Source organism: Brassica napus, chromosome C1 (assembly GCF_020379485.1).
Source record: "Brassica napus cultivar Da-Ae chromosome C1, Da-Ae, whole genome shotgun sequence".
In the NCBI taxonomy this organism is placed as follows: Eukaryota; Viridiplantae; Streptophyta; class Magnoliopsida; order Brassicales; family Brassicaceae; genus Brassica; species Brassica napus.
The window spans coordinates 1456595-1576160 of record NC_063444.1 but is presented as its reverse complement, the minus strand read 5'-3'; the positions used below and the strand labels follow the sequence as shown (position 1 = coordinate 1576160).

Below are 119566 nucleotides of genomic sequence, written 5' to 3'. Positions count from 1 at the left end.
ACAATAAATTATTTAATAAAAACATGAAGAAAACTAACTTCAAAATAAATAATATAACTTTTATAAAAACCTAATTAAAAGAAAATTGTAAAAGTACTCTTATTATTTTCTGATAAGTAAATAATTTTTATTTTTAATAGATAATTGTATGTTAAAAAATTATGAAAAACACAACTATAAATATTTCACATCTATATTTTGACTTAAGCTTCCACATATTATTTTTACAGAACACAATAATATTTACATGAAAAGTATTTCCTGAGTATTTCTTAAAAAAATTTCTTGATACAACTCAACTTTTTATTATCCTTATTACATCTTATGATGCTAGCATAACTTTCAATTTTAATGTTATTGTTGTACATGAGTATGTGTGAATATGATAGACATGTGTTTGTATGTATAAGAAAAAATATATAAATAATTAAACAAAATTTTTCTATTAAAAATAAAATAGTTGTATAAAAATCTAAAAGAAATAAAATAATTAATTTCCTTTTTAAAAGTCAAAATAAAATAAAAACTTTAAAGTAATCTTATTTTTCTTATAATTAACTAACTTTACTTTTTAATTATTTTTTGTTAAAAAATATAAACCAAAATTAACTTCAAATAATTAGATTGTGAATGTGTTAATAAAAACTTCCATTATGTGAAAACAACTTCTTATTTTCCTAAAATATTAAATAAAAGAGATTTCTAAAAGAAAATTTTTTTCTAATCTTAACCAATTAAGAATTTTTTTTTAAATCGTGGGTAGAGAGAATTGTAAAATTTTATTTAATAGTCATTTTTACTTCAAAATTTTAATGCTAAACATGATAGTAAAATTTATTTAATTGACAAGAAAAATTGTAAAAATATTAATGATATTGAAAAAAAGGAATTTCGAAAATTGCAACTTTTAAAAATAGTTAATATTAACTGGAAATAGTTATTTGATAGAAATTTTATTTTTTAAATCCTAGACAAAATATAATATTAAAATATTATGTAATACTAATTTCTTTTTCTAAAATCCTACAAAACTGTAAAAAAATATTTGATAGTTGTTTTCCTTTTTTATAAAAAAAAAATCTTAAACAAAAGAAATTTGTATGATATTTGATATTATTTTTAAGAGAGTGTTTGATGATGAACATGATACTAAAAATTATTTGATATTATTTTTAAGAGAGCGTTTGATAATGAACATGATACTAAAAATTATTTAATTAAGGAAAGAAGTGTAAAATTAGTATTGATACGAATTATAAAAATAGCAATTTTGAAAATATTTATTAATAACTAAAAATAATTAGTTGATAGCAATATATATTTTCCTAAAATTGTAAAGAAAAGATAATTGTAATAGGTTATATAACAGTAATTTATCTTTTCTAAAATCTTAAACAAATTGGTAAAAAAATATTTAATATTTTTTTAATTATAAATAAAAAGGAGATTTATAAAATAGAATGTTTTCCTTTTTAAAACATCTTACCAAAATAAAATTTTAATGACTTATTTAATAAAACATTAAATTAGTACATAAAAACATGTATAATGTTGTCATTGATTCGATTGATGTATTTAACTTTCATTTCTTTTTACTTTTCATTTATTATTTCGGATTGTGTTCAGTTTAAATGTTTATATATAATATTTTCTCTAATCTTTATTATAAAGTTTATAACAACTCATCTATGCACCATGATTATAAAATACAAATATTAACTTGAACTTATGTTTGAAAACGGATTTTAATTATAAAATAAATCTGAAACAACATATGCACAAAACAATCATAATACTATAATAAAATGATTTATTATTTTATGGTTTTTATTAAATTAAAACATCAAACAAAAATCCGTTGCAACGCAACGACTCATATCTTGTATAAAGTATATTTTATTTAACTACATATTTTATCTGAGTTTTCGTTTGGTTTTCTTAATCCTATATTATAAAACTTCGATAACCTTCTCCATTTTAAATCTAGAATATAAAACCTGCTAGTGCATTTTAGAAGTGTTACATTTACTTTCAGCCGTGGTTTATGAGTTATCCTTTATTCTATTATTTGGTAAAATAAATAATTAAGTTCGTATTACAAACATAAAAATATAACAAACAGAAAGCAAATTCTATACTCAAACATTGTCGGAGCTAGTATTATTACTATGAACCTTGGGTCTATAAGCTGTGTTAGGAGAGCGTCGTGAACTTCCACTTCTTCTACTTGATGATGACCACTCTCGACTCTCGGAACGATGATAACCTCAACTCGACTCACGATGCTTGCATTGACCACCTGCTCGACTGTTGTAGTTACCACCGTTTTGGTCATTGTTCCATCTTGAAGCGCTAATGGCTGCAACAGCAGGAGGAGTGCTCTGCGTGGTCTGTTCGTACGGCAACGGCTTGATCCCTTGCAAATCGGGATCAGGAGTGAACCCAACTGGTCTTTTGGACTCGTCCATTTTCCTAAACGTGATCGATATCCTAAAAGCACAACCAGGCAACACACAAAAACAGAATGAGAAAGTGCACACCGAACATAAACGTTACCAAAAGTTCATTTAGGTGTCCAAATAGTTACCTCTTCTGAGGAACCGCAGGTACACAATGCTTAGCTACATCTGCACCATTACCCTTCAACACAAGAACTGATCTGTGAAAGAAAAAAAAAGCGTAAGCCATAGAAATTTTAGTAGAAAATTATCGAAGAGAGTGTGGCAAACCAATGCATAGAGCTTTCTTACCCGACAGGAAGCGGCAACGAGTAAGAACCAGAGAATTCACCAGGTCCATCGATTTTGAGATTAGCTCCAAAGAGTATATCGCACTCACTGAGGAATGAGACTGTGCAGAAAGGTCGTAGAAAATCGTGGTTATCGATATGAGGAGGTATGCAATCACCTTCGTCATATATATTGACGATACAACTATCAGGTACACACGTTGGAGGAAGCACATGCCACCCGACCAATCTTCTGATTATTACTTTGAAAAGTAATGGTATTGGATCAACAGCTCCGTGTTGAAGGATCCCTGGTGGGTTTCCCGCTTTGTCCTGTAGAAGAAAAAAAAAACAGAAAGTAAAAACTCTTACCACATTGATTAGATAGAGACCGGTCATGGGCAAAATCCAATGAAATATTGACCTTAGGCCCCTAATTTTTTTTTGAAAAATGATTTAGGCCACTAAACCTCTCCAAAAATGATTTAGGCCACTAAATCTGTTTTAAGAGAAAAAAGAGTAAATTTTTAATAAATAGTCTATGCCTCCCTCAACCTTATGGCCAGCCTAACCAAAGTTGATGAAACTGTAAGAAAAAAGAAAGAAAGATGTCACTTACTGTTGCGTAGTTGTAACAACATCCGAATTGAATAGTAACTCTTCCTTTGCCTCTCATCCACTTATGCGGAGCAGTGAAAGTACGTTCTATAGATACACGAATAAAACAAGATATTAGTACACGTTAAGAGTTTCAATGATTGGCATTATATGCTTAGAAACTAACTAACTAACCTTGGAGCTCTCCTTTGCGACCCTTCTCTTGTAGCTCATAGACATAATCAACGATCCTTTTCTGCTCAGCAGCGCTGAAAACACCGGTATGCAATTCAAGTCCATCGAGGATATCAACGCGTCTCCCTTTAACTTTCTCGTAACAGCTAAACACTTTCATCCTCTTCACGTTAATGAACCGATACTGCTCTCTTTCATCCCTAGACAACTTACGCTTCTGAGGAGTCTTCGTCCAGTCTTCACTCACCTTCTGCTCTTCTTCCTCTTCTTCTTCATTAAGCCCATCCTCTTGTGTCATATCAGCCCATGACATTTTAGGACTCGTCGTTACAGAAGCATTGAACTTGCCGTCACGGTCATCCTCTACGTTACGATCGGTTTCTTCAGAATCCATGTCTTCCACCACCAGATGAGTAATCGGTTTGTCATCTCTAGAAACAGTCTCTGAGTTGTTATTACAAGAATTCTCTGTAATAAAGAAAAAACAATATTAGACATAACAGGAAAAAAAAACACAACCATCTCTATACTAACTGATCATATTGTATTCAAGAGTGCAATAAATTTGGAAAATTTCCAGAACACAGCCAATCAGAAACAAGCAAGCACAACGTTCGTGGCTAGTATGATGTTTCCGTTTGAACAGAACGGATAAGAATAAGAATCACTGAAACCTGGATGTAGAGAACGGATTCGACGGGAGAGAACATGGACGCAGTCTGAGCAGAGATCTCTAGATAAGAAAGGCAGCCAAGTGGTTAGAAACTCCGAAGCGATCTTGAGATCCGATGGCTGATACTTGCCGAGGAAAAGGTCGTCGTCGAGTGGCTCCATTATCTTTTTATCACACACGAAGAATCGCACAAAAAAACAGTTTCGGTTTGTACGGACCGAGTGATATTCGTAGGTTCGTTTACTTTCTTTTTGGGGCGGACTATAAAACCCACTAGGGGTAGTTTCGGTATTTATCTACAGTCTGTTATGACACGCCGACGGCACTTATGATCCTTGTGGGCTTCAAAGCCCATTAGTTAAAATCTGATAACAGCCCGACACCATTAATTATAATTGGGGTCTAAATCTGATTATTATTATTCCAATTTCTCGAACGCAAACTCTTTCAGACATGTTTGGTCTTAAACTGGTTCATCTCCCTTAATCTCTGTAATTATCTCTGCCAATCGGCGACAGACTCGAATCAAACCTAATCTTCTGGTAATCGTACGGATCCTTATTTTGTGCCATAAGTTTGTTCATTTTCGTTCTAGATTCGTGCTCACGACCATTCGATCTCAACTACAGTCACGGTTTCTCTTGGTGAATTTAGCTTATCTTCTTCGTTTGTCTGTTTCATGTTTCGACTCTAGTGTGTTAAATATGGCTCGTGCTTGTTTTCAAATCAATACCACTGATCATGGTGTCTAATTCACCATAGTTTGTTGATGCTCGTGTTCAGTTGGTTGTTTCTGAGACTGTCCAAATTGTTTCAAAATCAGTGGAAAGGGTTCTGTATGATTAGTGTTGTTGCTCTTAGATATTAGATGACTTATCTTCTGAAGCTACTTTTTATATATTTTTTAATTGCTTATGTCTTGATCTTCATATCAATCATTGTCATTGCTTAGTCAATAGGAGGCTTACTTACTTAACACATTATTATGAGCACCATTTGATATTCTTTTTTTTTTCTATGTCAACCAACCAACCTACTAGATAATGTTGTTTTTAGTTTGGATTCTCAAGCTTTTCTTTTTTATTCATTTTGAGTTTTGGACAAAGAGTTATGGCTGCTGCACATGATTCATCACCAAGAGAAGACCTTGAGTTAAAATTTGGTCAACTGCATATAGATTATAATTCACAAGCTGAGGAGTTAGGTGTTCTACTGGATAGGGTCAAATCAGCTGCAGAAAGCTTGCACATTCTGAGGTCAAAAGCTAGGATCTTGGCCGTTCCTGGTGCTGAGCAGCTAGAACTAGAAGATGATGGTTCAGTTTCTGAAGTGGTCAAGGACATCATCAGTCTTCTGACTTTTACTGGAACTAGCAAGAACCAAGACTCCTTGGTTGTTACAGAGGATGGAGCTATGCTCCAGTCCATACAGATGGTTGCTGATGTCCTGGAGTCTCTTCTGAGGAGGGCCGCAGCGGCGGAATCCGAAGCGTCGTTTCAGAAGGAGAGGGTGATCATCAGTGAGGAAGAGATTAGAAGGAAGACGGTCCAAATCGAGAATTTGTCATTGAGGTTAGAAGAGATGAAACAGATTGTACATGAGAATAAAGATGTTCTCGATGAAACAGTGGAGATAATCAAGAAACTGGTTGAAGATAGTAGGAAGGATAGAGAGAAAGCTGTTGAGAATGAAGAGGAGCTCCGCCGTGTGAAGACAGAGTTTGAGTCGCTTACAAATTATGTTAATACTTCCACCAATGTTGTGGAAACACTTCTTTCGTCGGAGAGGCAGTTCCAAACTATCGAAGCACGGTGAGTCTAAATCTCTCTTTTTGTTATGCAACTCTAAGCTCTTTTGTGTAAATGATGAGACAAGGTTTGTGATTGTTCAATTACAAATTGTGTAAAGAAATGTCTAGGATAGCTTAAAAAACGGAAAAATTAAGAAACTAGTTAAATGTTCAAATTTGCTCTTGTTTGGCTATTATAATTGCATAACATTTATTGTTTATCTTAGTTTAATTAGGAGCAAAAAGATAAATTAATAGAAAAAGTTGAATTAAATTCATAAAATGACACTAATTTTGTAACAAAAATTTTATGCTACAACGACGCTTAATTTGAAACGGAGGGTAATTTGAAACGGAGGGAATGTGTTTTCTTATTGTGAAAGCAGGCTGGTTGCCAAGTCTGCACAGCTGGAAGGTGAGAAGGCGCAGAAAGAGGTAGAGGTTCAAAAGCTGATGGAGGAGAACGTGAAGCTAACCGCTCTTCTTGACAAGAAAGAAGCGCAGCTTCAAGCCTTGAATGAACAATGCAAAGTCATGGCTTTGAATGCTTCAAACATCTGATTCTGCATCTCTTATCTCTTGGCAAAAGAAAGGATCATTCGACGTAGTAGCCGTACTTAATTTGCTAATGGCCCTATGGGATTCTTATGTATGACATTCTGGTAACTCTGTACAATCATGGCTTTGAATAAGCAAGTAAAAGTTGATCCGTTTGGCTACTCATTTGTTAATAGTTTATGCTTCTTTGTTGGTATTGTCTCTGGACATATGCATCAATTGCTCTATATGATATAATGAAGTTTAGTCTCTGAAGAATCTTCAGTACAATTACTTTAGACAATGATGTAGATTGTAGATAACGCTTTAAGAATGTCAAACTTGGATACATGAATATAATGTTTTGACTTAGTATCTTAAAAGAGAGGTTGTGCATATCTCTTCTTCCTTATGGAGTCATATCATCAAAACCAAACTTTCCACAAATTAATCATGTTTTCGTTGTATAGAAGAAAAAATCAGTGGGAGAATACAAGTAGAAAGGATCAAAATATTCTTCCAGTATTGTGACATGGACAGGCATTGTCTCCTATATAAATAAGATGTAAAATAAATAATTTCTCCTATGGTCATTTTCAGTCACAGAACATGAGAGTATATCCACCGATTCTAGGCAATTACAAACAGGAGACACCTTGAAGTGACTTCTTTTAGTCTCTCTAAATCTGGAAGAATAAACACATTCACTTCATTTTTTCCTAGGCAAGGAGAAACTGGAGTACAAATTGTGATACTGACAGTTACCAGGGGAGACTCACATCAAATGTGACATGAAAACTGCAAAAAGAGTTGTAATTGGTTCAACGACCGAAGAAAATGCTATATACTCTAGTTAGAACATGGTGGTGGTAGAAAAAACTTCTCTCGTCATAAGTGATCCAAAATCAAATTTGTGGCTTAGAGTTTATTGGGTATATGTCAGCTTGTGGTGCTAAAGACGTTGCTGAGTTGTTGTTAGAAGGTAAGTGCCACATGGGAGAGTCATATATTTATTTGCAGACAATGGATCCTACAGTGTTTAGGGGATATGAGGAAAGACTTTGCTGAGTTGTTGTTAGAAGGTAAATGCCACATGGGAGAGTCATGTCTATTTTTGCAGACATGGGTCCCTACAGGGTTTGAGGGATATGAGCAACTCTTTTGTGAATTTCTTTAGTTGTACTATTGTGGAGTTAGCACAGACATTTTTATATCTCTTAGTTTAACTTTTTTTTTTGTCAGCCTTTGTTTAATATCTGGATGTATATATATTTATATATCTTTTTAATTTCTTCCATTGTTTTTTGAGGTATTAATCTTAGCAGCTAATCCTTCACAAGTTTTGGACAGGAAACTGAGTTTGTAGGAAATTTGATTGAGGAAAAAGCTTTCTATATATATATATATATATTAAAAATTTAAAAGTATTATTTCTTCACAATTCCGTTTTACAATTGGAATGAAAAATAACTTGTAGGAGGAATATGGGATTTTTATTTTGAGAACAATATGGAGAATTTTTTCAATTGACTTTCAATTATCTTTATGTTTTAAATATTCACATATTAGGATATATATAAGAAAAAAAAAATCTTAGTTTCAAATATTCTTTTATGCATTTTGTCGTTAGGAGCTGTCCATTTTATAATTTTTGAATTCGAAATCGGGGGAAAATAAATATATCAATTATGATAGTATTTGTTTTATGCATTTTGTCGCTACGTGCTGTCCCTTTTGTAGTTTCAAATATGAACAAAAATATTCAGGACAAACAAAAACAATTTTTAATTCTATCACCGAAGCCTCCTCCTGATAACTACATCACATATCATACGTTACAAAACCAATTAGCCTCTTTTGCATTATTCTTTAAATGTGTTTTTTAAGAATATTAAATGTGTTTTTTAAGATCTAGTCTTTTAGACATGTTACTGTAGAAGGTGTAAAAAATACTGACATTATTAAGCTGCCAAAGCATAAGTATCTCAATTTAGTTTAGACAGAGATCCCAGCTTAATAAATCACAAAATTCAAGCATGTTTCAAATGTAAATATTTTGCATTTGTGTTTAGTATATAAAATGTGAGGTCTAAAACACGTTGTAATTTGACACACGCAACCTAAATACAATCAAAGGTGTCTTATATAATTAAATCTGCGTGATCAGTTGGGACAGATTTCCACATGCGACGGCTGGCCTTTGTTGACTATCCTATACGTAAAATAGAAACAATCAATTGCCAAAATACACTGGCGAACAAGAGGGCAGAGAGAAACAAATGCTATGTGTGTGCTTGATTGGTTATCCTAAAAGTTCCTAACTACTAGTAATAATGAAAACTGATGTTGAACTCTATATATGTCTAGGGATTGTAACTAATAGTTTTATGAATAATGAAGGGAATAGAGACCTTAAGAACCTTTAACCTAATGTAAACTTCAAAAATCTAATACTATTAAATTAGGTTAACTCTTTTTTTTCTTAGTGTATCAAACCTAAAATAACTGTAGTGTAAATTGAAAGACTCTTTCAAAAACTCCGAAGATGTTGAATAATTTTTAACAACAAATCCGATCAAATAAGATTATAATAGATAGGATCATAGCCATTAACACGTAAATAAAAAAAAAATCAAATATGTCACAATTTGGGTTAAACGTCAATACAATTTAGAGTTAAAGAGTCTAGAGAATTATTATTGTGGAAAAGAGGGGCAACGATGATGATGAATTGGGTGTGGGGTAGGGAAGAGTGTAAGGGATCATGTCTACGACGAGTTATAACCACAACAGAAGCGCCAATTCAGGACAGCCATATGTGTTGACTGTTGTTCCTTTCATTATATATATTTCATTTCCACCTGATCAATTCTCTCGCTGTCTCCTGGTCCTTTGTCCCTACACACACTATCTCTTACTTCGACGTCTTTATTTTTTTCCTCTCTTCCATTTTCACTAATAGTGTCATTTTTAACGTTTTTCATGTAGTTTTAAGAAGACACAATGCCTGATCTGTTGTTGGTTTCTTTCCGATCACCGGCTCCGGCTGCTCTCTTAGAGCCGGAGTCGAATTTTCTTTTGTTTTCCGTGACGGAGAGAAATTTTTGATCGGTACAATCTTCTTCTAGGCGTCTTCGGTTAGATCTTAGATCTATCTGTGCGGATCTGATTCTCTATCCAGTATCTTTAGCCTTTTGTTGTTGCATGTATGTCTTGAGATTTCTTGGGTCTTCTCTGGTTTCGATCTTCTGTCTCCTTGCCCTTTGCATGCGACAGAATCCGGAGTCGATTGCAACTGCTCCTTGTCATTTACCATTTGATCTGATCGAGATCTTCTTTCGTCAAGCTTCAAGTTGGTGTTTAAAGTCGTCTCCTCATCGACATCGCCTTATCCGGTTTGAAGACTATGTAAATAGATTGTCCAGTTGTCTCCTGGGTCTTGAAGCTTTGTTCTTTATCCTGTTTGGGCTATTCTCTATAGGAGGTTGCGTATCTCGGTGGTTTGATCAAGCTTTGTCTCCATCGGTTTGTCTATTCCCAAGATTCTCTTTTAAAGTTTACATGCTAAATAGTTCTTAATGTGTTCTGGATTTAGTTGATTGTCCCTTGATGTTCTAGAAGTTTGATTGTGTTTTGTTTGTTTCTCAGTTTATGTTCTTGTTTCATCTTGTCTCCCTCTTGTGGGCTAATGTTTCCGGGGATATATGTTTATTCCGCCGGACTTATGGTTGTGTTCTTATGTATAAGTTCTTGATGTAATCTTCTGAATCAATATAATCAATCAGTGTTTAAAAAAAAATAAGAAGACACAATGCCTCCCCTGTTTAATGTTTCAGTTGAAGCCAAATTCTTAATCTATTTTCTTATTGTCGATTGAAAGATCTTCTTCCTTAGATCTTTCTTTTGTCCTTATTTCTGTAAGTTCCTTAAGACAATACAAATCTTTTTTTAAATTGTTTTGAGAGTTGAAAGCATATCTAAAGAACCTAAGTATTGTACTCTTTTTTTTCTAACACTGACCAGTTGATCTATTAATTTCAAATATATATATCTTTTCAAAAAAAATATTTCAAATATATATACATATACATATACATCGTATTTGTATTTGTTTGAATAAGCAGAAGAAGAAAAACATATTAATGCCTTCAGTCAGAAAAAAAAACATATTATGCTAATTCTTGATTACTCAAAAAAAAAACTATTGATATACGGGCATACGTACCCTAATGTCACATAAGTTTTGGTAATTCATCAATCATCATACATATAAGATGATCATGTTGGGGTTGATGTTTTGACTTCATGTCTATAACATATGTTCCAACCATTACAAACAAATAAAATTTGTAAGCAATAAACTGATTGTAATCAAATAAAAGTCGGTTAGGTGACAAAATAGTGTAGAGACTGCCAAAGAGTCATTTTCAACCAACCTTTTAGATTTTCCTTTTTTGGCTATCAAGTTCTATATACACGATATATCAAGTTCTACCACGCAAAATTTGCAATAATTAGATTGGAATGATCACAAATCCAAAGGTGAAATATTTTGTGGATGCTGATTGATCCATCAGATTGAAATGAAATGAATAAAAATAAGGGAAATAACTGAACAGAAAAGGAAAGAAGTACGTGGAACACAAGGTGTCGGAGGAATCAGATGAGAACTTGCATGGATTTGATACTATCAATTAAACAAAAGATTAGGCACCAACCTAAGCATCTGTTTTCGTTTTCAAATTTTCACATGGGGACAATTTATTATATTTTTAGCTATATATGTTTTTCTTTTCTCGTACATTTATTAATTATATACATAGTTCATATTTGAAATGTGAATATACTATAAGAAAAAAGCTATCAAAAACAACTGAACCAAGCTGAAATTGCAACAGAATTTAAGGTGGTTTTTCGAATGGGACTGAATTTGTTGGGATGGCCGATATTTCATATAATATATATTCAGTTCGTCACCAGATATGTAACAGTGAACTTTGCAATAACCATTATATTCTCAATTAAAACTGGTTTATCGACTTCAACCAAGAAAAAAATTATAAAACCACCGAACTACAATCATTTTGTGTAATTTATTCCATATTAATTTATAGGTATATAAGAAGAAGCGAGAACGAATGGGCATTAAAGTGTTGGCAACTCTAGTTGTAGCAAAAGGCATGTGATATTGCAAGTACGTACTTTGGTTCACACCCCTTTATACTTCGTCCGTAATCCCTTTGCAACGGAATCAATTTACGACAAAACGGGTATATATAACATATTAACGGCCATACTATGTTTTCGTTGATTTATATGAACATATTAGTTGTAATAAACTTGGAAGTTTCAGTAGAGACAGAATCTGAACAAGAGTGTATATTAAGTGGAGAGAAAACTGACAATACTCATATTAATTTGTAGAGTTGTGTCTAGATAACAACACAAAGAGGGAGACACTGTAGGGCATTGTTATAGTGTCCCTACCTTATTTATAAGACTTCTAGTTTTATTTATTTAATTTGTATGCATTCTTTCACATTTCCCGTATGGCTTTTGTCTCTGAATTGCCTTTGTTTCCTACATCCCACATGATATTTGCTTTCAATTACATAAATTAAAAAATCCATTTTTTAATTTTCTTTGATAAATTGATAGGGCTGTATATATATATATATATATATATATATGTAGAATTATAAGAAACTTTTGGGGTGTTAACCCTGAGTTCAAACCTTAGACTATCTGTCTAGGGAATTTGTCTAGAGGCTTATGAAAGAAAGAAAGCTAACCATGTAAATAAACGTTGGACGCTAAAGTGTTTGGATTTAGAAAGTATTTTGAGTTTGTTAAATTTATATGTTATGCGGGTTTGTGGTTTGCATTAATATGATTGATCACCAAGGAAAACACAACATGTGTTTCTGCATTGAATTAGTCGTTGTTGTGTACATAATACATATAACCTAGTCACAAATTATATTTTCTAAAAGTCATAAGTATAACTTAAAAATCTATGTGAATAGAAAACACATCTTTATATATATATATAAGATTTTTTTTCTTTAAAATTTATTAAACTCTTCCAGTTTTTCTCTCTCTCATTGCGCCCTTATATAACCCTCCATTCCTCCCCACCACCTTCACATCCACACCTTTCTTTCAAACATACCAAACTCTCTCTCTCTCTCTGTTCTCTCATTTTCTCTCACTCTCTATCAAAGTTAGGTTTCAATAAGCTCAACTCATGGCGATAAAGAAGTCGAACAAAGTGGCAGCGTCTCAAGCAGCAACTATAAAGAAACTCTTGAAGAGATGCTCAAGTCTTGGAAAGAAGAATCAAGGTAATTGCTACTTCAGCGACGTACCGAAAGGTCACTTCCCGGTCTACGTCGGTCAACAAAGAAGTCGTTACGTGGTCCCAATCGCATGGCTAGCTCATCCAGAGTTTCAGACACTCCTCCAACTAGCTGAGGAAGAGTTTGGGTTTGAGCACGAGATGGGTCTCACTATCCCTTGTGATGAAGCCGTCTTTCAATCACTCATCTCCATGTTCAGATAGAACTCAATCTCGAGAGAGACTGATTTAACTCTCAATTGGTAAACTCTCGAGATTATGATCCCCTTAAAGGGTTTGATCACATTATCACACTTTAGACTGGGAAGACAGAAACGTCAAACTCTATTATCAAGAAAATCAAGAAACAAGGAATAATAAATATATAATATATATTATGGGATTTAGGTTTTTTCTATTCTCTTAAGAAGACGGAAGCAAATGGTGGGCATGGCGTCAAGCATCGACTCAAGATTTGTGACTATGCCAATGTATCTAACAGTTAGTTTAATTAACCACTCTCTTCGAATTTTTATCTTTCCTATGTATTATTTTCGGTGTCTTGTCTATTTCGAATATTTTGTATATTGGGTGGGCGACTTTTCCCTCAAGTCAACGTGTATTGTTGACCGTTGGTTCTTGAGAGGAATAGCTAGTTTACTTGTATTGTTTTGAATCAATAAATTTTATTTTCTTGTTTATAATTTTACTTATTAATGTTCTATCCGTCATACAATAATTGAACTTTGTGGTTATTGGTTGTTGTATTTTAATGGATTTGAAAATCCGAATTAAATCTAGCGTTATTGGTTCTATGAATTTCAAATCTATATTAAAATCATGTGTTATTGGTTTAATGATTCATAAATTCTATATCAAATCAAGTGTTATTCAATCATACGGATTTACTAATAAATTTGATTTTATAATTGATTTGAATGTATTTGTTTGGATTTTTGTTAAAAATACAAAGACTCAAATCCGAGGGAAAACCTCCGGATTTGTAAATATTAATCCAAAAAAATTTAAAAATCTGTATATTTTACTTGAATTTATAAATATTACATGGATTTCTAAATCAATCAAAATATATAAACCAGTAACACCTCCGATTACCAAAGAATGATGATCAAAAGTCATTTAAGTAAAGGAGTTACTTTGACAAAAATAAATGTTTCCACGGCTAGGTTGTGTATTATGTCTGTATGCAAACATAATAATTTTTTTTACTAAATATCACTGCGGTGAAAATATCAGAATAAAACACACAAGAAAACAAGAAAATGCATGTTGGCAAAATATTCTTCCTTCGCATATCGATGATATCTTTTCAGGCAAAAATATTTACGTTATCCGGAACTATATTAACTTTGTTGGTAAAACCTTATGTTCTAAAGTCTAAAGAAATAGATACCAAGTTCGAATCTTAACAGCTGTAGAAGGAAGATTTAACAACCGGTTATTGTTCCTGGTCTGAAGAGATTATAGATTTTGGTCCATAATTTCATGCAGTAAAAAAAAAATCATGAGGGTCTATCAACCATAATTGGCCAAACATGAATGATTTACCAGTTTTGGGTCTAGTCTTGTTTCTACTACATCTGTACATAACGTAATGATCGGTTCCACGATTAAGGAGAGTCAATATTTTTGTATAAATGTACTTTCATTTATTCCATAGTTTATTAAAATAAGAATTTTGGACAATGTTTTATGCACTCATGCATCATATATGTTTATTCAATATTGTTTGTTAAGATATTTTTTTTATTCCAGATATAATATCGAAACAAGTCAACAATATGTGTGTTTGAAAATGTGTTTGGAGAGGTGAGTTGTTGTTTGAAAGGCAGAACATGTAAGCCACAATGTCTCGCCTATCTTGACTCTCATCTTCCTCTTTTTTTTTTTTTTTTTTTTTGCTAACCGAGTATCCTGGCCCCACCGAGGTGGTCCAGACTAGAGACCGAAGTGAGCAAGGACGCTGCCAGGGCGTCACCATGTGGCTCACCGTGTAACGGTCTTCGGTCTCGGATGCTGCAGCCCATATGTAAATTCCGCAGTGGCCAAGGCTCGAACCCAGGGGCGGGCACTCCAGCTGGAGCTCCTATACCACTAGACCAAAGCAACTTGGTTATCATCTTCCTCTTCTTTATTCTTTGTTTCTTTATATTCTATATATGAATTTTGCAGTTTAATCCAATAAGCACACAGAGTTATCATATATTCTGGTTTAAATAAGACTACCAAACGACACAAATAAATTCCAATAATATAGTCATCAGAACACAAAACCAAATAAGAAGAAAGAAGAAAAGTATTTGTCGGTACAAACTCAGGCTTGCCCATACTCTCAGCTTGCTTTTGAGTTTATACCTGCCTGCTTGATATTGATAAGCATTATCTGTTATGTTTTCTGTCCGTTTACAAACTTCTTTCATAATTTTATTTATAAAATACTTACATTATTGTATTTGTGCTGCATGGGCCTCACGTAACTACTTGCATTTTGTCTGAAAATATTATATGTAGAAAATTAATATAAACGCCGGGACAGAATAGCCTAGTGGTAACACTAGAGTGAACTGGATCCCAAGGCACCCGGGTTCGACTCCTCCGGGATTCCAGAGAGCAACCCAGTTTCAAAAAAAAAAAAAAAAAAAAAAAAAAAATTAATATAAACCAATGCTAGCTCCCTTTAGAAAAGCTTTCTTTATTTCTCTGCTATATTAGTTTCATTGATTTTCACATTCAGATTTTCAAATATCATACATAGGGTAGGAACATCATTTCAATATATCTTCATATTGACTGAACATAGTTTTACCATTTAATGAATTTCCACCTACATACATTTATTATTGTTGAAAAATATGAAATAGCAATTTCAAATTAATTAGAGACTTTTTTTGGCCTCCAGTTGTGCTATCTTGATTTTTATGCATTGAGATTTATTTAGAAAGGAAAGGACAAACAAATAAATATTTTGTTATGTTATTTATGTTTGGTTTGGTTTTGTATTTAGTAAAATTCTAATTTAGCCTCGGTTAGGGTCCGGTTTAATTCATTTTCAGTAAGTTCAGAGTTTTAATTTGTTGAGTCTTGATGTTGTGTGGACTGTAGAGTAAGTAATAAGACAAAGATTGATTTCCACTAAACTGGTATCTTCTCACACACTTAAAAACGCATATAAACCTATACACATATGAAGAAGGAAGATGAAGATGAAACGAACGAGCAGATAATGAGCGTGTTATCTCCTAGCTTTGCTAACGTCCATTGTTCTTCGATTTAGATGAGAAGAAACGGCCTAATCCACGCGTATGCTTCTCACCATCTTCTCTAGAAGATGAAGAAACCGAGCTAGACTTGATGATCGCGTCGACAGTTGGATTCACCGTGTGTCTAAAAGAGTGAGATGGCTGAATGTTATTATGATCATGAGGAAGATCGTCTTGTCCAGAGTTTGGTGTTGCCTCTGAGGCTTTGTGGTGTTGGATCTTCTTCTCAGGAGATTGAGTATTGGGAATGTGGTTGCTCTGAGGTTGCAAGGATTGTAACTGCTGGCTGAGTAAGTGAATCGTTTCTTGGCAAGCTGCAAGCTTCTCTGTTGCAGATGCTATGTCTTTCTCCTGCCAACAAGAAAGTTTTAGATTATTGTTAACTGTCAATGTTCAAGAATCGTTAGACAGTAACTAGGTGTTTTGTAGAGGACTACAACTAGGTTGATTACTAGGGGACTAAGTTCTACCTAGGGGTTAAATTATTTATATATATTTTACATTCATAAAATATTTTTGTTTTTTGATATAGTTTTAAAATTATTTTAATGAATTATCAAAACTAAATATACAAAATAAAAAAAATAGATAAATTTGTGGATATGTACTAATATTATTATTACTTAATCTAACAGATTTAAACTGATTTAGACCGATTTAAACCTGTTTAAACCGATATAGAATGGTTTAAGTTTTAAACCGATTTGAGTTATATAATCAGATTTTAAGAAAATTGTTTACCAATATGTAGCTTAGACCAATTTTTAGAACCATAACAGCATTAGAGAATTTAGGATAATAGACTAAGCAAAACAGGTGTGAAAGCTAATCTTGCCAATAAGAGAATAGTAAACAGTGTACCTGATTAGGTTGGCTTTTGGATGCTGAACCCTTTCTGCAAGTCTCATTCCTTCAATACAAAGTCATGATTAGCAAAACAAACTATGCATAACATGAAGATTATTAAACAAACTCTTAGTCTCTTGGTTTTATAAGATTTGAGTACTATACCTTTGCATTTCTTCTTGAAGGTCTTTGCACTTGATCATGTATCTTCAACCTTTTTGTCCTGAGATGACAAAACATGTTTCTCATGAGTTTCATCAGCAACTTCAAACAAAGGACTTGGGAGCTGTTTGCGTGATGATGATCCTAGCATCTCTTGGATGGAGAGTCTCATGGCTTCAACTATTTTCTCAATGCTAATGCCCTCTTGAGATTCAAATAGACTACTGATTCTTGAACGCAGAACCGTTAACAGCTGATCAAGTTCTGTATCATCCTTCTCACTGTACTTACTACTACAGGCGCTGTTGCAAGACTTTGAAGCTGAGTCATTAGCTGCTAACTTCTCAATCTCCAAGAAGTCATCCATCAACTCAAGTCTATTAGAGACCCTAGGCTTCGAGGAGCCATCAACATTTGCTTTTCTCACCTTATGAGAATCTCCTGAGGTTGCTGAGCTTCCTTCTTCATCAAATCCATCTTCCGACACCGAGGTCACACTAGGCGGATGATACTGATCATGCATCTGAGCCTCAAGAGCCTTAAGCTTCCCAAGAGTCTTGGCGCACACGTTTCTAGAAACATTCAGCTCATTGTTTTTAGAAGCTAGAAGCTCTTTAAGTGTCTGAATCTCCTCCTCCATCTCTAGTGTACGTTTAGTGAGATTTACATTCTCTCTTTTGCACTCTTCCCACTTATGATCTGTGAGTTCATGTCCTAAGCATTCAACTTCTAGCTTCATCTGAGCCATAGCACCAGGACCAGGAAGCTTCTTCCTCAGCAGCCCTCTCAGCCTCTGACACTCTCCTTCAAGCTTCGCAATCTTCTTCACTCCTTCTACATACTGCCTGTTCGCGTTCTCCGCCGACTTCAAGCTCATGTTCTTCTCCTCGTTGCGAATCTCCACTTCTTTAGAAGCCACGTGGACGTCGTACTTCAACGTACTAATCTCCTTCTCGGCTAGGTGAATATTAGTTTTTAACTTCTCAACCTCAGCTTCGGCTTTAGACTTTTCCTCCCTAATCCTTACTATCGTCTCCGACCGCTCTTGCAGTGTTCTAGTGAGCGACGCGTTGTCGGAAGCTGCTCGGTGTAGTCCTTGGTTTAGTTCTTCGATTTTTAGTTCGAGTTGGGCTTTGATCTTGTCCCAGTGGATGGTTTTAGCGAGAACCACAGCTTGCAGCTTCTGTTCGCTCTCATCTTTCACAGTCCTTATCTGTCTTGTGCACTCTTTTAGAGCATCATCCAAATGCGAGGCTCGATCCTCTGCAGTGAGCTTTAAGAGTGTAACAGATTCAAGTTGACGTTTGAGTATCAAAGTCTCTGCATCAGCCTTCTCCCATCCTAAAGAAGTAAAGACTTAACTATTTCAAAAGCAATCCAAATTTTAATATAGGTTACAAGAATGCTTAATATAACCGAAATCAAAAACTTCGGTAAGATTTTCAAAAACCAAACTAACCGAATACCAATCCGAAATTTATTTTGGGTTAATTCGGTAAGATTTATTTTAAACCAAACTAATCCGAATTACCCGAACTACCCGAACCGGCAGGCCTACCTAAGATAAAAACATTTCAGGGCTTAACATAGTGGTTTTAATGCTCTCACGCCCTTACAAGTAATCAAAGAAACTGAATAGGTTTACCTGAAACAGCTTCTTCGGCGACTTTGGCATGCTGAAGAATCAAACATTCTTTAGTGCTTAACTCTGATTGTGCAGTAGTGAGTTTTTCATTAAGATCCTTGACTTGGCTCTCAAACAGTTTGACCTGATCCTCCATTTTGCTCAAATGAGTGTATGTATCCATAGTTATCTGAACATAGTTTGTGTTCTTACACTTCTCCTGACACAACACAAAAACACTTCAATAAAGATTTATAAAATAAAGAAGAGAGCTCTGGTCTGGTCTATAATATAAAAGGCTAACCTGGTTCTCTAGAGATGCTAGGTAGGACAAAGAGGAGACATTAGTTGGCTCGTTTCCAACCACCGGTTTCTCGGTCGTGGACTTTTTCTTCCACGGCCAACTTCGACCGTCCATTTTCTCTCTGTTCCTTCTCAAGATCACACTCTGCATATTCGTTTGGAGTATAAGTTTAATAAATAACTTATTTGTTCCGACATGGGAAAAGTTTTGAAATTTGAACTAACATCCAAAAAAGGAAATAAAAAATCTTAAAACGATTTCCGTAAATGTTGCTTTCAAATACTATTATCACAACAAACAAAGAACATATCCCGCAATATTTATGCCTACAAGGTCTATAATATCTCAGCAGTGACAGTTTTGTTTTCTTGTTTTTTTTTTTTCTACAATGAATGACAACAATAAATGATTTATTTCCGAATATAGACCATATTCACCGACCTGTTTTTTTTTTCAGTTTCAAAAAAAAATAATAATGAGAGAGAAGCAAAATTCAAAATTTTACCCTAGGAATCACGTAATCTCGATCATCGTCAGTTATATAAGTTATGACAATACATAAAAAAAAACAGTTAGAAATCAAAACAAGACCAGAGTCCATGACTCAGAGTGGCTAAAGCTCAGAAAGCACCAGTTTGATGCAGCCAATTTTTTTGTATAGTTTGGACATTGACATTCAAAAGATTAGTATATGCATACAAATTGTTTATGTGTATTTTTAACATTTTACCAAAAAAGGAAATTGTTTAAGTTGTAAGCAGCTCAATAGATAGGAACGGGTCTGAGTACTACACACTAATTGACCTTAGCTTAATAAAATCAGAAAACAAAGCTTACCAAGACAAGACTTGATTCCACACTAGAACGTTTCAGAGCTGGGGAAGATCAAAGAGCATTCGTCAAGCTACAAAGAGACAGAAGAAAGGAAGAAGAAGAAAGTGGGAGGAGCGTTGTTGTGCCAGAGAAGAAGGAGCGGGTGGATGATTGATTTATGCTGTCCCTTTTCTTTCTTTTTTTCAACTTTGACGCTCCACAAACAGACAACTTCTCAATTTCAAAAGTTTATTCTTTATTTAAATCTTTTTAATGCTAACTAATTTAATAAATAAAATGGAATACGAGGAGACAGTTATCCAATGGGTGCGGGTGCACAGAAAAAACTCCTTGAAACTTGATGGATTTGACTCATCCAAGGATTCAAATTCTTCGATTTTTCCCGGTATTTATCATGGGCTTTGACTAGGCCCATTGAAAAACTCATTGTTTACTGATCCAAGTATTCAAAATCTTCTATTTTCATTTTATTTTTAGGTATGATGGGCTTTGACTGGGTTATATTAGACGCTTATACTAAGCCCAGTTATACAATACATGCAGTGTGCATAGAAAAACTCGTGGTTTACTAATCCATTCAAATCTTCTATTTTCACGGAATTTATTATATAAAGTATGATGATGGGTTTTAACTGGGCTTAGGCCCATTTAAAATAGATCCACATTAACCCCCACTAGGGTTTTGAGAGACTGTGATATAAAAAACCTGTAACCTTACTTCATTTCACTCGCCGTAAACTCAAGAAGAAGGAAGATCATCATCATCCATGGGTCGTGTCATCAGAGCTCAACGTAAGGGAGCAGGCTCCGTTTTCAAGTCCCACACTCACCACCGCAAGGGCCCCGCCAAGTTCAGGAGCCTCGACTTCGGCGAGAGAAATGGTTACCTCAAGGGTGTCGTCACCGAGATCATCCACGATCCGGGACGTGGTGCTCCGTTAGCTCGCGTCGCCTTCCGCCATCCTTTCCGTTACAAGAAGCAGAAGGAGCTCTTCGTCGCCGCCGAAGGTATGTACACCGGACAGTTCTTGTACTGCGGTAAGAAGGCGACTCTCGTCGTCGGAAATGTTCTGCCTCTCAGATCTATCCCCGAGGGAGCTGTTGTCTGCAACGTCGAGCACCATGTTGGTGATCGTGGTGTGCTCGCTAGGGCTTCTGGTGATTACGCTATCGTCATCTCTCACAACCCCGACAACGACACGACCAGGTTTGGTTTTGGATTGTTCAAATGTTATGTCTTTTTGGTTGAATTGTTATCTTATCTTAGATTCATTTGATGATGAATTAAAATGAATAGACCGGTTTATACTGAACCGATTCTAATTAAACTGGTTATGTTTCATACCGCATTAGAAGTGGTTGCTGCTAATCTTCGTGAATCATCTGGGATGACTTGAAATAATTATATAAATTGCTTTTTGGTTGTATTGAATTGTTATTATGATCTATGCTTAGCTTCTAATAGATTTGACTATAAATTTAAATGTACAGTCTGGTTTAGTATAAACCGAGTCTAGTTTAACTGTTTATGTTTCATGCCATATTAGAAATGATTGCTACAAATCTCCATAAATGATTTGATTGATTAAATTTTGGACTGCTCGAGTTCCTCATTTCAAGAATCTATTTTTCTAGTTTTTTTCTATTTTTCTAGTTGTTATAACCAATATTATAAATAATAGTTATATCTACCACCATAGCTTCTTGTTTCTGACGGTTACATGTTGTATTTTGACAGGGTTAAGTTGCCATCTGGATCGAAGAAGATTGTCCCAAGTGGATGCAGGGCCATGATTGGTCAAGTCGCTGGTGGTGGAAGAACCGAGAAGCCGATGCTCAAGGCGGGTAACGCATACCACAAGTACCGTGTGAAGAGGAATTGCTGGCCTAAGGTTCGTGGTGTGGCTATGAACCCTGTTGAGCATCCCCACGGAGGAGGTAACCATCAACATATTGGTCACGCCAGTACCGTTCGTCGTGATGCACCACCTGGGCAAAAGGTTGGTCTTATTGCTGCAAGGAGGACTGGTCGTCTCAGAGGTCAAGCTGCTGCTCTTGCCTCCAAGCAAGAATAAGGAGATAAATCTTCAGGATGATGAAGTTGTTTACTTTTTTTGTTGGATTTTTGCTGAGACCTTGTTTTGAATCCTTTAGATTTTCTATAATCTTCTTTGAGACCTTTGTCTTGAGAATTAAACCTCCATATTATCAGTTTAAATTTCGTTATTCAGTTTTGATTTCTATCTCGTTTATAGTTCTTTAACTGAAAGTTCTGAATAAACAGTGCGAAGCATCTTCATGTGATCCCTGAGTCACGATAGGCGGAGTTCGTAGTTACACAAGATTGAAATTGGTTTAACGCACCTGTAACCTGTAATATCCGCCACCCCAATAAGACCCTTAACTAATGTGATTAACTGGAACATGCTAGTGTCACACTCGAACATCATCTGCCATAGATAATAGTACAAGGCCATGGCCTGTCTAAAGCAGAGTTAAATGGAAAATGTGTAGCTCAAGAGGAATGCTAAAACAAGTAAGTCCAAGAGCAGCAAGCGTATACAATGAGGAAAGCGAAGATAGTCAACACATGGTTGCGTAATGTACATCATTACTCATAGTATGGCAAGATTTGGAAAACATAAAAGCATTTGAAATCAAAGTTAAGTCTTACCATTTTGATTCTTAGTATGTTTTAACGTCAAAAAGTTTTAAGATTATCTGATAGATACAGTTGATTTACTTTTCTGTATATACGCAACATCGGCCAAAGCCTGCGCCCACTTCTGTTTCTCATCCTCTGATTTGCCTATGCACGTAGTTTGAAAGGCCCTCCCAAAGTCTCCACTCTGAAGCCTAACATCGGAAGGAGCCACGTTGTAGAATATGGCCACTACTTTTTGAGCCAGCTCTTTATTGCAATTCATAATCTCTACCAGCTCATCCAAGCACCTACTCGAAGAGGCGTAGCTCTTTGAGAGCAAGACAATCGAACCTTTCGATGCTCTTATTGCTTGCACAAGCTCTGGTGTGACCGACTTGCATCTATGGGGTGTACTCATTAGTTTACCTTTGAACTTTGCAAGAGATATTGGTAATTCTCTTGTGCCAGTTCCCTGGAGATGAAGCTCCACAATGTTAGGTGAAACCTCTGGGATACTTCTGATCTCTGTGCAGCCTGAAAGATTTACAACTCGGAGATGACGTAGTTGACCGGTGGCTGGAAATCTCTGCAGTTTTGTACAGCCTTGGAGATCAATTAGCTCGATATTTTGAGCTTTACAAAGATCGTCAACCTCAGTCAGCTGCTGGGAATGACAAAGCTTACACGTCTTCAACATGTCGAGGTTCTGAGCAGAAAATTAAGTTGGAAATGGATTAGTACAAACTTGGAAGAATGTATAAAATAAGAGATACGAGTTTACCTACCTTGGTTCCTCCCCAAAGTTTCTGAAGATGACTGTAAGACAAATTGAGTTCAACTAGGTGGCATGGGTCAAATTCTTGCGGCAAAGAATCCAAAGGATATGCCCTGTTAGTTTGTACATCTGGAAGATGCATCCAGATGGTCCATCTAGATGATGGAATATCTGGGCGTTGTTTGTTTCTTTATTTCGTCCATGCAGCTAGATGGAACATCTAGATGTCTTACCCAGATGAATCATCTGAATGCAGCTATGTTCGTTTGCTTTTCATTTTTTAACTTCCATCTGCATCCAGGTGGACTTGTTAATAAAATGACTAAAATATAATTTTTCACGTTTCGGCGGAAAAATAGCATTTTTACGATTTTGGCCGAAAATATTTTTGCGGTTTTTGAGAAAATATGTGTTTTTCGCGAAAAAATGCATTTTTATGGTTTTGGCAGAAAAATATGTTTTATGGGTTTGGCGGAAAAATACGTTTTTGCGGTTTGGACGAAAAAGTGTGTTTTGAAGTTTTGGCGGAAAAAGTGTTTTTGACGGGAAAATTTTTTTCACGATTTTGGCGGAAAAAAATGTTTTTTTTTGCGATTTTGGCATGAAAAACATTTTTGCGGTTTTGGCGGGAAAATACATTTTTCCGGTTTTGGCGGGAAAATACAGTTTTCCGGTTTTGGCGGGAAAATACATTTTTCCGGTTTTGGCAGGAAAATGCGTTTTCCGGTTTTAGCGGGAAAATGCGTTTTTCCGGTTTTGGCGGTAAAATTGTGTTTTTCAGTTTTGGCGGGAAAATGTGTTTTTATAGTTTTGGCGAAAAAAATTCCGTTTTTTGGTTTTGGCCGGAAAATTCCGTTTTCTGGTTTTGGCGGGAAAATTATGTTTTTCGGTTTTGGCGAGAAAATGCGTTTTCCCGGTTTTGGCGGGAAAATGCTTTTTGCGATTTTGGCCGGAAAATGCTTTTTGGAGTTTTGGCGGGAATATGCATTTTTTGAGTTTTGGGGGGGGGGGGGGGGAAATGCATTTTTCGGTTTTGGTCGAAAAGTGCGGTTTTACTGGTTTAGCGAGAAAATGTGTATTTATGAAAATGTGTGTTTTGTGTTTTTTTGGTGGAAAAACGCATCTTGCGGTTTTGGCGGAAAAATGTGTTTTTCAGTTTTTGCGAGAAAATGCATTTTTTGGTTATATAGGAAAAATGTATATGCAAAAAATAGAATTTACGGTTTGAAAATAATATTTTGATTTTAAAATGTCATTTTTGTCATTTATCATTTTGGACTGAACTAGATGCATCTGCATCCAGATGCACCATCAAGACTCACCTTCATTTGAGTGAGAATTTGAGATGAGTTTTTAAAACTTCAGCTGGATGATCCATCTGGATGTAGCATTATAATGCACAAAACGAACATCAATTTGCATATTCACCCAGATGGATCATATGGGTGAGCAAACGAAACAGGCCCTAGTTCTCCCAATGGAGAAGTCTTAGCTCATATGGCAGAGACTCAAGTCCTCTCGGAAGGCCAACTCCATATTGGTTTTCATGACTGGAACAGTAAATCTTCAGGAATCTAAGGTTAAGCATATTATCAAAAGCAGTGGACTTCACATCAAAGAGTAAATTCGATGTGTCTAGAAATGTCTTCAGTTCCCTGAAATATAAGGTACTACACATTGAGCTACTATGCTCATTCATACCAAATCGACTATTTTTTTTTTTGGATTTGGTAAATGAAAATTTGAAAGGCCTAAAGCTAAGAGGAAAAGTTACAAACTGAACAGTGATGCAAAGACTATTGTAAGCTAATTTTGGAAATGTAAAGAATTTTGATATTTAGAAAGTTGGAACAAACACAAACACGTTTTTATGGGGAGATGTTCGAATTATCTAAAACTTCCCTGATGATTTTTGTACATGAAAACCTTCAACGAAACAGAACACAGCAGCAATACATTCCAACACAGATCAGAACTTTCAGTTCCAATCTTCCAGTCAGAAGTATAACTGCTTGCACCTTGTGGAGTCTATATCGGTCGGGCAATAAGGACACTTGAAAGAAGTCTATATCTTGTCATGTATTTCACATACTAATAAATCTTGTCATGTATTAATTAAAAATTGATCATGACCCGCGCAACCGCACATATATTTTTTTTCAATTTATATACATAGATATTTATTTTAGATCATTGGTTGTATACATTTTTAACGATAATCATATATTTAAATATTTATATAACTATTTCAAATATAATAATTTCATAGTTTATATGTTACAATTAATCAATTGGTTAAAATCGTCACATTCATTTTTTTCTTATTATATATTTATTGTATTTGTATTAGTTACTGAAAATTAATATATGCATGAAACAATATATCTGAAAATTATTATGTGTTTAATTATACTAAATTTTGACCCACCGTCCTTCAAAACAGGATTTTCTTTTACCAATATTTTTACGTTTATTTATTTTAGATAATATATTATTGTATATACAAAATATTAAGATACATAAATTGTTAAACATGTATTATATAGTTTGCGAATATTAAGCCGTTCTGGCATCATATTATATTTTTAACATAAATATTAATATTTATGAAAATAAATTTATAAATTTATCAATTTAATATAATTTATCATATTTAGTCCAATATAATAGTTTATTTTGACATGATTTATTATTATTATAAAATATATAAAAATAAAATAGAATTTTTATTTTTCATTTTATAAACGATAACTGAATATATATCAATGCATAATAATAATTCTATTTAAAATTAAACTACATCTTTATTAAAGTAGCACAAATATTTTATATTATTATCTTTAGTGAATATATGGAATTTACCAACATAATTCTGGTTTTATTTCTAAATTTGAAATTTATATATGGAAGTTAAATTAAATTGGACCTACATGATAAAGAAGAGCTATTTTGAGATACTTTTAAGAACAACAAAAAATATTTTTAAAAGAGAAACTATATTATATTGTACTTACAAACTAATTTTGAAGGATATTTCTTTCTAACAAAATCTTTTAAAGATCTTTATAAAATTTATTTTGAAAATTAATCAATTTAAATTGTTATTATCATTAAAAATCATTAAAATATTTATATGATTTTAATTTTCGTTCATCAATCAAAAATAAATTTAATTTGAAATTCTAATTATATTTTGTGATAATTAAAATTTAAGTTAATTAATTTTCGAAAATAAAATTTATCCTGATTCTGAAAAGATTTTCTTAAACCATATTTATTTTTATTTTAAGTAAATAATAAAGATATTAAAAAATACGATGATTAAATTATAAAAAATTTGATAAACTTTCTAGAAGATGGTTCAAAAAAAAAATAGACATGAACAAAGTTATAACTTCTGTTTTAATATATAAAGTGAAGGAAAAAAAAAACAAACCAGACTTGAAAATATTTTGAGTGGTAGAAGAACAAAGTATTAGGAAGAAAAAGAAATTGAGCGGGGGTTCTGGGTCGTCGACCCCTTATCGTCTACGGTTCTCTGCTCCGGCGTCCGGTACTCCGGAGTCGGAGGCGCTCTCTCTACCTCTAATCTCCGTCTTCTCCTTGCGCTTGGTCTCTGCTCCTCCGCTCCTGTCCGATATGCTCGGTGGTCTCTGGTTTCGCGGCGCCCCTTCAGCTACGGTGGCCTGCTCATGAGGGTCTACCGCATGCGGTGGTCGTTTGTCTCTGGAGCCCTGGCGAGGGCAGCGAGTGAGGCTCAGTTCAATTCGTCGGTTTTTACGGTTCGTGAACCGTCCAGATCTCGTTTTCCATTTTGTAGATCTGTGCCAGTTCTCGATGATTTGGTGGCGCGTGGCTGTGTGGGTAGGTTCCTCTGCTCGGTATCTGCTCTTCACTTTCGAGTCTGCTCGGCGGCGAAGTTTCGGCAGAGTGGAGCGACGGCGTGAGTGTTTCTTCCGCTTGGTGTCTTGCCGGAGGAGCCTCAAGACGTCTTGTTTCGAGTCTCGTCTTCCGGTTGTGAGCTTGGTGCGGAGTATGCTCGAGAGACTTGAAGGCATCATCCAAGGTGGTTTCCTCGCTTGGAGGGACGACACGCTCGCGTGGAGGCCGTGGCGTGAGAAGATCGGATTGCATGTTCGAGTTGTGGTTCCGGGAGATGGAGGCTACCACAGATCCGTCGTCGCCGGCTTTTCTCCGGGGGGGTGGAGGCTCCTTCAGCTCCGCCGACGCCGGTTCAAGTTCCCGGGAAGGGAGTCTTCCTTAGATTTGCCTTCGCCGGTTTGGTGACGGAGTGCGGATGCTTTCATAGATCCGTGCTGCCGATGAGAAACCCGAAACTTTTGGGTCAAGGTTACTATTGTTCGTTTAGTGCAAAGCTAGAAGTGGTTACTGTCTAGGTGGTTATGGGCCAGGGCGGAGGAGTTCTCGTTTTGATGATGAAGCTCTCCGCCGAGGTGAAGTCGGTCAACTCAACAATTAGGTGGTTCTCGATGCGCGCGTCTAGGGTTTTAAGCGGTTCAAAGGCGGAGATGATCTCGTGTTTCGATTGATCTCTTCCGCGTGTTGACAGTGCGGGTAGAACGATGTCTTCTCTAGTGGTTGGAAGTTTGGTTGTGGCGGAGGAGATCTCGATGGTTTGAGAAAGACCTCCGACATGATGTAAAAGCAAGGAAAATAGGTGGTTTCGGCGGAGGCTCTGCGGGTATCTGAGCTCTGGCGAAACGAGCGGTCCGGCGATCTCTTCTGGTTTCTTCCGGAGTCGATGATGGGCAAGTTGAGGCGGAGAAACGCATGCCGGTCTGAATGGTGTAGATCATCCCACGTGTCTCTTCCTCTGCTTCCTTGTTTCTCTCATGGGCCTTGATCGTCCGGTTTTGTAAGGTTGGGCCGAGGGGCCGTCTAAGTTGTTTGGGGCTTCGGCCGTATGTTGTAGCCCGTTTATGTTTGGGCCTTTGGTGTTTCTGTTGTATCTGGGCGTGGCCCATTTGCTTTTAATAATATAAACCTGATGGAAAAAAAAAAAAAAAGAAGAACAAAGTATTCAGCATAATAATAATAATAATTAAGTAGTCCATTATTTAGTAAAACTCTTTTAACACAAAGACCCCATGGGGATGCACACACTCTAGCTTCTTCTTCTTCTTCGTCTTCCTTAGGCTGCCTCTTCTTGTTTGCCTCGTTCAAAGAGATTGCTTCTTGTTTCTCTCGTAGAAGAAGAGATCCAATTCTGGATTTGTCTTCCTGCTCTGGCAATCCTTCTCTTCTTGAGCCTGTTTCTCAGCCAGCTTGAAAACAAACAAAAATGGGGATCAAATTTTAGTGATACAGAGAGTTGTTAAAAATGTATAATAATGATCACAAGCTGCGCTTACCTTGCGAATATGTTCATCACTTTCGTTATGGACGAAGAGCAGATATTCGCCATAGACTGGATAATTGCAAACTTGGCAAAAATATTTAGGCTTACCGTGGCGGTCGATGCATGCTGCTTGCTCAAGTGCCTGGTTTCTGTGCTCTTCACTCTTGAGATGAGTGATGAATTCGTCACATACTTGGTAAACATCATTGCATATGTTGCAAATGCACAGAGGTTTTTCATAACTCAATAATAAAGTTTCACCCAAATTATCACTCAATAAAGTTTCCCAGACAAACTCTTTGGCAAACACTTTGTCAAACTCTTCAGCTAACAGTGATAGCTCGTCAAGAGGGGCAGCTACGGGAACATTTTCGGGATATGCAACAAAATTAGTGAATCCATAACACCGAAAACGCTGAGGATAAAGCATATCATAATCACCCGATATCATCATTATGTAATTCGGAGGATATGGTTTTTTAAGCTCATCATCAGACCATTCGTCCAGAAATTCATATAAGTCGGGCACACCTAAGAGTAAAGTAGAGAAGAAGGCCAGATCAGATCAGATAATGAGACTACTAACTCTCTCTAATTAATTAGATTAAACAAAACAAAACAAATCGATTAGGATTGATTTGATTAATTTTACTAACCCCAGGGGGCGTGAGTAAGAATGATTCCAGAGGAAGAGATGTTTTGCAAGAGGTCACTAGAGATGTATTCTAGGTTTCCAATGGCATAGATGCTGACTGCAGAACGACAACCAATCTGCTTCTCCAACGCAGATTCTATACACGCACGGACACAACGAGGGTCTACACCAGCCGGAACTGGACACGTGTTCAGGTCCCACCACACTCCCACATGATGATGATGATCACCTAAAACCAAACACAACCACCATTTTAAAATCTAATCACAAATAAATTTGAATCAATAACTACCGACCTCCTCCTCCTCCTCCTGCCATCCCGCAACAACGAATTTGATCCCTTCTGCAACGTTGATCCAAGAGAGAGAGAGAGAGGAGATCGGCGTTAGCCTTGCCCCATCTGTTGGAGAATCGAATCTGGCTGGGTCCTCTTGGGTTCGAATTTGATCTGTTGGAGAATCGAATCTCGCTGGGTCCTCTTGGGTTCGAATTTGGGAACAGAGATGGCGCTAAATTTGGGAAAGTGGGGGTGTTGAGTTTCAACATTGACACTGAGCGAGAGCTAGAGCGAGAGAGAGAGGAGAGGTGAGGTGAGGAGAGGAGAGAGAGATCTATTATTATGCACAAAACCATGGGCCTATAAACTTATGGGCCAACCAAGGATTTCTTATTTAATTATATTATTGTAATAAGATTTATAAGCAATTCTTAATATATAAAAATTGAATCTATAAGCCAAACCGCCAATCATATTATGACAAATCATCATGTTATTTTTTTATTTTTAAAGTTTTTTATATTACCAAAAATCATTTATTTCAAAACAAAATGTAAATCAATATCAAATATAAAAAAACTTACAAAATCAATATCCCTACCGAAGAAGAACGCTCGCCTCTGGTCCTCCAAGGCTTGGACATCGCGTCTCTCCTCCTTCTCCTCTTACTTCCTCCGATTCCGCAATCTTGGGTCGCGTCTCTCCTCCTTCTCCTCTTACTTCCTCCGATTCCGCAATCTTGGGTCGCTTTGCAACCACACCAAAGCTCTCTGCCTCTCCGCCGCCGCCGGACACGCTCCGATGGAGATGGCCCAGATCGAGTTATATGACATTACCGCCGTGGAGTTGGTGGATTCGCTTCCTCTCGTGAGAAGAGCTGATCCTCATAACCTTCATTTTTTCGACGGTGCGTTTGATTTCGCGTTTACTGCGCATCTTGATGATGCTCTGTTTCCGTGGAGGGTCGTGGAGGGGATGGAGAGGGCGGTGAGGCGAGGCCGGTTTTGCGTGGTGGCGGTTGATGAATGCGGTGGGGATGATGTTAGGGAGATTGCTAGACTGTTCTTGAAGTCTAAGCTCGTTGATGTTGCTAATGTAACCTTAGAAGGATCCAAAAAGACTAGTATACTACTCAAAGTTCAAGACTTTAAGACATGACTGACTCTGTTTTTGTCTTATCAATGTTTGGTTTTTCAAAGTTTGTGCATTATCTCTATTCTTTTTGTATATGACTGTGTTTATTTCGTGTAGTGCCTCCAAAAGCGAACCCAGTTGAAGAGGAATGGGGTCACCTGACACCACAAAAAACATAAAAATATGTTTTACATAGATAAACAGTAAAGAATTGGTAGCAGAGTGCTTGACACCACAGAACCCGACTTCTCTACGCAGCAGAGACACTTTAATTATTTTCTTGACCCCAATCAATTTCACTCCTTGGTCCGGCCCGTGACTGCCACAACTGACTGCCACAACTTCTCCTCTAGAACCTGATAGACAGAAAAATACCCAAAAGTAATCCTAGAAATCAAAAATAAAAGACAAAAATATGTGCAAAGATAGAAATGAAATTTCTTTCTAAGTGAGTTTGTTTTAAGTTTCACATACGAATAAATCTTGTCATGTAATAATTAAAAATGAAGAAAAAGAAAAACAAACCAGACTTGAAAATATTTTGAGTGGTAGAAGAACAAAGTATTCAGCATAATAATAATAATAATTAAGTAGTCCATTATTTAGTAAAACTCTTTAACACAAAGACCCCATGGGGATGCACGCACTCTAGCTGCTGCTTCTTCTTCTTCTTCCTTAGGCTGCCTTGGTTCAAAGAGATTGCTCCTTGTTTCTCTCGTAGAAGAGATCCAATTCTGGATTTGTCTTCCTGCTCTGGCAATCCTCCTCTTCTTGAGCCTGTTTCTCAACCAGCTTGAAAACAAACCAAAATGGGGATCAAATTTTAGTGATACAGAGAGTTGTTAAAATGTATAATAATGATCACAAGCTGCGCTTACCTTGCGATTATGTGCTTCACTTTGGTTATGGAGAAAGAGGTTATAGTGGCTATAGGCGGGATAATTGCAAACTTGGCAAAAATATTTAAGCTTGCGGTCGTGCACAATTTCAGACCACTGCACACACACACAGATTACATGAAAAAAAATGATAAAAAAAAAAAGCTGAGGATGCATGCTGCTTCCTTAATTACCTGGTTTCTGTGCTCTTCACACTTGAGATGAGTGATGAATTCGTCACATACTTCGTAATCATAACAGCATATGTTGCAAATGCAGAGAGGTTTCTCATCACATGTGTTGTTGTCACTCAATAATAAAGTTTCATCCAAATTATCACTCAATAAGGTTTCCCAGACAAACTCTTTGGCAAACACTTCGTCAAACTCTTGGCCAATAAATTTTAGCTGGGTAAGATGGGCAAGTAGGCGAACACCTTTTGGATATGCAACAAAAGTAGTGAATCCAAAAAGCCGAAAACGCTTAGGGTAAAGCAGTTTATAATCACTCGAGATGATCATTACGTAACCAGGAGGATGTGGGTTTTTAAGCTCATCCTCAGACCAGTCGATAAGAAAATCATGTAAGTCGTGCATACCTAAGAGTAGACAAGGAGGCCAGATCAGATCATGAGACTACTAACTCTCTCTAATTAATTAGACTAAACAAAACAAATCGATTAGGATTGATCTGATTGACTTTACCGCAGGGGGCATGAGTAACAATGATTCCGGAGGAAGAGATGTTTTGCAAGAGGTCACTAGAGATGAATTCTAGGTTTCCTATGGCATAGATATAGATGCTGACTGCAGAACGACGACCAAACTGCTTTTCCAACGCAGATTCTATACACGGACGGACACAACGAGCGTCTACACCAGCCGGAAGAGGACACGTGTTCAGGTCCCACCACACTCCCACGTGATGATGATCACCTAAAACCAAACACAACCACCATTTTAAAATCTAATCACAAGTAAATTTGAATCAATAACTACCGACCTCCTCCTCCTCCTCCTCCTGCCATCCCGCAACAACGAATTTGATCCCTTCTGCAACGTTCATCCAAGAGAGAGAGAGAGAGGAGATCGGCGTTAGCGTTGCCCCATCTGTTAGAGAATCGAATCTGGCTGGGTCCTCTTGGGTTCGAATTTGTTCTGTTGGAGAATCGAATCTCGCTGGGTCCTCTTGGGTTCGAATCTGGGAACAGAGATGACGCTAAATTTGGGAAAGTGGGGATGTTGAGTTTCAACATTGACATTGACACTGAGCTAGAGAGAGAGAGCTCTATTATTATGCACAAAACGTATGGGCCTATCTCATGGGCTATATAAATTTATGGGCCAACCAAAGATTTTCTTATTGGTATGTTTTGAAGCATCTCATAATTATATTTTTTTATTGGTATGTTTTGAAGCATCTCATAATTATATGTAAAACACAATAAATAAACATTACTATAAAATAATATGTTTTTCATTATTTTACCTTTGATTTTAGATATAATAAAATTGATTAGTCTAGTTGCTCATTTTGTGAATAGGGTGACATATATTCCTTCGTATTAAAGTATACTTTTATTTTTGTTAAGCCAAATCATATTGGTTTTACTTGTCGCATCAGTTCAGTTTTTCATATTAAATGCATAAATATATTTTGTAATATTTAAAATAATTTGCTATTTCTTAACTTTTCTTAAATATTTAAAAGATAAAGCAATGATCAATATAAAGTTGCATAAAATAAGATAACTCATAAAATTTTGTAAGATCATGAACGCATATCGATATTTATAATAGTTAAATATTTTTTTAAGCTCTAACTAAAATTATATCTTAGATTTATAAAACTAAACTGAAAATTATTTTAAATAATATTAAACATAATAATTCATATTTTATTATGTTTAAAAATAATCGGTGAAATAAAGATCATTTGATTGACAACCGAAAAAGCCAGCCTGATTCTCACATATGATACAGCTGCTGCAGGCTCTTGTTGTTGGGTCACAATGAACAAAAGATGGTGCAGGCAACAGTTAGAATAAACAGAAACAAAAACAAATAAAGAGTTGTGAAACTAGAATAAACAAGAATAAAGAAGGAACAAGAAAAAAAAAACCATCAACGGATTCGAGTCACTAAAGATAACAAAAACAAGTTTGCTGGATAAATATTGATAAAAAAGAGAGTTTTTGTTTTGTCAAGCTCTTACACATAAAAACACACACTTATAAAAAAGCAATACTATCATCGTGTTGGGGCGAGAAAGAGACGCAGCACATGCCTGTGAGTCCATGACGGCTCCAGAACTCTTCAGTATCAGCGACTCCGTGGATCCTGACTCTTCTCGTGTTTTTGGTGTCTGGGTTGAAGTAGAAAACATAGAAGGGCTGGGCACGGCCTGGCAGAGATGTTGGGGAGAAAATGATTTCACCGGCCTTGTTGGTTCCTTGGGAAATCATACGCTGACTCCTCCGAAAAGCGAAGGTAAGAGACAAGGGAAGCTGAAATGATTGTCTGGACCACTCATGTTTCGTCACATCCTCCAGTATCCAAAGATCAAAACGGTCGAAAGAAGAACCAGTTCTCAAACAGTTTGTTGGTACAACGACAGCTAGCTTCCCTTTGTATTCTATCAATGATGTATGAACCTTCCAAACCAGGACCTCCTTAGGCGTAGTGATAAAACTTAGTATCCTCTCGTTTCTAACATCAAAGCACACAAACACATGAGTAGGAGTCTCTGCAGTTTGATTTGGAACAGAAGCAGCATAATACATGAAACCATTGATGCTTAGTCCCACAGTCATAGGGCGATAATACGGGGAGGTAACTCGGCTACGAGATACTAGTCCTCGTCCTCCTCCTCCAAGTGTTATAACCTCGTGCACCATGAAACAATTAGGGTTATGCATATGATCAAAGATAGATGTCACATGGGTCAATGCTTTGAATTGATCACCAACAGGATCGTATCCCAAGCATGTGCCCGTTGCCTTGCAGGGAAAGGTAATGACTTGGCCCGTGCTAGGATTACATACAATGAACGTTGTCACATCGTTACAAGCGATAAAGCCATGGACGGAAGAATACTTGTAGCCGCCGCAAGGCAAGGTCACTGAGGGTATTGTCATGTCTAGATTCGCAACCAATGAATAAGTAGAAGAAGACGAAGTTGCCTCCCCGTCTCCGTGAAGATGAACAGACGCTTGGGATCACCAGATACACCGTTGGTGAGAGCGACTACAAAACACCGCTTGGCAGCGTAGTAAGAAGCAACGAATCTTTGGCTTCGGATAAAGGAAGACCAAGTCTTGGACACGCATAGGAACTTCATAAGCGACTTTCCAGGCAATCTAATCAGGTTTTGGCGGGAAAATACATTTTTTCCAGTTTTGGCGGGAAAATGCATTTTCCGGTTTTGGCGGGAAAATACATTTTTGCGGTTTTGGCGGGAAAATACATTTTTCCGGTTTTGGCAGGAAAATGCGTTTTTCCGGTTTTAGCGGGAAATGCGTTTTTCCGGTTTTGGCGGTAAAATTGTGTTTTTCTGTTTTGGCGGGAAAATGTGTTTTTATAGTTTTGGCGGAAAAATTCCGTTTTTTGGTTTTGGCCGAAAAATTCTCTTTTCTGGTTTTGGCGGAAAAATTATGTTTTTCGGTTTTGTCGAGAAAATGCGTTTTTCCCGGTTTTGGCGGGAAAATGCTTTTTACGGTTTTGGCCGGAAAATGTTTTTTGGAGTTTTGGCCTGAATATGCGTTTTTTGAGTTTTTGGGGGAAAATACGTTTTTTTGGTTTTGGTCGAAAAGTGCGGTTTTACTGGTTTAGCGAGAAAATGTGTTTTTATGAAAATGTGTGTTTTATGTTTTTTTGGTGGAAAAACGCATCTTGCGGTTTTGGCGGAAAATTGTGTGTTTTCAGTTTTTGCGAGAAAATACATTTTTTGGTTATATAGGAAAAATGTATATGCAAAAAATATAATTTACAGTTTGAAAATAATATTTTGATTTTAAAATGTCATTTTTGTCATTTATCATTTTGGACTGAACTAGATGCATCTGCATCCAGATGCACCATCAAGACTCACCTTCATTTTGGGTGAGAATTTGATATGAGTTTTTAAAACTTCAGCTGGATGATCCATCTGGATGTAGCATTATAATGCACAAAACAAACATCAATTTGCATCTTCACCCAGATGATCCATCTGGGTGAGCAAACGAACATGCCCTAGTTCTCCCAGCGGAGAAGTCTTAGCTCATATGGCAGAGACTCAAGTTCTCCCAGCGGAGAAGGCCAACTCCATATTGGTTTTCATGTCTGGAACAGTAAATCTTCAGGAATCTAAGGTTAAGCATATTATCAAAAGCAGTGGACTTCACATCAAAGTGTAAATTCGATGTGTCTAGAAATGTCTTCAGTTCCCTGAAATATAAGGTACTACGCATTGAGCTACTATGCTCATTCATACCAAATCGACTATTTTTTTTTTGGATTTGGTAAATGAAAATTTGAAAGGCCTAAAGCCAAGAGGAAAAGTTACAAACTGAACAGTGATGCAAAGACTATTGTAAGCTAATTTTGGAAATGTAAAGAATTTCGATATTTAGAAAGTTGGAACAACCACAAACACGTTTTTATGGGGGAGATGTTCGAATTATCTTAAAACTTCCCTGATGATTTTGTACATGAAAACCTTCAACGAAACAGAACACAGCAGCAATACATTCCAACACAGATCAGAACTTTCAGTTCCAATCTTCCAGTCAGAAGTATAACTGCTTGCACCTTGTGGAGTCTATATCGGTCGGGCAATAAGGACACTTGAAAGAAGTCTATATCTTGTCATGTATTTCACATACTAATAAATCTTGTCATGTATTAATTAAAAATTGATCTTGAACCGCGCAACCGCACATATATTTTTTTCAATTTATATACATAGATATTTATTTTAGATCATTGGTTGTATACATTTTTAACGATAATCATATATTTAAATATTTATTTAACTATTTCAAATACAATAATTTCATAGTTTATATGTTACAATTAATCAATTGGTTAAAATCGTCACATTCATTTTTCGTTTCTTATTATATATTTATTGTATTTGTATTAGTTACTGAAAATTAATATATGCATGAAACAATATATCTGAAAATTATTATGTGTTTAATTATACTAAATTTTGACCCACCGTCCTTCAAAACGGGATTTTCTTTTACCAATATATTTACGTTTATTTATTTTAGATAATATATTATTGTATATACAAAATATTAAGATACGTAAATTTTTAAACATGTATTATATAGTTTGCGAATATTAAGCCGTTCTGGCATCATATTATATTTTTAACATAAATATTAATATTTATGAAAATAAATTTATCAATTTAATATAATTTATCATATTTAGTCCAATATAATAGTTTATTTTGACATGATTTATTATTATTATAAAATATATAAAAATAAAATAGAATTTTTATTTTTCATTTTATAAAAGATAAATGAATATATATCAATGCATAGTAATAATTATATTTAAAATTAAACTACATCTTTATTAAAGTAGCACAAATATTTTATATTATTAGCTTTAGTGAATATATGGAATTTATCAACATAATTCTGGTTTTATTTCTAAATTTGAAATTTATATATGGAAGTTAAATTAAATTGGACCTACATGATAGAGAAGAGCTATTTTGAGATATTTTAAAAAAAACAAAAAATATTTTTAAAAGAGGAACTATATTATATTGTACTTACAAACTAATTTTGAAGGATATTTTTTTCTAACAAAATCTTTTAAAGATCTTTATAAAATTTATTTTGAAAATTAATCAATTTAAATTGTTATTATCATTAAAAATCATTAAAATATTTATATGATTTTAATTTTCGTTCATCAATCAAAAATAAATTTAATTTGAAATTCTAATTATGAGTTGTCATCCAACTTTATCACAAATACACATTTGTACATCTATAATTATGAGTTGGACAATTAATTAATTTGATACAATACCAAAGCAAGAATAATCGAAAAACAACTGTACCACCGCATACTAATAAGTAACACATAACAGATAACCAAATTTTTGAATCTTAAAACAAATTTCAACTCGAACATTTAGTGAATATCAAATTAACTAATATCCCGCCGCGTAGGGCGGGCCAACCCTAGTTCAGCATAATAATAATAATAATTAAGTAGTCCATTATTTAGTAAAACTCTTTAACACAAAGACCCCATGGGGATGCACGCACTCTAGCTGCTGCTTCTTCTTCTTCTTCCTTAGGCTGCCTTGGCTCCTTGTTTCTCTCGTAGAAGAGATCCAATTCTGGATTTGTCTTCCTGCTCTGGCAATACTCCTCTTCTTGAGCCTGTTTCTCAACCAGCTTGAAAACAAACAAAAATGGGGATCAAATTTTAGTGATACAGAGAGTTGTTAAAATGTATAATAATGATCACAAGCTGCGCTTACCTTGCGATTATGTGCTTCACTTTGGTTATGGAGGAAGAGCAGATATTCGCCATAGACTGGATAATTGCAAACTTGGCAAAAATATTTAGGCTTACCGTGGCGGTCGATGCATGCTGCTTGCTCAAGTGCCTGGTTTCTGTGCTCTTCACTCTTGAGATGAGTGATGAATTCGTCACATACTTGGTAAACATCATTGCATATGTTGCAAATGCACAGAGGTTTTTCATAACTCAATAATAAAGTTTCACCCAAATTATCACTCAATAAAGTTTCCCAGTCAAACTCTTTGGCAAACACTTTGTCAAACTCTTCAGCTAACAGTGATAGCTCGTCAAGAGGGGCAGCTACGGCAACATCTTCGGGATATGCAACAAAATTAGTGAATCCATAACACCGAAAACGCTGAGGATAAAGCATATCATAATCACCCGATATCATCATTATGTAATTCGGAGGATATGGTTTTTTAAGCTCATCATCAGACCATTCGTCCAGAAATTCATATAAGTCGGGCACACCTAAGAGTAGAGTAGAGAAGAAGGCCAGATCAGATCAGATCATGAGACTACTAACTCTCTAATTAATTAGATTAAACAAAACAAAACAAATCGATTAGGATTGATTTTACTAACCCCAGGGGGCGTGAGTAAGAATGATTCCAGAGGAAGAGATGTTTTGCAAGAGGTCAGTAGAGATGTATTCTAAGTTTCCAATGGCATAGATGCTGACTGCAGAACGACGACCAATCTGCTTCTCCAACGCAGATTCTATACACGCACGGACACAACGAGGGTCTACACCAACCGGAACTGGACACGTGTTCAGGTCCCACCACACTCCCACATGATGATGATCACCTAAAACCAAACACAACCACCATTTTAAAATCTAATCACAAGTAAATTTGAATCAATAACTACCGACCTCCTCCTCCTGCCATCCCGCAACAACGAATTTGATCCCTTCTGCAACGTTGATCCAAGAGAGAGAGAGAGAGGAGATCGGCGTTAGCCTTGCCCCATCGGTTAGAGAATCGAATCTGGCTGGGTCCTCTTGGGTTCGAATTTGATCTGTTGGAGAATCGAATCTCGCTGGGTCCTCTTGGGTTCGAATTTGGGAACAGAGATGACGCTAAATTTGGGAAAGTGGGGATGTTGAGTTTCAACATTGACATTGACACTGAGCTAGAGAGGAGATCGACTTTCAGAATTTGATTGATCCAAGAGAGGGAGAGAGAGAGATCTATTATTATGCACAAAACCTATGGACCTATAAACTTATGGGCCAACCAAAAATTTCTTATTTAATTATATTATTGTAATAAGATTTATAAGCAATTCTTAATATATAAAAATTGAAACTATAAGCCAAACCGCCGCCAATCATACTATGACAAATCATCATGTTATTTTTTTATTTCTAATATTTTTAATATTACCAAAAATCATTTATTTCAAAACAAAATGTAAATCAATATCAAATATAAAAAAAACTTACAAAATCAATATCCCTACCGAAGAAGAACGCTCGCCTCTGGTCCTCCAAGGCTTGGACATCGCGTCTCTCCTCCTTCTCCTTTTACTTCCTCCGACTCCGCAATCTCGGGTCGCTTTGCAACCACACCAAAGCTCTCTGCCTCTCCGCCGCCGCCAGACACGCTCCGATGGAGATGGCCCAGATCGAGTTATATGACATTACCGCCGTGGAGTTGGTGGATTCGCTTCCTCTCGTGAGAAGAGCTGATCCTCATAACCTTCATTTTTTCGATGGTGCGTTTGATTTCGCGTTTACTGCGCATCTTGATGATGCTCTGTTTCCGTGGAGGGTCGTGGAGGGGATGGAGAGGGCGGTGAGGCGAGGCCGGTTTTGCGTGGTGGCGGTTGATGAATGCGGTGGGGATGATGTTAGGGAGATTGCTAGACTGTTCTTGAAGTCTAAGCTCGTTGATGTTGCTAATGTAACCTTAGAAGGATCCAAAAAGACTAGTATACTACTCAAAGTTCAAGACATGACTGACTCTGTTTTTGTCTTATCAATGTTTGGTTTTTCAAAGTTTGTGCATTATCTCTATTCCTTTTGTATATGACTGTGTTTATCTCGTGTAGTGCCACCAAAAGCGAACCCAGTTGAAGAGGAATGAGGTCACCTGACACCACAAAAAACATGTTAAAAATATGTTTTACATAGAAAAACAGTAAAGAATTGGTAGCAGAGTGCTTGACACCACAGAACCCGACTTCTCTACGCAGCAGAGACACTTTAATTATTTTCTTGACCCCAATCAATTTCACTCCTTGGTCCGCCAGTGACTGCCACAACTTCTCCTCTAGAACCTGATAGACACAGAAAAATGCCCAAAAGTAATCCTAGAAATCAAAAATAAAAGACAAAAATATGTGCAAAGATAGACATGAAATTTCTTTCTAAGTGAGTTTGTTTTAAGTTTCACATACGAATAAATCTTGTCATGTAATAATTAAAAATGAAAAAAAAGAAAAACAAACCAGACTTGAAAATATTTTGAGTGGTAGAAGAACAAAGTATTCAGCATAATAATAATAATAATTAAGTAGTCCATTATTTAGTAAAACTCTTTAACACAAAGACCCCATGGGGATGCACGCACTCTAGCTGCTGCTTCTTCCTTAGGCTGCCTTGGTTCAAAGAGATTGCTCCTTGTTTCTCTCGTAGAAGAGATCCAATTCTGGATTTGTCTTCCTGCTCTGGCAATCCTCCTCTTCTTGAGCCTGTTTCTCAACCAGCTTGAAAACAAACCAAAATGGGGATCAAATTTTAGTGATACAGAGAGTTGTTAAAATGTATAATAATGATCACAAGCTGCGCTTACCTTGCGATTATGTGCTTCACTTTGGTTATGGAGAAAGAGGTTATAGTGGCTATAGGCGGGATAATTGCAAACTTGGCAAAAATATTTAAGCTTGCGGTCGTGCACAATTTCAGACCACTGCACACACACACAGATTACATGAAAAAAAATGATAAAAAAAAAAAGCTGAGGATGCATGCTGCTTCCTTAATTACCTGGTTTCTGTGCTCTTCACACTTGAGATGAGTGATGAATTCGTCACATACTTCGTAATCATAACAGCATATGTTGCAAATGCAGAGAGGTTTCTCATCACATGTGTTGTTGTCACTCAATAATAAAGTTTCATCCAAATTATCACTCAATAAGGTTTCCCAGACAAACTCTTTGGCAAACACTTCGTCAAACTCTTGGCCAAGAAATTTTAGCTGGGTAAGATGGGCAAGTAGGCGAACACCTTTTGGATATGCAACAAAAGTAGTGAATCCAAAAAGCCGAAAACGCTCAGGGTAAAGCAGTTTATAATCACTCGAGATGATCATTACGTAAACACGAGGATGTGGGTTTTTAAGCTCATCCTCAGACCAGTCGACCAGAAAATCATATAAGTCGTGCATACCTAAGAGTAGACAAGGAGGCCAGATCAGATCATGAGACTACTAACTCTCTCTAATTGATCTGATTGACTTTACCGCAGGGGGCATGAGTAACAATGATTCCGGAGGAAGAGATGTTTTGCAAGAGGTCACTAGAGATGAATTCTAGGTTTCCTATGGCATAGATATAGATGCTGACTGCAGAACGACGACCAAACTGCTTTTCCAACGCAGATTCTATACACGGACGGACACAACGAGCGTCTACACCAGCCGGAAGAGGACACGTGTTCAGGTCCCACCACACTCCCACGTGATGATGATCACCTAAAACCAAACACAACCACCATTTTAAAATCTAATCACAAGTAAATTTGAATCAATAACTACCGACCTCCTCCTCCTCCTCCTCCTGCCATCCCGCAACAACGAATTTGATCCCTTCTGCAACGTTCATCCAAGAGAGAGAGAGAGAGGAGATCGGCGTTAGCGTTGCCCCATCTGTTAGAGAATCGAATCTGGCTGGGTCCTCTTGGGTTCGAATTTGTTCTGTTGGAGAATCGAATCTCGCTGGGTCCTCTTGGGTTCGAATCTGGGAACAGAGATGACGCTAAATTTGGGAAAGTGGGGATGTTGAGTTTCAACATTGACATTGACACTGAGCTAGAGAGAGAGAGCTCTATTATTATGCACAAAACGTATGGGCCTATCTCATGGCTATATAAATTTATGGGCTAACCAAAGATTTTCTTATTGGTATGTTTTGAAGCATTTCATAATTATATTTCTTTATTGGTATGTTTTGAAGCAACTCATAATTACATGTAAAAAACAATAAATAAACATTACTATAAAATAATATGTTTTTCAATATTTTACCTTTGATTTTAGATATAAATAAAATTGATTAGTCTAGTTGCTCATTTTGTGAATAGGGTGACATATATTCCTTCGTATTAAAGTATACTTTTATTTTTATTAAGCCAAATCAGATTGGTGTTACTTGCCGCATCAGTTCAGTTTTTCATATTAAATGCGTAAATATATTTTGTAATATTTAAAATAATTTGCTATTTTTTAATTTTTCTAAAATATTTAAAAGATAAAGCAATGATCAATATAAAGTTGCATAAAATAAGATAACTCATAAAATTTTGTAAGCTCATGAACGCATATCGATATTTATAATAGTTAAATATTTTTTTAAGCTCTAAGTAAAATTATACCTTAGATTTATAAAACTAAACTGAAAATTATTTTAAATAATATTAAACATAATAATTCATATTTTATTATGTTTAAAAATAATCGGTGAAATAAAGATCATTTGATTGACAACCGAAAAAGCCAGCCTGATTCTCACATATGTTACAGCTGCTGCAGGCTCTTGTTGTTGGGTCACAATGAACAAAAGATGGTGCAGGCAACAGTTAGAATAAACAGAAACATCTGTGTACAACTAAAGAAATCAGAAATTTTCCAACCGTATAAGCATAGTGTCTTCCTTATAGAAACAGAGAACACAGTAGCAAGACAAGTTGAAAGAAATCTAGTGCACATATTACACAATACAAGTAAAGAGTTGTGAAACTAGAATAAACAAGAATAAAGAAGGAACAAGAAAAAAAAAAAAAAAAACCATCAACGGATTCGAGTCACTAAAGATAACAAAAACAAGTTTGCTGGATAAATATTGATAAAAAAAAGAGTTTTTGTTTTGTCAAGCTCTTACACAAAAAAACACACAGTTATAAAAAAGCAATACTATCATCGTGTTGGGGCGAGAAAGAGACGCAGCACATGCCTGTGAGTCCATGACGGCTCCAGAACTCTTCAGTATCAGCGACTCCGTGGATCCTGACTCTTCTCGTGCTCTTCGTGTCTGGGTTGAAGTAGAAAACATAAAAGGGCTGGGCACGGCCTGGCAGAGATGTTGGGGAGAAAATGATTTCACCGGCCTTGTTGGTTCCTTGGGAAATCATACGCTGACTCCTCCGAAAAGCGAAGGGAAGAGACAAGGGAAGCTGAAATGATTGTCTGGACCACTCATGTTTCGTCACATCCTCCAGTATCCAAAGATCAAAACGGTCGAAAGAAGAACCAGTTCTCAAACAGTTTGTTGGTACAACGACAGCTAGCTTCCCTTTGTATTCTATCAATGATGTATGAACCTTCCAAACCAGGACCTCCTTAGGCGTAGTGATAAAACTTAGTATCCTCTCGTTTCTAACATCAAAGCACACAAACACATGAGTAGGAGGAGTCTCTGCTGTTTGATTTGGAACAGAAGCAGCATAATACATGAAACCATTGATGCATAGTCCCACAGTCATAGGGCGATAATACGGGGAGGTAACTCGGCTACGAGATACTAGTCCTCCTCCTCCTCCTCCAAGTGTTATAACCTCGTGCACCATGAAACAACTAGGGTTATGCATATGATCAAAGATAGATGTCACATGGGTCAATGCTTTGAATTGATCACCAACAGGATCGTATCCCAAGCATGTGCCCGTTGCCTTGCAGGGAAAGGTAGTGACTTGGCCCGTGCTAGGATTACATACAATGAACGTTGTCACATCGTTACAAGCGATAAAGCCATGGACGGAAGAATACTTGTAGCCGCCGCAAGGCAAGGTCACTGAGGGTATTGTCATGTCTAGATTCGCAACCAATGAATAAGTAGAAGAAGACGAAGTTGCCTCCTCCCCGTCTCCCGTGAAGATGAACAGACGCTTGGGATCACCAGATACACCGTTGGTGAGAGCGACTACAAAACGGGATGGCTTGGCAGCGTAGTAAGAAGCGACGAATCTTTGGCTTCGGATAATGGAAGACCAAGTCTTGGACACGCATAGGAACTTCATAAGCGACTTTCCAGGCAATCTAATCAGTGTCTCCACCTCCATATCGTAAGGGAGGAAGACATGTAGCTTCTTACCTGGCCGGCTCTTTGCAGGCGATCTAGTCAATTTCTTCAGATCAAGAGGGATCGGTTCCAAGATGCATCGGCTGCCCTTCTCAGGTTCCATCATGGAACGAAAACCCTAAATTTTGACTCGATTGATAGATCTTAGATCGATATAAAAAGACAAAGAAGTTTCCTTTTCTTTGAGTTCAGACAGATCTTAGCCGTTCGTTTTGAACTTAACTTTTTAACACAACCTAGTTTAATAGACTTAAACTTTAGATTTGGTCATCTTTGATGATCATCCCTTTCTGGAATTCTGATAATCATCGACTTGTAAAGTTGGAAACCTTTTGTTCGTCATCTCTGTCTAGTGACGATGTCAGCTTAAGTGTTTTCCATAAGCCCCTGATGTTTACAAAATCGAGCAGCAATACAAGTAATAATGCTTGCTCTTTTATGCGTGTGTTTGATTTGATGGTCACAATTTTCTTGAAAAAAATATATGAAACATCTTGTGTGGCGTTTGTTTAATGGATTAAGGAAACTTCTCTAGGAATGGATTTGGCTATTGTTGAAGGCTAATGAACAACAAGCTAGAGCTTGAATTCAAGATTGTTGTTGGTTTTAATGGATTTTGGAACTTGTTTAGGAATTGGATTTGGAACTTTTAGATGTTAAATGGACAAGCTAAAGCTTTGAAGATTCTAGTTGCAAAAGCAAGCCACTCTCATGTTAGTTTTACTCATTTATAGAGGTTAGAGAGCTCTTTAGATGCTAATTTAGCATTTTATAGGGCTAATGTGTGTAATTCTTTGTGTGTTAGTTATTGTCTTAGTTTCATTGGAGGCTTTGTGATCTGCAGGGACAAAGTGAACTTTGTGATGCTAAATGTGGACAGCACAAAATGGGAGCAAGAGCTGGATGAGTTTGGTGTTGAAGGTATTCCTCATTTCGCATTCCTCGATAGACAAGGGAACGAGGAAGGTAATGTGGTGGGGAGGCTCCCGAGGCAGTATCTAGTCGAGAACGTGAATGCACTTGCAGCTGGGAAGCAATCGATTCCTCATGCTCGAGCCGTGGGACAGTACAGTAGCGCCGAAGCCCCGTAAGGTGCATCAGGTTACTGATCCCTTAAGCCATGGATAGAGAGAGAGATTGAGACATCATAATCATTATTATGATCACCAAGCATCGTCATCATGTTGATAGAAGTTGTTTTGCAACTCTTATAATGCACAACAGTAGACAGTAAAATGGAAAATCAATTGAAAAGTAGCAATTTGTTCATATTGATCAATACATAACTTATAAAAACTCCAATCTATCTATGTGAATATTGATGAAGGTGAAGATGTGGCGCCCGCAAGGCCCAGCACATTAAAATAATAAAAAAAAAACTAATTATTGATCAAAATCAATTTTCTGAAGAACCAGGTGGCTAAACCGGTTGTTTTTAGCCCAAAATCATAACCTTTACCCATTTGAGCTTTAATAAAATTTATGAAAATTCAAAGAAATATGATGTCGACGATAAAGTATCTCTATCTACCTATATGTACAAGGCGCAAGAAAGCTGTTCCACTCCACCAAACATGTAAATCTCGTGGATTTAAACATCAATCAGCCTAATTATTCATATCCGTGAATCATCAATTTTTCTATCTCAATAAAGAAAAATCTCATCGTTATCTTGTTGTCAATTTTAAGACCCAGACAAATCTTATCTTTTATGTATTGGCAATATAAGATTCTTTCTTCTTTTTCCATAATCACTGTCATATTAGGTAGATTGAAGAAAACCATGTCTTACACAGACAATGTGTTGTAGTTTACCCCCACCCTCTGTTGTTGAAGGTAAAAAGTAAAAAGAACATAAGTTTTACCGAGCCTGTAAAACAACAAAAGGACTTTTACATTCAGACATCAATAGAACAAAATCTTTGATTTATCAGTTTTCACTTTCTTGTGAAGTAAACAAAAAAAAACTAAAACACAAACCTGAAGAGTTTGATCTCTTCTCTCTCTCTCTTTCTATATTCCCTCTCTCATGTTTTACATCTACAAAACTCCCGAGTAAAACTTTCAACTTTTTTATTGGTAACATTTTATCGTTCATCACTATGCATAGTATTATGACTGGTCTTCAAAGCTCAAGATCCAACGCTTGTCTCTTCTTATTTGACTCACTTTTCCAGCTACTAGGTCCATCAGATTTCTCTTCGTCCTCTGAGCTATGACCATTATTATTACTGAACAAACCTCAACCAACAACAAGCGGGCTTTGTGGTGAATCCGATCTCATCAAACTTATTAAGCTTTGTGTTTCTTTATCTAACAAAACAGCCTGATCCGAGGATGGCAGAGTCTTTGCTGCTGGATACAGCGGATGCTTACGGATATGCATTCTATATTTCTGCATTCAGACACTAATCATTAATCCACACTCACAAAAATCAAGTTTGTAATTGGTTTCAAAAAGATGAGAGCTTTTTGTATACTTGCTTTTTGTATACTTGTAAATGGCTCTTGACTTCATCATTGGTTAAACCATCAACTTTCATCATATCTCTAATCTGCTTTGGTGTTGATCCATCCTCGTTCAGCTTGATCGTTGGAACATCTTCTATATCACCTATTGAAATTTGTGGGCACTTAAGCTCCGGTGATACTTTATCAGACGTCCCCATGTCTTTCTCTGAGTTGGGTAAAACAAGCCTTGCATTGTAAACCAAATACATGTAAACCATATTACCAACCTAGAGAACTACTTCAGAGACTCATATTGCACATTTAGTGAGTTATAATTTGAATACAGAGTTTCCTCGTAATGATTACTAAAAGTTAGGAGAGTAATGATACTGAAAAGTTAAGAGAATGCGTTGTACCACCTTCCACATGCACTAGCAAAATGTTTGCATTCCGACATGCCTTACAATTAGGTTCTCTCTTTGTGCAAAACACCTACATAATTCAAGTAGATCAAAATCCCATCACAGGCCTGCTTATTTTTTTCATACATAGATGTGTATATGTTATACGTACCTTTCCGAAAGTGATCATTTGGTAGTGTAACTCGTACCTGTGTATGAGATAGTACGGCTTTAGACTAATGAAGGGGTGTCTTAGAATAAACAACAGTAAAATATGATGAGGTCTTACAATGTTTCTTGATCAAGATTGCATAAACGTGGCAACAGATATTTTTGTACAGACTCGAGCTCAGGATACCTGGATAAACCAAAAAAAAAAAAGCATAATAAAGTGCAATTTCCATTAAGCACCAGTATCGTAGAATGCTTTACTCGTCTATATGATGAACTTGAAGAGACCCCTCAACCAGAACGGGTACCCAACCCAGCCTGACTGCTATCCGTGCAATATTTATATCAACCTGTCAATTTGTTTGACCTTAAGTTCATATAATTCACTTCGCATGGACAAAATATAGATGATCATCAATGCTTACTGGTGAAGGGTTAATAGCCTTACGCAGTCCACGCATTTTGGGCCTAGCCCTAAGAAACTTAGAAGATATTGTCTGCATGATTTTATAATATAATGAGCAATGCAATAACTAATCTTAACTAAGTGGTGACTTGATATATATTGCATTAATAAGTGAGAGAGAGAAAAAAACTTTACTCACTTTGATTTATGGGGCTCAACGTGTCGTAACCATTCAAAGGTCTAGACCGTTGTTGTGGTCTCTTCGCACCCGATTAAGGAAATCCTGCATTATCTTCACGTTAATAGTCAAATACTTAAAAGTTAAACTATAATTAAATTTGGATAAAACTGTACTTGAATATATCCCGCAAATTTAGTGTTTGCATCCACGGCCTTCAATGGTTTCACTCACTACAGTAACATCTGCAGTGCGTAGCGCCTCCCAGTCGGAGGAGTCAAATGTCTTAACTGACCTCTCTTCGTTGCAATATCTACCTTGTGCTTCTCGTCTTAAACTGTCCCAATCCCGATTAAGCTCTTCTTTTTTTCTCTCTTTTTTTTTTTCTTTTTTTCGGAACACTCCCAATTAAACTCCTCATCGACCTCTTTGATACCTCTTTGTCTTTGGCATTAAACTGGCATCCTCATCCACCGGGGTGGTGAGTTCTCTAAACGATGAGTCTCGATGCTGAATTGAGTCAGGTCCTGGTGAGTTTATGTTGTGGTTTCGGCCCCTGGGGGTATGTACTTTGGCCCCAACCTTTTAGCATTCAAAAAAAATATAAAAAAATATATATATACATATATGTACAAAATATATTGTGTTAAAATACATATATGTACAAAATATATTGTGTTAAAAAATATATTTATATATCTATAACAGTTTATGATTGATTTTGTTGGTTTATGTGTTACTTTTGCAGGGCAATGTTTCAGAAGCTTTGCTCATTACCTCCTTTCCAGGGAGCGAAGTCCCATCATGGTTCAACCATCGTACAATTCGATCTTCCTTAAAGCTCAAGTTTCCGCCACATTGGTGCGACAACAGGCTTTCAACAATAGTTCTATGCGCTGTTGTGGCATTCCCTTACCCACAAGATGAAATCAACCGTTTCTCGATAGAGTGCACTTGTGAGTTCACAAACGAACTTGGAACATGTGTACGTTTCAGCTGCACTCTTGGTGGAGGTTGGATCGAACCGCGCGAGATTGATTCGGACCATGTGTTTATCGGTTACACCAGCTGCTCACACCTAAGAAATCATGTAGAAGGGTCGCGAGAACATCTTGAATGTGTTCATACAGAGGCTTCAATAGAATTCAAAGTGAGAGATGGAGCAGGTGAGATTGTGAATTGTGGTTTAAGTTTAGTATACGAGGAACCAAACCATGTCGTTGCTGAAGGAGACTGTAATGGAACTTCTGCAAGAAGAGATTTCTCAGTTGAAGAGAGTATAGTAAGTTTTGCTGTTCGGTTTGTCTCCACTGTTTTGAAATATCTATGGCTAGTTGTTGCATTCTTTTTGGTTTATGGATTTACTAGATTTTTCATTTTTTTACTAAATAGGTTGTTTTTTTTTTTGGTAAAATAAAATGAGGGGAAATGACAAATAAATAGGTTGTATTTTCTTGGTCACCATTAAGTTTGTAAACTAAATTTATTTTGTGAAGTTTTTGACTTAATCTTATTCCCACTTCATCATCGCTTGATCAACATGATGAGTTTCCTCTACTCTGCTACTTCGGTTGATCAGATCAGGTATTTCCATCGTATACAATGGACTTGTAATCTTTTCTACTTTCTTGGTTAAAGTTGGGTTTCTTGTTAGGCTCTTTCTTTGCTTATCTAGGCATGGGCTTTTGTAACAATGATGGGTTACTCTTGCAACAAGCAACATATAGAGTAGCAGAGAACATTTGAGGTCGTTTTCACCCAGCTTATTTCATTAGTGATTTGTTTTTTTTTTCGTGTCATCATTATTATAAAATTCAATTGGCCATTCGACGTTCACATAACAATGGTAAGTTTTTGTTAATAACCATTCGACGCAGTCCATGACCTCTTCACTTATATGTCAAATGTAACCAGGTTTTTGAGAAATCTCATTCAAATGGCAATCTTATACTATTATTAGATTTGATCAAATCTTCCCACGGTAGAAGAACTCCATCATTGTATCTACTCTCTCTTGACCACACACACCAACTTTGTTAATTTACTTTATTTATTTATTAATGCTTGGTCTGAAAAATTGATTGAAAGACGACAATGTGTGCAAAACAGCGATTCCCTTATTTGGTCAAGTTCCCATTACCCATTGGTCAAGGTTCTGAGACACTTTCTTATTATTTCCCCCGAAAGAGAGAGTTGACTAGAGGTGGTCAGTGGGTCTAAAGACATCATTAACCATAGTTTCTTAGCCGGGGTTCTTAACTCATGATTTGACATTTTTTTATTTTTTTTCTAAACATTTTTTAGCTAAAAACGGCTCTTAAAGCATGATTAACGTGAAGTTCTTAGGATGAGTTTCTTAACGAAAATTAAGAAATTGTTTCTTAACTTCCTCTAAGAACTTCACTCTAAGAATCACGGGTTAATCATGGTCTTATATCTCTTATTTAAGAGACGGTTCTTAACTTTTCTTAGTTAAAATCTAAGAAAAGCTTAGAACCGTCTATTAGCCGAAGCTAAGAACCCCAGTTAAAAGACTGGGGTTAATGATGGTCTAACCCATATCATAATATAGTTGCATTTTTTTTGTAACTCAATATAGTTGCATTTTTTTTTGTAACTCAATATAGTTGCATTTTATGTATATGCAAACCATATAATCCGTACATAAGTAACATGTCTATATTTGCACGTCATCGAAGTTCTGGCTTGAACATACCTTAACTGCAGAAACAGCTATACGAAATTTTCGCAGTGATTGTAAAAACTAAGAGACACTTCCAAGACATTGAAATGATTGCTTACTATGTATGATTTATGTAACCAAAATACTTGTAACAGAAAAACTAAAGAAAAGCTTGTGAATATAAAACTGTATAAATTACAAATTACAAATCTTAGTAGTTGATATATAGTCAGGGTTACAGAAATGTGACCTTATTGTATCATAAAACTAATTCAAGATGTGAAAATTACACCATATATTTCATGGAAAGCGAAGCATTCGATGAATTATATTCTTTGGAGAGTGGCAAAAAGTACCAAATTAATCATTAGTTTGATTAAAAGTGCGTAATTGTTACTAATCATACTCACATACTGACTGTCTATTTTTACTTACGTGGAGCGCTTCCAGTAGTTAATAACGAGAAAGATGCTTGATCCTTGTGATGGTACAATTGGTTGATCTGTCATAATTCTAATCAATTCTTCACTAATTGGAGTTTGAAATTTTTTTAGGATTTTTTCCATTTTGTTTACAAAATATATAAATACCTATTTGCTAGATATTCTAGTAACACTTGTAAAAACTAATTATTAAACTATCAATTGTTCACGTATAAGCTTTCATTAATATTTTGAGTTTATACGTTTGTTTCAGAATTTCAGTTTATTATATTTTTTTATATAGCAGTACATGACCAAGACTTGTTACTTAAGATATTTGTGTTAAAAGCTTAATATGATGTTAACCCGAGCAGGGGCGGACGGACGTTACGGGGGTCACGTGCCCCTACTGTTTTTTTTTTGTTTTTTCAAGTATTTAATGAATTTGATTAAAATATTTATAGTTTAGCGGAGAAATAATAAATATGACTTCTTTAAATTTATTTATATGTTTTTTCAGTGTTGTGGCCCCAACTTAAAACATTTCTAGATCCGCCCATAAACCCGAGATTAATTTACTAGTGTTTTTGTGTGATTTGTAAGCGTCTGTATATCTAAATATATAAGTTTTATTATCAAACAATATAAAAAAGGGCAATTCTCGTAAATATATCATTTTCAAGTTTTCGTCACAAAAATAGACCACAAGGATGAAAATGATCAAAATATTTCATTTAATAGGTAAAAAGACACTAACACCCTAGATATATAAAAAATAAAAAAATAAAAAAAATATTTTTTTTATAGTTTTAGATTATATGTTTTCAAATTCGAACTTTTTTATAATTTTTTTTTTGAATTTCTTTTTTTCGAATTTTTTTTTTCAAATTTTCTTTTTGTAATTCGAAAATACTTTTTGAAACTATTTTTAAAATTTTTATTTTAAAATTTTTAATATTTATTTTCTATTTTATAAAATTTTAAACATCAAACTCAAATCTCCACCTCTTAACTCTAAACCCTAAAGTTTGGATTAGTTAACTCTAGGAGTATAAGTGTATATTTACCTCTTTAATGAAATATTTTGGTCATTTTGATTCTTAGAGTCTATATTTGTGATAGAAACTTTTTTAGTACTATCATAGGGTATTTTCCTATAAAAAATGGTAGATTTGATAAAAGAAAAAACTTATTAGTTGCAATAATTTTGAATGTGAAATAGATATTTTTTTAATGAAATACTAAAAGCCTCTCCTCTCTCGCATTTCTGAATTCACCAACGCATATGTTTTTGAAAATGTTATAACTGTATTGTACATGTTTTGTAAATGTAAAGCTAACTCTATAGTGAACTGTTTATGGCAGCTATAAAATTTTAAAAGTTATCGACACAATATATGAACTTGTAGGAAAAAAAAAGATAGAAAATGCAAAATAAGAAAGGATTGCATAGAATCCATGAGAGTGGTTTAGTTGACCCACCTTAAGTATGAAATGGACAAATCAGAAGCCTTGTCTTTCTTTCAATCACATCCCTCCCCCTCAAAAGCTACCATCAAGTAAATCTCCTTTGCTTATATTTTGGCATCACTTTTGGACAATAACCTATAGCCATGTACCATAATATATATTTATAATGTTGAATATATTCATTTTTAGATTACTTCAACAATGTTGAAGATCTTTCCAATATATTTTATAGCATGTCCATACAATGTTATATCTTATACATCTAAAAAGATTAGTTCCAGCTGACAAAAAAAAAAGATTAGTTCCATTAATTTGCCTTATTTATCAATACATCTAGGTTAATCTCCATCCAGGAGATATCAGTTTAAAAGTATATTAGAAGTTGATAAAATGATCGTAGACCAAGGGTAACGATTTCAATCCAATTTGACGCTCTCACGATTTAACATGAACTTACTCTGTGAATTCAATTCACACATTGCGTAACATTGAACTTAACGCATGCATGGAACCATGTAAAACGAAATCATTTGGAGTAAACGAAATCTCATTTTAATCAACATTGTGGACGGAAGCTTCCACTGATTCTAAACGTGCATGGTCTAACTTTTGGTATATGAACTCTTTATTTTTTGTAGGCAGCTATTAATTGTTTTTTTTTGTAACTGGGAGGCAGCTATTAATTGGATCAAAATGTTTCCACGTATAGTCTAAACTACTTAATGTGTACAATTATGCATTGGCTTTTACCAAAAAAAAATTATGCTTTGGCATTATACGAAAACAAAATGATTTAGGATAAGGAATAATTTAATTTTATAGGAACTAGACTGAAATTTACATAGAAAAGGGAAGAAACGGGTAAGGGGACTCTTGAAACGACGACAAAGCATGCCCAACGGACTCCCCATCGTGTACACCGCACGCTCGACAACTCATGGGTCCACTTTGGGCCAACTCTTGTTTTTATTTCCTTACTCCCCATATCGTTAATTAATTAGTTTATCTGTAAATAGTCTATTCTATGAAATTTGATGTTGTTTATTGATGTATACAACATAATCGTGTTTTTAACATGAACTTACATATTCTTAGATACTATAGGATCTCTTTCTACACTGCAATATTCTAAGACTGTCTAGTCTGTAAATCGGGAATAAATAAAACAATTTTTTCAAATCAATTTTTACACGTTTAAGAATTCAATACAAACCCACCTAAACAATACTATTTTATATAAAGTGCATAACACTGCGTAGCAATTTCTTAAACATTGTTTGCAAATAGTTGTGTATGTAAACTTAACTTACATATTCCATCTCGTAATCTACGAGTTAATATGCAAACTTAATTAGTTACGTATATCAATATAATAACACTTTTAGTATTAATAATAAATTAATCACCAAATTATAATAAATATCATTTATATTGTTTAAATAAAATATCTATAGTATATGTTGGTCAACTTTTCGTTCAGAAAATGAATTAATTGGAAAAAAAGTTGTGACCTAAATTGGATGAACTAGCCAACGAAAGGTGATCACTGTCTAGAAACAAAGTAACCATGCTGTCATGAGGATTTAAAAAAAAACATACTGTGAGGATAGTGCAGAGAAGACACGAAGAAAGAATATTTAGTGAAACGTGTTTACTTATGAAATAGAAAATATTTATACATTATACCCAAAAAAAATTACAAAAACTAAAAAAATTGTGATGCTCAATTGGAAACAATATAAAAAATAATTCCTGCGGTGTTTTTTTTTTAATTTGATCTTCAAATCATAGACATGTAAACAAAAACCTTAAAACCCTAGTTATACACATCAGTAGACAAATAAATCATTTATCTTCACTCTTCCACAGGCTTTTTTCGCGAAAAATACATATAATATCCATATAATAAAAAAGAAAGAAAAAAAGCTTTTACAAATCTTTATATATGTTATATCAATTTATTCTACCTATATAGAAAACGTTACGCACCATGCTATAGACGTATCAAACATGCAAATCCCTATATAAGTCATCGTCCAAATTCGTACACAAGAACCCACTGACGAACCTGTTCTCTTCTTCTCTATCACTTAATAACGACGACGAAGCCATCTCTATTCCATTGTTATTAATGCTCACTTCGTTATTGCAGTGACCAGTGTTTTTGCTGTCGTCTTCTTGATGACCACCAAAATCTAAAACTCCATCTTCTTGGCTCATAAGTTGAGAAGCAACAAATTTATCGAGTGCTCTCCAATCCGTCGTCACCACTGATGTTCTCTTCCTCTTATCTTTATTTTGACTATTTATCAGCTCGTCCTCTTCTAATAGTGGTCTTTTGTGCTTATTATGAATCTTCTCCGATGATGTTATTGACGTTGAGCTCATTGGCCTCTTTATATTAGGGAGTGAAGGGCTTTCTAGCTGGGGAAGTTGAATGAATTGATCGCAGTGGATGAAGTTCAAACCAATATCCGACCCTTCTAGTTCTTGCTTGAACAAAACATCTTGTGCAAAAATGTTTTGCTTCTGCTTAGATACGTAATCGAGAGGCTCCATAGCCGAGCCAACTCCGCTCGGTAATTCATCGTAAAAGTAACTTGATCTCCAAGTTTCCGTGTTCTTGGCTTGCCCGGTCGTTGGTTTTTTCTTGAAAGCTCTACAGACCACCCATCCTTCTTCCTACAATGCGCACACAATCATAATTAATAAGGAATGGTTATCATACATTGGTGTGAATACGCCTAACCTTTAGGACATATCAACCAAAAAGAAGAAATAATTATGCTTTTACATGTAGAGAAACACAATGAAAAGCATGCCTTAAAAGTTTGATAGCTCAAGAAAGAAAGCTACCAATAGCATATGTACATACTCATTTGCTAGCTATTTTAAATTGACTATTAAACTCATTCGAGTTTGAGAGAGTGCAGATATATATATCACATACATCCTAGTATTTAAATTTTCTGGAGTTGTTAATAATGGTACTTACAAAATATGATAATCTTAATGCTAGGTCAGGGATTTGAAGGTACACGTATAACTCGTTTTATGTCATGTCTTTAGTTAGAATTAAGAATTAAGTCTTCGTAAGACTTGAAACGCTTAAATATAAATATATATGGTTCGACCTAAAGAGAAATATATAGGAATGGACTTTAGTCTACATATATGGAACTGAAGTTTTAGTGCAGTCTTTTTACTTTTTGTTTTGTGATTAAAGGTGTAACATGTTACAATAAGTCTTAAAGAGGCTCGACTTTTACTAAAAGGTTAAACTGTGTCTCCTAAAGGAGCTTATGAGACCCCAAAAAGTATATAGACCCCATGATAAACCAAATAAGTTCATGTAATTTCCGGTATTTTTTTGTTGGAAAATAACTAAATTGAATATGTAAGCTAATACAATTATCCATCCTACCTATTTCGAAAACATCATAAGTAAAATATACAATACCTGAGAAGGGGCATTCTCATCGGACTCTAGCCGGTATTCATGCATGATCCAATCAGTTTTTTGGCCATTAGGGGCTCTTCCTTTGTAGAATACAAGTGTTTTCCTCATACCAATTAGTTTTGACTTGTCATACACAGCCTTGTCTCGACCTGTGGCCTTCCAGAAACCAGCGATGGTCGCTCTGTTCGTCCTTGTCCCCGTTGGATATTTCTTATCTTTGTGGCTGAAGAAATACCATTCATTTCGTTCCTCATATCCGATTCGGCATTTCTCTATATCATATATAAAACAATATTCATTAGATTTATGCATTCATATTGTCATATTAAGAAAATAATGCCTAAACTAAGTATGTATAGTGTGGAACCTTGTAAATCCCACGGTTCGATTCTGTAGAGATCAATATCTCTAATGACATCAAGATCGATCTTTTGTGAAGCCACTTTCTTCCTCAAATAGTAACCAACGAGCTCTTCATCTGTTGGATGGAATCTGAATCCCGGAGGAACACTACATGACTGATCAACTGATTCCATTATATCTACACAATACCAAATTTCATCACCAAAATGATCATTAGTAAAACATCATATATGCAAGTAAATGTGTTATATATACATGTAAATGTGTATGCATGCTAGTATCACATCACAAAGAGTTGGGGTTTATATATGATTAAAGAGAATTAGAAAAAGGCAAGGATGCAAGAATGAAAAGTAATAGGTTATTCAAAAAAAAAAATATTAGTCTTTTGAAAAAGTATAATTATCTCATTTAATGGTTAGTTTCAACTTCATTACCAGTTTCCATAGATAAAAAAGTGATATGCATGATTATTTTTCTCTATCTTAAAAGTGATCAGAAGATGGTACAATAACATGAAAGCTAGGTTTAAAAGTCGAACGGACAAACGTAGAGCTTTGTACTAATGATGTTTTCCTGTTGAAACGTGGCTTGTGAATAAATGGTGGAAATGATCATGCATATATCGAGAAACGGAATTTTCTTTCGGTTTAAACAGTATTTTATGTCATAATATACTGATCTAAAATTAAGCTAAAACAAGCCGACCGAAGCAACTACGTATATATATTGATGTTATGCATATAGTATATTCAGGCCTATGGAATACAAACATACAAACAAAAACAGTCTTTTCCAAATCTATAACATAACAAAAACGAAAAATATCATCAAGCCTGAGCAAAAACTATTGGAAAGGTTTCAAAGTCTGTTTGTTTATCTTCATTTCAGAAATCTTAAAGCACACACGACTGTGCTATACTACTACTAAAGCACAATATAAATATGCATATACATATGTACAAGTCATATTCATATACAAAGTATTAAAAGTGTTTTCCAAAAATAAAAGAGAAAATACTAAACTAAGACAAACTAACAAGACTTAATTAAGAGCTGAGAAGTGAATATACCTGAAGTTTTATATATAATGGACATACATAAACGTTTAATAACCAAGATCGACAGATTATGCATGCAGATCGGTCAACCCGAAAATCTAAAGAACTAAAGAAAATATGCCAAAAGGGGTACAAAGAGATCAATGTTTTAGTGAACAAAACAGCGTAAACACGCATTTATGTGTAAGTTTAGACGACAGGAATGAACTATTTTGATATTGAAATTCGTTGTAAATAGGTTTTACCTTCTTTGATATGTTGAATATATACACATATATACAGATATATGTGTTTATCGAATGTTGTTTACTCGTTTGTAAGAAAAAGAAAACGAGGAAGATCGAGGAAGAAGAAGAAGATCAGAGAGATGTGGATGTGACGAAGAAGACGATGGTCGAGAGAGAGGTTTGGTTATGAGTTTCGGGGAATACGAAGAGAGAGTGAGGAATGAGAGATTGATGGCTTGGTGAAATATAAAAGGTGTAGAGAGTGTGGACCGCTCAATTGCGCGTGGCCTCCTCCATGTCCCCATTTGCATACGTCACCCTCCTCCCGCTTCTTTTCACATTTTTCTTGGTATTAGTATTCTTTTTTAACATTTATAGCGTTAATTCTACAGGCATATGTGTTAGAATAAAACAGACCTAAAGATATCAAAATTATTAGTTCTGAGGTTTTGATTGATGCATTATTAAATACTGAGTTGCATACATATTTTCAAGAAAACTAAACAAATTAAAACAAAAATCTCATTTGCAAGATTTTTTTTCATATTAAGAAAATTTCCAGTTGTTCAATCAAATGATGGTACATTGGTACCGTGTTCAACATTTATATTGGTTGAAATCAGAATTTAGTTTACTCTCTAACTTTGAATCGGTGTATATATCGATAGTTGTATCACTTGTAATTATAAACATAAATATTTGGACTAGTTCTTTTTTCTTTTCAAACATGCGAGTGCGAACTGTTCTAGTATAAATTGTCATATTTCAACCAAAAAAATATACTATAAAGTATTAATTATCCGTCGGACCAATGAGATCACGCGTTTTAATGTTGCAAACATTCTGACATTCTGGAACATGCCACGCTGGCACAACAGAGAATGTCCTTTTGCAACGTGGGCGAGATTAAACAAACCGCCCGCTTCACATGATTATGTGAACTCCTCTATTTACCAAAGTACCCTCGTTACTTCATCTTCTTAAAGACTTCCCCAGTGGTGGCCTTCTTATCTCCAATGATTTATCGACAAGAACCAACGAGAAGGGAGTGAGATCGAGCAGAAGCCATCACGTGGCGCATGTTGGTTGGCTGTTGAGCTATTGTCTTTACGTAGAAGATAAATAAAGCTGGTACCAATATATATACATACATATCTAACGAAACAAAAAATAAAGCTATGATCTTGTTTTGGTACCAAAATGATTTGATATATTGAGAGCGTAGTTCTAACATATGAAAGAATTGTATTTAAATAATTATACACTTTTGTTTTGAAAATATAATTATTCACTTGTTCTTCAGCTTTGTTGCAGCCTCGAGAATGCTTAGCGAAATATTGCAATAGCCTCCATAATTTTTTTTAAAAAATTACACAGATAGATTTTCAAAAAAAAATTTTAGGTTCCCAAATTTGTAAAAAAGAATTTTACATAGACACAACCACATATCTCCAAAATTTCTGAGCCGGCCTTAATTACGGTTGAAGAACTTTTTGACAAACTAGCAAACACAAAATATGTTTTGAAAGACTTGCTATGATTTTATTTTTTTTCAAAAACTTTGCTGTGATTCCAGTGGAAACATTCAATATATACAAGATAGTGAGCGACAGCATGCACACTGCATATATGAGTGTAACTTTTATATTGCAAACTTAAACGGAGTTGATATACACATATTTTAACGACTTATTATATACGTATATATTTTTAGATTGGGTTAATTTGTGAACTAGCCATATATTGCATGTAAATTAAGTAACTAACTTTGATTTTGACATAATCTAGTATCTAACATTTATACCATAAATTATCCGGTTCTATCCTTTATTTTTGCAGGTACCAGATAAAAATGTGGAAAAGAATAACGTGGCCAGTAGAAAAAAGAGTTATTCACGTATACTTTTATTGACCACACACATATCCACCGAGTTCTATTCTATATAAAATAGTATAAAATTATAACTTTATCTACAACCCTTAAATATAAACATATCTCAAATCCAATCCTTAGATATTAAAACTTATTCCAATCTCACCCAACCTCTGTACTGAACTCTAAACTCTGTTCAGTAAACCCTAAACCCAAATCTAAACCATAAACCCAAATATAAACCATAACTCTAAATATAAGCACAAAATCCAAATAGAATTGAACAAAAAAATAACATAGTACATATTTGTGAAATTATAAAATATCTATAATTGCATGGAAGAAGTTATCACTGACCTCAACCATACTCCTTCACCTTCTAAATACTAAATCTTAAACTCTAATCACTCAACCCTTACCCAAATATAAATCCTAAACCCCTAAATACTAACCCAATCCTAATCACACCTCAACCCCTAAATCATAAACCCTAAACTCTAATCACTAAACTTAACCCAAATATGAACACTAAACTCAAATATCAAAATCTAAACCTTAACCAATGTTAACCCCAATATTTCATAAACTAAACCTAAATTTTAAAAGGTCAGTAAGATGCATTATCATTCTACATGAGGCATATATAATAGAAATGGTAAAAATGTTGCTGCAATCTAAAGATCATCTTAACATATTTTTCAAATGCGGATATGGTCATGCCTTCATGGAAGGTGGTAAAGCTTGCCCCAATGCCAAATCCAATCGTACATAAACTAAATCGTATCAATTATCACTAAACCCTACATAAAAATATAAACCCTAATCCAATGTCAACTCCAATCTTCCATAAACTAAACCTTAGCCACTAATCACTAAACCCTATATAGAAATATAAACTCTAATCCAATGTCAACCCCAATCTTTCATAAACTAAACCCCCAAGTAACATGCATTTTCATTCTACATGAGCCTATAGAATAGAAAATGTGAAAAACGATATAGCATAGTACATATATATATATAGTTCAAATTTTGAAGTGTCTATGATTGTAGGGATAGAGGTATAATGTTTACACCAAATTCAGATTGTTGTGGCGAAAGAAACGAAGATTAACGGCATTAGAGAAAAGAGGTGGAAGAGATAACATCATATATGTATCATTCTCATTCAACGTCACATTGTATTCTATTTTATTTGATATAATAATAAATTTAATTCCATTTACGTTCAATATACTATTTCTCTTTACAAAATCATATACAGACTAATATAAACCACATATAAACACCAATACAAAACTCATATTAATAGAATATGAAACAACAACAAACAAGATTAAACTTTCTCTTTCAAGCATCGAATGAAATGTAACTTACTATATAGTACATTATATATTAATAAACATGGCAAATAAGAGAAGAGCCAAATTTGAAAAAAAAAACAATATGTTTCATTTCATAAAATAGTATAGAAGTACTATTACCCTTCCAATTCATCCATGACAAACCTGAAATACAAAATGAAAATGAAGACACACATTAGTTTACAAGTTGGAAGGAAATGACAGCATATGAGATAGGCTACTAGTATATGCATTACTTTATGCTTAAGTTAAATGTTTAGTTGTGTCAATTCCAAATAGCCTATGCGAGTAAAGAAGTAACATGTGCAATTAGAATTGAACCATCTGATATAATATATAATTTATGAATATGGAGTGGAACAGATGGTCTGATGGAATGAAAAGTGAATAGTATATTAGTTCTGATATGATTCTTCAGAAATAGCAGAGGAATGGAATGGCACATAACCAGTCTCTAAAACTAAAATTTTCCATTTCAAATAGCACAAGTTCCATAAGATATTCTATTTCACACAAAACTAAACTTGTTTTATCGCAAAAGGGACTTTTCATTCCAAAATCACGATCCCCCCTTTGCAGTGAGAAAATTTCAACCCTAAATCAGTTTGTTTACCTCAGCTTACCAGATCGGACATGCAACAGAAACGATAAGTTAGATTTATCAACTTAGAATACAGTAGGTCTGAATCTATTCCAAATAGGAGAGCTAACATAGAAATAATAGAATCTATGGCACAAAACAGAGAACTTACAATATTGCAATATAACTCACCGTAATCGCCGATATGAAGGAGATCTGAAAAGAATCAACTTGGTGAAGTTGGAGAGGAAGGGTCTGTTACTAACCGCTGCTACAACTTTAATGCCGTCCGATGTCGGATGATGGCACAAGTGGAGAAAGTACACAATTGGAATGAGAGTAAGAAGGAGATGACAAAAGCAGGCGGAGGCGACACTGTGGAGAGAAATATGTGAAGTCGAGTAGGCCACGATTTGTTTTCGTGTGATTAATAATTAATATTTTTAATTTTTTTTAGCAGGTTGCGCCGGTTGAAAGAATGGAGTATTACAGTATTAATATGTATATATAACAGCGTGTATAGGTCTGTTAGGTAAAATGACTAATATGTGAATTAGGCTTTTTTCATGGTCATATGACCCAATTTCCCTTTTAGATTTAGCATTGGGTATCTAGATTTTGCTAAAACGTCGGTGAACTTTGATAAAATGTTCAAGTAACTGAGAGAGTAAACAAGTCTTTCCGAAATTTAGCTCGCACTATTTATACCTAATTTTTATAAAGTAGTAATTTTTTTCTATGAAATTGCATCATGTATGCATAACTTTTTTCCTAATTAAGTTAATACCCTAAATCTCATATCATAGTGTTTTTTTTGTAGACACAAAATTTATCTCATCATAGATAGTTTGCTAATTTCATCATTCTTTTTTGTTTTAAGCCAATTCACTCAATTTTTTTTTAACTATATCAAGTTAGGGAAGGCGTTGTAAACTACATGCCACCAAAAAATATACAGAAAAACTGATAACAAAGTGAAACAATATGGTCTTGCATGCTTTGGACCTATGCCAATGCCATTATTTATAATTTCGTTAAACGTGTTTGGACATAACTTGTTACGCTTCAAAATTGTACCTATCGGCTTATTGCCGTTGTTTTGATACTGACTCTTGATTACTTCTCCATCATATTAATTAACAAAATATATTATTTTCTCAACATCTTGTTTTATTGATATTAGGAAGTTGATAAATGATCAGTAAACAGGAATTCATGAATAAACAAAGGAATATATTTAATTTCTAAATTAATTAATACATTCTTTTCTGTTACCTATAGGTTTCATACATTCTTTGAAAATGAAAATGAAAATTAAATATCACAAAATTATTCGAAAAACATAGATAAATACCATGAACATCACAGAAATCCTGACAGAAATAACGTTGAAAACTCTTGCTAACAGCTCTTGTTATTTAGAGCGATGGTAATTACATGTCGTTCATTTTATAAAATATATTATATATTTCTAGAAGAAAGAAGTTGTGGTATAATAGTTTTTTGTATTTACTATTTAGTATGTAAACTAAAGAGTTAAAGCAATATTTTATATCAAACGAAAAATAAATATATATTTTTTGTTTTTAAAAAGTTATAGGCTTAAAATACGTGGCCCAACACCAAATGGTTATATTAGAGTTGATTATGATTGAAAGTTACAGAATGTAGGATAATTATGATTTGATTTACCACACTTTGATTGGTTTGCCAGAAATTGATCAGTGCTTTAAGTTCTTATGACCTTTGTTCTTTTTCTTAACGAACTCTAACTTTGACAAACATGTCCTTCAGTCGAGTTCCATGCACGTGTCAAATTCATATTTGGATTGAAGAATTGTTTTGCTTGTTTCCTCTGCACATTTTTCTTTCTTTTTAAGGTTGGTTGGCGCATGCTTTTAGAAAAATAAATAAATACTGTAATTCTTAAATCGAAACGCATGCTAACCGCTTTTAAAGGGAGTTGTGGAATTATCCTGTTATTCTGTTGCGCTGTTACATTAGGAAGAGTAAATGTCTTTATTTGATAAAAAAAAATCGTTTATATAATAATTTATGTACTTTTTGTTTTTAACAAACATTCTAGCTATGTATCAAATGTTGCCTAACTAAATTAAATATTAGATTTGGTATGAAACACATAATTAATTTTTAATAACTCTCAAAATAAACTACGAGAAGAATATGCATTTTAATATTACTCTGAAGATGAAAATTAGACGAATTTTTAAACCTTTTGATATTTTTCTTAAAGGTGAGATTAAGGTGATACTTTCTTTTTGTCTTGTTAATGTCGGCGGCTAGTCGGATACGGTAAAAAAAATCCAGTAGTACTTTGAAAGTGTAAGAAAAAAAATGTCCACGTAGGACGGTGGTGGGTCGGCCGACGGTCACTAATCAAGCGGCGGAACTAATCATTCTTTAGTGGGTCCTATCGACATTTCTCTGAGTTTTTTGGCCGGTGAATAAATTACTTACGACAGCTTAAAAAACTTTCCCCTCTCTTGTTAGAAACATACACACATATACTGATATACATAGAGAGATATTACTGGATTTATTGAAAAAAGAACATTTTAGAACATAGAGAGATACTACTGGATTAATACTAAAATGTTCATAAGTTTGTATTCTTTTTTTGTTTTTGTAACACCATTTCATAAGTTTGTATAGAATATATATAGTGGAACTCATTTGACCCCGTTTCTTCCGAATCATCCACTCATTTGTAATCCTACTCATTCGACCCCGTTTGCTTCGGATCCAAAGTGATTCCAGGTTCAAGGCCACAAAACACAGAATGGACGAATAGGATTTGCAGTAGTAGCTAGGTTGAACTGTTTAAATATTGACCGAGAAATCGGTAGATCCAGACATTCTTATGATCAGAATCAAGTTTTCTTCGCCAAGTAAATGTGTTAAGAACTAAACATTATACTAGAAATTTTATTTCTAAAAGAGAGAGAGAGAGAGGAGAGGTTGGCGTGACCGGCAAAAGAGAAGGTTCTAGTGGGACACACTTAAGATCATCTACACCCTTGTAAGTTGGAACTTGTAACAATAAATTTTTTGTCCAGATGCTTTTAAAGATCATTTGAGAATAAATCATTGTGCGTGTTTATGCATTTTATTGGATCATATATATCCATTTTGTAGAGTCATCAACTTTAATTCAATACATATAACATATTTATGGATTTAGAACTTGAATATGTGTACCTTTGTTGTTTTTTTTATTTGGTATGTCGACAAATTTTACCTTTGGATAGTTATCACTTTTTTGGATAGTTATCACTGAAAACAGGATAACTAACTACATATTATAAGCTTAATCAAACAAGTCAATATTCTAAACTGCCGTCCCAGAGATCAGTCACTTGCACTTAGCATGAGATAATTATAATGATAAAAAAAAATTATCTACTGCTGAATTTGAGAAGAAAAATAATCAGTTTAAATTGTGAACTCGCGAGTGCCGAAAAGTAAGTTTAAGTTTATATTAATGTGTCGTTAAAAAAAAGAGTTTATATTAATGTTCAGAAAATGAACTTTGTATATCTTAGTTGATAGTTTAAGATCGACATGATCACAGTCACTATCGAACTAATTAATAGGAACTAGTAAAACATAAACCAAATTTTAACTTATCTAGGAAATATAAAACAATTTTGAACTTATCGCTACATAAATTTGATAATTTATGTAGCGATAAATTTGATAATCACAACCGGGCCTCGTAGTCTGGTGGTAAAGGAACCTCGGCTGAGGTGCCCGCCACCCGACTTCGAGCCCCGGCCACGGGGGGTATTTACATGGGCTGCCTCTCGCCCTCCAGACCACTTCGCGTAACCAGGGGCCCTTAAGTGGACGCTTAAAAATCCTGTAATGGCATGGGCTTAGGCCCGGTGGGCTAGTCGATCACGCAAAGTGGTCGGATACTGGATTATCAAAAAAAAAAAAAAAAATTTGATAATCACAGTCATTTATTTAATATCTAACAAAAGCTACTTGATTATATGGATATTAACTAGTATAAATATGCACTCATTAGCAGGTTTTTGAGTGCTATTATGAAAAATGAAAACGTAAAGAAAAAAATTGAAAACAAGATCTGTGTTTAGAAATTTAAATGGGATATATAGAAGTGATTTTCTATCTGTATATCTAAGTACAGTTAGGTTTTCAATACTCTATTTATTATGTGATAAATGTATTTGGTTTTGGAGAAATATTAGAAATCGGGATCTTCTTCTTTTTTGTCGTCTGCTAAGAAATCATTTTAAAATGTCGTCTGCTAAGAAATAATTTTCAATGAAATACCGGCCTGAGCCTATAATAGACATACTACAGAGATCGCCAAGCGGTAACAATTTATTCACGTATATGTGATCAAAGAACTATTGATTTTGTATAAGTCACATGTGATTTTTGAACTTATAAATAGCTCTTTCTAATCACACAACAATCTTGAGACTCACTCATTACTTTTTGCGTCCTCCCACTAACATAATGCGTTATACACAAAACGGGGACGCATAATATATATCTATGTATAGTACTTTCATTATGTTATTCTAGAAGTGTAATCCACAAGCTTCGTTGCTACATTTCGCATTTTATGTTTTTACAACTTGTTGAAATTCCTTAACAAATTCAAATATATGATTTTTATCCCATTTGCAAGCACAAAAGAGTTTGCCTTATTGGTTTAGTTAATGAGGAAATGTATTAATTACTGTTCGGCTTATTGTTTTAATTTATAAACGCATGATTTTCTCCTTAAATTAAATCGCACCTTAACAACAACAAACTTTTCGATAAGACTAGTTGTTTATTTTGCTATTGTATAGATTTTTTCAAAAAAAAAGTATACAACTGATGATCAGCTACGACTGACACTAGCTAGTTACATGATATGCTTATACGACTGTAAATACCCAATAATAGACTACATTTTGAAAGTGTTTCAAAAAAAAAAAGTGTTTCAAAAAAAAAAGACTACATTTTGAAATCGTGAAGAAAAAGAGACGATGATTGATCATTATCTATGATAAGAATGTGCTGCAATCGTATGAATGTTAGTAATAATAATGGATGAGAATATAGTAAAAGCTACAATGTCATTGATGGATTTGACAACAGCAAACACTTCAATGTTCTTTGCAAGCCATTTGAACCAGATAACTTTTGACATTAGGATGATTAAATAAAGGACGACTAATATAATCAAATGTACACTGATTCCAAATGATGTGAGGTTAAAACTTAAAAGTACATGTTATTATTGGTATTGTTTAGCTATTCACCATTTCCTAACTTTATGAAAAAATAAGAAGAATAAAATCATTTCATTTCTTATTTCTGCTATTATTCCTTTCATTGGAGTAAAACGTCTCTTGTGAATAGAATACAAATAATCGGTGTAATGTTTTCTGAAACTTTGTGGCGTAGAAGTCAGTGTTTAAGAATCAAGACCATATATATATAATTGGTCATAAATCAGCAAGAGCTAGATAGTTAGAGTCGACCCCAAGAAAATAAACGATCTTCTAACATGTTTCTAGGATCTGAAAGACTAGACGACCAACACACCCCTTAATTAGAATGTATATATTTTTACAAAAACTAACACACGAAAAAAAAAATTCTTAAAACTAACACACGAAAAAAAAAATTCTTAAAACTAACACACGAAAAAAAAATTCTTTCAAAATAAAAAAAATTATTGAAAGAGTTTACAAAACAATAAAAAAGGAGAAATTCAGACTTTACCATTTGACATTTTAGTGAGGCTTCTTGAGGATGGGTGATTGGTTCATTAACTTTGTTAGTATTACACCCAAAAAAAATGTTGTTAGTATCTTAAAATAGATTTTTATACTTGATGGAAAATATAATAAAAGGTATTATTACAAAAATAGTTATCAGATCGTTCTGCAAATAATTAAGTTCTTAGTGGAAAAATACACCAATCGTTAATAGATTGGTGCAATGAACTTGAAATTTACTACTGATCATGAAGCAAGGAAATGTGTATAATTACTGGTAACTGCGGATATCGCACGTACGTGATAATTATTTTCTTGATAAAAATACAGTAGGTTTCAAACTATAGTTTGGATATATATATATATATATATATATATATATATATACCTTGGTGAAGGAAAAAAATCATTGGCTGGAAAAGAAACGTGTGTGCGAATACTGTTTTAAACTTCTTTACATTTTCCAAGTGAAATGCAAATTGTTATATTCTGTAACTGATAATACTCCATTAGACTATGAGTTCATAGAATCTTCTACAGAGCCTCGTTAGTTATACACTTGAAAATTGTTATATTCTGTAACTGGTATTACTCCATTAGACTATGAGTTCATAGAATCTTCTACAGAGCCGCTAATTTTTTTAATGAAGGACCTGAGATTCGACCCAGCTTTGGGTCCATTAGTCCTATAAGACCGCAATAGGGCTCGCTCGTCAGTGATTTGGGGTTTCAAATTTTAGAAGAGCCTTTTGCTTTGTAGGAACCATGCAGAGCTAAGCCCATCGAAAATCATAGTGAATTAATGGTGGACTTCTTTGACCCAGTTTAAATCATCAAGAGATTCAAAACCAATTTTTATTGTAAAATCAATTTCTTTGGTTTATACTACTGTAAGAAATTTTGAAAAAGAATCATATATTTTTTTTGTCGTCTATACATCTAAACTAGATCAAGTGGAGAACAGACAAGCCAATCCTCCAAGAAGCATTTCCATCTGTCCAGGTCTGATCTATATGGGAGAAAATATAACCTCTGGTCCTTTCATCTTTTGCTAATCCGTCTACCGGCCATTCTGACTTCGAGGAATATGAGTCTTCCTGTAACCTCTAAAACACCTCGATCTCTGTCGCAAAAACTGGCCAGTCCATCGGATTTGTAGTTATAACCAATAAGTCCAAGCAGTCCGTCTTAAACCATACCAAAGTGATCCGAAAAAGAATCATATATGACAGTATGTTTCAAGTATTGTCACTTGTCAGGTAATTACTTCAAACGATTGGGTGGGTATTGTATTGTATATACGAATCCAACTCAAAGAAAGTGTAACTGAATTTTGAAAAATAAGAGCCTTTTGCTTCTGTTTTAGATAAAACAAAGGTCCACATGAACTTCGACAGTAGACTTTCCACGTGCAAGACTGACGGTAACAGAGTCAAATAATGCCAGGGTGTACGAAACTGTAAACGTGACGGCATCAGTGGCTCAACGGTCATATTCAGTATCTGCAAACTATTGGCACGTGACAAAGAACAGGCCCCACTCCCACCAATCTTCCTGCTCTCTTGTCTCCTTCTCATTTCTCAATCTTATCACCCCACAAATCGAGTATCATAGCTTTGTTTAAACCAAAATTTAAAAATCAGCCGCGCATTAATGATTTGTTTTTTCCCTAAACACTATAATTATTGGTTAAATGATGTTTTTATTTTCCATTTTTGTTCGTAATAATCATTAATCACCCAAACCAAACCAAACACTTTGGCGCGAAAACATAACTTCGGCTGAAGAGGGTCCCACATGCTTAAAACCCGGGTGCTGTAATTACGTTGACTAAACACAAAAGTGATATATTCAAAATCTCTACTGGGCCATGTAACCGAAAACAACAAACAAAGACTTCGTAATCTCCAACAAAGACATTAAAGAAGGTCCAAAGACCGACAAATAATGTAATAATAATGCTGAATTTTTAAAATATTAGTTCTTGTTTTTTTCTTACTAAGAATTTAAATCAGGAAAGAAAATAAATAAAAAGCGGTTAGGCCGGTGAGGGTTGATCGGCGGAGGAAGTAACGTCAGGACCAACACGACAACCTTCTAACATGAACACAATATCAGACATTGTTGGTCGGTCAAGAGGATCCGTGGCCGTACAAAGAAGTCCGACTTTGATACCTAACAAGAACTCTTCCCATTCAGACGATTCCGGGTCTAGTTCCACCAGACCTGGCTCTAGCAGCTCTGTGACTTGGCCTCTCTGAAGCTGTTTCTTCACCCATTTCACTATATCCTCGTCTTGTGTGAACATCACCGGTCTCTTCCCGGTTAGGATTTCGAGTAGGACAATGCCGAAGCTGTAGATGTCGGATTCTCTTGTGATCTCTCCGGACAATGTAGCTTCTGGAGAAACGTAGCCTAACGTCCCTATGGTGGCTGATGTGACTGCTGTTCTTGAAGGGGATCGAACCGTGAGACGGTCAAGCCCGAAGTCGGATAAATGGGCTTCGAAGTCGGCGTCGAAGAGTACATTCTGTGGCTTTATATCACCATGAACCTATTTGATGTAACATACATAAGAAAATACTTAAGGTATAGAGATAAATAAAGAAAAATTCCATAAAAATAAGCCAACTAAATTTCTCTAAGATTTTTATCACTCAAGTTTTTTTACCCGGTTTATTACGTAAACTAATTTTTTGCTTATAAATTAAATTTGTGATCAATTTAATACTCAAACTATGTTCATTTAAATCGATAATATTAATAAAATGTTAAAAATTACTAAAATTCAAATACAAATCCTAATTATGCTTTACGCTTTAGGTGTAAAAGTAATTAAATTGTGGATAATTATTTAAAAATTATAATATCAGTTAGATGGTGAGGTATTTTTATTAAAAAGCTTAAGAAACAGTTAGATGTTACCATGTTGGATTGATGGAGGAAACCGAGTCCGCGAGCGATCCCAAGAGCAATGAGGTGACGCATTGGCCAGTTCAGGACATGACCATCTTGGTGAGAAGCTTCTTGAAGCAGAGTAGATAAGTTACCATTAGGCATGTAGTCATACACCAAGAGCCTCAGATCCGGTGGACCAGCGTAGTAGCCTCTAAGGACAGTGATGTTCCTGTGCTTGACTTTCCCGAGAACCTCAGCTTCTTTCTTGAACAAGTTCTCGTTCAAGAGAGAGCCATTAGGTAAACGGCGGATCGAAAGAACCATACCATCGTTGTAATTAGCTTTGAATAGCAAACCGTATTTGGTTCTGCTGAGAACGTTCTCTTCATCGAACTGTCGTGTAGCTTCTATTGTCTCAGCTAGAGTGATCTTGTTGTTGAACATCACTAGCTTCGGCTCTCCGTTCTCAGTGCTCGACCGGCTCGTGCTGCTGCGTACTCTGCTCCCCGCGCTTGTTCTACCCGGACTCCGTTTCTTCTCTCCCGTTGCGGACTGTTGTTTCAGCTTTTTTCTCCAGCGCAAGAGTGTGTAGATGTAGAAGCAGCAGAAGAGCGTTAAGAGACAAGCGCCTATCGCAGCCGTGACTATCATCAGAATCATTTTCCTCCTCTTCTTCCTCTCCTCCGCCGTGCTGCCTTCGCATTTTCGGTTCAGCGGCTTGCCGCATAGCTCTAAGTTACCTGAGAAGTCTGATGGGTTGGTGAAAGAAGGTGGAATCTCTCCTTTGAGATTGTTGTTCGAGACATTAAAGTACACCAAGTTAGTTGCAATAAGAGGTGGAATCTCCCCGGTTAAGTTGTTAACAGAGAGATCAAGCCTTGACAAGTTTGATAGCCGAGAGAAAGACTCAGGTATAACTCCCGAGAGATGATTGTGGTCAAGTGACAGCGACTGGAGAGACGAGCTCATTGGTGAGATCTCACCTGACAAGTTGTTCCGACCCAAGTCCATCACTTTCAAACGAGAAAGTCTCGAGAGATCAACCGGAATATTCCCCGTTAACCGGTTTGATCTCAACTCGAGAACCTCAAGAGCAGAGCAGTTTCCAACTTCAGGCGGTATAGACCCGGAGATGTGATTATCCGACAGCGAGAGCGCCACCAGCACCCGAAGAAACCCGAAAGTCTGCGGTATCTCACCGGAGAACGAGTTGGAGCTCAAGTTCACATACCGTAAACTCACCAAGCTGCTAAACCCTTCAGGGACAAGACCGGAGAAGTTATTCTCCTGCAACGCAATCACTTGCAAGTTGGGTAAACCGGAGAGCTCAACCGGAATCTCCCCGGACATATTCTGTTTGCTTAAATCAAGAGACGTTAGCTTAAACAGATTCCCCACACTAGCCGGTATCTCACCAGAGAACTCATTCCCACTCAAGTTTAAAAAACTGAGGTTACTCAAGTTGCTGATACTAACCGGAACCTCCCCGGTAAACCGGTTCCCGCTCAGATCCAGGTCGGATAAGTTCATTAACGCCATCAACTCCACCGGAAAACTCCCGTTCAAATCGTTTTCACCTAAGTCTAACCGGTCAAGCTGCTGGAGGTTGACCATAGACGAAGGAACGTAGCCTGAGAAGCTGTTTCTTCCTAGAGACAAAACCTTTAAAGCCTTCATGTAGCCTAGAAACTCAGGAACTAAACCGGTTAACCGGTTTCCTTCCAAATCTAGCACCCCTAACGAACCGCATTGCTTAATCTCAACCGGGATCTCGCCGGTAAGAGAGTTATTAGCCAACTTGAGCTCTTCCAACAACTTCAAGCCACCGATCTCCGCCGGAATCTCGCCGGAAAATACATTTCCAGAAACATCAAGATTCGTCAGCGAGACAATGTTCGTCAACCACATCGGGAAACGCTTGGAGATTCGATTCTCACTGAGATCCAAGACTTGTAAACCGGAACTACGACAGTTAACTGTCTCCGGCCTCACGACGTCGGAGAAGGCGTTGGATCCCAACCGAACGATCGTTAGCGACGTGTTGCAGAAGAGAGAGAAGGGGACGGTACCGGAGAGGTTGTTGTTGCTGAGAGCGATGACTTCGAGGTTGGGAAGAGCGCCGAACGCGGCGGGAATCACGCCGCCGATAGCGTTCTCCGACGCGCTCAGGTGAACGATTGAGGAGCAGTTGGATAAAGCAGAAGGTAACGTCCCTTGCAAGAGGTTGAAGTCTAGCCAGAGATACTCAAGGCTCTGAAGCTTGCCGAGGCTCGCAGGAATCGCACCCTGTTACAAGATCCCACATCGGTTATAAGAAGGAAAGTTAAGTAATATATAAATGAATCAATCGACTTACATTTAATTGATTATACGAGAGGTTGAGAAGCTGGAGCTGAGTCAAGTTAGCGAGTCCACTCGGTATCTGACCAGTGAAGACGTTTGAGGAGACGTCGAGACACTTGAGACTTAACGGTAATAAAGGGCCTGAGATCTCTCCGGAGAGACGGTTTCCCGCGACGTTGAAGACCTCTAGCTCGGTGAGATTCTTCAACCCCGGGGGGAGTTTTCCGGTGAGGGAGTTGTACTGGAGGAAGACGGAGAGTAGGCGCGTGCAGAAGGCGAGCGAAGGAGGGATGGTTCCGTTGAAGGAGTTTGACCGGAGAGAGAGCTTACGAAGCATGCGGAGGTCGGAGATACGGTCGGAGATTCTTCCGGAGAGCTGGAGACGGGGAAGACGGATCTCAGTGACGCGGCGGTTGGTGCAGAAGACGCCGCGCCAGTCGCAGGGAGCCGAGGGGGTCGAGGGGTCCCATGAGGTTAACGCACCGAGTGGGTCGTGGAGGTTGAGCTTAAACGCAGTGAGTGCGTCGATCTCGGGGTTGGAATGAGAATCATCGGCGCGTGAGAGTAACAGCGCGTGGAAGATAAGGAGAAGGAAGAAAATGGATCTTCTCCTCATCATGGTTGTAATGAACGAAATGAAACACTAGCTTGAAGAAGGTGAGAGAAGAAGTGTCGCCATGAGTGTGGTTTCTTTGAAGAGAGAGTGAAGTTCAAGTCTTTAAAATAAGAAAGTTGCAAACAACAAGAATATATAAAATTTGTTTTTCTTTAAAATCATTTGAAATCCATTTGAAGTCCGCACAATAATCCATGCGTATAAAATAATGTTTTTTTTTTGTCACAGATTCCGGAAACAATTTTTCTAATCATTATTGTCGTCCTTGCAAGCTAAATTAAATACAGAAATAAAAAAATAATAATTATTTTTATTTTCGTCCACTTGCTTTTAAACTTTCGGCGATAGAATTTTTCACGGCGAGAAATGGCGACGACGGCGATAGGCTTTCTGATGCTCTTGTCATACTTCTTGAGCTTGTCCCATGGATTAGTACAACCCCGTAGGATCTCTCATGGTTTGTCCGAAAGCGGAAAGTACTTGACGAGAGATGAGCTTTGGTTCAATCAAACCCTTGACCACTTCTCTCCATATGTAATCAATCTAATCCGTTTGGAGGGATACTTTTTTTAGATTCTGTGTGTTCTATAAATAGTTATGTTTTTTTTTTTTTTACATTACAGGACCATCGCAGATTCAGACAGAGATACTATGAATATCTCGACCATTTACGAGTTCCTGACGGACCTATATTTCTGATGATCTGCGGCGAAGGCCCTTGCAATGGAATACCAAATGATTATATAAGTGTAAGAGTTTTTTTTTCTCTGTAAAGACTACTCCTTTGATTGATTTAACATCGATAGTTTCTGAAAATTTTGTATTCCTTTCTTCATAAACATTGTTCTTTAGGTGTTTGCAAAGAAGTTCGACGCAGGTGTTGTTTCACTCGAGCATCGTTACTATGGAAAAAGCTCACCTTTTAACTCATTAGCCACTGAGAATCTCAAGTATCTTTCATCTAAACAAGCCCTTTCCGATTTAGCTGCTTTTCGTGGATATTACCAGGCAAGTTTTCTTGTTGTTTTTGTGCTATATAGAGGGTGTGTCTGTAATTCAATGAGCATGTGTTTGAGATTTTCCTGTGGATGCAGGAATATTTGAATGTTAAGCTGAATAGAACTGGGAAGGTTGATAATCCTTGGTTCTTCTTCGGAGCGTCTTACTCTGGAGCTTTGAGCGCTTGGTTCCGCCTAAAGTTCCCTCATTTGACTTGTGGAAGCCTCGCTAGCTCTGCAGTTGTTCGTGCTGTCTACGAGTTTCCTGAATTTGACAAACAGGTGAAAAACCTTCCTTACAAGACATGTGTCTTTTCCATATAGAGTATGGAATCAAGATTATTGTGACTCAATGAGCAGATAGGTGAGTCAGCTGGACCGGAATGTAAAGCTGCACTACAAGAGACTAATAAACTCGTGGAACTAGCGCTTAAAGTAAATAATAAGGCTCTGAAAGCTCTCTTCAATTCCGCCGAGGTCTAGCTTTCTTCTTTCTCTTGAATCCAAGAAGTAAAAACTCTTGTCTCCGAATCTGATTAAGTCTCTGAAAATCTGCAGCTTGATGTTGATGGTGATTTCTTATACTTCGTAGCGGATGCACAAGTCATGGCGGTAATAATATACATACATGTTCATCTATATGATTCTCATCTTGTTTCTAGTTTTTAAATATTTTATCTTTAAAATTTGGTAGTTCCAATACGGGAATCCAGATAAGCTATGTGTTCCTATGGTGGAAGCTAAGAAGAACGGTGGTGATTTAGTGGTAACTTCCCCTTTTATATGATCACAGATCCTTTATTATTGTGGATATGTGTGACACATTATTTTGAATATGTGTCAATCCAGGAAGCATATGCTAAATACGTTAGAGAGTATTGCTTCGGAGTTTTTGGGTTAAGCGCTAAAACATATAGCAGGAAACATCTGCTAGACACTGCGATCACCCCAGAGAGCGCAGATCGTCTGTGGTGGTTCCAAGTTTGCACTGAAGTGGCGTATTTCCAGGTGGCACCTGCAAACGATAGCATCCGGTCTCATCAAGTCAACACAGAGTACACACACCGTCACAAACTCTTATGTAACGTTTCAGTTCATCATCCCGTTTACATTTTTCTTGGTGATTTTTTTTTAAAAGGTATCATTTGGATCTATGCAAGAGTCTGTTTGGGAAAGGTATTTATCCTGAAGTCGATGCAACAAACCTGTACTATGGAGGTGATAGAATTGCTGGTATGTAACACTGAGATGAATGCTCTTCTTGTTCCTTTAGGACATTCCGACAGCTTATTTGGGTCTTGTTGTTCTCAATTTTTGCAGCTACGAAAATCGTTTTCACAAATGGGTCACAAGATCCATGGCGTCATGCATCCAAACAGACCTCATCTCCTGACCGTAAGTCTCCATTTACTTTGTTCAACATTGATCCTTGACGTTAAGTAGCATTAACAAGTTAGTGCTCGACGACACAGTGCCTTCTTACATCATCACTTGTCACAACTGTGGCCATGGAAGTGATCTTCGAGGATGCCCTCAGTCTCCATTGATCATTGAAGGTATATATATTACCAGCCTCTCATTCTTTCAGATGCTTAAACTGCAAGTAAAGACGGTACTTAAAACAACTTTTTGTATCGTTTCTTATTTTCAGGTGATTCCAAGAACTGCAGTTCGCCAGATGCTGTGAATAAAGTGAGGCAACATATAATAGAACACATGGACTTGTGGCTCTCTGAGTGCCGTGGAGTGCTTCGAAGTTCCATCTAGAGTCGCACACCTCACACGCATAGTCGACGATCACGTTTCTGTTCAGAAGATAAACAAAACATCATATGAATGTTACAAACTTGTATTCATGTACATTCAATCTCCTATGCACGTTTCAAACTTTTATATATGAAACCTCTGCTTGTGGTTAACTCATCGAAGATAGGTTGAACCGTTCAAGGTCTATCAACCATTAGAGCCAACGTGTGCTTATTTAAGGGCTGTTCGTTTGGTTGCCGCAGGTACCGGCGGCAGCGGCAGCGTCAACATTCTGCGTCTAACTCTTGTTCGTTTCGTTGACGCAGGAAACTGCGTCTGACGCCGCGTCCGAACGCCGCGTCCTGCGGCTGACGCCGATAAAATCTGCGGTCGCGATATAGTATGCGGCTGCGGCAGCGTCAGCGTCTGCGAAACAAACAACAACTGTCCTCATTAACGCTGATGCTGACGCCGAAACCTGCGGCAACCAAACGAACAGGACTTTACTATCTTTGCTATTTTAGGTACATCAGATATACATTATCTGAAAGAACACCAATCCGTTGTAGTCTAGCTGGTCAGGATACTCGGCTCTCACCCGAGAGACCCGGGTTCGAGTCCCGGCAACGGAGTTTTTTCATATGGCGATTTAATTTTTTCGGAGATGACCACTAACGACGTCGTTTCGTATGATGAGTCAACAGAGTGAAGACAGATGTCTCGTCGCTATTTGACCCGGGAAAAAAAAAATCAAAACTAAGGATTGACTCATTCAACGTTAGTCACGGGTTCATCTTCCTCGGCGATTTCAAAATCTGACGGTGATCTAACTTCTCTGTTCAGCTGATCGGTGAAGAAGAGATCGGTTTACCTTTTTCCCGCGCCATGGTGGAAGAAGCTACGTCGAATTTGACTCCGACGCAGAGATACGCTGCCGGCGCGTTGTTCGCGATCGCGCTAAACCAAGCGCAAATCAACCAGACTCAGCCGCTGGGGATCCCCGCTGCGCTAGACGACGACGAAGAGTGTGATCATTCCGAGGAACGGAGAAGCAATTGCAGTAGCGGCGATTCCGTCTCCGATGACCCTAACCTCTGGGTACACGAGACGTCGGGCCTTCTCCGTCCCGTTTTCAGGTGATCTCGTCGTCGTCGTCGTCGTTGTCGATTCTTGAATTGGTTCCTGATAATTCATTTCTATTTACAGATGTCTCGATATTGATTCATCAGCTTGGCTTGGTCTCGAGGAGACTGCTAACTCTTCTCCGGCTAAGCATCACATCGGTGCGGTATGGCTAATTCTCGCAATCGATCCGGTACCGTTTTGATTAAGTGATGGCTCATTAACTTGTATTTTTGATTCGTTGTGTTAGTTCACGAGGCTACTCTCAGAAGAAGCGAGTGAAGCTTCCGTCGAAATGGTGGAGCAGGAGATGGCTTTAGCTAAAGCTGCTGACGCTATGGTTCATAGCATTCGGAGCTCTTTATCTATAGATGCTAAGAAGGAGAAGCATCAGGAGTACGAAAACGAGTGCCGCGAGAAGTACGCTGTTCCCGAGGTTAAATCGAAAGCTGTGGAGAAGGATAAGGTTAACGATAAGGAGGAGTCGGATGCTGCTGCTGAAAGAGAGAGTCTTGAAGCGGGTGTAGTGATTAGAGATGGAAGCCACAACCCTGAAGTTGTTGAAGATGATAAATCTGTCGAGGATTTGATATTGCTTAGCCATCAGAGGAAGATCAATGTTCTTTATGAGCTGCTCTCTGCTTGCTTGTCGGATAAGTATCAAGAGGTTAAGAAATGTACTCGCCGTAGAAAAGGATATGATGCTCGTCACCGCGTTGCTCTCCGTTTACTCGCCACCTGGTTTAACATTGAGTGGATTAAAGTGGTTCGTATATTTACTTCTTCCTTATTGTAAAGTTTCTTACTTTTACATAGTATCATCGTTGATATGGAATTAGCACTGCTGTAGGTTCCGGTGCTTCTTGTTTTGGCAATTGTTTTGTTTTATGAGAATTTCGTATTTAGTTTCATTATTATAATATATTTGGATCTTCAATTTCTAGGAAGCAATTGAGACAATGGTGGCATGCTCTGCCATGGCCCTTCAGAAATCTGCTGAAATGAATGGTCAGGATGCTGCATCTTCTTCGAGTACATGGGCTAAGTGGAAGCGTGGAGGCATCATTGGTGCCGCTGCTTTAACTGGGGGAACTTTGATGGCCATCACTGGTGGTACGGAAAATTCAACCTGAACCTGTAACTTTCTTTCTTGATATAAGCGCATTTTGTTTTGGTTACCTAATTTCGTTTTCATGGTTGTATTAAACAGGATTGGCTGCTCCAGCTATTGCCGCGGGGTTTGGTGCACTGGCACCAACACTGGGCACACTGGTGCCGGTGATCGGAGCTGGTGGGTTTGCTGCTGCGGCTAGTGCTGCTGGAACTGTTGCTGGCTCGGTTGCGGTTGCAGCATCATTTGGAGGTGAATAAGTGTAGATCAGTTCACTTTTTGTCGTATTTGTGTGCATACAATTAGCCACTAGTTTTTTTGGCTTCTCTTTCATCCTCACGAATGTATCAATTCTTTGTGAGGGAGCGTCTACAGCGTCACTAATGCTTGCTTTTAAAAATGTTTTCGTATCCAGCTGCTGGAGCTGGTCTCACAGGGACTAAGATGGCAAGGAGGATTGGGGATCTTGAGGAGTTTGAATTCAAAGCTATTGGCGAAAATCATAATCAAGGAGTGAGTGCTTATTTTCAATTGGCTACTAGATCTTTGTGTGCATTTTGAGAGTATCAGAAATTGGTTGTGTCTCCTCTCCCTCCTTTATTTGATAATTAGTTTTTCCGTTTTTGACTGATGTGAAAGATATGTGAAAATCATTGTAACAGCGGCTAGCAGTGGAAGTCTTGGTTGCTGGTGTTGTTTTTGAAGAAGAAGATTTTGTGAAACCATGGCAAGGGTTAACTAGTAGTTTGGAGAGGTATGTCGTCTGCTCAAACTTTTGTATAGTAAATAGAAATCAGGATTTAATATCTCGAGCTGCTCCTTGCATCAGTTGTTTGTGTCTGCTTCTCAAGAATTGTGCTATATCTGCTTCGTAATGTATGGTCTTTACTATTTCAGGTACACGCTGCAATGGGAGTCCAAGAATCTTATCTTAGTGAGCACTGCAATTCAGGATTGGCTTACTTCAAGTAATTGGTTTTCATCCTACTAAACAACCATGTTAATGTGACAACAATGTCAATTTTCTAAGGAAAAATTGTGATATCAATATGATGATTTCCTGCAGGACTGGCCATGGAATTGATGAAACAAGGAGCAATGCACACTGTTCTGAGCTCTCTTTTATTGGCATTGGCATGGCCAGCGACAATCTTAGTAGCTGCAGATTTCATAGATAGCAAATGGAGTATTGCTATTGATAGGTAACACCTCCTTCCCTAGCAAGCTAGGTAGTCGTTCTATGAAAGTGATGCACCATTTACACATCGCATTTCCAACTAATGACCAAATCTTTTGAAACCTGCGTGTTGGTATTTGCATTCTAAGTAAACCTGTGGCTAATGGCTACTATAATCCAATTTGTTTAGGTCGGATAAAGCGGGAAAACTTCTAGCTGAAGTGCTACAAAAAGGCTTGCAAGGAAATAGGTAAAGAGTTCATCGCTGATGCAAGTAAATGAAGTTATTAAAAGTTAAATCTATATGTATATGATTTATGCTTCGAATTATGTGATATCAGACCCATTACTCTCGTGGGATTCTCGCTTGGTGCGCGTGTCATCTTCAAATGCCTCCAGACTCTGGCCGAAACCGAACAAAACGGTAGTTTCCTATGTGTTTTAATTAGAGAAGATTGCCTTAAATTATCGAATCTATGTTTTGTTTAATGTGAGGTTTCCTTTCCACACATCTAACGTGGCAGCTGAACTAGTGGAAAGAGTTGTTATTCTTGGAGCACCCATTTCAATCAATAACGAAAACTGGCGAGACGTAAGAAAGGTAAAATTAAACTCTGTTTTGAGTTCATTACCTTACTATAGTATCAACATCTCACACCCATAGAATCGAATCTATTGAATGAGTTCTTATATTTAATATTTTATGCGGTCCTTTTTGGTAGATGGTAGCTGGAAGATTCATCAATGTATATGCAACAAATGATTGGACCCTCGGTGTTGCCTTCCGCGCAAGGTACATTCATTACATAATAACACTTACATTATTTCAGTTTTTATTTACCCTACCTAACTCCGTTGCTTCCACAGTCTATTATCCCAAGGGTTAGCCGGAATACAACCCATTTGCGTCCCTGGAATCGAAAATGTAAGCTATCTCTTTCAAAAAAAATTCATTACTAGCTGATTGTTATTACAAATAATAAAAAGATGTGAGATCGTTTTCGATAATTGTAAAGTTTCAATTGTTAATTAGTATTATTTCACCTCTTGATTTCAACATTTTACAGGTGGATGTGACCGATATGGTGGAAGGTCACTCTTCATATCTATGGAAGACTCAGCAAATCCTAGAGAGGCTCGAAATCGACACTTATTACCCTGTTTTTCGAGACACTCTCTAAACGAAAACCAAATTAGATACGTTTCACACTTTCACTAAACTTTACATGTTTGTTTGTGACATTCGTCGACAGCTTCTGTTTTGTAATTATTTTGAATGAAACGTTTTAAATCCACTGTCTTGCGTTGAACGTTCTTGTTTCCTTTTGTAGAAAGCCAAACTGAAAATTTGATTCTCTGATGATTGTTTTGTAATTATCTTTATGAAATGTTTTTTCAAGCGTTGAACGTTCTCTGAAAATTTGATTCTGATGAAAATAAAATGAAAACTTTCGAACCTTTTGTTATTGAGACATTTAAAAAAATGGAGTTAACGTGTATTACAATCAATAGATAAATAATGTTTAGTTGACAAAAAAGAAGAAGATAATAATGTTTATTAACTATGACAAATATAGAGCTGGATTAAATAAATTTAAACCAATATTCGTGTCATGTTCTATATATTACATCGTGAATCTAACGATAAACTAAAACAAAGTTTGTTTATATGTTTCTATTGTCACATTTGTAAAAGTAATTTCAGCCTTGATAACAACTCATCGAGTTTGCTATAAATTTGTCAATATCTTTAATATTTGCATATAACTGTCATGAATATGTTTAGGAGATAAACCTCATAAAACCGCGACAATTATTTTATAAATTTTTTAGACAATTACAATATATAAATAATAAATAATCAACAGTTTATTATTCATAAATTATAATAACTAATATATTATAATATAAAATTTTATGAAAATAAAATAATATAAATTTTATCACTTGTGAGTTGTGAATAATAACATATCATACAAAACAGATATTTAATATATTATTTTAATTTTATAATTTAATTAGTAATTTAAACATCCAATTAATTTAAACAGGTATAAGTTTTTGTTCCCACATTTTGATGTAAACAACGTGCAATGTATTTTCTTATTATATAGATAGGAGAATAGAGAGTTTTACCTTCTTATTTTGCAATCTGCGCAAGACAACAATAGAGTTATGTCGTAGACTTTGATTAAAAAAATTGGAACCAGACTAATCATCTGTATTGTTTCTTTCGAAAATATTAGTTAGGTAGTTTTATTCCAAATATCTGTCAACTAATAAAAATAATATAATTGGTTAGTAAACTTAGAAATTATTAAAAAATGATGAAGCTGGTTGAAATTAAATATTTTAGACATCTAAAATATCTTAAGCCATCACTTTATCCGGTCTTTCAATTAGGCAATTCATAATTCATTCATCAGATGATGAAAAAAGATTCATTTTCAAGTGAATAATTAACAGATTGTTTTCAGAAAGGTTGTCAGATCACTTTCAACACAAAAATAATTGAGAGGTCAACAATTATTTTCAGATTGGTGTAAGGTGTGATGATCAGAGGAGAAAATTTTGAGATAGAGCTAATCCATCATATATAAGAACATTTACCTCTTTATGGACAACGTAGCAAATCGGAATTTGACAAGAAAACGCAGGTATATAGTGATTTCATATAAATGTTCAAACTCCAAATTTGACAATCATCAGATAATATGAATAAGAAGACTGAGATTCTAACATATTCGTACATGAGAAAAATAATACGGGACCTTTTTCCTTTATCATATATATCACATGTTTGAACTGCTGACAAGAACAAAAAGTAAGCAATTAATTATACGTAGACATTATGGGTTTCTTTTGTTTTGTTTGTTTGTTAATTACTATCGTCTTTGTTTGAACGTTCTTCAACGCCGGGGAAAGACGACAACTTATGCGTTGTTATTATTTTACAGCGTCGTCGTGCTGAATCCACCACCACATGTTACCGTTTTCTCTGACCGTATTGTCTCTTTTAGCTACCGTGGCTTCTTGTTTCCTCTATTATTAAGGCGAAAAACTGAAATCTGAAAGTTTTAAACGTGGACTCTGTTTGTATTTGTACGTCTGAAAAAGTGAGTAGAAGTTCGAGGTTTTTACCTTTCAAGGTCATATTAAATTTGTCATGCCTTTTCAAACTGAGCATAGTCCCAATTTGCAAACAATTTTTTTTCTTTAGAAAAGTTTATAAATCAGGGTTTATGCATATTTAAAAACTATTTCACTATATTGAATATTTTATTAAAATTTGGAAAGGGTGTACAAATAACTTGAGAGATGTCCATGGTCTCAATGTTATTTTCTTCACCGCTCTCGTGGTCCATCCAAATCAGAATCAATCAACAGTAAATGAATAAAACACATGCATCGCCTCGTTTGTTTTAGTAAAATATACTCCATCCATTTCATAATATATTATGTTTTGGTTTACTGCACAAAGATTAAAAAAATTATATTCTTCTGAAAAGCATTTTCAAAAATATAGTTTTAAAATCATTCAGCCAATTATAAAAAGGAACTGGTTAAACAGTTTCCAATAAAGTTAAAATTAACCTTAAAATTTTAAAACATCATATATTTTGAAACAACATAAACATTCTAAAACATCATATAGTTTAAACGGAGGGAGTATTAAAAACCATCCATTACTGCATTTATTTCATGAAATCTTAGCATGGTTGTCCAACAAATCTTTAATGGAAATGGGGTCACGTGACTGAATTGTCCCCCACAATCACAAGTAAGAATCTTTCAGAAAAATGATTAAAAGCATCTCCTCCAAACGTAAAACTCCATTTTTTTTTCAAAATAGAGTAAAAGTTGATATGGAATAAAAGTACTTTAATTCCATTTTATTTTTCACTCTATAATAGAGTTAATGAACAAACAAAAAAATAGATTACTCCATAAATAAAATAAACTTTATTATGAAGTGAGATAGGAAGTTGGATTGAAGCATTTAGTATTTTATATCTACTTTTATTTCATTTTAGAGTAAAAAATTGAAGTTGGATTAGAAATGCTTTAAAAACCACAAATTAAGCGCCTTCTCAATTTTTGGTGGTACTGCTATAACAGTATATATATAACTTGAATAGGAGATGGGTCGAGAAGCTGTCTTATCTAGAAGACAATGACAAACCCTACTCGAACCAAGTTCTTTACAAAGCTATGGCTTAGATATTCAAGCCTTAAATGTTAGGTTTGGCTTGGAGCTAATATTAGCGATGATTGCTTCATAATTCACAGCTTGTAGCTTGTCTATAAATTTGTCATTTTCTTATCCTTCCACCACGAAATAATGTGAAGTCAAGGAGGCACCGCCAATTAGTTACAGGCTTTGATTATCTTTCGGAGATTTTCTATATGATTGAATATTTTTCAGGGGGCATATTTAATACTGATAACCATATGTTTGCAATTATTTTGTGATATTCGATAGTCCACGTATGGTACTACATATATGTTAATGAATGTGCTACGTGTAGCTACAAAAAATCTAAGTAATTGTAATTTATTGATTTCGTCAAGGTAGTTGAAGTAGGGATCGTTTAGTACTTGATGCATTCTGGTTGTTACATTATTTTTTAAGTGAGTAGTTTAAACATGGATTTTGCCATCCATCTAGAAATCTGATCGTCGATGGTGTTAAAAATAAGTAATCAACACATACATTCATGATACATAAGTGATAGGTGCGTTTTCAATAAAGACTACAATGTTTTTCCATATGAATGAGAATATATAAGATATACTATAAAACTTTTCAATAAAGAAGACGCGACCTTAACAAAATAAAATTAAATAAGAAAATACGTGAAGAGTTTAGAATTTAACTTTTTCTATCAAGTGATCTGACTTTTTTAAAAACTACACGAAAATAATTGGCTTTTCAAAACTAAAAATTGAAAGCTATCGCCTCCAAATTTCTCTAACATTAGGTTCCTCAAATCGTAACGTTGATGAGTTTTCACTTAGTTCACCGGTTGCCAAACTCTTTTCTGGACTCATAGTGATGGAAATGCTTATGTTTGCAAAATCCTTGGATCATTAGTATACTTTTGTAATATGCAAATTAGTTGTAAAAAAAAATCTTATTTTTCAGCGTTTACATTTCATGCAAGGAAAAAATTCCCACAAAAGAAGATGAAAAACGAAATAAAGAGCCACTTTATGTTTCATCCAGAACACACGTGTGTACGTGTACACAACAAATACATAAACATATAGTATTATATAACATCCACAAATTTTCAGGGCTTCGTTTGACTTCTCACACCACTTTCAAGAACCATCAACCATACCAACCACCTTTCATTTCACCCGCCACGTGCTTCGAACCATAACTTAAACAGAACAAATAAGGCGCGTGCACGGGACAGCGTAGAGACGCGTGGCTTTAGGAGCCGTCAGACCAAACACGTCGCTCATATCAAGCTCGCTTGGTTTCATGCCATCAGGTAATTTCCACGTGAAGCAATGTAATATATGGGCCACGGCTAGTTCAAGCGCGTATAACCCGAGCTGCATACCCGGGCACGACCGACGACCCGACCCGAATGGTATAAACTCGAAGTTACTCCCTTTGAAATCTGGTACGCCCGGTTCCAAAAACCTCGACGGTCTAAACGTTTCGGGATCAACCCAAGAGTTCTTGTCGCGTCCAATCGCAAACGCGTTGATCATAACGCGAGATTTCTTGGGAACGAAGTAACCGTCGATCTCAGTGTCCTCTGCGGTTTCGTGGAGGAGGAGTGGGATCGGTGGGTGTAGCCTTAGGGTTTCTTTGAGTGTGCATTTCAGAAAAGTCAACTTCTCGATGTCTGATTCTTCCACACGTCGGTCAAGTCCGACAACTTCAGCGAGTTCTTGTTGGACTCGTTTTAGATCCTCTGGGCTCCGTAATAACTCAGTCAATGCCCACTCTATCGCTGACGCTACCGTTTCCGTTCCTCCAAACATAACGTCCTATCGAAAAAGTAAAATAAGTCAATTCACATGACGTTAGAGCATGATTACCTGGAGGTTCTTAGGGTGGGTTCTTAGCGAAATATAAGAAACTCATCTATTAATTTTTAATCAAAAACGATAAAAACCGTCTTTTAAAACTCTTATTTAAGAACTAGTTCTTAATTTTTTTATAATTTTTTTAGTTAAAAGTTAAGAGACGGGTTCTTAGAGCATAAATATCGATAGTTTTGTAAGTGTTTCTTAGCCCTGGGGCCCACAAAAAGTTTAAAAAACGGTCACAAAAGATGCAGGATAAGGATCGATTGTGATGAGTTTGGTGGACTGTTCGCGGGTCCCACCGACACGTGACGACCCGCGATTGGTACATTTTTTAATTTTTTTTTTATTTAGATAAAAGATGTGTAAAAAAAAAATTGTTAAGAAACCCTTAGGGATAATCATGATCTTATATTCCGCTAAAAACTTCACCCCAAGAACCTCTCTATAATCATGTTCTTATAGTATTTTTTCCAATACGGTGATTTTATTTACGTGTGATATACGTAAAACCTTTGTATTTTTCTACTATCAATAAAACGACTGCATACGCAAGTTCTCTAATATTATATTAGACTACTTGTAAAAACAGAAAATATATACGTGCAGAGAAAACAACCGGTTAAATAGATGAGTTTTATGACGTAACGCATTAAGAATAATGACTGTTACTAGTGCCTCGTGAAAAATATTTACCATGATGATTGCTTTGATATTGTCACGGGTAAGTTTGATGGAGTTCTGAAGATCCGCTGTCTCGCTCACTAATTTCGCCTCTTCACTGTAAAAAGCAAGAAGATCATCAACCATATCGGTATCAACAACATCTCCAGCATCAATACTGTTTTGATTCTCTTTCTTCTTTATGTGTTCATCGATGATATCGTCAATAAATCCGTCTAGGTCATTACGGGCCTTCACGAGCCGCTTGTTTATTCCCTGAGGATCGATCCACCCGAAATACGGTATGAAATCCGCTACGTTGAAGGCTCCAAAAAGCTTAGAGAACTCTTGTAAAATTCTTATGAACTCGTCTTGTCCCTTTTCACATGCTGACCCGAACGCTGCCCGGTAAGTTATGTTTCGGGTCAGTGCAAAAATTTGCTCACCAACGTTGATAGACTTACCTACGATATTTTTGGTTGACTATTAAAATACACATATATCACAGAAAACAAATGCATAATAAACTAACAAAAATGATTGTTCACTTTTAAAATATTTAACCGCACATAGAGAGTGACGAACTTACCAACGTTACTAGAAACCGACCGGATCATTCTGTCCACTTCATCACGAACAGAAGCCCATGACTCGGCTCGTTTACGGCTAAACACCTTCATGACACAAACTTTCCTCATCTGTCTCCAAAACGGTCCGTAGTGAGCAAACGCCATGTCGGCTCGGTCATAAGTCAAATAGCTTATAGCTATAGTTGCTGGTCGGTTTGAGAAGACGCTGTCCTGGACTTGAAGGACTTGCCTAGCCACGTCTGGCGAGGAAACGGCGTACATGTGGAGAAATCCCATGCGGAGATGGCACAAGCCACCGTACTTTTTAGCTAAGTTTGCTAAACCACGGTGAGTGAGTTGGTCCATCATTGACATATTGCCTATGATGGGCCAACCACGTGGACCGGGTGGGTACGGAGGCCTTCGTCCCCGTGTGATGAGGCCGATGAAGATGAAAAGTGAGACAACGATGAGAATACCCGTGGTGGGATCTAATACTTGGCTTAGTGTTTGTGATATAGAAGACTCCATATTAGTTTTTCTTTTTTCTGGGAAATGTTTTTTCTATTGTTTGTGGAAGGTCTCAGGAATTGATCAGGCAAAGTTCGCCATTTTGGGATGTGTTACGAAAGGTTGGTTTTATAAGACTTTTTCTTGGATTCACCCCCTAGGGTGAACCTTTAGGTTCACCAACCAATAGAAAGTTGTCATTTTAGATCTAGTATCTTTTAATTAAGGAAAGAAAATAACTTGCCAAATTATATTATGCTATTAAAATAAAAAATAAAAAAATTAAATAAATAAAAATAACAATAGTTCTAAAAAATATTATTTAAAAAAAATATTTATTTTTAAGATTTAGAGTTTAGTGTTTAAGATTTATAATTTAGAATTTATCCAAATGTTTAGTGTTTTTCCAAGAGTTTAGGGTTTACCTAAGGGTTTAGGGTTTACCCAAGGGTTTAGGGTTTACCCAAGGGTTTAAGGTTTTCCCAAGGGTTTAGGGTTTAGGATTAGAGTTTAGGGTTTAGTGTTTTGTTGACAACATGTTTAGTGTTTTTCCAAGGGTTTAGGGGTTTACCCAAGGATTTAGGGTTTAGGATTTGAGTTTAGGGTTTAGTATTAGAGTTTAGGGTTTAGTGTTTTGTTGACAACATTTTTTTTTTGAATTCGTTTTTTATATATTATTTTTATTTATTTTTAAATTTTATTTTGAAAAAATAATATAATTTGCCAAGTTATTTGGTTTCCATAATTAAAAGATACTAGATTTAAAATGATAATTTTCTATTGGTTGGTGAACCTTTAGGTTCACCCTAGGGGGTGAACCCAAGAATAACTCGTTTTATAATCAAAGTGTGGTCCCACTTATTGCATATTTCTAATTTTATATGGGAACTTCATTTTCGTGACACATATATATGTATACATACACCTCTTTTTAATTATTACTAGATTTGGATCCGCACAACTATGCGGGTATTAATTTTCATGTTTATATATATATTACATAATTAGAATATATTTTTTAAGTTACTTACATATATATTTAAATGTTTATATATAATTATTTTAAATATAAAAATTTGATAGTTTTCATGCTGTAAGTTAGTTGATTATTTCAAATCATCACATATATTTGGTATTTTTTATTATATATTTTAAAATTATTTTTATTCAATTATTATGATCATGATCCGTAATTCAAAGCGCTAGATTTCTTTTATCAATATTTTTTATGTTTATTCATTTAAGATAATAACTATATATATATATATAAAATTTTAAGATAAGTTAATTTTATACATGAATTATCTAATTTACTAATGTTAACCCGTTCTACCAACATATTATATTTCTAGCATAAATTTTTTAATGTTTGTGAAAATAAAATATATTAATTTATCAGTTTAAAATAATTTTATCATATTTAGTTAAATACAATATTTTATTTTAAAATGTTAGATATAACTATAAAATAGTAAAAATAGTTAAATATAATGTTTATAAAAGATAACTGAGTATATATATTAATGTATAATAACATTAATTTCATTACTAATTACAAAATTAGTAAAAATATTTATATACAATTTTTGATAATTAAGATATTGTTATAATGTTTTTCAACACATTTTGTTAAAAAAATTAAATAGATATATTTATATTTTAAATTAAAAGATATCAAATTATATCATGATTTAAGTAGTTAAAAGATTATATATTAACATTAAGTAAATACATTTAATAAAAAATTTAAATGATGATCCAAATAAAAATATCACACATGAATCAAAGTGAGTTTGTTAACCAATCCAGATTTTTAGGAGTCGATGTTATATTAGGAATGATATATTATTAATCCATATTATTAGTAATAAATGAATAATAATTGATTTCTATTGAGTGTCCATTTTTTAAAAAAATCGCACATGAATCAATGTTTTGACTTCTGTTTTAATATATAAGATTAGATCTCGATCCGCTAAACCGCGCGGGTTTTTGTTTTCATTTATTTTTATATAAATATTTTGTTTTCAATTCTAAATTGATATATATTATAATATATATGTGTCTATCAATTTTTAAAACATAATAAGTTTACAGTATTTTTTTTTCATTGAATAGATTGTTTCAAACTTTCACATGTATTTGAATCTTCTTATATATATATATTTTCGGATTATTATTTCATTATTAAAATCGTAACTATATATATAAAGATTAGTAAAATATTATTTTATTGTCATATTCAAAGATATTGTAACATTTCACAAATTTAGAAAGTTTTTAAGAAATTAAACTTTTCTCTTCATAGATTTATATTATCGAGTAAATAATTAAACATTTAGTTTTTGTTTAATTTTTAAAATAAACTATATAGTTTAAAATTTGTTTTCATTGGTTTAAGGTAGTAAAGATTAATCATTGTTAGATAATATGATTTTTATTATTTTAAAAAAAGATTTTTATAATTTTAAAAAATAACATAGACAAATATTTAAATATTTAACATATAGAGGTATAATATTACAACATTAAATTATATCTATTTAATTATATTATTTATAAATCCAATAGATCATCCACTGTTTAAATCTAACTATTGATAGTCCAATAAAAGTTTCTGGTAGATCCAAAATTTAAATGATAAGATTATAGATTAAATGTAATATGACTTTCTAGGAATAGGTTCATTGGATCTATATTTTAAAAAAATCACACATGAATCCAGATTGTGACTTTTGTTTTAATATATAAGATTTTTGTTTAATATGGAAATAAATAATATACAGACGGCACTACAAGAAAACATCGGTATTCTGACGGACATTCCGACGGAAAATGAAATCCTCGGAATTTCCCGAGGAATTTCCGAGGAAATTCCGAGGAAACCCAAAATTTGGGTTTCCTCGAAATTTCCTCGGAATATACCGACGGAATTCCGAGGAAACATCAATCCGTCGGAATATTCCGAGGAAATTCCGACGAACTAGTGATCGATCGATGCGTTTTTGGACATATACCCATCGATCGATCACATTGTTACGCTTTGGTCCATCTTAGTGATCGATCGATGCGTTTTTGGACATAACTACATCGATCGATCCGTTTATAAAAAAACATTCGAGATTTTGAAACCCCAAACACTAGTTCCTCAAAATTTCCTCGGAATATTCCGAGGAAATTCCGAGGAACACTTGATATCCTTGATTGATCGATGGGATAATCTCATCGATCGATCACATTGTTACGCTTTGGTCCATCTTAGTGATCGATCGATGCGTTTTTGGACATAAATACATCGATCGATCCGTTTATAAAAAAACATTCGAGATTTTGAAACCCCAAACACTAGTTCCTCAGAATTTCCTCGGAATATTCCGAGGAAATTCCGAGGAACACTTGATATCCTTGATCGATCGATGGGATAATCTCATCGATCGATCACATTGTTACGCTTTGGTCCATCTTAGTGATCGATCGATGCGTTTTTGGACATAAATACATCGATCGATCCGTTTATAAAAAAACATTCGAGATTTTGAAACCCCAAACACTAGTTCCTCAGAATTTCCTCGGAATATTCCGAGGAAATTCCGAGGAACAATATAAATTAATAGAAATACATGCACATGATATTCTTTTTCCTCGAATTAATGAAAATATTCCGAGGAAATTCCGACGGATATTTAAGTGGCCGTCGGAATTTCCTCGGAATATTTTCATTTAACCGGGCAAACAAGCCGCCAAATATTTCGCGAAAATTGAAATTGAAAATACTGAGGGAATTCCGACGGAAAATATCCGTCTGACCCAAGGTTTTATAAACTCGAACCGCATCTTCTTCCCCATTTCTCTCTTCTTCCCCATTTCTCTCTTCTTCCTCTCCGGCGATCTCTCTCTCCTTCCGGCGTTCTCCACCTTCCCTCGCGACGATCTCTCCGGCGAATCCTTTCCATTCCTTTACAAATCATGTAAGGACCTTATCCCATTCTCTTAGGTCCTATTTGTTAGGTTTTTAAGTAGATTTGATGATTTTAGAAATTTTTGATAGATTTTTGTTAGGGTGATTGGGTAGGATTGTGATTTGTTGTGTAATAGGTTTAGAATTGTGATTTGGTTGTGTTGAATTGATTTAGAACTTTTTTTATAAATTGTTTATTATTTTTGTATTTACAAAACGTTTATATAAATTCGATTTTACATAACGTTTTTGTATATAAATTCGATTTTTGGATTTATAAAAGATGATTTCATATTTATAAAAATATTTATATTTATTAAAACTAATTTTGTATTTATAAAACATTTTTTTGATTTATAAACACTATTTTTTTTTTTGTATTTATAAAAACTATTTTTAAATATACAAAACGTTCTTTGTATATAAATTCGTTTTTTGGATTTATAAAAGATGATTTCATATTTTAAAATTAATTTTGTATTTATAAAACATTTTTTGATTTATAAACATTATTTTATTATTTTTTGTATTTATAAATACTATTTTGTATTTATAAAAAGATGATTTCATATCTATAAAAATATTTATATTTATTAAAACTAATTTTGTATTTATAAAACATTTTTTTATTTATAAACACTATTTTATTATTTTTTGTATTGATAAAAACTATTTTGTATTTATAAAAAGATGATTTCATATTTATAAAAATATTTATATTTATTAAAACTAATTTTGTATTTATAAAACATTTTTTTATTTATAAAAACTATTTTATTATTTTTTGTATTTTAAATATGTTTTCTATTTCAATTTTAATTTTATATTTTTGAATTTCAATTTAAAAAAATAAATTTATAATTTTTTTTTTAATTTTGGAAATATTCCGAGGAAGTGTATCCCTCGGAATATTCCGACGACATATTCCTCGGAATATTCCGAGGAATTTCCGACAAAAAAAGTCCTCGGAATATTCCGAGGAAATTCATTTCCTCGGAATTCCGTCGGAAATTCTATTCCGACGACATACCGACGATTTTTTCCCTCAGTATGCCGCTGTTTTCTTGTAGTGCGGATTTTAATGGATATTCTTGCATTTATAGAAATATAATGAATCGCTATTGGTACTTAGTGGATTTTAATTAGGGAAAGGGTGAGACTATAAAAATAGTTGTTGATATTAATGACTACTTGGTTTACCTAGAATAAATTGGTGGTATAAATATATTATTCCCTCAATAACATCTATATTATTAAAAGAGAAGTATCCATTTGAAAATGTTCTTACTTCATTAATTAAACTCTTTTTTTTTCTTGTCTTTTTTAGTTGCATTTATGAAATATCCTAAAACGAATAAAACTGCATAATTTATTACTTGTCTTTTCAGTTACATTAATGAAATATGCTTAAATGAATTTAAACTTCCTATTTTATTGTTTGTCTTTTTCAGTTACCTTAATGGAATATTCTTAAATAAATTTGGACATAATGTTATTTAATCAACCAAAAAAACTCATGAGTTATCCTTACGTGCATAATTTTAATAATTGAGATGTTTAAAAACGTGCATCATTAAAATGTTACCTAAAACATACATCACTAATATATAACATGCATCAATAAAACTAGATTTTGACTCACACAATTGTACGGATATTATTTTCAGTTGCTTAAATTTAAAAATAATTATTTATTCAAAAAATATTTAAGAATGACTATGTTTTTAAAAATTATATGGTATTATTTACTCATAACTCATTTGTCATTTGATAAATTGTTAGAAAAAATTTTTTAGCATAATATAACTCAGTTGTCATTTGCTAAATTTATGGTTTTTATTTATATTTTTTATTATTTAATTATAATATTTTCATTTTATATTTGAAAGATAAATGAATTTTCTTTCAAAAAATATTTTTGTAAATATATTTTTAAAAAATAATCAATTAAAATTGTTATTGTCATTGAATATCATTATTTTTGACATAATCTGAGTTTTCGTTTACATCAAAACTTATCATATTTTAGGATAATTTTAATTTAAAATGTAATTTTCATATCTTTCAAACAAATTCTAAAAATATTTTTTAAATATTTTGTTATAATTGTTAGAAAAATATTGAGTTGCATTTCAAATAAAAAGGTAAAGGTATTAAAAATATTCTAATTAAAATATGTAAAATTTAATATAGTTTTAAGGAAATGGTCAAAATAAAAAAAATTACACATAAAATAATCATGAATTTTGTTAACTGGACGGATCATTATTTATATGATATCGCACACGAAATAAAAATTTATGTTTTTAAAATTATCTAATTAACTCTATACTCATTTTTTTTAATATGATATCACACATTCGTAAAAAAATAGATAGTTTAAGATGAAAAAAAATATTTACTTAATGAATATAATATGAACGAATATTACAAATACATTATTTAATAAAATAAATAATTAAAAACTGAAAATTCATACCCGCGCGCCAGTAATAATTAAAACAATTAAGTATAAGAATTACCGAATTTAAATAATTGTAGTTTTTCTACTTTCGAACATTAGTAAAGATATCTTAAGCAAAAAAACATACTCCCTCCGTTTTTTAATATAAGTCGTTTTAAAATTGTGCACATAGATTAAGAAATCATTAATTTTTTATATTTTCTAAACAAAAACATCATTAATTATTTATATAACCACAAATCAACCAATAATAAAATAGAAGATATATTATCATTGATCATATAACATTAAGTGTTAATAAATTTTACATAGAAAACCCAAAACGTTATATAATTTGGAACATAAAAATTTCTTTAAAACGACTTATATAAAAAAACGGAAGGAGTATTAGTTAAAATATCCACAAGGTCTATTAATAAAGCTTAGACATTACCACAAGCAGTGTGTTGACAACTCCGACTATTAATTAAGAGCTCAAAATCTTAGAAATAGACTGATAGACTAACAAGGTTCCCTTACTTTTGTCAGGTAGCCAGGTAGGTAAGGTTCTTTGGCATACAAATTAAAAGATATATTACAAATCCGTATATTAAAAATATTCTTCGAGACTTTACGTTTGGTGTTTGGAACAGAAAATGTGCATACAAAAAAATTTATGAGTTTTTTTACTACTGAACGCATAAATATTTGAAACAATCAGGACTGATATGGCTATTTGGGTGGAAAAGGAAAAGATTTGTAATTAATTGTATGGCTTCAGGTGATAATAGTATACGAGATTGACATTTTCGAAGACGGGCTCTCGAAGGCAACAAAGTTGGGTGTAATGTTTTTAATAACACTTTCGGTAACGGTAAGAAAGAGTAATTAGTGAATAATTACAAGCTGAAAAGGTAAATACAAGAATATTGCTAAGTGTAACGTTTGCTCAAAGGTAACAAAGTTGTTTTTAGTAACGCTTCCTGTTACGGTAAGAAAGAGTAGCTAGCGAATAATTACAAGCTGTAAAAGTAAATACAAGAACACTGAGTGTAACGTTTCTCTCAAAGGAACAAAGTTGAGTGTAACGTTCCTCTCAAAGGAACAAAGTTGAGTGTAACGTTCTTAATAACATTGTCTGTTTGGGTTAGTGATAATGAAAAACTGTAGAAGTAAATGAAAACAATACAGAAAAGCTGAGTGTAACTTTTGCAGTAAACCATTCTGCATTGCTTTTGTATTAGTAACAATGAAAGCGTTACACCTGTACGACAGCGGTAAAATCTGTTTAGCACAATTTAAACATTATTTTATGTAGCCACGTTTTTAGTTTACTGCTCGGTTGAATATGATCAAACGTGGGACCATGTTGACATTGATATTGATATCGCGTTTCTAGTTAGCTGGATAAGATCAATAAGCATTGTGTATTTTGTAGTAATTAATATACCTAATTAAATCGAATAATATATTCTTTCTCTTAATAGTCTGACCTTACCAACTTCATGTCTTTTTTGTGTCTGTTCTTACCAACTTCATTTTCATATTTAACTTAGTGACTGAAATATACTATTAATCTAAACACTGTTTTTAAAAACCTAATTTTTGCTAATGGGGAAAGAAAATGGCGCTAAACTAGTTAGAGTTAATTTTTCTCTTACTCGAGCATTTCCTAATATCTTCTGTATCTAAAAGAAAAACACTTATGTTACTTAATCAAACACATGTTTTAGTCTTCACTAAAGAAGGTTATAAAAATGCACAGAACTTTTGTCTATCTAAGACCATCAAACTTTTCAACAAGAAACAATTTCTTTTCGTGTAAAGTAACGTTAGAATTTAAAAATATTTCGTATATAGTCTCACTTTAACATGCACCTCTACCGTGTATAAGTTTTTTCATTTTAAACATATTCTCCTCGTTTAAAATTTCTTTTGGTTGAGTTAATTAAGCACACGCAGTGGTCGGTAAGTTATGTAACCACTCGTTCTCCGGCATTAACCAATCTTTCTAGAAAAGATAACTAAGAAAAAATCATGTCTCGATTGGTAGGTATATTTTTCAACTGTTTTATTATTCTAATTTAAATACTACAGAAAATTCAAAGCAAACCAATTTCAGTCCACATTATTCTTTGGTTTTCATATTTACTATTCTTCCAGTTGCCACTAGAATCCTAAGATATACCAGATAATTACGTTATACCAGATAATTACGTTGTATCAGAGTTCTTAATAGATTAGATGACATAGCTAATTGCAATTTAAACATTAAGTGACATCGTCACAAAAAAGACTGTATATCATATGCCAACTAGTATACGGTTTATTTAACCAAAAATATTAGAACGTACCTAGCCATTTTCATTGATTCACAATAATATCATAAAGATATGAATCACGAAATTTTACATGTACTTATGCACTTTCAAGTTTATATAGAAAACATAACTCGTATCAACCTTAGGTTCTCCTGCTTGTCACAATATGTTTATTTCTCGTTGCCTAATTTACTAAATAGACGTGTATATCCGCCGATGTTAAGAGGTACGTTTCATCTGACTTTCACCGCCTAGATTAGACCGTTTTAAACCATATAATAATACTTAATTTATATACATAATTTGGTTTTACTCGGAATTCCAACCGTATTGGACTAGGAATGACTAATTTCGATTGTGAGCCAAAAGTATTAACGAAACAATTATTTTTGTATATTTCCTATAAAAAAACACTATACACTTAACCATATTTGAACCAATAAAAAAATAAATTTTGCATAAAATTAATAAATTTTGCATTGAAAATCGAAAATAACACTTATTTTGTAACGAAAAAAATTCTCTAAATGACACTTAATATGAAACGGAAGGAGTAATAACAAATCCAATTATGCTCGCTATTTACGTCGTCATACCGTCATCTTTACATAATTAATTACCATTAATTATACAAATACGTAATCACAGTCATTATCCATTTTAAAATAATTTAACATAATGGAATATGGATTTGGGCCTATCATTTACGTCTCGGTGCGCTTGTGAATTCCGTCGCTTCACGCGTCTCCATCATTTTTCTGGTCAAATTTCATCAATTAGAGAGTTTTCGTCTGGATATATTTTCAACTCTTCACATTTATTTTCATTACAGTCTCCTTTTAATGAGACAAATATTTGATCCTCATTCCTCATATATGTATTTTTAATACTATTTTATCCAATTCTCTTCGGATAACTGGATGGATGAAATCAGTAGCTCAGAAAACTACTCTGTCAAATATATCGGCCCAAAGAGAATAACCCAGTAAATACGTGGACCTAATATTATTGGCCCATAAAGAATAAGACTACGACCAAATAACAGAGTTTATTGTAATACCTTCAGATCTCTCACTAGCGATCAGGAATCAAACCCCTGGCCTCTAGCAACAACACTTATCTGAACAGAACTAAAAACTCGTATCCTTAATTCAAATAGGATATATCCATTCTAGTAAACTGGAAAAATATCGTATTGTCTTCTAGTGATTGTGATATATGTATATATTTTTATTTAGGTTGAATAGTTATTTTGATTCGGTCTTTTTTTGAGATTATGAAAATGACTACGCAATGTAACATTTTGGTACTCCTAAAAGAAAAGTATATTACTTACGTCTATTTAGATCCAACCAACACCACAACAAAGCGTCTTCGTGTGAAGGAATTATCAAAATTGGAAATAGCGTAAACCAAAAAGAGACGCCATCAAAAAAAAAAAAAAAAAAAAAAAGACGCCATCCCTATATAAATAAAACTTATTACGTGTAGGGTACGTTAGACAATACCCTTTTAGTGCCCACATTACCTACGATTTTATCATATGCTCTTGATTTCTGTTTATTGATGTGTCATGTTGCTGATAACAATAAATATATATATATATATATATATATATATATATATATGTATTATGCTAAACCCACATGCATTTGCAATGAACTCCTATACGTACCCAATGACAGTTATCTATCTATATTAATGCAAAAGGTCGTGGATTAGAACAAGCCCGCGGTTAACTACGTTTCCTTATATATTCAAATAGAAACGTTTTTTTTTTGCAGGGAAAAAGGAAGTTTTCTAGCCTTGATCGAGTATTATAGATCGTTGGACCATCTTGCGCGTGAAGCATTTTTTTTATAGTTTGGTCACTCTATGATAGATAGATAAACTGAGAACAAATTAAAAGGAAATAAAAAGTGGTAGGTTCCCTATGGGAGATGCATGTGCATGAGATTAGTTAAATTAATTGCTTAGGACTAATGGTTAAGAGTGGAGAGAACATAGTATAAAAAGGAGAGGAAGGAGGGAGTTAGAAGTCAATATAGTTCGATGTTTTGTTATATACTGATAGTTAAAATGGAGAGTGTAATAAGAGAGAGACCATCATCAAACATGGTGTTTTTATTGTTTGGTATTGCTTCTGTTGTGTTGTTGCTGAGCTCAAACAATGTTAATGGGTTACGAGACTTAAAGGAGAGAGATGGAAGTGAGAGTAGGTCTATGAGTGGTACTACGTCTTCAAGCGTTTTGGATTCTAAGAACTTTTATACGAATGTTTCGACCGTTGGGTTTGAAAATGACTTAGTTGGTGAAAATTGTCATGCAAACAAGAGTCGAAAATGTGAGCCACGAGGTGGTGGAGTAGGAGGTGGTGGGGGTGGAGGAGGTGATGGTGGAGCCAGAGAAGAAAATTCCCACAAAAAGAAAAAAAGAAATAGTGGTGGCGGAGGTGGAGGTGGAGGCGGAGGCGGAGGCAGAGGTAGCGGAAATGGCTCCGGCCGTGGCTGGGGTGGTGGTCGTGAAGGAGGTGGTGGTGGAGGAGGCGGTGGTGGAGGAGGAGGTGGTGGTGGTGGAGGAGGAGGCAGTGGTGGTGGCGGTGGAGGAGGAGGCGGCGGTGGTGGTGGTGGTGGAGGTGGTGGTGGTGGTGGAGGTGGTGGTGGAGGTGGTGGTGGAGGATTTCGTGGCGGAGGTGGGGGAGGAGGAGGTGGAGGTGGCGGAGGTCGTGGAGGAGGTTGGGTAGGAGTAGGCGGAAGTGATGGGAAGGGCGGAGGATGGGGCTTTGGATGGGGATGGGGAGGTGATGGACACGGCGGAAACGGCGGTCGTTGTTGGTATCCCGGTTGTGCTAAAAAAAACAAAGGGAAGTCATAGTTAAATCAGACATACCCTAAGAGCTATGATATGCCTTTTAGCCATGCTTTTTCATCACTTCTACATACACAATAATTCCACTGTTTTGTAACCCCTTTTTTATTTGTTTTGTACTTTTCAACGGCTTAAGAACAACACAACAATTAGCTCCGTTGTTACATTTGTTTGTATGTTATGTGCTTCGATTGAAAAAACTAAATAATAATGTTTCCCATTGTTTGTTCTTACTTATTCTGTCTTTCTTTGTTTGATTTATCATAATTTTTTTTAAGAGTTCCCAATTCTTTCACTAGCATAACCCGGTCAAGTATTTGATAACTCAAACGCATGAATATGGAACAACCTACGATCTCTCTGATTATATTATCATAACTTACTGGTGTAGTCTATCTAATAACATTACATCATGCATATGATTCGTTGACATGAGACTAAATTAAAAACCTCGGTTACAACGGGTCAACCCTGACCCTGATCCGCCGTTTTCGTCAGTCGCAGCTCCAACACTTTCCTGTGTGAGTTAGAGTGAATCTCAGTCGAAAACGTCGGGCTACAAGCGGGTCTATACTCGGGTAAAAGCCGACCCGACTTAAACCGGACCCCACACGCATTACACAGCGTCTTCGCACCTAACGGACCCATCCTCCATTGAGGCGTTTTCTGGACCCCACAATGGCTGCAGCACCGCCTCGTCTGCTGCTGGACACCGTCCCCGGACGACGTCTCTGCCTTCGGTCTCCCTCTCTTCTTCTTCTCGGTGGAGACAGCGGTGTACAAGGAGGAGTACGGTGACTCCAGAGACCATAGATGGCCATTAGTACGACGTCGTTTGCTTCGGGGTTTAACCGGAACGTGCTGCCTTTGAACCTCCACCGACGCAACTGGATTCACTGGAAAGTCATGATAATCTGAAAAAGAATCATCCACGAAATTTGATAGCCACTCTAGGTCTTCCAAATCACCAACCTTTACATAAAAAAGAAGAAGATAATTTTAAAACAGAGCAAAAACAGAGTAAAAACAGAGCAAAAACAGAGTAAAACAGAGGAAAAACAGGGGAAAGGGAAACATAGTGCGCAAGTGGACTCACTGGAACGTTGAGCTTAGGGCCAGAGCCGGGAAGAGATAAGATATCATCGAGAGGTGAAAGAAGGGTGATTTGGTCGGAAGAGCTGTTAGCTTTCTCACGTTCTTCTTCTCTTGGTGAAGAAGACGACTTCTCTCGTACGAAAGCGTCCGTGTTAGACAAGTCAAGAAGGTCATCGACGGAGAAATCACTGAGGAATGCTTCTACATACTCCATGTTGCTGTTTTTTTTTTGGTTAGAATTGCCCAAACCTGTGACCGCAGTTATTTTAAAGATAGGAGGAGCAGTTCCATATTTCAAGAAATGTTTGTTCGAGTTCCAATATTTTCATTTGTTTTTTTTTTTCAAAAATTTAAAATTCATGAGATAGAGATGGTGGAGTCAGGACATAACCTGTAAGCAAAGAGTGGGTTAGGTTTTGTGGATTTGGGTGACTTGTTTGGCAATGTCTCGTCATTGATCAACAAACCAATGCATTGCCACCTCATTTTCCCCATCCCAACGTACGAAAAGAATTGATCTACAGACTTTTAAAAATGGTTAATCGAAATTTAATGGCAGATTTATAGAGTTTTGTGTGATAAGTTATTACAAGAGGAAAAAACTTTTCAGAGGATTTATTTGGTTGGCTTGCAGAATGTGATCTTGTTTCTATCTCATGAATGTGATCAGAATGTAACATCAAGAAGACAAACCAAAATACAAGAAAAAAAGAAAACATAAATAATGGAATTTTTTAAAAGGGTGTGGTATTCTAAAAGCATGATCAATAGAGGTTCTTAGGGTAGAGTTCTTACCGGAATATAAGAATCCGTCTTTTTAGTAAAAAATTAAGAGATTGGTTCTTATATTTCGGTAAGAATTACACCCTAAGAATCTCCATTAATCATGCTTTAACTAACTAATGAGTGGAGGTTCATCTCAACCTAAACTTTCATGGTTTTATTTTACCTGGAAGTGTTGTTGTTATTGGGCCAAAACAATCGCCGATCAATTATCCACGAATATGGTTGAAATGAACTTACAGTAATTAGTTCGTTAGAATTAGCCATTAGGTAAATGGAATATATTTTCTTGGATAAAAAAATTTGATGGCATTGGAGAAAAAAAATAGAAACTGATAATAATTCGTCGAGAAGAATGATTTGAGAATATGGAATTTAAAGTCATGCATTAGGGGCCACTCGACCGTCGGTGGAAGGCCCAGTATGGAGAATCCGAAAATGGGACCGAAAAAAAAACATTTTTGTTTTTTATTGTCTTCAAATAAAGAATTGAATGTGTCGCCCAACTCCTCACCATAACACATGATAAATTGTAGTATAATCTGTTGACAAAAAAAAATTGTAGTATAATCTCTCGCCGGAACATCCATGGCAGTCTTAACCAATATAATACCCCTAGGCAAAACACAAAATATTAACATTTTTATAAATATTTTCTATATTTTTCTTCACTGCATTTTTTTTAACTTGAACTCTAAAACCTGAAGCTAGTGTTTTGAAAACTGGACCATACCAGCTGGTCGGACCGTGATTCGGCCATCTATTCAGTTCCGGTCTATACTAAAACCAGATTTGAGTTAAATTGGCAAATCCGGTCAAAAACCGGTAAAACTCGGTAAAACCAGTGATCAAGATTGATATTAAAATCCTATTTTTTCAAATTCAATTATTTTTTTTTAACTGCAAATTTTAAAAATATTTCATAAAAAATCATATTGTTTTCTAAGTATCTATCTAAATAAATTATTTTCATTATTTTATATTATTTTTAAAAAAAATATTTTTGTTTTCATATCATTTTTGGATTCTAATAATTATATAAAATTTTATAAAAATAACTTTATGTTATACGTATAATAGTTACTTAATATAAAATTTAATTAAAATTTAAAACCCAGTTGAACCAGTTGGACCGGTCTGACTATTGATCTAGTTACAATGCCGAATCAACGTCTGGTCTGGTTTTCAAAACACTACCTGAAACAAATAGAAAAAAATATCTCAAAACTAATAGTGAATGTACAGATTTTTTATTGTTTTGTCTTGTAATAAATAAATTAGGTTTACTTAATTATCTTTTTGATAATTTAACAGATTCGAATCAATGCTATTAAATTTGGAACATGTACGTTTGATATTAGTTTAGTCCAACAATTATTTTTAATATCAATATTACATCTACTGATAACTGTATTTACTTTAACTTAAAAATATTCTATAACTGTATTTACTTTAACTTTAAAACTAACTACGTTCTCTTTATATAAAGTTCTATAACGAAACCAGTTATGCTTCTTCCTGCAAAAGTCAGTTCGATCATTATTATTAACACTCAATTTTTCATGATTTAACCGAGTTGCAGAAATTCAGCAAAAAAAACAAAAACAGTATTGTTCTCAGAAATTATTCATGCAATTATTTGTAAACTATGAGTCTAAGTTTCATATTGGCAAGAAATTGTGCTCCTGTTCAACTGCAATGGTTGGATTATTGATTAACCTATTTACATATATATATCGTTCAAAAACATTGAGTGATGGGCAGTGAAATCAAGTTTATTAAAATCATTCAAGTTTTTGTGTGTTAAGATGTTTAAAACTGGATGATAAATAACAAATCTTCAATTTTGATGCATAAATGAAAAGGAAACATCAAAAATTTAGATCGATTACGTTTGCGGCAGTGGAAAAAAATTGCAGAAAGATAGAAGCCTTGATAAATGGAGAAGATAAAGTATTTACACATTTGCCATTAGTGAGAAAAAAAAAAAATCCAAAAAATCAGATCTTGCTGCGAACCCATATAATCTTTGATAACAGCCGTCTCTTTTACCACTAGACCACAATGGTTCATCCACTTTGGAATCGAAATATCAAATATACATATATATATTTTTTTGTAACAGAATATATTAAAAATTATTTTTTCAAAAAAATTGGTTCTGTTTTCGGTACGGGTTGGGTTTGATATTGGTTTGAGTACATAGGCTAAATCTAATAGATTATGAAACTTTAATTTTCGGATTGTTTTCGAGTCGGTTCTTTTTATACGAATATTCTTGATTAACTATGTTAGATATTTAATAAAAAATATAATATGTTGCAAACTTTTGGAATAAAATAAAAAAATAATTTTTAAAATGTATAGTTATGTAATTTGACATATTTAATATAGTTATCAAAAATTATATTAAATTAAATTATGATTACAAAAAAACATAAATACTTTTTTTTCTAAGGGCTTTACAAAAAAACATAAATACCAAAATTAAATTTCTCAAAAAAAAATTAAAACAAAAAGGCTGATCAAAATCTAGTGGACTTTTAAAACAACACAAAAAAATTTTGGATCCATAGAACCATGGTAAATGTCCATGTTGCCATGGATAAGAGCCGGGGCTGAGAACATGGTAAGCCGAATAGATATATTGGCGTAGACACTAATGAAATTCCTTGAATTGTAACAATTTGACTCGTATACAGTAGACTAACTGTGAACTACACCAACAGTCCAACACATAAAAGTATTGTATACTTCAGATAAAAATTAAAAAAAGGATGAGCTCCAAAACTAGTAAACTACTCGAACGTGCAAACACCTAATCTTTTATTTTAAAAGAAACATCTAATTTTTTACTCGAATTTCAAAATAATATCATGTTCACACGAATCATAAAAGCAACTATACATTAAAAATAACGATATAAAGATGATAGATTTCTAGCAATATAGGCATAAGTAGATTACAGAAAAGATATAATAAATACTCCATCCGTTCCTGAAAGTAAGATGTTTTAGAATTTTTATCTGTTTCACAAAAATATATTTTCTATATATTTAAGGTATTTTTTTATACTTTTAAAAAATATTAAATGAAAATATTTGAATCGATCAAATTTTATTGGTGAAAAGTTATTGAAAAGTATATAATAAAATAAAAGAAAAATTAAATTATAAATATTTATTGAATTCTTAATAAGCGTGAACACTTTAGAAAATCTTACTTTCGAGAACAGGGGAAGTATATCACTAGTAGCATAGGCTTTTCTTTTTTATCTAACATTATATTGATTATAAAATAAATCTACTAAATTTCAATCAAATGGGAGTTTCGTCTAGTGGTATGATTTTCGCTTCGGTTGCCAGAGGTTCTGAGTTCGATTCTTGGAACACCCCTTATCCCTTACTTATTAAAGGAGGAACATTCGTAGAAATAAACTTTGGCCTCATGTGTTTATTACATGAGTGTAATTTCCTATGTATCTTCACCTCATGCACTCTCACTAACTTAAAAAAAAAACCCTTTGTGAACTAGAATAATTACAACCAAATGCCATTTGTCATATACATTATACTATATGATGATTACAATCCGATTTGAAAAAAAAACTGGAATTTATGACAGGCAGAATATTAACTCTTTTGTAAAAGGTAACAAAATAAATTCGACATCTATCAAATCGTTTGGTTATTTGGTCAAATCTTAGAGTCAAGATTCCTTTATATTTGTTTCTTTCTTAATTGTAAAACTTTCCAATTTTTAAAATATAGACTAAAAGTTAGGGATTATTAGTACTAAATGTAAGAGAGTATTCGTTTGTTTGGAATTTGGGTGAAATTAACCCTGACTATAGGGTACTATATATAAATCACGTGATCTTCCTCACCCACCCCACTTCAATAAAATTGCATTGGTCATTTTACTTAATCACACATGAAATGTGACCATATATTGAAGTAGTTTATTATTATGTTAGAATCATAATCATAATCATAAATTTTCGGTCCGGTTATATATAACGTGGACTATAAGCTATATATATAACGTGGATTTTGCTAAATATATATAACGTGGACTATAAGCTTATTTCCGGTCTGGTTATCTGCAATGCAAAGATCTATCTATTTTTTAAAAAATGTCATATATTCCGGTAAATATAAAAATCGTAAATATAAAAATCTATTTAAGCGGACAGTATTTGTATGAAAATTAATCAATGAATCATAATCATAAGTCTTGAAGAATATTTAAAATTAATGAATGTATTTAACTATATATGGCATTATTTCCTGTTATATATTCACAAATTAGGAGTCAAAGAAGCATTATAGAAATTTTTTGACTCAGACCAGTATATATATATGGAAATTGGAACAATTTGTAAGTGTCTAACACCAATTCAGACCAATGATTTGTTGAATAATTATTTTCAGAGTTGATCATGTATTTTAATTTCGTCAATTACGTCAATAAGTATTAATATATTTATGGAGACTGATTATTCTCCGCAAGAGTAATTGTTGTATCAACAAGTAATTGAAAAACTAGACTAAATATGGATAACGTATTTACACAATCGTAATGACTCAGTCCGGTGCGGTTTATATAGGAAAGTAACTAATAATTTTTCAAAAATATTATGGTAAGTCAATAAATATACAAATAATATTTTTAATTTTTTTGAATGCTTATAATCTCGCGGAACAAATTTCTTGATGTAATCTTTATGCACTTAATCCTACCAATTATAACTATATATATCATACATAACTTTGACACACCGTATCACAATCAACTTGCTACAAAACAAGCATATAAAATTTGAGAGCTATGAATTTCATCTCTGACTTTTTATTCAAAGAAAACCAGGAGAAAGTTTTATCAGTTTTTTTTTGTTTCTTTATAACTTATTTCATCTAGCATTTTATTATCATGTTGCCTACGTTTAATTTTATTGTATATTCATAATTTATATTATGAAAATAATAATTCTATTTCTTATTTTTTGTTTTATATTAAATAAATAATAAATTTATGTAAGTCCTTCTTATTTTTATAGATTTAATTCCATGCAATATACTAGAGTTTGGTTATTTGGTCAAAATAAAAAGGAAACACAATTGAATTTCAATATACTCGATGCAAACTCGAGTTTCCAAATTATAACCTACGCTTAATTGGTCAAAATATTAAGGAAACACAATAATATTGTTAACATATAAAAGGAAACAAAATTCAAAGAATCAAAATACTTACTTTAATCGATAGGGAAGTATTTCTGATATATTTTTGGCGTGAACAACACGGATCTTATAATACATTAAATATACAAATTAATTTTAATGGCCATCGCATATAAATTTATATTTACATACTAAAATTCCTCGCTATAATCCGTACTTTCTTACATATATTTTTTTTACTATGCCTTTAACTTTTATTATGTCTACATATTAAAAATTATAATATTTTAATAATCTCCTCGTTCCGCGCATGGCGCGGATTATCACATAGTTTTTTATATTGCTCTATCATATTTTTTTTCCCTCTAGATTTTTGTTAACACAATAAAATGCGTATAATACGGTGGTTCACTTACCTGGAAAAGTAACGTTTACATGACTAATTAGCCCAATGGGCTTAAGCAAACATAATTAAAACTATAATTTATATGTATATATCATTTTCTCCGGAAATAAACATTACACTATGGGTATCTATGGTGACCAAGGAACGACGAGAAATAATGTATATTCTAATGTTTTAAAAAAAATTATCATTCACAAAGAATTATTCTCTCTTATTCCCTTTTATTTTTTTTTTTGCAGAGAATTAAATAACAAAATTATTCCTCGTTAAATTTGAGAAGGAATAATCATTCCTTTTCATTCTTGCTATTTTATTCCTGTACATTATTTTTTATTTGTTCCTCTTGTTTCCCGAATGGTCACTAGTCATATGTTTTTAGTTTGTTTTTAGACCAGATCGGATTAGTTTTATGACTATTTTTACCCCAGCCATCACCTGGGCCGGATCTGGGCCAAGCCCATTGAAACATTGGTCTTAGGTCTCCAAAAAATTTATACAATTTTTATATGGATAAAGACTCTCAAATCATCACAATTTTTTTTTTTATAAATGTTCTTAAGAAATGTTTAAAGCCCCTATATTCTAGGATCCGGCCCCGGCCATCACCGCACTAGAATAATCACAGATCTATTGATCCAAAATATTATTCACTAGACAACCTAATGAAAGTAGTACTGTTGGCGTTTCCAAAATTATTGAAGTTTCCCAACTATATTTATGTTAATCGTATCATCCATGCTACTACTTTATTCAACACAAAAGTAAACTAATACAACTTCATAGCTATGAATTTGATATCACGAGCAGTGAAGCATTTAATGACCGGTGCTACTAACCAGTAACCTGACGTTCGGAATTTATTAGGTGAGACAATATAGACACCAATTAATGTCACCGATCCATACTATAGTCTTTGTAGAAAATATCTAACATGTTACATGTGAAAACTCAATAAGTCTGATCAACTTGTATAAAGATCTAATTCAAAGATATTGACTTTCACGTTCATGATAACGATTTATTAACCTTAAGACATCAGAACCTAATTTAATGTTTACCTTACTATTTCCACTTTTAACGACCACCTATAAGTGGTTGAAACACTCTAGCTCCGAAAGAGGCAATAAAAGAAAATAAGCAGCGAGTTTTTTAACAACCAAACTCTGCTTCAGAAAAGATTAGAGAGTTAGCGAGAGAAGCCATGGAGGAGATTGTGGATCAGAGCTTGAGAGAGATGAGAGAGACGTTTGCGAGCGGGAGGACGAGGAGTGTGAAGTGGAGGAAGACACAGCTCGAAGCTATAATAGAGATGGTTAAAGACAACGAAGACAAGATGTGTGATGTTCTGTTTCAAGATTTGGGTAAACACAGTACTGAAGCTTTCAGAGATGAACTTGGCTTTGTCATGAGATCTGCTACTACCGCTTTAAACTGTCTTGATAAGTGGGTCGTTCCCAAAAAGGTAAGAACCTTACAATATGCACATATTTAACAACTGCAGTATGATATAATATGGTTTCCGGATTAGGAAACTCAACTATCTTGAAAATTTGCAAGAAATACTCCATCGGTTTCTAGCTGATCATGTTTTAAAAAAAAATTGTTTCAAAAATATATTTTTAATACATTTATATTAGGTAAATTATAGTAATTTTTGAAAATAATAATTGTATTTATTATACTTTGAAACTGGGGAAAATAGTTAAGAACAGAAAATAATATATATATAATAAAAAAATAATATGTTTTTTTTAATGTCTGAAAACATCAACATACATTTTTTAAAAATTAGGGAATATTAAACTTTTTTTTTTTGATAATTGTTTTCTTGATGCCAAAACACAGAGCGACCTTCCTCTGTTGTTCTACCCATCAACTGGGAAAGTGATCTCAGAACCGTATGGGACGGTTCTTGTTCTGTCTAGCTGGAATTTTCCTATATGTAAGATTTCAGATCTTGAACCACTTCCATGTTTTTTTTAATAGAGATAAATTTGTAACGTAGCTATTGTTTGTGGTCAGCTTTGTCTTTGGACCCAATGATTGGGGCAATATCAGCAGGAAATACCGTGTTGCTTAAGGCATCTGAATTAAGCCCTAACGCATCTGCCTTCCTTGCCAAGACAATCCCGTCTTATCTCGACAACAAAGCCATCAAAGTTATTGAAGGAGGACCTGATGTCGCCACTATCCTCTTGAAGCATCAATGGGACAAGATCTTCTTCACTGGTATGATATAACTTAATTCACCCCTCAAGACTCGATGACTACTTGCTTTTCGTGGAGTTTACGTAATTTTTTATTGTTCGTTTGTAGGGAGTCCAAAGATTGGAAAAATCATAATGGCTGCAGCTGCAGACCATTTGACTCCAGTGACATTGGAGCTTGGTGGAAAATGTCCCACCATAGTTGATCACCACTCTGTCTCCAAGGACATGAAGGTATGTGTATTGGTCTGTTTTACCTGATCTTGAAAGTGTCTGAATTTTATATATTGGTGATGAGCATGTGTAGTCGGTTGTGAAGAGAATCTCTGGAGGGAAGTGGGGTTCTTGCAGTGGACAAGCTTGTATCTCTGTAGATTACGTTCTTGTCGAAAAGAGCTATGCGTCTACTCTAGTAAGTCTACACACAAGCGCAAACGCAAATGCTATTTCTGTATTATCTCTAAGAGTTTGGTGATTTTTTTTTCTATAGATTGAAATGTTGAAGCCGATGATAAGGTCTTTCTTTGGGGAAAACCCTAAAGAATCTGGATGTCTCTCTAGGATTGTCACCAAGAAACACTTTCAGAGATTGGCTCGTCTTCTTAATGATCCTGGTGTTCAAGCTTCAATCGTTTATGGTGGCTCCATGGATGAAGAGAAGCTGTATGCTTTCGGTTTAATCATGTTGCTTGCATCACACGAAATTAGTTCTATAAATCCTTTAACCTAAATTTGTTTGACAGGTATATTGAGCCAACCATCTTGTTGGATCCTCCTCTTGATTCTGAGATAATGAATGAAGAAATATTTGGCCCAATTCTCCCTATTATCACAGTGAGCATCTTTAATCTAACTCTATATTTTTCTCTATATTATGTTCTACATACATAATAGAGTTTTTAATATTTTTAGAAACATATATATTTAGAGATAAAAATAATATTTCTTTATATTTTCTCTTAAAAAACTATTATAAAAGCTATACAATGGAATAAATTCATCTTTATAATATAATTCCTCTCTTTTTGAACTTTAAATTCATCTAATTTAGAGAAAATATAGAAATGTGTTAGTGATATAAGCAAATATAACGTATTCAATCGTACAGATTACTGACTAAACTGAAACAATTGCTGATTATCTCCTCTGATGTAATGAAGTTACGTGACATCCAAGAAAGCATAGGGTTCATCAAGTCAAAACCAAAGCCACTTGCCATCTATGCATTCACCAAGGACGAGAACCTTAAAACTAGAATCTTGTCTGAAACATCTTCCGGAAGTGTTACTTTCAACGACGTCATGATCCAGGTATATATAATATGTAGAGCTTGATTTTTGACTCTGGTTTAAGACAATTTTAGAATTTTTTTATATCTTCAAGTGTTATTGTAATTGCAGTATATGTGTGATGCGTTGCCCTTTGGAGGAGTGGGAGAGAGTGGAATAGGAAGGTATCACGGGAAATACTCATTCGAATGTTTCAGTCACGAGAAGGCAATAATGGAAGGAAGCTTAGCAATGGATCTTGAAGCTCGATACCCTCCATGGAACAGTTTCAAGCTCACCTTTCTTAGACTCGCATTTCGTGAAGCTTACTTCAAGCTTGTCCTCTTTATGCTTGGTCTTAAAAAATAAAGTCAGGGAATGAGGAAGAGAGACACACGCGTAAACACAATATACACATATATATATGAAATTGATCCATATCACTTTATGTTTGATTTTCATGTCTTCACCTAATAAGTTTGATTCAACTGTCATTCAAGCATTGATTTTCATATCTACACCTAATAAGTTTGATTGAACTGTTATTCAAGCTTGAGATATTATATATAGTAGTTTTTTCACATCTAATATATTTCTACCGTGATATATTCTTAGTAAACCCGGTTAAAAGTAAATTTAACGAATAATATATTAGTATTACGAAATTCTGATTGCAAGATAACCGCTATTCAAAAAATATAGGCAGTGGCGAATTAGATAGTAGTGGAATTATACTTTTTGGTTAATGAGTGAAATAATATACTTGGATGAACCATTTTACTAGTTGACAAAAAAAAAGGATGAACCATTTTACTAGAAAATGTATGAATAATGTGATACTTCAATACTCAATATTCATCTAGAAATATTGGTATTAAACTATTAATAAATGAACCACTCAACCGTATACCTGTATATATACACATACACATTAATATACCTACATAGAGTCGTGTATATGTGAGTAAAGGTATACGAGTGTTGTCCAAAGAAAAAGCTGAGAAAAGTATGGGCACACACCACAATTATAGGTTACTGCATCACTGAGCCAGTTTCTTTCATCCCCACCCTAAGTAAAGAGCTCTACCAAAACCCTAGCTAGCTTCTTCTTTTTCTTGGTTGATTGGTATATACGTTCCCCTTACTTGCCCCTCTTCATATCCAACCTCTGCAACATTCCTCATTATTATTAATTTTATCTTTACTTCTGTCTGTCTCTCTCACTCTCTCTCTCTTTCTCTCTCTGGTCATGTCTTATATGTATCTTCTTGAACTCAAATCCAACCAGAAACCATATCTCTTTTCGTTGTGTCCTTCACTCTTGGAGAGTTCACAATCAAGGAGCATGGGTGACTTGTCAGACAAGGTACGCTCCTAAACTACGTGAACTTGAGGTGATCTAATCGTTTCTTTGTTTCCCTTTCTTTAGTGTTACATATATACATGTCTATTTTCAGAAAAATAGGATTAAATTGGCTATTTATATATTGATATGGTTTCCTAACTTCGGGTGAATATGTGTGTGCGTAATAAGATTAACAAGAAACGCTTACAAAATCGATGAATAAGTCTTTATACTGAAAAAAATTTAACTGATAGCTTCTTCTTTTTTGACACCTAACTAATAAGTAGCTTCTATTCTTCTATCACTGAACGGGATTTCGTGAATTTTTTAACTGATGATTTCGTGATATGTATGCACATCTTATGGCGGATGTATTATTTAGTCTCTTGCATTATCTAAAGTAAGTAACACTAGTTTAACTAATTATAAGTAGTATAAGTAACACTAGTTTAACTTATAAGTAGGAGCTTTCATTAAATCTTATGAATAAGAATAATACATAATGATAAACTCTAAAACTAATTGCCTTGTTTTATTCACCAGTGCTCTAACCATAGGCACGTGATGCAAGAAGAATTTATATAAATCCACGAGTTGTTCCCTTTTTATAAATTTTCAAACACCAATTTATTGCGAACAAGAACACTGAAAGACGAATTGACGATATATAGGACCGGCGGCCAGTACGATAATCGTAACTTATATTTTGAAAATATTTGCCCTCATTTGCTTTCCTGTCGTTATCACTATTTAATTTACTTTAGTTAGTTTACCTTTAAATTTAGATAGACTTCAGTCTACCTTATGAAAATATTAAATTTATCCAATATTATAACATAAAGAATCTCTCGTGTTTATCCAATGGGAGAAGCAACCGGCAACATAGGCATAAACATGGAAGAAAAAACGTATCGAGAACCAAAAAATTACATGTTTGCATAAACCACGAATACTCAACATTTATAAAAAAATATCCATTACCGTACAATTGAAATATAAAATTAAACACATACATTACACACAAATAAACAAACATGCAGATGTGAACCGATTTGCAATATCGTCCATGTAGTATATGATTGATAAAAAAAATCACAAAACAACACATTATATATATAGAATCAATATTTTTTTTAGAAAAACTCGAGTTCTTGATTTATTTAAGATCTTGGTGGGTTTTGATAGAATTGCGTACCTGGTGGCACGAACATAGTCGCCATGTTACTGGAATAGTAACCACTCGAATTAGGATCTACAAACATCGTCGACGATCCTCCTCCACCACCAGCTATTGCCGGAGTATTAATTGGATTTCCACCACCTGCAGATGAGCTTTGATGATCGCTTCCGCCACTACCACCACTCGCGTAGCTGCTTTCAGGGCCTTGGTCATATAGAATCCCTTTGAAGAGATGACCTCCGATGTTCACGGTCGTTTGATAAGCGTATTGACCATCATCTTCTTCGTCGTCTACGCCGCTCATTTTTACACACTGGAAAAGCGCATCCGAGCTCACTTCGGGCGGAAAAATTGCCTCCCCCATTTCTAACCCTAAAAACATACACACATCAAGTTTTAACAGCAACACAAAAAAAAAAAAAACAACGCACATAAACAATACATTCTTGTGACAGTGTAGTTCAGGTTAAATTATATATGACTCCTTTCACAGCTAGTCTAATGTTTTTTTTATCAATTTTTTTTTTGAAAATTGCAGACATAAACGGAATTGACAGTTTAAAAATGTTTTTTGATAGGAAAATCATAAAAAATTAGAATGTTGTATTTCTAAAAATGTAAAAAATAAGACTAAGTAGTAAATGGAAAAACAAACACAAATAGTTAAGTGTAGAGTAAAACTATATTACAAAATATAGTTTTACTCAACACTAACTTATGTTACAGTCATTCTAAAAGTTTTTTTTTCTCGAATAAATTTAACATTTATTCAAAAAAAAGAAGTACAACTATCTAAAATTATTCGAACAAAACACGGTTGAGATTATGGTTTTAATCAAAAAATTAATAAAACAAATCTGATCAGACTAATAACCTGCTGAGTCGGATGGCGAGCGAAAGGAGGATGTTCCCGGAAGAGTAGCATCCCTATGACGTTTAGGGACACTGGAACCGCTGCCTCCAGATGTGGACATATGAACCTGCTGCTGTCTCTCACGGCGTCTGGCAACGGGGATCCACGTGCTCCTCACGTGAGTGGAACAATCGAAGCCACGGCTCTTACAGCAAGTCCTACAACGCATGTGAGTGCAATCTTTCTTGGCTTGGTTCCCACAATCCCGACAGCTTATGGTGATGGATCTTGATGATGTGGCTACATCACAGACGTCGATCTGATGACCTGGATAAAGATCCAGGCTTTGGTGTTGTGGTTGTGACTGATGATGATGCATGAGAAGCTGCTGCTCTGGTGGAATCTGCCATAGGCTCGAGCTTGGGTTAATACTATTGGTGTTTGTATTTGATCTATACCAAGCCCAATTTGTATTTTGTTGTTGTTGAGTTTCTTCTTCTTCGTATCCGTTGTTGTTGTTGTTGTTTCCTCCTAATGAAAACATCCCAGCCATTTTCTAATACCTAACACTTAAAACCCTAATCTTGACCCAATAGTATGCATACAACAAAAACCCTAATTACCATGAAATCCTTAAGACTCTTGTCTTCTTCTAATTATCACTCGTGGGTATTGCTTGCTCTTCCTATCCAAATTCCAATGCTTTCCAAGATCTATTTCTCTCTCGGAACAAAACAAAAAGTGTGTAGTGAGGTAGTTGAAGTGAGAGAAAGTAAGAAGAAGAAACAAAAGAGAAGAAAGAAAGAAAGAAGAATTTAAGCTGTCTGTTTATAAAATCTTTATTATTCTGCAACGCCGCCGTGGGGGTTTGAGCTTTCTCTTTCTTCTGCTCTGCTCATCCCCAGAATTTAAGTCCCTCTCTCTCTCTAACACTCTGATTTGGGCTTTTGAAGATTCTATGAAACCAAAGTGAAAAGCTTTTCTTTCCTCTTCTCACTTCGGCTTTGTCTAAGAAAACGCTTCTAGTTATGAGTGAACAAAAAAGTTCACCAAAAAAAAGTTCTTAACATATTTCACCAAAAAAAAAACAAAATATGCCCTTATGAAAGTAAATATCATTAAACAAAGACTCTCTCTCTCTCTCCCACTCTCCCCTAACTCAGAGTTTCAAACCCACGGGGGACGATCCACCGCTTCAAGCTTTCTTCTTCTCATCCCATGGACCAGAGTTCGCCACGTGGCGAATGGCATCTTAAAATGGTACAATGTAATTAACACATAATCTTACGTAGTCATACTTAATAGCACATGTGTCCGTACGTATTAATTGATCGTATTATTTATGGTTAATTTGAAATCTCACGAGATTATAAATCTTTAACGCTTAACTTATACGTTTTCGTTTTGTCCAATCTCAAAAAATATTAATTTCTCACCTAGATGCCTTAGTTAGGGTTCTCGCTTACTCTAACTTAGCTTTAATTATGATTTTCTTTCATAATTTAAACGATTTTACTTTTTGTTAAGGAAATTAAACTGTTACTTATTTATACACTACTAGGAGTTTTCCTGCGCCATGCGCAAAAATAGTAATTTTTAACATAACAATTTTTATTTCAAAAAAAAATTTTGATTTATATTTCAACATTATTTATTTATATTTTAACTTCAATAGTTATAAAAAATCATAAACATATTTTTGTAATCTTATTTTTTTGATTTGGTATAACTATTTAAATTTGATTTTATTTAAATTTCAATAAAGATAAAATTAGATTTTATAAAAATAGTTTTAATTATATTATTGTGTTTAATGAATTATTTATTTTAAATATATATATATATATATATATATATATATATCTTCCCATCTAATTTTAAATATATACATATATATATATATAAATATAAATTCTAATAAATTTGAGATTTTGTTTGTTTTAGTTAAACTGAAAAATCTTTTTGTTAATTTAAATGATGAAGATGAACAGATAAATTTAAATAGTGTTTAAATATTTAACTATCAATTTTTTTTGGATTAGTGTTACTTTATTTAGTTTATTTTTATTAATGTGAGATACATATATACATATATATTATTATTTTAATTGTGATATATGAATTATTAATATATTTAATAGTTTACCATAAATAAATATTTATATGGAAAATTGACATTAATGATGATATATGAGTTATTTTTATTACCTTATTTAAAATTCCTGCAAAAAAATTTAAATTTTTATAAGGAAATTTTACATCTCACAATTAATATGATGCCATGTCATTATTTTCTAAAACCATGTCATCTATTTTAAGTGTCATGTCATTTTTTTTCAGCGAGAATGATTGTAGTGACGACTTGTGTATTCACTTCGAAAATATAGTCTAGGGGACTAGAGTTAAGTAATTTATAAGCTTCTTTAACAAAAAGAAAACAAAGCAACCTTAGGTCTTTTGGATATCAAACAAAACGATGTTATAATCCGATACTACATTTATATTTCCTGATAATATATATACATATGGATGTCTATACTAAACGTAACTAATCTAGTAATCTTGTGATCAAATCAGGAAAACTCTTTTCTATTTTGGCTTAAGAAACGCCAAATCATGGTAGATAGATATAATCTATAAAAACAAATTCAAACTCATCGATGTTCTGCTATTTGTATTTGAGCAGCCTAGCGGTTTTTATAACACTACAAAACATTATACATTTTTTTGTTATCTATTTAAATACTATCATTCCTCTTTAATATTACTTATTATTTGTAGAATTAAGAAAACATTATTTTATAATCATGTTAATCTTTTAGGGTTGTCAAGTTCATGGTACTCTATGTAAGTCTTTTGTAATTAGGGATCTCTAACTGAAGCATAGACTAATGATATATCATATAGAAGGGTTGGAAATTTTTTGTTATTTAAGGCAACGCATCAAAAACTAATGAAAATATTATTACGAATGTAGTAAATTAATATTATTTATAATTATTTCAGAGACTAAAAATTAATGATTTGGTGAAGAATAGACCAATAATCAATATTATAAAAAATCATTTACAATATAATAGTTTACGGAAACAGAGAGATTCGGAGCAGTGAAAAGAGGTTCTCTTTTTATTGATTGTAACAAGTGAACATATTAATATTCGTTCTTGAGTAATTTGAATAGGCTAAAGAAAAAATTACCAGTAAAGATGCGAGGAAAGATGAAAAAAATGCATGTTACTCTTTGGACTCTCTGCGGCTATACAAGGGAACACTGCGCCACCTACGTGTACTTTTTTGTATTCCATTCTTTCTCCTGGAATTATATATAAATTTCTATATAAAAGACGACGCAAAATAATGTGTGAATAGGAATGAGATTGATACTATATCGTACTATGGTAAGATTTCTATGATTATATGAAATTGCATGCTTATACTACACAATTATGCAAACTACTTACTTTAATTCAGCATTAGGTAACTGACAAAAAAATCAGTAAACTTGCTAGATGAATTATAAAAGGTCAAATTGTAACTTATTTTTGTCATTATATGAAGTTTTTAAAAATTTGAAGTCATGATTGGAAATTTGAATATTACAAAATAACATATCATGAAAAATATGCAAAATGAGATGGTAGATCACTAAAAAAATTTTATTCCAAAAACAGTGATATGAAAGAAAGAATCGTTGTTAAAAAAAAAGAAAGAAAGAATCTCTTAATTTTTGTGTATCACTAAACTTGCTAGATGACTTATAATATGAGTAGGTATAAAATGTTAACGTTTCTATTAGAAAACTATATGTAAAATGGCCGACTAATTTCGTTATTTAGTAGCGAAGTCGCTAATGAAAACCACTAGTTCGACTTACATAGGACAATATATATATGGATTTGGATATCCCTAATTAACAGCCTTAATCAAAACTATTTTTGGTTGTTATATTTTTGGTTATCCAGAGCACTTCTAACTTGAGTAATAGAATGATTTTTCACGTTAAAAAAAAACAGCCTTAATCAAAACTTTTTGGTCAGTGGATCGCGTCTCCTTGCAGCCTCTAGGGAGGATCGGTCAGCGTCATATCAAGTCATCACATGTTTGATGCCCGAGCTACTAGACTTCACAACTCACCACAGAATATGTAAAAAATCTAAACTTGTATACAATTTGCTTTAAAAGGGCTATAGTTTAAGTAAATATGGCTATATATATAGTTGAATTCATACACGATGCTATCCGATGGATATATGCATACACTACAAATTCTAGGTTAATAAGTTTGAGGTATATTTATACAATGGAGTATGATTTTTGTTATCTGAACTAAATAATCTTTGTTTGAAATGTCAATACATCAACTAGGATTCTACAGTTCAAGATGTTGCGGTTGACCCAAAACTTGTTGAATTGATCTGCACTTTTGAGATCCAGAAAATTTGACCCACAGTCATTTTGGCCTCTATAAAACCAATGTTGTCACATCCTGATAGAACCAGAACAATATCAATAATGTTTATTTTGTTATTTGCCATTTTGGGTAATAAATAATATTGGACTCGTCCGCTTGACCAGATGCTCGGACCAAATTAAACCCTAAAAACCTAAAATTAAAAATGGCTATATTAGGATCGGACCGATCCAGGTTAGTCTAGTCCGAATGATCTGGAAATAAAATGCTACTTTATAATGGTAAAATTTAACCATTAAGTTTTTGAAATTAATGAAGAAAATAAAAGAAAAAAGTAAGAGAAAGGAATGATAAGTGGGAGAGGCCCGAGAAGAAGAAGAGGTTCGCTCTCTGTCCCTTAAACCTGTCGAGAAGTCTCTCGAGCCCAGTGTTTGCCTTATCATCTGCGTTGACTCTCTTATCATATTTTCTCTTCCTATAATTTGTATTTATTACTAGTTTATTTTGTATTATATTTTATGAATAAATAACCCATAGTGTCGCTTGGATGAGCGAATCGATGCAAGACGCTTGGATGAGCGAATCGATGTAAGACAAATAAAAGTTGACAGTGTCGTCTTTAGTTGAGGTTTTGGTCACTAAGTTGCAAATGTTTATTGTTAACGCAACTAAAATGTTTTAAGTTTTAACGTTGAAGTGAGGTGTTCCTAATCAGGTTAAGGCTCCGGTTCAATTGAAGTATGCTCCGGTTCAATTGAAGTTGTGGTTGAGCTAAACCATACGAGCACGTGAGTCCCGCATAGAGCTGCACTAAAATAACGAATTGTTTATATACTCGTATTACTCTCTTGATGTTGTAAGCTGATTGTGATATAACAGTATAGAGAGAGAGATAGAGATAAGATAGAGAGAGAAAGGCAAAAGAAGTAGATCGCCATTGTTGTATCTCGAAAGCTCAGTTTGAGCTAAGATCTCTATAGTGCAGTTGCTGGTACCGTCCAGCCCCGACGAGTATAGCGGCGATTCCTTATTGGAGGAGTGCGGTGAACTCCGAGTGACCAAATTATGTTTACGTTCTCTTTCTCTTCTTTATCGTTTCTTGCTTGTGTCATTGATCGAAGTCGTTAAGTTGAAATCAAGCTCGAATCCTAACAGAAGTGGTATCAGAGCCAGGTTCGTGAGCTTAGCGAATCGGCGAAGGAGGTGAATCTTTCAAGATCGATCGGTGATGGCAGGGACTAAGTCCGATATAGAAAAGTTCGATGGCGATGGTGATTTCTCGCTATGAAAGAGACAGATGTACGCTTTCCTTAGCGTCTCCGGTTTGAAAGATGTTCTGATCGAGAAGACGAAGATCGAAGATGAAACATATGACGATGAGAAAGATCTAGAAAAGAAAAAGAAGATCGTCGAGGCAGAGATCGCAAGATCTGAGAGATGCGAGAAGGCGATGAACATTATCTTCCTGAATGTGGGAGATCACGTCTTGAGGAAGATCGAACGGTGCACGACCGCAGCAGAGGCGTGGGCGTTACTGGAGAAGTTGTACATGCCTAAATCTCTGCCAAACCGTGTTCATGCGCAGCTGAGACTTTACAGTTTCAAGATGCAGGAGAATCGAACAGTGGATGATAACATAGATGAGTTCTTGAAGATTATTGGTGACTTGAGCAATTTGAGTATTGAAGTCCCGGAGGAGGTGCAAGCCATTTTGCTCTTGAACTCTCTTCCATCAAGATACGATCAGTTGAAGGAAACACTCAAGTATGGGCGTGATGTTATCAAGGTAGATGAAGTTGCGAGCTCAGCCAGGTCCAAGGAGAAAGAGCTGAAAGACGTCATAGGTCTCGGAGCAGTTCAGAGGGGCACTTTGCTAGAGGAAGGTCTGAAAACAGAGGTTCTCATAATGGTCATGGGAAGAAGAAGGACTTCAGGTCTAGATCAAAGTCAACAGATCGAAAGAAAGTCTGCTGGATTTGTGGAAAAGAAGGTCACTACAAGCAATGCTACAAGTGGCTCGAGAGGAACAAGCATCGACATCAGTCAGATAGAGGTGAATCTTCGATGGTAAAGGATGATGCTAAAGA

At 34.6% G+C, this 119566-nt stretch overlaps 21 protein-coding genes, 1 non-coding gene and 2 pseudogenes across 28 annotated transcripts; 11 read left to right on the top strand and 13 right to left on the bottom strand.

The window, feature by feature from the left end:
* Positions 1-2041: 2041 nt before the first annotated feature.
* Positions 2042-4441, bottom strand: LOC106348879 (RNA demethylase ALKBH9B-like). Its single transcript, XM_013788740.3, has 6 exons — positions 4195-4441; positions 3521-3988; positions 3348-3433; positions 2751-3061; positions 2588-2659; positions 2042-2490 (listed from the first exon to the last, which is right to left on the bottom strand). The coding sequence occupies exons 1-6, from the start codon at positions 4352-4354 to the stop codon at positions 2268-2270; spliced, it is 1320 nt and encodes a 439-aa protein (XP_013644194.1). The 5' UTR covers positions 4355-4441; the 3' UTR covers positions 2042-2267.
* Positions 4442-4596: 155 nt separating this feature from the next.
* LOC106446707 (oral-facial-digital syndrome 1 protein-like) lies at positions 4597-6798 on the top strand. 2 transcript variants are annotated; one of them, XM_022694359.2, is made up of 3 exons: positions 4597-4735; positions 5288-6004; positions 6369-6798. In XM_022694359.2, exons 2-3 carry the CDS (start codon positions 5304-5306, stop codon positions 6541-6543), a joined length of 876 nt encoding a protein of 291 aa, XP_022550080.2. In that variant the 5' UTR covers positions 4597-4735; positions 5288-5303; the 3' UTR covers positions 6544-6798. The 2 variants fall into 2 exon arrangements, with proteins under 2 accessions (XP_022550080.2, XP_048601035.1); XM_048745078.1 differs by having other exon boundaries at positions 4612-4735; positions 5300-6004.
* Positions 6799-12389: 5591 nt separating this feature from the next.
* On the top strand, positions 12390-13552 carry LOC106446855 (protein SMALL AUXIN UP-REGULATED RNA 10-like). Its single transcript, XM_013888697.3, has one exon. The coding sequence runs from the start codon at positions 12767-12769 to the stop codon at positions 13079-13081; it is 315 nt and encodes a 104-aa protein (XP_013744151.1). The 5' UTR covers positions 12390-12766; the 3' UTR covers positions 13082-13552.
* A 2429-nt stretch (positions 13553-15981) lies between these two features.
* Positions 15982-20119, bottom strand: LOC106446939 (filament-like plant protein 5). Its single transcript, XM_048745077.1, is given in 7 exon segments — positions 15982-16488; positions 16999-17047; positions 17149-17175; positions 17178-18486; positions 18791-18989; positions 19074-19217; positions 19911-20119. Coding segments are annotated over 6 exon segments (2061 nt in total). The 5' UTR covers positions 19188-19217; positions 19911-20119; the 3' UTR covers positions 15982-16125.
* Positions 20120-20596: 477 nt separating this feature from the next.
* Positions 20597-22144, top strand: LOC106447022 (60S ribosomal protein L8-3-like). The gene is made up of 2 exons (XM_013888902.3): positions 20597-21114; positions 21646-22144. The coding sequence occupies exons 1-2, from the start codon at positions 20675-20677 to the stop codon at positions 21980-21982; spliced, it is 777 nt and encodes a 258-aa protein (XP_013744356.1). The 5' UTR covers positions 20597-20674; the 3' UTR covers positions 21983-22144.
* Positions 22145-22412: 268 nt separating this feature from the next.
* LOC125580533 (disease resistance protein RPS4B-like) lies at positions 22413-23660 on the bottom strand. The gene is made up of 2 exons (XM_048745076.1): positions 23337-23660; positions 22413-23257 (listed from the first exon to the last, which is right to left on the bottom strand). Exons 1-2 carry the CDS (start codon positions 23466-23468, stop codon positions 22625-22627), a joined length of 765 nt encoding a protein of 254 aa, XP_048601033.1. The 5' UTR covers positions 23469-23660; the 3' UTR covers positions 22413-22624.
* Positions 23661-28366: 4706 nt separating this feature from the next.
* LOC106353635 lies at positions 28367-33096 on the bottom strand. 4 transcript variants are annotated; one of them, XM_048745069.1, is made up of 5 exons: positions 32632-33096; positions 32334-32564; positions 31824-32227; positions 31630-31746; positions 31264-31543 (listed from the first exon to the last, which is right to left on the bottom strand). In XM_048745069.1, exons 1-5 carry the CDS (start codon positions 32888-32890, stop codon positions 31442-31444), a joined length of 1113 nt encoding a protein of 370 aa, XP_048601026.1. In that variant the 5' UTR covers positions 32891-33096; the 3' UTR covers positions 31264-31441. The 4 variants fall into 4 exon arrangements, with proteins under 4 accessions (XP_048601027.1, XP_048601025.1, XP_048601026.1 ...); XM_048745071.1 differs by having other exon boundaries at positions 32641-33096; XM_048745070.1 differs by lacking the exons at positions 31264-31543; positions 31630-31746; positions 31824-32227; positions 32334-32564 and adding exons at positions 28367-28611; positions 28699-29216; positions 29342-29569 and having other exon boundaries at positions 32635-33096.
* Positions 30071-30775, top strand: LOC106353958. The gene has a single exon (XM_048745075.1). The coding sequence runs from the start codon at positions 30095-30097 to the stop codon at positions 30773-30775; it is 681 nt and encodes a 226-aa protein (XP_048601032.1). The 5' UTR covers positions 30071-30094.
* A 223-nt stretch (positions 33097-33319) lies between the features above and the next one.
* LOC106353965 lies at positions 33320-35138 on the bottom strand (annotated as a pseudogene).
* Positions 35139-37678: 2540 nt separating this feature from the next.
* On the bottom strand, positions 37679-39445 carry LOC106447816. Its single transcript, XM_048745072.1, has 4 exons — positions 39052-39445; positions 38760-38984; positions 38128-38645; positions 37679-38041 (listed from the first exon to the last, which is right to left on the bottom strand). Exons 1-4 carry the CDS (start codon positions 39299-39301, stop codon positions 37865-37867), a joined length of 1170 nt encoding a protein of 389 aa, XP_048601029.1. The 5' UTR covers positions 39302-39445; the 3' UTR covers positions 37679-37864.
* On the bottom strand, positions 37679-42388 carry LOC106447570. Of its 3 annotated transcripts, XM_048745073.1 has the most exons (6): positions 41945-42388; positions 41647-41877; positions 41170-41573; positions 40976-41092; positions 40782-40889; positions 37679-37946 (listed from the first exon to the last, which is right to left on the bottom strand). In XM_048745073.1, the coding sequence occupies exons 1-5, from the start codon at positions 42201-42203 to the stop codon at positions 40788-40790; spliced, it is 1113 nt and encodes a 370-aa protein (XP_048601030.1). In that variant the 5' UTR covers positions 42204-42388; the 3' UTR covers positions 37679-37946; positions 40782-40787. The 3 variants fall into 3 exon arrangements, with proteins under 3 accessions (XP_048601030.1, XP_013745012.2, XP_048601031.1); XM_013889558.3 differs by lacking the exon at positions 37679-37946 and having other exon boundaries at positions 40523-40889; XM_048745074.1 differs by lacking the exon at positions 37679-37946 and having other exon boundaries at positions 40523-40889; positions 41954-42388.
* On the top strand, positions 39638-40267 carry LOC106353983 (the record flags this gene model as incomplete). Its single annotated transcript, XM_048746109.1, has 2 exons — positions 39638-40169; positions 40233-40267. Coding segments are annotated over 2 exons (567 nt in total), but the record flags the coding sequence as incomplete, so codon positions are not given.
* Positions 42389-43025: 637 nt separating the features above from the next.
* LOC106447480 (F-box protein At1g30790-like) lies at positions 43026-44865 on the bottom strand. The gene has a single exon (XM_013889445.3). The coding sequence runs from the start codon at positions 44583-44585 to the stop codon at positions 43299-43301; it is 1287 nt and encodes a 428-aa protein (XP_013744899.1). The 5' UTR covers positions 44586-44865; the 3' UTR covers positions 43026-43298.
* On the top strand, positions 44756-46855 carry LOC111202004 (annotated as a pseudogene).
* Positions 46856-54494: 7639 nt separating this feature from the next.
* LOC106447880 (NAC domain-containing protein 76-like) lies at positions 54495-58005 on the bottom strand. Its single transcript, XM_013889862.3, has 4 exons — positions 57791-58005; positions 56489-56662; positions 56122-56393; positions 54495-55343 (listed from the first exon to the last, which is right to left on the bottom strand). Exons 2-4 carry the CDS (start codon positions 56655-56657, stop codon positions 54666-54668), a joined length of 1119 nt encoding a protein of 372 aa, XP_013745316.1. The 5' UTR covers positions 56658-56662; positions 57791-58005; the 3' UTR covers positions 54495-54665.
* Positions 58006-69188: 11183 nt separating this feature from the next.
* On the bottom strand, positions 69189-73342 carry LOC106447967 (probable LRR receptor-like serine/threonine-protein kinase At4g36180). Its single transcript, XM_013889935.3, has 3 exons — positions 72612-73342; positions 70283-72541; positions 69189-69911 (listed from the first exon to the last, which is right to left on the bottom strand). Exons 1-3 carry the CDS (start codon positions 73215-73217, stop codon positions 69396-69398), a joined length of 3381 nt encoding a protein of 1126 aa, XP_013745389.1. The 5' UTR covers positions 73218-73342; the 3' UTR covers positions 69189-69395.
* Positions 73343-73451: 109 nt separating this feature from the next.
* On the top strand, positions 73452-76131 carry LOC106448045 (probable serine protease EDA2). The gene is made up of 12 exons (XM_013889999.2): positions 73452-73748; positions 73838-73963; positions 74067-74222; positions 74309-74494; positions 74573-74689; positions 74771-74824; positions 74907-74978; positions 75062-75267; positions 75351-75445; positions 75533-75607; positions 75685-75768; positions 75864-76131. Exons 1-12 carry the CDS (start codon positions 73581-73583, stop codon positions 75977-75979), a joined length of 1455 nt encoding a protein of 484 aa, XP_013745453.2. The 5' UTR covers positions 73452-73580; the 3' UTR covers positions 75980-76131.
* Positions 76132-76517: 386 nt separating this feature from the next.
* On the top strand, positions 76518-76590 carry TRNAE-CUC. The gene has a single exon. It is a non-coding gene; the product is annotated as a tRNA-Glu (tRNA).
* Positions 76591-76702: 112 nt separating this feature from the next.
* Positions 76703-80770, top strand: LOC106448124 (transmembrane and coiled-coil domain-containing protein 4). Its single transcript, XM_013890075.3, has 15 exons — positions 76703-77094; positions 77165-77246; positions 77331-77846; positions 78025-78193; positions 78291-78443; positions 78607-78704; positions 78854-78945; positions 79089-79159; positions 79258-79393; positions 79559-79618; positions 79710-79792; positions 79893-79969; positions 80091-80161; positions 80236-80293; positions 80436-80770. The coding sequence occupies exons 1-15, from the start codon at positions 76844-76846 to the stop codon at positions 80547-80549; spliced, it is 2031 nt and encodes a 676-aa protein (XP_013745529.1). The 5' UTR covers positions 76703-76843; the 3' UTR covers positions 80550-80770.
* A 3986-nt stretch (positions 80771-84756) lies between these two features.
* Positions 84757-87179, bottom strand: LOC106448204 (cytochrome P450 84A1-like). The gene is given in 3 exon segments (NM_001315856.1): positions 84757-85377; positions 86113-86543; positions 86669-87179. Coding segments are annotated over 3 exon segments (1563 nt in total).
* Positions 87180-97590: 10411 nt separating this feature from the next.
* LOC106370016 (keratin, type II cytoskeletal 2 epidermal) lies at positions 97591-98463 on the top strand (the record flags this gene model as incomplete). Its single annotated transcript, XM_013810100.3, has 1 exon — positions 97591-98463. A coding segment is annotated over exon 1 (531 nt), but the record flags the coding sequence as incomplete, so codon positions are not given.
* Positions 98464-99088: 625 nt separating this feature from the next.
* Positions 99089-100516, bottom strand: LOC111203071 (GATA transcription factor 7-like). Its single transcript, XM_048745066.1, has 3 exons — positions 100235-100516; positions 99845-100092; positions 99089-99720 (listed from the first exon to the last, which is right to left on the bottom strand). Exons 1-3 carry the CDS (start codon positions 100296-100298, stop codon positions 99214-99216), a joined length of 819 nt encoding a protein of 272 aa, XP_048601023.1. The 5' UTR covers positions 100299-100516; the 3' UTR covers positions 99089-99213.
* A 6753-nt stretch (positions 100517-107269) lies between these two features.
* On the top strand, positions 107270-110278 carry LOC106448277 (aldehyde dehydrogenase family 3 member F1). Its single transcript, XM_013890212.3, has 9 exons — positions 107270-107677; positions 108061-108157; positions 108238-108444; positions 108532-108656; positions 108730-108834; positions 108913-109085; positions 109166-109256; positions 109583-109732; positions 109823-110278. The coding sequence occupies exons 1-9, from the start codon at positions 107417-107419 to the stop codon at positions 110057-110059; spliced, it is 1446 nt and encodes a 481-aa protein (XP_013745666.2). The 5' UTR covers positions 107270-107416; the 3' UTR covers positions 110060-110278.
* Positions 110279-111968: 1690 nt separating this feature from the next.
* LOC106370026 (protein SHI RELATED SEQUENCE 2-like) lies at positions 111969-114274 on the bottom strand. Its single transcript, XM_013810108.3, has 2 exons — positions 113090-114274; positions 111969-112587 (listed from the first exon to the last, which is right to left on the bottom strand). The coding sequence occupies exons 1-2, from the start codon at positions 113619-113621 to the stop codon at positions 112196-112198; spliced, it is 924 nt and encodes a 307-aa protein (XP_013665562.2). The 5' UTR covers positions 113622-114274; the 3' UTR covers positions 111969-112195.
* Between the last annotated feature and the right edge of the window lie 5292 nt (positions 114275-119566).

What these genes read in the sequence shown, in the direction of transcription:
- LOC106348879 (XM_013788740.3), bottom strand. Translation starts at nt 4,354, where the DNA reads ATGGAGCCACTCGACGACGACCTTTTCCTCGGCAAGTATCAGCCATCG. An exon ending in AATCCGTTCTCTACATCCAG is followed by an intron (nt 3,989 to 4,194) that starts GTTTCAGTGATT and finishes TCTTTATTACAG; the next exon opens with AGAATTCTTGTAATAACAAC. An exon ending in TCGCAAAGGAGAGCTCCAAG is followed by an intron (nt 3,434 to 3,520) that starts GTTAGTTAGTTA and finishes GTGTATCTATAG; the next exon opens with AACGTACTTTCACTGCTCCG.
- LOC106446707 (XM_022694359.2), top strand. Translation starts at nt 5,304, where the DNA reads ATGGCTGCTGCACATGATTCATCACCAAGAGAAGACCTTGAGTTAAAA. An exon ending in TTCCAAACTATCGAAGCACG is followed by an intron (nt 6,005 to 6,368) that starts GTGAGTCTAAAT and finishes TTGTGAAAGCAG; the next exon opens with GCTGGTTGCCAAGTCTGCAC.
- LOC106446855 (XM_013888697.3), top strand. Translation starts at nt 12,767, where the DNA reads ATGGCGATAAAGAAGTCGAACAAAGTGGCAGCGTCTCAAGCAGCAACT.
- LOC106447022 (XM_013888902.3), top strand. Translation starts at nt 20,675, where the DNA reads ATGGGTCGTGTCATCAGAGCTCAACGTAAGGGAGCAGGCTCCGTTTTC. An exon ending in CCCGACAACGACACGACCAG is followed by an intron (nt 21,115 to 21,645) that starts GTTTGGTTTTGG and finishes GTATTTTGACAG; the next exon opens with GGTTAAGTTGCCATCTGGAT.
- LOC125580533 (XM_048745076.1), bottom strand. Translation starts at nt 23,468, where the DNA reads ATGCATCTTCCAGATGTACAAACTAACAGGGCATATCCTTTGGATTCT. An exon ending in AACTTTGGGGAGGAACCAAG is followed by an intron (nt 23,258 to 23,336) that starts GTAGGTAAACTC and finishes TTTTCTGCTCAG; the next exon opens with AACCTCGACATGTTGAAGAC.
- LOC106353958 (XM_048745075.1), top strand. Translation starts at nt 30,095, where the DNA reads ATGACAAATCATCATGTTATTTTTTTATTTTTAAAGTTTTTTATATTA.
- LOC106353635 (XM_048745069.1), bottom strand. Translation starts at nt 32,890, where the DNA reads ATGTCAATGTTGAAACTCAACATCCCCACTTTCCCAAATTTAGCGTCA. An exon ending in AGGAGGAGGAGGAGGAGGAG is followed by an intron (nt 32,565 to 32,631) that starts GTCGGTAGTTAT and finishes GTTTGGTTTTAG; the next exon opens with GTGATCATCATCACGTGGGA. An exon ending in GTGAAGAGCACAGAAACCAG is followed by an intron (nt 31,747 to 31,823) that starts GTAATTAAGGAA and finishes GTGTGTGTGCAG; the next exon opens with TGGTCTGAAATTGTGCACGA.
- LOC106447816 (XM_048745072.1), bottom strand. Translation starts at nt 39,301, where the DNA reads ATGTCAATGTTGAAACTCAACATCCCCACTTTCCCAAATTTAGCGTCA. An exon ending in CGGGATGGCAGGAGGAGGAG is followed by an intron (nt 38,985 to 39,051) that starts GTCGGTAGTTAT and finishes GTTTGGTTTTAG; the next exon opens with GTGATCATCATCATGTGGGA. An exon ending in GTGAAGCACATAATCGCAAG is followed by an intron (nt 38,042 to 38,127) that starts GTAAGCGCAGCT and finishes TTTGTTTTCAAG; the next exon opens with CTGGTTGAGAAACAGGCTCA.
- LOC106447570 (XM_048745073.1), bottom strand. Translation starts at nt 42,203, where the DNA reads ATGTCAATGTTGAAACTCAACATCCCCACTTTCCCAAATTTAGCGTCA. An exon ending in AGGAGGAGGAGGAGGAGGAG is followed by an intron (nt 41,878 to 41,944) that starts GTCGGTAGTTAT and finishes GTTTGGTTTTAG; the next exon opens with GTGATCATCATCACGTGGGA. An exon ending in TGTTACTCATGCCCCCTGCG is followed by an intron (nt 41,574 to 41,646) that starts GTAAAGTCAATC and finishes GTCTACTCTTAG; the next exon opens with GTATGCACGACTTATATGAT.
- LOC106447480 (XM_013889445.3), bottom strand. Translation starts at nt 44,585, where the DNA reads ATGATGGAACCTGAGAAGGGCAGCCGATGCATCTTGGAACCGATCCCT.
- LOC106447880 (XM_013889862.3), bottom strand. Translation starts at nt 56,657, where the DNA reads ATGGAATCAGTTGATCAGTCATGTAGTGTTCCTCCGGGATTCAGATTC. An exon ending in CGAACCGTGGGATTTACAAG is followed by an intron (nt 56,394 to 56,488) that starts GTTCCACACTAT and finishes TATATGATATAG; the next exon opens with AGAAATGCCGAATCGGATAT. An exon ending in ATGAGAATGCCCCTTCTCAG is followed by an intron (nt 55,344 to 56,121) that starts GTATTGTATATT and finishes TGCGCATTGTAG; the next exon opens with GAAGAAGGATGGGTGGTCTG.
- LOC106447967 (XM_013889935.3), bottom strand. Translation starts at nt 73,217, where the DNA reads ATGATGAGGAGAAGATCCATTTTCTTCCTTCTCCTTATCTTCCACGCG. An exon ending in TCTCGTATAATCAATTAAAT is followed by an intron (nt 72,542 to 72,611) that starts GTAAGTCGATTG and finishes ATCTTGTAACAG; the next exon opens with GGTGCGATTCCTGCGAGCCT. An exon ending in TCCTCCATCAATCCAACATG is followed by an intron (nt 69,912 to 70,282) that starts GTAACATCTAAC and finishes TACATCAAATAG; the next exon opens with GTTCATGGTGATATAAAGCC.
- LOC106448045 (XM_013889999.2), top strand. Translation starts at nt 73,581, where the DNA reads ATGGCGACGACGGCGATAGGCTTTCTGATGCTCTTGTCATACTTCTTG. An exon ending in TCTCATCAAGTCAACACAGA is followed by an intron (nt 75,268 to 75,350) that starts GTACACACACCG and finishes TTTTTTTAAAAG; the next exon opens with GTATCATTTGGATCTATGCA. An exon ending in TGGAGGTGATAGAATTGCTG is followed by an intron (nt 75,446 to 75,532) that starts GTATGTAACACT and finishes CAATTTTTGCAG; the next exon opens with CTACGAAAATCGTTTTCACA.
- LOC106448124 (XM_013890075.3), top strand. Translation starts at nt 76,844, where the DNA reads ATGGTGGAAGAAGCTACGTCGAATTTGACTCCGACGCAGAGATACGCT. An exon ending in CTTCTCCGTCCCGTTTTCAG is followed by an intron (nt 77,095 to 77,164) that starts GTGATCTCGTCG and finishes TTCTATTTACAG; the next exon opens with ATGTCTCGATATTGATTCAT. An exon ending in GGTTGCAGCATCATTTGGAG is followed by an intron (nt 78,444 to 78,606) that starts GTGAATAAGTGT and finishes TTTCGTATCCAG; the next exon opens with CTGCTGGAGCTGGTCTCACA.
- LOC111203071 (XM_048745066.1), bottom strand. Translation starts at nt 100,298, where the DNA reads ATGACGAGACATTGCCAAACAAGTCACCCAAATCCACAAAACCTAACC. An exon ending in AACCCACTCTTTGCTTACAG is followed by an intron (nt 100,093 to 100,234) that starts GTTATGTCCTGA and finishes CTGCGGTCACAG; the next exon opens with GTTTGGGCAATTCTAACCAA. An exon ending in GCCCTAAGCTCAACGTTCCA is followed by an intron (nt 99,721 to 99,844) that starts GTGAGTCCACTT and finishes TTTTATGTAAAG; the next exon opens with GTTGGTGATTTGGAAGACCT.
- LOC106448277 (XM_013890212.3), top strand. Translation starts at nt 107,417, where the DNA reads ATGGAGGAGATTGTGGATCAGAGCTTGAGAGAGATGAGAGAGACGTTT. An exon ending in CTGTCTCCAAGGACATGAAG is followed by an intron (nt 108,657 to 108,729) that starts GTATGTGTATTG and finishes GAGCATGTGTAG; the next exon opens with TCGGTTGTGAAGAGAATCTC. An exon ending in CAATTCTCCCTATTATCACA is followed by an intron (nt 109,257 to 109,582) that starts GTGAGCATCTTT and finishes GATGTAATGAAG; the next exon opens with TTACGTGACATCCAAGAAAG.
- LOC106370026 (XM_013810108.3), bottom strand. Translation starts at nt 113,621, where the DNA reads ATGGCTGGGATGTTTTCATTAGGAGGAAACAACAACAACAACAACGGA. An exon ending in CTCGCCATCCGACTCAGCAG is followed by an intron (nt 112,588 to 113,089) that starts GTTATTAGTCTG and finishes GTATGTTTTTAG; the next exon opens with GGTTAGAAATGGGGGAGGCA.